This window comes from Aegilops tauschii, chromosome 6 (genome assembly GCF_002575655.3).
Source record: "Aegilops tauschii subsp. strangulata cultivar AL8/78 chromosome 6, Aet v6.0, whole genome shotgun sequence".
Lineage (NCBI taxonomy): Eukaryota > Viridiplantae > Streptophyta > Magnoliopsida > Poales > Poaceae > Aegilops > Aegilops tauschii.
Genome location: NC_053040.3, coordinates 207,582,216 through 207,726,394, shown reverse-complemented (window position 1 = coordinate 207,726,394; position 144,179 = coordinate 207,582,216).

Genomic DNA, 144,179 nt, shown 5'->3' with positions numbered 1-144,179 from the left:
GCTGAGGTTCTTATCAACCAATCCCATACAGCGAAAAGTCTCATAATAGAGGATGTTGATGTTGCTGCCTCCATCCATGAGCACTTTAGTGAACTTATATCCTCCCACCTGAGGAGCTACCACTAAGGCCAAGTGACCCGCATTGTCTACCCGGGGTGGGTGATCCTCTCTACTCCACACTATAGGCTGCTCAGACCACCGCAAGTAGCGTGGAATCGCCGGCTCAACAGCATTCACGGCCCTCTTATGAAGCTTCTGGTCTCGCTTACACAGACTGGTGGTGAATACATGGTACTGTCCACCGCTAAGCTGCTTGGGATTGGTCTGATAACCCCCCTGCTGCTGTTGGTGACCCTGGCCAGACTGCTGATTAAAGCCCCCTTGACCGTTCAGAGGATTGGAACTTGAGCCGCCGCCCGGGCCATGAAAACCGCCGGCGCCTGAGCCGCCGCCCGGGCCATTGTAATTCTTAAAGGCCTTCATGATTGCACAGTCCTTCCATAGATGAGTCGCTGGCTTCTCTCTAGAGCCATGCCTTGGACAAGGCTCATTTAACAGCTGCTCCAGCGTCGGGCCTGACCCGCCGCCTCGGGGAGGGGGCCTCCCCTTACGTCGCTGGTTATTCCCTTGTGAGCTGGCGTTGGCCACAAACTCTAGGCTGTCGTCGGCCTTGCGCTTGCCTCCTCCTTGGTTCCCCGGGTTATGCTGAGGACCCTTGCCATTGCCGTTCTTCTTTCCCTTCCCTGTCCTTTCATCATCTGAAGCGGGGTCCTTGGTACCATCAGAATCGGCGTACTTGACAAGAGCCGCCATCAGTGTACCCATATCATTGCAGTCGCGCTTAAGCCGCCCGAGTTTCATCTTTAGGGGCACAAAACGACAATTCTGTTCCAACATTAAGACTGCAGAGCCGGCGTCCATCTTATCCGAGGAGTGTATTATCTCCTTAACCCGGCGAACCCAATGTGTCGTAGACTCCCCTTCCTGCTGCATGCAGTTAGTCAAATCCACAATTGACATAGATTGCCTACAGGTATCCTTGAAGTTTTTGATTAACCGGGCTTTCAGCTCAGCCCAAGACCCAATGGAATTCGGTGGTAGCCCTTTCAACCAAATGCGGGCAGTCCCATCTAACATCATGGTAAAATACTTAGCCATGGCCGCCTCATTGACCTCCAGCAGCTCCATAGCCATCTCATAACTCCCGATCCAGGCTGCAGGTTGTAAGTCTGCTGTGTAATTAGGCACCTTCCTAGGGCCTTTGAAGTCCTTGGGTAGACGCTCATTGCGGATAGCTGGCACTAAACAAGGGACACCCCCAGTCCTGGTAGGGATACCCACGTCGACGGAAGTCGTCGGATAAGCCGGGGGGGTCTGGTAAGCCGTCAATTGAGGCACCTGCTCCGCCTCTTGCCGCGCTCTGTCCTGGTCTGCTGCGTGAAAGGCTCCGTTATGAACCGGGCCATGGCCAGGGGGCGGGTCATGGCGTCGGACGTTACTTGAACCGGTCGCTGAGACCATGTGTCTGCTGTAACTCGGGCTCCGGCCTAGACGAGGGGTCGAGTGGATCCTGTCTCGGCTGTAGGAATACGCCTCTTGCTGCGCCAGTGCTGTCTGAAGGAGTTCCCTGACCCGACGGGTTTCAATAGCCGTCGGAGAGTCGCCGTCAACTAGGAGAGCCGCCAGCCGTGCCGCCGCGGCGACCATGTTCTCCAGCGGGTTATTATAATGACCCGGGGGTGTTGGTACGTACTGAGGCGGGGCAGGGGGCACCTGGGGAGGCCCCATCACTTGTGGCTGAATAGGGGCCCCAGACCCGGGCACTATTACCCCTGGCGGGCTACTAGACCCTGCACCTGGCGTGTTGAAGAGGTTTCGCGAATCGTAAACCGGAGGGAGTGGAGATTGGGCCTTTTGATGCCTCCTTCTCAGGACCTCATTGGACGCGTTAGCCGGAAGGACTGTGCTTGAATCAACTGTGTTTGGGCATCGAGAGCCGCCCTTTCTGCAGCCATCCTGATCCCCTCTGCTGCCAGATCCTCCTTGGCTTTCACTAGATCCAATTTTAACTGCGCCAGCTCCGCATCATGCTGAGCTTGATTTGCCGGGTCAACCGTAGCGGTTAACAGCGCCGTCATCTTGTCCGTAAGATCCATTAGTACCTGAGCCGGAGAAGGCACCGGGTTTCCCGCTCCAGCAGCGGGGTTCTGAACAGGCTGCACACCGGCCATAAAGACTCCAACCTGACTTGGTGGCTCAAACGGTTCCGGAATACTGTCACCATCGGAACAACCCATGAGCCTGCCATCCTCAAGTTGATACAATGAGTTTGACTCATCGGTGGATGACTCGCCGTCAGAGCCGGCGGCCGCCTCGTCACCAGATCCGGATTGATCAGAGGGCCCTCCATGGATACATCCCACAAAAGCGTGCCGTAAGGCAGGCTAGGCCCGGGCGGGTCGTGCACGCTGAGCCGTCTCGATGAGATCGGCGCAGAGATCCGACTCAGGGCCCGGCTCACCAATCTTGCCAATGAAAACATGAACTCCGCCGAAGGGGACCCGGTACCCGTACTCAATTGAGCCGGCGTCGGGGCCCCAGTTTGCATCGTCGATATAGAGCTTGCCGCGACGACTCTTGGTCATCCGGCCCACAGCGTATCCCTTGAGCCCTTCGAAGCTGCCCTTCAAGAACTCAAATCCACCGTGCGCTGGCCCCACGGTGGGCGCCAACTGTCGTGGAATTGTCACGGCAGATGTCCTCGAGCTAGGACTTAGTCGTGGAGCCATCGCAGCTAGGAAGCTTGAAGGGGTTAATGCGGGACAAGGAACACAAGGGTTTATACTGGTTCGGCCCCTTACGGTGAAGGTAAAAGCCTACGTCCAGTTTGAGGTGGTATTGATTAGGGTTACGATCACCAGGGAGCTAAACTGTTACGCCCGGCTCTCGATGAGATTGTTCTCTGCCTTAAACCACTGCCGGGTCGTCCCTTTATATAGGGAGGCTGACGCCCTGCAGCTCTCAGAGCCCCGGCCGGCTCATAAGAGTGTCCGGCTCGGACTCTCAACTATTCTTGCCTTATACTACAAGTTCTAGCATAATAAAGATTGCAACTACGGGCTTTAAGCCATATCCGGGTCTTAGCCCATCTTTGGCCCACCGTCTTCAGGCTTGGCACCGGGCTTCTGGCAATGACCATATGAGTAACCCGGCCCCTCCTGGCGGGTGACTCTAAGGTCTATATCCTCAACAGTGCGCTCTTGCAAGAGTTGCAAAATCATCTGAGCATTGGCGTTGGTGGCTGCCATGATAGCTTGCGATGCCTCCTGAAGCGGAGGTGGTGGCGGAGGGTTCGCCTGATTCCCATCATTGCGTTCCGGATTCTGACGCGTTGGCGGAGCCATCCTGAAGAGGGTGACATCCGTTAGCATCTTGATAGACATATAGGCAAGTTGAATCAATGGATAGAAATTGCAACATTTAGTCTTCACAATAAACATTCAAACGAGGATGAACGAATGAATTCCGTAGTAAATCATCACACTTCCATAAGGTGAGAAGCCACTTGATAAGAAATTGATGAATGAAATAACAAGGTACGACTGGAACAAATAAATGGTAAGGATTACCCAATCACAAACCAAATATCTGCGGGAAGAAATGCTAAGAGCTACTTGAATCCCACCTATAAACTCCCGAAACTTTCTGGTTATGCAATCTGGTGTTGGGGATACAGGGGACACAAAATATATCACCCAAACTAGCAATTCCTAGATCCAGCTATATCCATCCGTCAACACATAACCAAGAAACCTTCGGAAATCGTGTACCTCAACCTTCGAAAAGCATCCGTTATACGAGTTATGGCAATACTCCCGAACTCCCGCCCCAGTACTGGGTTGCGTCGAGGTGATCTCACCAACAACTGCATAAAAGAGATTTTCGATGTCGGCGAAACTCGGTATTCCAGAACTGCAACGATAAAATTGTGATGACAACACCTCGGAGCTCAACTCCCCGGGACACTGCCACAACCCCTAGATGTCAGGAGGCACCAAGAACAATGTTCTCATCACAAAACCATCGGAACGATTCCAAGATACCCGCGTGATCCTAAATTTTTTTAGTGAAATTTGAGGAGAGAAAAGTCAAAACTTCTACGTTAGGAGGCCTCACCAGAGCGACGAAGGGACTGAGGAGTAAAAATAATCCTACTCTCCGATATATATATATAACTAAGACTCAAAACATTTTTTTTGTAGACTCAACAACGCCAGCGATTCGATCAAGCAGGGGGCTCCTAAGTCGGGGATGGCTCTGATTACCAACTTCTAACACCCACGATGCGGCTATATCTCCCACGTGTCGAGGCACGACTTAGAGGCATAACCGCATTGTAGGTATTGTCGCAAGAAGGGTCATCTTCACACAACCCCATGTAATGAACAAGAATGGGATAAAGAGAGTTGGCTTACAATCGCCACTTCACACAATACATAAATTAATCCATACATCATCCAAAATCCACACATAGACCGACTACGGTCAAATCCAAATGAAAAGGAGATAACCCAAAATGCTAGATCCCCAATCGTCCCAACTGGGCTCCACTGCTGATCATCAGGAAACGAAACATAGTAACGACCACGTTCCTCGTCGAACTCCGACTTGAGCTCGGTTGCGTCATCTGCATAGGTATCGTGGGCACCTACAACTGTTTTGGTAAAATCTGTGAGTCACGAGGACTCAGCAATCTCACACCCGAGAGATCAAGACTATTAAAGCTTATAGGAAAGGATGAGGTAAAGAGGTGGAGCTGCAGCAAGCACTACGCATATATGGTGGCTAACATACGCAAATGAGAGCGAGAAGAGAAGCAACGCATCGGTCGAGAAGCTAGAAGTGATCAAGAAGCGATCCTGAAACTACTTACGTTCATACATAACACAAACCATGTTCACTTCCCGGACCCTGCTGAAAAGAGACCATCATGGCTACACACGCGGTTGATGTATTTTAATTAAGTCAAGTGTCAAGTTCTCTACAACCGGACATTAACAAATTCCCATCTGCCACATAACCACGGGCACGGCTTTCGAAAGATAATACCCTGCAGGGGTGTCCCAACTTAGCCCATTATAAGCTCTCACGGTCAACGAAGGATATTCCTTCTCCCGGGAAGACCCGATCAGTCTCGGAATCCCGGTTTACAAGACATTTCGATAATGGTAAAACAAGACCAGCAAAGCCGCCCAAATGTGCCGACAAATCCCGATAGGAGCTGCACATATCTCGTTCTCAGGGCACACCGGATGAGCTAGACGTCGGATTGGCATAGACCCTGGTTGCCCAGGGGGCGCCGGACATCGCTTGGTTTGGGCCAGCACTCGAAGGAACACTGACCCGGGGGGGGGGGGGTAAATAAAGATGACCCTTGGGCTCGCGAAAACCCCAGGGAAAAAGGCTTAGGTAGGCAAATGTAAAACCAAGGTTGGGCCTTGCTGGAGAAGTTTAATTCAAGGCGAACTGTCAAGGGGGTCCCATAAATCACCCAACCACGTAAGGACGCAAAATCAAGGAACATAACACCGGTATGAGGGAAACTAGGGCAGCAAGAGTGGAACAAAACACCAGGCATAAGGCCGAGCCTTCCACCCTTTACCAAATATATAGATGCATTAATTAAATAAGAGGTATTGTGATATGCCAAAATATCCACGTTCCAACATGGAACCAACTTCAACTTCACCTGCAACTAGCAACGCTATAAGAAGGGCTGAGCAAAAGCGGTAACTTAGCAAAACAACGGTTTTCTAGGAAAGGATGGTTAGAGGCTTGACATGGCAACATGGGAGGCATGATATAGCAAGTGGTAGGTAGCGTAGCATAGCGATAGAGCGAACAACTAGCAAGCAAAGATAGAAGTGATATCGAGGGTATGGTCATCTTGCCTGCAAGGTTCTCAAAGTTGTCGAAAGCTTGATCCTCGTAAGCATTCTCAACAGGTTCCTCGTAAGCGTACGAGTCTCCCGGCTCTACCCAATGCAAGAACACAAGCAAAGGACCAACAATCAATCACGGGAATGCGCAATCAATATGATGCAATACATGGCGTGATATGGGGGATGTGATATGCAATGCATATGCGTGCTCCGGAAGGGAAAAAATGAACAAGGCATCAACTTGGCAAACCAAGTATGCCTCTGGAAAGATGAGATGATTTCGGTCGAAATCGATATAAAGATCACCGGAAACGGATGCACGGTTTACAAATGGCAAGCAAAACAAGAATGACACAATTCTGCGATTAACAGCATGATAGCACTTAGAATACATCAAGTAGCTATGCTACAACACCCCAACATAGCAACAAAGCATATGGCAGTGATCTACAAGAGATGCTTGACAAAAGATGAACACTGAGCTACGGCTAGATCACAATATAACAGGTTCAAACAAGCATGGCAAAAGTGCAAAAGATATCAGCTTCACAGACTTGGTGAAAATACTGAACATGGCTTAAACAGCATCAGGTAGCAATGTTCAGAGCAAGCAAAAATACATGCTTAGTTTGCATGCTTGTGCTAGTCACCACATAGATCACAAAAATACATGGCATACACCCCTGTAAAGATGGCATGGCATAGATCAAAACACATGTAGAGCTCATGCCAAAAAGATGCACACATCGAAAGCAGCAAAAATGACAAAACATCAAGTTCTGATAAGTAACAGCAGTAAACATCATATAGCACTCTTGCAACAATGATTTAGGCATCACGATGAACTCAAACAAACATGGCACATTGGAACAAAATGGAGAGCATCTCGCAATGAACATTTCGATATATCGTGCGCATGAAACGGAGCAGTATGAAAGGAGATATGATGTGATGAGCAGGGCAACATAATGTTACAGATCCGGGGACTTGGAGGAAATTTCACCTCGCGGATCAGAGGGTTGACCTGGCACGCAAAACGAGGCGGCGGCGGATCTGACCGTAGTTCACCGGAGACGAGACGACGCTGGCCGGAGAAGTCGGGGACGTGGCCGGGGAGGCCGGATCCGGCAGCGACGGGGTTGGGGGTCGCCGGAGGAGGCGGCACCGGCGGGCACTGGCACGGGGCCGCGCTGGCCGGCGGTGTAGACGACGGGCGGAGGGGCGGAGAATGCGCGCCGGCCTACCGCGGGTCGCAGGCGTCGGCGGGCGAACCCGGGCCGGGGAGGGCCGGCTGCGGGCCTCGGCGCGCTTCGGCTGCGGGCGGCAGAACGCCGGGACGCGTGGCAGCGCCCGGTTGGACGAGGGCGGGGGCGCGGGCTTTGTCCGGCACGGACGGACACGTCCGGCGCGGAGAGGGGAATTTCTAGGGTTTGGACTGCGGGATTCCGGGGGGAGGCACCTATTTATAGGTAGAGGGAGCTAGGAGACTCCAAATGGGGTGTAGTTTTCGCCCACACGATCATGATCGAACGGCGGAGAGCATGGATGGGGCTTAGATGGGTTATTGGGCTGTTTTGGAGGGTGTTGGGCTGCACCACACAAGAGGCCTTTGCGGTTACCTGGTTAACCGTTGGAGCATCAAACGGCCTCCAAATGGAACGAAACATGACAGGTGGTCTACCGGTGGTGTACCAAGGCCACATAGCAAACCTCGGTCCATTCCGAGAATGTTTGACACCCGCTCACAAAAAGAGACAAGAGGGGGTGCGCCGGTGCATGTGGGAGTGTCGGATTGCAAAACGTGCAACGGGGAAAATGCTCGTATGCATGAGACGAACATGTATGCAAATGAGATGCACATGATGACATGAACAAAATGCAAAACGAAAAACAAAACCCGACCACGAAGGGAATATCATAACACATAGCCGAAAATGGCAAGAATTGGAGTTACAAATATGGAAAGCTACATCCGGGGCGTTACACCACCGCGCCCCCACCACGGGTGACCACCGCCCCCACCCTGAACCCAAAGAGTAGATAGTGGGGTACCTCTCCGGTGAGCCACCCTCCATGTTGTGGCTGGTTCTTCCTTAACTCCGGCGAACCCCCCCCCCCACCCCCTGAAAATCGACTAACCCAAAAGTCAATTTAGTTGACCGAAGTGTCGGAGTAAATGGCCACGGGTAGCCTAACCGACTGCCCCTGGCTCTTCAAAAATTATCAGGCCATTTGAGCCTTCAAGCATTCAAAGCATTGGGCCTCCTTCCCCCGGCCGGCTACCACAGGAGCCGACTCTCAGAAGGCGACCCAGCCTCAGAAACCTCCCCCAAGATAACTACAAGATGGCCGACTCCAGGAAGCCGACCATGGAGAACGCCGACTCCCAAGAGCCGGCCATGAAGAACGCCGACTCCAAGAAGCCGGCCAAGACCGCACCCACCAAAACTACGCCCACATAACGGTGACAAGACGGGGTGTGGCTACAGTGCGGCCCACTACACCCGAATCTCGAGGCAGGCATGGCCGCAGGACGCCGTACGGGTCAGCCATCTCCCGTCCGGCTCGGCACTGTAGCCATGCTGGCCTCAACGTCATCCGCGACAGACGCTAGTATGGCCCGCGGGCGGCGGGCCCCTTTAGCCAGAGAGAGGCACGAAGGCAGCCCGGGCTCCCCAGTCGGCCATGGGCGTAGCCGGCCTCCAGAAGCTGGCTATCCCCCTCCCTCGAAACATGTGCCACATTAAGGAGACAAGATGCGGTAAGGCTACAGTGAGAGCCCTCGAGGCGGCACACTGTAGCCACGCTTACCTCGACAAAGCCCTCGTCATCAGTGGCGATGCTATAGTAAAAAGCCGCCGACAAGAACCCCAGGCGATGGGGCCGGCCTGTCGACCAAGAGGCCGGCAGCCGGCGGGACCCACCAGTCGGCGGGTCCCAATGGCCGGCGGAGAAGCCGGCGAGCGCAGACACTGACGACTAGGACCCACGCTCAGCCGGATTACAATCGTACCCCCGGGGGGTAGGCCTATATAAACCCCCCGGGGCACCCATGCAAAGGGTTGGCTTCTTAGAGTTACACACACACCATATAGACAGGGAAACGAGACCTAGGCTTGCTCTTCTTCTCCCTTGAACCCGACAGCTCAAGGAGCACTTGTAGCTACTCTTTCTGATCTAGTGATCATGCGGAGACCCCGCAGAGCAGGACTAGGGGTGTTATCTCCACGGAGAGCCCCAAACCTGGGTAAGATTCGCCGGCGAGCATGTCTTCGCCTCATCCCGTTTCCAGGCACCGGCGACGTCTTACTGGCTCCCACAATGATAAGCCACCCGTTGGCATATGTCGCACCTACCACCCGACATTTGGTGCCCACCGTGGGGCCAGGTGCACCGTCGTCCGGAGACCTGTTCTGGACGGGAACCCTTTTTCTCCCCCGCTAGTGTAGCCAGCCTGCTGCGCCCGATGTCGTTTGCACCGACACGCTGCAAGGCGTTGACGACGCCTGCGCGGCGAGCTGCCTCGCCGATCTGCTCGGCGAGGCTCGCATCTCCGACGAGCCCGCGTCCGATGCGGGCATGGACTACCACGATAGCCGCCTCGTCAGCCTCCTCGACCAACTTCACGTCTCCAGCGAGCCTGCTGCAGAATTGGAGTCGGTCGGCTCCACCGACCCGATGCTTGTCGATTCCGACACGGCATCGCTCGACGCCTACCCCTCCGACGTGCTGGTCTTCGATGACCCTCTCCCTCAAGCTGACAGCGGCAGCAGCGCTGTCACCGAAGTGCTGGTCATCAGCCACGTCGCCAACTCGGGCGAGAACTCCCACGACGCCCTGCAAGCGGCGATGCACGACCTATCCGTCCCCATCCCGGCCGACGCCGACACCGAGACCTTGGAGGCACGCCGCCTCGCCCTCATCGCGGAAGGCCAGAAGATAGCCTCCATGAGACGCCTCACCGAGGCCCACCAGCGCGAAGTCGACCGCGCCGCCTTTGGTACGCCGCCGCATAGCGGGCCGAGCCGAGCCAGCTTCGTCCAGAAGCGCGGCGCGGCTATCGCCAGCATGCTGGGGGCAGATCGCCCCGTCTACGCCACCCCACTCGAGAATCTACGAGCCGCTCAGGCGGCCGCTGAAGAGCTAAATGGGCTGGGAGCCGATGAGCTCCCCTACATGACAAGGCGGATCCAGCAGCTGATCGACGCGGCCGCAGAACGGCACGAAGCCGGCGCCTGCGCTGATAGTCATCCCCCGCGCCGGGAGCACGCCGCGATGTCCCGGTCGCCGACTGCGAGCGGCGCCCGCGAGAGGAAAGACAAGGAGCCGGCTGCTAGCCACAGCCGGACTCGTATCACTATCGAGCGCGACGCGGAAGGCCGCCCTCAAGCGGTGGAGCGCCAAGGAAATCCGCCTCCTCCCCCGCCTCGAGGGGAGAGACGTCCCAGCCCGCCGCCTGTCACGCATCCGACTCTTGGTGGCCGACTAGGCCGCCGCGAAGGAGTCGGCGAGAACGACGCCCGCCACCGGATCGACCGCCTAGCTCGATCCCTGGCGCTAGAAGAAGAAGACGATGTCGGCCCACCATGCTTTGGCCCCCGCATCCGCGACGAGCTCTTCCCCAAAGGGTTCTCGCTCCCCAGAGACACGCCCAAGTACAACGGCTCTGTGAAGCCGGAAGATTGGCTCATCGACTATTCTACTGCGGTCAGCATAGCCAACGGCAACAGATGTGTCGCCGTGAAATACGTCCCCCTCATGCAGCAAGGCACGGCGCGCACCTGGCTCAACAGCCTCAAGCCCTACAGCATCAACAGCTGGCTGGACTTCACGGAAGTTTTCGTCCGCAACTTCACCAGCACGTACAAGCGGCCTCCCAAGCCTCGCCAGCTCTCCCTATGCGTCCAAGGGCCCAATGAGTCGACCCGCGACTACCTCACGCGGTGGGCCGAGCTCCGCAACTCCTGTGAGGGGGTGCACGAGGTTCACGCCATCGAGTACTTCACCGCCGGGTGCCGAGAGGGCACCCTCCTCAAGCACCGGCTCCTCTGCGACGAGCCGGCTACCCTCGACGAACTGCTAATCATCGCGGATAAGTACACCACTGCCGACTCCTCGATGAAGACCGAGCTCCGAGTGGACGCCTCTGGGAAGGTGCTTGCTCCGGCTCCCAAGACGCCGGCTAGCGAGTCCAATCGGCGTCCCTACCAGAACGACCACAAGCGCAAGGCCCCTATGCCGCCTTCCACCAGTCGGCAGGTGGCCACGGTTGAAGATGAGCAACCTGAAGAACGGCCCGCTCCCAAGAAGAAGGGTGGCAGGCCGGCTTTCTCCTACGAGCAGACTCTTGACGCCCCCTGCAAGGTCCACAGCGGCGCGAAGCCGTCCAACCACACGACCCGAAAGTGCCACTGGCTCACGCGAATCTCCAAGGGCGAGGGGCTGGTGCCGCCTCCGCCCCCCGGCCCGCCGCCTCCAGCCCCCCAGCAGCCGGCGGCTCGGCCAACAGTCGGAGCCATTCAAGATGAGTTCCCTGAAGAGCACGCCGCCTACGTCGTCTTCACAAGCCAAGTTGAAGACAAGCGTAGTCGGCGCCGTCAGCATCAAGAGGTCAACGCAGTCGCCTCTAGCGCTCCCGAGTTCATGCACTGGTCCAAGAAGCCCATCAACTGGAGCCAGGCCGACCACCCAGAGGTGATGCCATCCCCTGGCTCCTATGCACTAGTCTTGGAGGTCACCCTCGCGACGGAGAGGCGAGCTGCCCAATTCTCCCGCGTCCTGATTGATGGCGGAAGCAGTATCAATATACTGTACCGCGATACCATGGAGAAGCTGAACATCAAGGCGAAGCAGCTCATGCCAAGCCGGACCGTGTTCCATGGCATCGTGCCCGGCTTGTCTTGTTCCCCGATCGGCAAGATCAAGATGGATGTTCTCTTCGGAGACAAGGATCATTTTCGCCGAGAAGCGATCTGGTTTGAGGTAGTGGATCTGGAGAGCCCCTACCATGCTTTGCTTGGCCGACCTGCTCTGGCCAAGTTCATGGCTGTGCCCCACTACGCCTACCTAAAGATGAAGATGCCGAGCTCGAAGGGGATCATCACCGTAGCCGGCGACTACAAGAAGTCCATCGAGTGCGCCATGGCCAGCAGTCGGCTGGCCGAGTCCCTCGTAGTGGCAGAAGAGAAGAAGATGCTGGAACGGGTTGTGGCCATGGCCGGTAAGCAGCCGGCTTTGTCCCCCAACCCCAAAGATTATGATGCGCAGGGCTCCTTCTAGCCGGCCAAGGAGACGAAGAAGATACCTCTGGACCCGGAGAATCTGGAAAGGTTTGCTGTCATTGGGGCAAACCTGGACAGTAAATAGGAAGGCGAGCTCGTCGACTTCCTCCATGAGAATCGAGACGTCTTCTCATGGTCCCCAAAGGACATGCCGGGTGTCCCGAAGGATTTCGCCGAGCACAAATTGCATGTCCGAGCCGACGCGAAGCCGGTCAAGCAGCCCCTCCGCCGACTGTCAGAAGAGAAGCGAAGAATCATAGGAGAAGAGATAGCCAGGCTCCTCGCCGCTGGCTTTATTATGGAAGTATTTTTTCCAGAGTGGCTTGCCAACCCAGTCTTGGTTTTGAAAAAGAATAACAAGTGGCGTATGTGTATAGACTACACCAGCCTCAACAAGGTCTGCCCCAAGGATCCGTTTGCTTTGCCACGGATTGACCAAGTGATAGACTCCACAGCCGGATGCGAGCTGTTGAGTTTTTTGGATGCCTACTCAGGGTACCATCAAATCAAGTTGGACCCAGCAGACCGACTGAAGACTGCCTTCATCACACCATTCGGAGCTTTCTGTTACCTGACTATGACATTCGGCCTAAGGAATGCCGGTGCCACTTTTCAGTGTTGCATGCAGAAATGCCTCCTCAAGCAACTCGGCAGAAATGCCCACGTCTACGTAGACGACATTGTGGTGAAGACAGAGAAGCGCGGCACCCTGCTGGAGGACCTCAAAGAAACATTCGCCAACTTGCACCGATTCCAAATCAAGCTCAACCCCAAAAAATGCGTGTTCGGAGTACCAGCCGGCTAGCTGTTAGGCTTTCTGGTCTCCGAATGCGGCATCGAGTGCAACCCTGTGAAGATCAAGGCCATCGAGAGGATGGAGATTCCCACCAAATTGCGAGATTTGCAGAAATTCACCGGGTGCTTGGCCTCCCTAAACCGCTTTATCAGCCGGCTAGGAGAGAAGGCTCTCCCCCTGTACCGACTCATGAAGAAGTCCACTCACTTCGAGTGGAATGACCAAGCCGACCAAGCCTTCCATGAGCTGAAGAAGATGCTGACCACTCCACCTGTCCTGGCGGCACCGACTGAGAAGGAGCCCATGCTCCTCTACATTGCCGCGACTAGCCGAGTGGTCAGTACAGTTGTCGTGGTCCAGCGCCTGGAAGAAGGCCGAGCCCAGCTAGTTCAAAGGCCGGTGTATTATCTATGTGAAGTACTATCCAGCTCAAAGCAAAACTACCCACTACCAGAAGATGTGCTATGGGGTGTACTTCGCCGCCAAGAAGTTGAAGCCCTACTTCCAAGAGCATCCCATCACGGTCGTGTGCACCGCCCCGCTTGCCGAGATCATAGGCAGCCGGGATGCATCCGGCCGGGTGGCTAAATGGGCCATTGCATTGGCACCATACACAATCTTCTACCAACCCTGCACCGCCATCAAGTCCCAAGCATTGGTCGACTTCCTCGTCGACTAGGCCGAGACCCAGTACCTACCGCCGGCTCCTGACTCTACCCATTGGCGGATGCACTCCGACGGGTCCAAGATGCGCACCGGCTTGGGAGCCAGCATCGTCCTCACCTCTCCCAAAGGCGACAAACTCAGATACGCGCGGCAAATCCACTTCGCCGCCTCCAACAACGTGACCGAGTACGAGGCTCTCATACATGGGCTCCGGCTAGCCAAAGAACTCGGCATACGCCGGATCCTGTGTTATGGCGACTCAGACTTGGTGGTCCAGCAGTCGTCTGGCGACTGGGATGCCAAGGATGCAAACATGGCGAGCTATTGATTCCTCGTCCAGCAGATCAGTGGGTACTTTGAAGGGTGCGGGTTCCTTCATGTACCAAGGGCCGACAACGACCAAGCAGATGCCCTGGCAAGGATCGGCTCCACCCGACAGGCTATACCGACCGGCGTCTCCCTCCAGCGCCTCCTCAAGCCGTCCATCAAGCCGTCTCCAGAGTCGGACTCTATCTTCGTACTGCCTGTCCCCGATGCAGCCGGATCTGACTGGAGGAACCCTGCAGGCGGCACGGGGACTTCGACAACTGGCCCGGGGACTGTCGTAGTCGCACCCGGCCCGGCGACTTCAGAACCCGGCCCGGGGACTGCAGCAGTCGGCCCGGGGACTGCAACAACACAAGAAGCGGTGGCCGACTCCAATTCCACGCCACCCGACCCACCCACCCGAGTCATGGTGGCCGTACTAACAGAAGAAGAAGTCACAGCTCCATCATGGGCCCAGCCCATCCTCAAATTCCTAGTCAACAGAGAGCTGCCGGCTGATGAGATCTCAGCAAGACTAGTGCAACGACGAGCCGGAGCATATGCAATAATCAACAAAGAGCTTGTCAAGCGCAGTGTCACTAGAGTCTTCCAGCGCTGTGTCGAGCCAGGAAAAGGAGTGGCAATCCTCAAGGATATCCATCAAGGCGAATGCGGCCACCACGCAGCCTCAAGATCACTTGTGGCCAAAGCTTTCCGCCACGGTTTCTTTTGGCCGACTGCTTTGGAAGACGCCAAAGAGATAGTCAAGAGCTGCAGAGGATGCCAAGTCTTCAGTTCCAAGAAACACCTGCCGGCTTCTGCACTCAAGACCATTCCCCTCACCTGGCCCTTTGCCGTCTGGGGACTGGACATGGTGGGCCCTTTCAAGACAGCCTGCGGCGGCTTGACACATCTGCTTGTCGCCGTGGACAAGTTAACCAAGTGGATCGAAGCGAAGCCGATCAAGAAGCTGAACGGGCCGACTGCCGTGACGTTCATCACCGACATCACTACTCGGTACGGCGTACCGCACAGCATCATCACCGACAACGGCACAAACTTTGCCAAAGGAGCACTGGCACGTTTCTGCGCGACGCAGGGCATCCGACTGGACTTAGCGTCCGTTGCCCACCCACAGTCAAACGGCCAGGTCGAGCGAGCAAATGGACTCATCCTCTCCGGCATCAAGCCCCGACTGGTTGTACCACTGGAGCGATCGGCCGGCTGCTGGCTCGATGAGCTGCCGGCTGTACTCTGGAGTCTGCGTACTACCCCTAACAAGTCAATCGGCTTCACTCCATTCTTCGTTGTATATGGTGCCGAGGTTGTCATCCCAACCGACATCGAGTTTGACTCGCCTCGGATCACCATGTACACGGAGGCGGAGGCCAAGGAAGCAAGAGAAGACGGTGTCGACCTACTGGAAGAAGGCCGGCTGTTAGCACTCAGCCGGTCCGCCATCTACCAGCAGGGGCTGCGCCGTTACCTCAACCGCAAGGTCAAGCCAAGATCTTTCCAGGAGGGCGACCTTGTGCTTCGGCTGATCCAGCGAACAGCCGGCCAGCACAAGCTCTCGGCCCCCTGGGAAGGCCCTTTCGTCATCAGCAAGGCACTAGGCAACGACTCCTACTACTTGATCGACGCGCAAAAACCAAGAGCACGCAATAGGGATGACTCCGGCAAGGAGTCGGAGCGACCATGGAACGCGAACCTCCTGAGAAGATTTTACAGTTGAAAGCAGTATGTATCATGCTACCCTTTTGTATTAAGTACGAAACAACAGGCCCCCCGAGGAGCACTCGGGGACTGCCTTCATTTATCTATGAGTGACGAGTGTCATATCCATGAATGTATTATTACATTTGATTTCCTGTCTGGCATCGGGTTCGACTAGTCGGCCTGGGGACTGGCCGCCTTAAGCTATATTAAAGTTCTACCTGAAGTCAGACAAGTAGTGTGCCGGCTCCCGAGTCCTCTCTTGTTGAAAGTCACAGCCCGAAGAACCGACTGTCCGACTAGCAAGAGCCAAGGCAGAAAGGATGCCCACACGAAAAACGGCTAAGGACTAATGAACTTGTATAGCGAAAATACGGCCTCCAACCACGCTTGCCGGCTGTCAGAGTAGCCGGCTGGCCGGCTTCCCAAACACTTCGCTATAATCCCACAAAGCTGGAGTACTTGCCCCCCCAATTGGCCAAGCACTTCTCCAGCCACAGATTGCAGAGCAACTGCCTCACTGGGGAGGCGGCAACCAAGGGAGGGCGGCAAAGGAAACAGCAGAAGGATGAAAAGCAAAGAACAAGGAGAAGCCAAACACTTGCATAGTCATATATACATATAAAGCCCCCAACAGGCCGGCAATCGACATAGTTCAAATACACCCCCAGTGGGTGGAATTGTGCAAACTTAACAAAATATTGTTCCAAAAGTGATAAGACAGGAAAATAAAAGATAGCAGACTAGACTAAAGGCGCGGTGTGGGAGCCGGGTTGGTCGGTTGAGACGGCGTCACCGGCTGAAGGAGTGGCCGGCTGGCGGGTCTCGGCTTGATCACCGCCGGTGGCAGGCGGCGCACCCGCGCGTGCCATGTTGCTGGAGGCACGGTCAAGCTGAGGCTGGCCGGCCGCTCCACCATCCGGCCCGGCGTCTTCACCCTCCTCCTCCTCCTCTTCACCCTCGTCGCTGGAGTCGATCTCCTCCGCCGAGTCTTCGCCGTCTGCCGGGTTCAGCCCGAACCATTCCTCCGGCTGGGCAACACCATTGTCATCTACATCAGGGGCGAAGGCGCTGGTGTCGGTGTAGTCGGCGATCGCCGAAGCCCGCCGGATGATAGCCGGCCGCACCGGCTCCAGCTCCGTGTCGGCCTGCTGCCGCCAGGTAGCCAGCTGGTCCAGACTCAGGCCGGGATACCAGGCCTTGACGAACTCCAGTGCCCGCCTGGCGCCGGACCGAGCCACCGAAGCCTTCCAGGCTTCGAAGCAGCCGACCGCCACCTCCAGCCAGTCGGCAGTCCGACTGGGGGTGCAGGGAACCACTTCGCCAGGCCAGAGGGCAGCCAACATCTGCACCCCGGCACGTTGAAGCCGGCGGAACAGTCGATGAGCCGGCTGGAGGCGGGCCTGGATCGCCAAGAGCTGCTCCTCCAGCGACCGGCTAGTGTTTGGTGCAATCTCGGCGCCAGCCTGCCTCCGTGCCTCGCGGCGAGCCTCGATGATCTGGTTGGCGGCGGTAGAGTAGCCAGGGAAGTACTCTACGCAAGAAAGAAAGAGAAAGAAGAGAAAACACCAAGTCAGAAAACGAGCCAAAAGCGGCAAGCGGCAAGAAAGGACGAAGAAAAAGGCGGCTTACCGTCAACCAAATTTTCGATCTGGCCATAGCCATTGATCAGCGTCTGCCTCGCTTCGGCCCAGCCAGCTGCCTCTGTCTAATACTCGGCCTGGAGGGCGACTTCGCTGTCCTGCACTGCCTTCAGAGCCGTCTTGTGGCTCTCCTCCTGGTCGGCCAACCTCTTGGCCAGGCGGTCTCGCTCCTGCACCAAGGCGGCAAACTCGGCCTCCTTAGCACGAAGGGCGGCTTGAGACCCTCCCAGCTGCTCCCTTAGACTGGCGTTGGCCGTTGCAGGGACGACAGAGAAAGAAGAAGCAATAAGAAGAAGTCGTATAGGAAGATCCGACCCGACTGCTCAGCAGTCGGCCCGAATCTCGGGGACTACACCCAGTGGGTGCGCTGACGCGCCCCCATGTGAGATAAACGATGAAGCACTTACCCCGGCTCTCAGATAGGTCAGCGGTCTTCCGGGTCAGCTCCCGAGCCTGGGAGTTGAAGGCAGCCGCGCGAAGATTGTGGTAGTCCTGCAAGACAGGCAGAAGAGCGAAGTAAGAGCAAGAATAGCAAAACTAGATCCGCTAAGAAGTTCCAAGCCGCCTGCTCAGCAGCCGACTCGGAACTCGGGGACTACACCCAGTGGGTGCGCTGACGCGCCCCCACGGAAGAAACCAAGGTCAAAAAAGCAAGATAAGAAGACTAACCCGAATGGCTGCCCGCGTCGCAAGGAACTCGTCGTTGTATTTCCTCAGCGCCGTAGCCTGGGCTTGGAGCCGGGTCCGGACGTCCTGCGCGGCCACATACATCACGGCCGTCCCTCCGCCTGGCGTCCACCCCGAGCTGGCGCTCGCTGCCTCCATATCCTGGGCTGACGAGCTGGAGCCCACGGCCGACTGCGGCTCTGATGCGGCCTTCCCCGTGCGCTGGCGCGACGACGTCTGGACCGCCAGATCAGTCCTCGCGGACGGCTCGCCCCCGGCCGATTGCACAGGCGGCAGGACAGGCCGGCCGCCTTGAGTCACCCCAGTCGGCGGGGCCGGTGCCGCCACCCTCTCCAGGATGACGATGTCGTCTTCCCTCTCCAGCTCCGTGGTCACCGCCGGCTTCTTCTGGCGAGGGCTCTGGGGCCCCAGGCGCCGCAACGCGCAGTGGGGTGACCAGCAAGGCCCCCTCCGCCGTCGCCACAGCCGCAGCCTCCGATTGGGCATTGGCCGCGGCATCAGCGCGCGCCTTCGCCGCCTCCTCCTCCTGTGCCGCCTTGGCAGCGGCCGCCCTCAATGCCTCCGCCTCCCGCGCCTCCCGCTCCTCCCGCGCGTTCCGCGCCGTCGCCGCCTGAAGATCGGCACGGGGTCCACGAGGCGAGTAGCGCTCCCAGATCCTCCCGGTGACCCAATGACGGAGGCGGCAGCAGCCCGCTCGAGCGACAATGGAGCCCTGGTTTTTTGGAGAAAAGACAAGGACTCAGGAGCTACCAGAGAAAAGAAAAAAGAATAGACGAAGGAGTATATACTTACGCCGACACCTTCTGCGGCTGCTTCACCGCCTTGCGGAATCGGGCCGCCTTCGCGGCCGCCTCCTCCCGCCTGGTCGCCGCTGCCCCGCCTCTGGGCTTCTTCGGCCGATTGCCGAACAAGCCCGGCGCGGCACAACGCTTTTGCCCGCCGCCCCGAGCAGGCGGCGCGGCGGAGGAACCCGCGCCGTGGCCAGGTGCCGGCTGGCGGCGTGGGACGACTTCAGCCTCGTCATCGTCCGGCCAGTCGTCGAAGCTGACTCCAAGCCCGGAGCCGCCTGCCTCGCCGCCGGCTTGGCCACCGCCCGCCTCGGTGTTGTCATCCATAGCGGCCGCCCCCAAGTCGGGGTCCTCCAGATCATGCTCCGTCCGGTCGGGGATGAATCAGCGCTCCGCGTCTGACCCGCCTGCAGGCTGAAGAAGAGGGCTCTGTCGAGACAAGCCGACTAGTCAGAGTCGGCCAAAAGGAACTCGGCGACAAAACTGAGAGAAGAGAAAGAGAAAAGGAGAACATACCGTGGGCGGCGGGTGAGCTCGGCAATATGGCTCCTTGCCGAACTACCACTCTGCGGAGAGCTTGCAGTTCGCAAGGTAGTTCAACATATGGGCCACCTCGTCGTGCGGCATGTCTTTGGTGCACATCCGACTCGGATCGAGCTGGCCGCTCATCTGACAGATCAGATGAGGGCAGCTCTGGAGCGATAGCACCCGACGCGTGACGAAGGCGGCCAGTAGGTCAGGCACCGACAAGCCCTCCGTCTGGATCATCACCCGCAGTCGGGCGACAGCTGCGGCTCCAGCCGGCGTCAGTGTCACGGCCCGATAGGACCACTGGGGCCGCCTGCCTGCCGGTGGGCCGCCTGCCTGTCGGTGGGCCGGCTACGCAAGCCGGCAGATTGACGTAGTCGCCCTGCGGGCGTGACGTTCTTCACATAGAAGTATGACTTCTGCCATAGCTTCACCGACTGGATCAGCGTGATGACGGGGAAGGGGTTGTCGGCGGTCACCCTCCGCATCGCGACGAAGGCGCCACTCTGAGCCGGCACGCCCTGCATGCGCGTACCCAGCTTGGACTGGAAGAACTCCCCCCAGAGCTCGAGGGTGGGGAGGATGCCGAGGTAGCCTTCGCACAAGGTGACGAAGGCGGACAGCAGCACCACCGTGTTCGGGGTGAGGTGGTGCGGCTAGAGTTGGTAGAACTCGAGAAAGGAGCGGAAGAAGGCGCTCACGGGCAAGCCAATGCCGCGCAAGAAATGCGAGCGGAAGACTACCCGCTCGCCTTCCTCCGGCTGCGGCGTGATCTCCTTCGCCGGCGCAAGACGGACCTGCACCTTGTCCGCGCCGGGCAGCCGCCACGTCTTGCGGAGGAACTCGACGTGATCCTCATGGACGTTGGAGCCGTCCCAATCCCCCCTGTACTGCATCGTGGCGTAGGGCTGGCGAGAATGAGCGCGGCGGCGGAGAATCGAGTGGTAGAGCGGTGCGGCGGCGAGGCGCTGTCGCAAGAAAGAGCAGGAGGAAGAAGATGGCGGAGAGGGGAGGGGCGTGCGAGCGCCTGCCACTCACCCACCTCCCCCTACTTATAGCTTCGCACGGTGAAGCCGAGGAGGCAGGGCGTGGGGTGAGACGTGGGATTAACTGCACCCACTCCCCCCACGCCTCGCGATTATTACGCCCTAAAGGCGTGCCAAAACCGCCGCAGGAAGACGTGCGGGCGGCTTTGGACCGCAGAGAATCCGCGCCTGGGCCCGGGCGTAGGCGTGGCGGGCCCCCGATCTGCGGCGACGTCCCGTCGCGCGCGTGGGTTGGCAGGCTTTTTAGCCAAGGGATGCCATGTGGTTCGCAGGTGGCAAGTGGCCGGCCCGCGGCCCGGTGCGCACGCTGGCAGGCTCCCGCCCTCCGACTCCAAAAAATTTCGCCGAGACGGCGCACCCAACCGAAGCCGGCTCCCGGCTGCCGGCTCGTCAAGATAGTAAGCTGACCGAGCTTCTCGACTCCCACTGTAGCCACGCTTACCTCGACAAAGCCCTCGTCATCAGGGGCGATGCTATAGTAAACAACCGCCGACAAGAACCCCAGGCGGTGGGGCCGGCCTGTCGACCAAGAGACCGGCAGCCGGCGGGACCCACCAGTCAGCGGGCCCCGATGGCCGGCGGAGAAGCCGGCGAGCACAAACACTGACGACTGCGACCCGCGCTCAGCCGGATTACAATTGTACCCCCGGGGGGTAGGCCTATATAAACCCCCTGGGGCACCCATGCAAAGGGTTGGCTTCTTAGAGTTACACACGCACCATATAGAGAGGGAAACGAGAGTTGGCTTGCTCTTCTTCTCCCTTGAACTTGACAGCTCAAGGAGCACTTGTAGCTACTCTTTCTGATCTAGTGATCATGCGGAGACCCCGCAGAGCAGGACTAGGGGTGTTATCTCCACGGAGAGCCCCGAACCTGGGTAAGATTCGCCGGCGAGCATGTCTTCGCCTCATCCCGTTTCCAGGCACCGGCGACGTCTTACTGGCTCCCACAATGATAAGCCACCCGTTGGCATATGTCGCACCTACCACCCGACATGAAGTGTAGCTTAATCGGAGCAGAGCAGCAGCACGAGCAAGGGGGAGAGCAGAGCAGTAGCGCGATCAAGCGAGAGCCGAATCAGCAGCAGCAGCAGCATGAGCGAGCGAACGAGAGCCGGAGCAGCAGCAGTAGCGTGAGCGAGCGAGCGAGAGCCGAAGCAGCAGCAACAACAGCGTGAGCGAGCGAGCGAGAGCCGGAGCAGTAGCAGCAGATCCGGCTGGTATGGACGCCACCGCCGAAGGGGCCTCGTACTGGGGGAGAGCCGTCGTGGAGATGTCGCCCGCGGCGCCGTCTTCGAGGTAGCCGCGCCATGGGGGTGCGGGATGGAGCACCGTCGGTGCCGGGAGGTCGAGTTAAGGAGAAGGTGCGATGTGATGAGTGTACAACCTCTTTAGTGGCGCTGAGTAGGCCTTGGCTTTGTCCGAGGAGTCGGTGAGGATGATGCGGTTCTGGTGGAGCAAGTTAAGGCAGCTCTGTGGGGATGGAGCAGCCGCGATAGACGAGGCGATCATCGGAGCAGCTCCTTGGAGGTGGAGGACGGGGCGGCTGAACCGGCGGGACGATGAGATGGACGATGGATCCTCATCCGGGGAGGTGGATGAGGGACGTCGAGCTCTTGCGGTGGACGACGTTGTTGGGAAGAGGCTCTGGCTTGGCAGCAGTGAGGTGGCAGATGGAGGAGGGTGGGGATTCGCACCTGGAACAGAGATGATATGGCGGCCTGGGGTTTCGAATGGCGAAAAGGAGGCGATGGGAGGGGGAACCATGACTTAGGGACGCGCTTATCAAAAATTTAGGGTGTGTTACAAAAGTACCCCCGTCGATTTGAACTAGAGGCCCTTTCGGCTCAGGGTTAGAAGGGGAATTTCGCGTGTCGGGATTTGGCAGCTAGAGGGAGTTTTCACGCGCGTTGTAATTTCGGGATAGCAAGGCATAGTTTTGGGACCAAGATATCTGAATTTTCGGGATATAAAAAGGCGCGGGTTGAATTTTAGGGACAAGCCTAACATGTAATATTGTACGTACCAAATCAATTCGCACTTCCCTCAACGAAAAAACGAAAAAATAAAACTATTCACACCACACAAAGAGAGAGTCTTGTCCCATTTTACTATACAAATGCTATTCAAAGCTATGAATCCATTTTATGTCCAGTTAAATTTTTCCGCTGGCTGTATAATGCATGTTACCTACTCATACCAACATTTTAGTGCATTCCAAATGCCTATACAACCGCTGCAATTCGAACAAATTTGAATTTGTTTCTCTATTTGAATAAGAATTTACAATCATGATTGTTGCCAACTTAAATCATCATTCGGGTATTACCTTAACAACACACCACATGATTACTATAGAGATAGATATGAACTATGTGTACTATATGTACTCGAATTCAATTTTTTGAATACACTTGATGTTGATTCCAAATAATAGTGCATTTGATGTACTAACTAAATATTCATAATCTAAACCATGTTCCATACGTACACCGCGTTTATCACGCAAAGTACAGTGCCCCGCCCCCTACATTATGCCAAGTATTTAGCTGTCACATCCCTAGTTCTGGTATGACCTAGACTAGCTAGTCATGTGTGCATCATGTTTAAATTTCATCTAAATTTGAAATGGGGATTTGTGAAACCCTCAGAAATCATTTCTGGAAATAATGCAGATGAAAATTGCTCCAAAAAGTTCCAAGAAAATGTTCATGTTGCTCTCTGAAAATATTGGTCAGAGGTAAAATTTAGACAAATATTTTTAGGAGCTCATAAATATTTATTTGGGCCATTTGGAACAAATATAATAATTATTTGTAGTGGATATATATGTGTTATATATTTTATATATGCCCAATAATTCTGTTAATTTGTGAGGGGCTTTGGAATTTTTCATTTAGCCCCTACAAAATTTATCAGAAGCAACAAAATTAATTTGGTTCAAACCAAATTAAAACAAATGTTAGAAATAGAAAAACAGAAAAAGGGGAAAAACCCTTACCTGGACTTACCTGGGCCACTTGCTGGCCTGGCCTGCTGCCGCTCTGGCCCAGCCCAACTGGCCACCGCACCGTCCCCCACCTCGCGCGAGTAGGCGAGGCGCATGCCCGGCGCGCGCGCGCGCTCCGCGCACCACACGAGCTGCCTGCCCTTCCCTACCAGCGCGACGAGCTGGCTGACGTCGCCACTGCCCTCTAGATCGAGCCCTCCCTCTCATTCGCTCTCTCCCTCTCCCTCGCTCTCTCCCGAAACTGAACGTCGCCGTCACCGCCATTCACTGACCACGTGCTCCCCGCCGTCCCCTCGACCGCCCGTCGTGCTTGCGAGCCCCGCCACGTCACCTGCAACCTCTCCGTCAAGCCACGCGTCGCCGGACGCCCTGTGGAGCCGCCTCCGCCGTATTCTTCAACCCCGGCCGCCGTGGATTTCCACCGCTCGTCCGTCGCCTGCAGAGCCTTCCCCGAGCCGCCATTGCCTCTGCTCGACTCGTCGTGAGCTCCCACCTCGAATCCCCCTCTTCCCCGTGTCTTTTGCACGCTACAGCAGCGATTCCGCTCGAGGCCGAACTCCGGCCGCCGCCGCGAGCTCCGCTCCGGCGAGCTCCGATCACCCCGCGGCCTCCCACCTGCTCCCCTGGATGCGAACGACGACGGGCTACGCCCCGGTGGTCTCCACGCGTCCAGCCGCCGCTCGTAGCGCAAGTCCGGCGAGTCGCCGCCGCGCTATTGGTCGCCGCCGGCCAGAACTCCGACGGGCTGACGTGGCCTTCTTAGTTAGGCACTAACTACCCCCCTAGAGACACTGACACTGGGCCCCAGCGCCCACTAATCCTTTTTAGTTAGGTTTGGAGTTAGGATTAATTAACTCTGTTAGTTAACTATGACACCTACGTGTGGTCCCCATGCGTCAGGTTTCACCAGTCAGCGCAGTTGACCTGCTGATGCAGGCATGACGCAGTGCTGACGCAGTATTTGACTTTCTGGATTTAAAATAATTCAGAAATTCCAGAAAATGTTCAAAACTTCAAAAAATCACAGAAATTCAACCGTAGCTCAGATTGAAATAATTTATATATGAAAAATTATCAGAAAAATCCAATCTATCCATCTGTACTAGTTTCATGCGTGAAAAACCAACTTATACCTATTGTATAAGTGAAAACATATAAATGTCATTTATAAGAGCTTATTTTGGAGATGCATTTGAACCTTTGGTTCAAATGGACTTCAACCAAATGAATGCTATCTGCATTAGCTCAAACAACATCACATCTTCATGCCATGTTCATGCATCATATTGTTGCATATGCTTGTGTATTGATTGTCGACACCGTTCCTTCTCGATAGGTCCTGCTCCGGAGACCGATCCGAAGTACCTGTCTGAGGAGCAGTGCCCCCCTGTTGATCTACCAGGCAAGCAAAACCCCCTTGTTCATTCCGATACAATCCACTCTCTCGCTCCTGCTCTCATTTATTGCATAGGGCAACAACGATTCAACTGCTACTTTATGCTGCGGTAGTTTAACCCATTCCTCTGCATGACCTGTCATTGCCACAGTAAATAAATGAAACACACTAGCATGTGTACAAGTTGATTGAGCCATGTTGTGTTCCTACCATGCCATGCCTGCTATTGCTTAGAGTTGTGTCAGGTCTGATCATTGGGAATGGATTCGAGTGTTATGATATGTCCTGATGCTGAGAGTTAAGCGTGTGAACACGATTTGGTAAAGGTAGCGGTGAGAGGCCATGTAGGAGTACATGGTGGGTTGTCTCATTGGGACCGTCCTTAAGAACCGAGTTCTGTGTAAGTTGTCCAATGTCTAGCTACTAACACACATTGGGCTCTGGGCGCTCCAAGCTCTCTCGACCTATTAACCAACTTGATCTCTGTCCAGGAGTCGCAACTAGTTTCTGGTGTTTGTAGGTAGTGCTATTTTTCTACCGAGTGGCACCCGGCAGGGTGGACTTGGGACAGACTAGGCATCATGGCCCGGTGTACCGAGTGGCACCCGGATGGTGGGCTCGGGAACCCTGCACACATCGTTTGGGGCCGTAGTGGAAACCTTGGCCGGACACCCTGCGGATGGAACCCGAATAGGCGATAAACATGGACTAGAGTCTTGCGTGGTTAGTCAGGTCGTGGCCGACACCCTCGCCAGGCTTCGGCTTGAAGGTTGCCGAGATACATGACGTGTACATGGTGATAAGTGGTGAGAGCGTGTGTGAAGAAGTACACCCCTGCAGGGTTATCATGATCTATTCGAATAGCCGTGTCCTCGGTTCTGGACTTCTTGGATGCTTACGTGGTACATAGACAACTTAAAGTGGATACTCTAAAATGCTCAAGACAAGTGTGAATGCTATGGATGGCCTTCTCGTAGGGAGACGGGAATGAATCCATAGTGGTGTATTGAGATGGTGATTAGTGGACTCGTGTGCGCTTTCTTACCTCCAAGAAGTTACTTGTAGTCATAGAACAGGATAGCCGCTGAGTCAAAGCTGGCTTGCTGCAGCCAAACCCCACATCGCCTCCTTGATACTAATGCATGTATGATAGGATCTGATGTAAATCTTGTTGAGTACCTTTGTACTCACGTTGCTTAATTTATGTTTTTGCAGATGAGACTTCTGTCTCAGTAGTAGTTTTGCTTGGACTTCGACAACTAGCTTGTTACCTCAGCTACGATCTTGTACCCTTGGGAGGGTCTTGTAGATAGTCAGGCTTCTCAGCATATTTCTTTTGTAGTTGTCTGTACTCAGACATGTAATGCTTCCGTTGCTTGTAAGCTCTGAATGATGGGTCGTGAGACCCCTGTTTGTATTGAATGCTATGTGGCTCTTCCGGGCCTTTACACTACTAGGAAAAGGCCTATAGCTAATATGGACATTAATGGCGCACCAGATACAGGTGCGCCATTAGTGTCCTCATTACTAATGGCGCACCACACACATGGTGCGCCACTACTAACAATTTTTTTTATTTTTCCAAAACTAGTAATGGCGCACCAAGGCATAGTGCGCCATTACTAGTTTTAACTAGTAATGGCGCACCACACACTCTGTGCGCCACTACTAACAATTTTTTTTACTTTTTTTTTCAAAACTAGTAATGGCGCACCAGGGTATAGTGCACCATAACTAGTTCAAACTAGTAATGGCGCACCACAACCACGGTGCGCCACTACTAACAATTTTTTTAATTTTTTTGCAAAGCTAGTAATGGCGCACCACGTAACAGGTGCGCCATTAGTAACCAGGGTTACTAATGGCGCATTATTAGGTGGTGCGCCATTGGTAACCTGAGAGCAGCTAGATATTTTGGACAGCCACCTACCACACTCACTTTCCCCACTTCATTCTCTCCACCTCCTGCTCCAAGCTTGTCTCGGCTGCCTCCTCCTCCTCACCTCATTTGCACCATAGATTCACCCAAATTAAGTCGTTAAATTTCCATTTTTTGATAGGTAAGTAAGGGGAAAGCTTCTTTATGTTGTAGATCTACTTTTTTCTCCCTCCAACAATGTGCACATGCACTTTTTATGGCCTAGATCTACGTATATTTGTGGTGTTGCATATGTTTGTGTTTGCAGGTACCGGTATTTGAAATGCGATAGTTGCCAATATTTTGCCGGAATGTTGATTCATTTCCGCTTCAGCGAGAATTTGGCACTATGCATTCTTTTTGGTCCTATTTTTAGGCAAAGTCATGCCAATTTTTTTTTGGTCCTAAAATATTGTTTTGCTCTACCCCGCAGGCGACCATGGTCCGCACGATGACCGAAGGCATCGTGAATAGGTTTTTGAGCTCCGCAAAAGCCGAGATGCTTCAAAAGAACGAGACGGAGATAAGATGTCCGTGTCGAAGATGCAAGCTGAGGAGCCTTATGGACCCGGATTCCCTACAGGTGCGGGACCACCTGCTCTTGCGTGGTTTCATGGAAGGCTATCGGTGGCAAGGTGATGAAGATGATTATGAAGTCGTCCATGGGGGCTGGGCAAGAAATGAGGAAGGGCAGCAAGACAACCGCGGCGAGGGCGGGTGAGAAGATGAAGAATCTCCAGTACATAATCACGAAGTAGATCCAGTACACAGTCATCATGTAGAAGATGCCGGACATGATGATGAGGAAGATGCCAGAGCAGACGAAGGGCATGATCATGAAGATGAAGATGCCGGAGCAGACGACTGTGGACCATCGATGGGCTGGGTGCAGGACCCTCATATTCAAGAGCTGCTTCTCAAGCAGACAAATAACGCAAGAGCTGCCGCCCAAGAGAAAGCCAAGCTGGATCAACTCGAGATAGACGGGGTTATTCCATTGTATGAAATATGCAGGCCCGAGGATACCCGCCTGAAAGTAACGCTCATGGCTCTGGAGATGAAGGTAAAACACAAAATGACCGACGCATGCTTCGACGAGAACATGTCATTCTAGCATGAACGTCTTCCCAAGGGGAACAAGTGCCCGACCAGTTTCAAGGAGGCGAAGAAAATCGTGTGTCCTTTGGATTTACCGCACGTGAAATACCATGTGTGCATTAGCATCATTTATCGGGACGAGCACGCGGAGTCTACCATATGTCCGGTGTGCGGCGTCAGTCGATACAAGAAGAAGAAGAAAGCTCCTCGAAAAGTGGTGTGGTACTTTCTGATCACTCCTCGTCTGCAGAGGTATTTCGCAGACCCTAAGCTAGCAAAGCTCCTGCGTTCGCACGTGGATAGGGAGGAGAAGAAGCGAGAAGATGATGGAAATGATCCGGAGATAAATAAAAAAGACAAGATGCTGAGTCACCCTAAGGATGCGAGCCAGTGGCAAGCGTTGAACTTCGAAAACCCAGAATTTGGGGACGATCAAAGGAATATCATGCTGGGCGCGAGCACCGATGGAGTCAATCCGTTTGGCAGCCATAGAAGCACACATAGCACCTGGCATGTGTTTGTGTGGATGTACAACCTTCCCCCCTAGTTGTGCATGAAGAGGAAGTACATTCACATGAGTATGCTAATTGAAGGGCCGAAACAACCAGGGAACAACATCAATCTGTATCTGGGGCTGCTGAAAGAGGAGCTAGACACGCTGTGGAAAATGCCAGCCAATACGTGGGACGCCGCAGAGAAAGAATATTTTCCTATGAGAGCCGCACTGCTCATGATGGTGCACGACTATCTCGGTTACGGATATGTCGCGGGGCAGGTGGTCAACGGATTTTCTGGATGCGTAAGGTGCATGGATGACACAACGTATCGCCAGCTAGATAGAGATCCCGGGTCTTCGAAAACCGTGTTCATGGGACATCGAAGGTGGCTTCGCGACGATGACTCGTGGAGAAAACGCAAGGATTTGTTCGATGGTGAAACCGAACCCCGAAGACGCCCGCGTACGAGGAGCGGCGAGGAAATAGATGAGCTGTTGAAAAATTGGAAAGATTGCCCACTGCCGGGAAAGAAGCAAAAGGCGCTAGAGCCGGGAAAGAAGTGAAAGGTGCCAGAGCCGGTCCTGAATGTATAGAAAACGAGGTCTGTTTTCTGGGACTTGCCGTACTGGAAGATCCTCCGTGTGCCTCACAGCCTTGATGTCATGCATATCACAAAGAACGTGTGCGAGAGTCTGCTTGGTACCCTGCTCAAGATGCCAGAGAGGACCAAAGATGGGCCGAAAGCTTCTGTCGTACCTTTACATGAGGATTCTTCCGCGGAAGAAAAACTCATATTCGCCTTGTCACAGGGCGCCGAGCACAACCTGATGACCTATGAGGCGTACGATATCAACGGCTACACATTCTACACCGATGGAAAGGACATGAAGAGCGATGGTTATCAGAACTCCAGGGTAACGATGGAATCCTACACCGGTAACGACAAGGACAGATATTACGGAAGGATCAAGGAGATCTGGGAGCTGAGCTACGGAAGGTCCGGATGTTCCGTGTCAGATGGGCCAAGAGCGTCCTAAAAGAAGACCGGTATTTCACCACCATGGTTATGCCTGAAGCCAAATCCAAGACCGCGGGCGCAAACATCACCGTGAAAAATGAGCCATGGGTACTGGCTTCCCAAGTGGACCAATGCTTCTTCATTACCGACCCATCAAAGTCCAGTCATGTTGTCGTGAGGAGAGGCAAAAGGAAGATAATCGGAATGGATGGAGTCGCCAATGAGCAAGACTTCGACAAGTACGGTGACCCGAAGATGGAACATGACAACGACGATGAAGTGCCATACACCACAAGAAGAAGCAGGAACACCCTACCTAAAGGACGTCCGTTCAATAGAAGAACTCCATTTGCGACAAAGAAGAGCAAGAAGATTGTGAAAAGACAGCTAGCTAAGATCGATTGTATTTAAATTGTAGTCTTCATTTCTCGATTGTATTTCGACATATTGAAATGATATTTCTTCTGTTCTAGTCCTCATGAATATTTATTTATGTTTATTCTGGTATTGAATTTCTAACTCACAAAATGTATTGAATTTGTTAATATTTTTTGAACTCATGAATATTTTTAAATTTCATGGGCACTTTTTGAATTGATGAATATTTTTTCAAATTTGATGATATTTTTTCATATTCATAAATGTTTTACCAATTCACAAATGAATGCAACTAAAAATCCAAAAAAAAATTGATGATATTTTCAAATAACAAATTTGATGATATTTTTTCATATTCATAAATATTTTCAAATAACAAATTTGTTGATATTTTTTCACATTCATAAATGTTTTCAAATTTGCTCGTCATTTTCTAAAAAAAATTAGGTGTAACCAAAAATCAAAAAAAAGTTAGTAATGGCGCACCAGGGGAAGGTGCGCCATTGCTATCAAAGTACTTATGGCGCACCCCTAGGAGGTGCGCCATTGGTATACAAATTTTTATGATATTTTTTCAAATTTTTTCAAATAACAAATTTGATGATATTTTCAAATAACAAATTTGAAGATATTTATTCATATTCATAAATATTTTCAAATAGCAAATTTGTTATATTTTGAAATAACAAATTTGATGATATTTTTTCATATTCATAAATATTTTCAAATAACAAATTTGTTGATATTTTTTCACATTCATAAATGTTTTCAAATTTGATCGTCATTTTCTAAAAAAATATTAGATGCAACTAAAAATCCCAAAAAATTTGATGGTATTTTCAAAGAACAAATTTGATGATATTTTTTCATATTCCTAAATATTTTCAAATAACAAATTTGATGATATTTTTTCACATTCATAATGTTTTCAAATTTGATTGTCATTTTCTAAAAAATTATTAGATGCAACTAAAAATAAAAAAAGTTACTAATGGCACACCAGGAGAAGTGCGCCATTGCTATCGATGCTGCAATCGGTGCTATGCAGAGTCTGCATGACAGTTTTCTTTCTTTGGAGAAGCGGCGTCTCTCCGAGAATGATGTGGCATACCCGGTTTTCGTGGCTAAGGTGCCAGAGGGCAAGGTTTTTATGGATAGCGCCATCGGGGGTATGATCGTCCTGTGGTTTGATGACATCTTCGCTATGTTTAACCTTCATCCGCTGCACTACACCTTCGTTCGGCTATTTTCGCTGAGTATGGAGATGCGGATCATTAGAGACAAGACCCCAGACATCGTGATAGTTGACCCCTTCTACATGCATGCCAAGATCTTGGGCAGTGCTGGGGACCGGCATGTCGCGAGTTCATACCTCGAAGGCGTCATTCTGGCAAACCCAGATAAGGATAACTTCCTCGTGCCTTACTTTCCCGAGTAAGTCATCCCCTCACCGCCCCGTAACATATGATTTCATAGATTTGGATCGTTCTTTTTTTTCTAACATTTCGTGTTTTGTGCAATGACACACATTGCACACTCGTCCTCTTAAGCCCGAAATATTCCATGGCCACGTATTTCGACTCGGACCGTCAGTCGAAGAAAGACTACACAAATATCAAGAAAGTTCTTGATGATGTTCTCCCCGGCTACGCCAGATCTGGAGGCACCTTCAGTAGGCCAATTCGTAGGTACAGCAAGCACGTGTTCACCCACAATACGACGTTCCCCTGCGTCAAGCAGCCGCCTGGCGGTCAGAAGGATGCCTACTATGCCCTCCATCACATGCGGGCGATCGTACGGGACTATAATCACCTTCTGCTTCCAAATAATCTCAAAGATTGGGTCGCACGCTTGTCGGCAATCCAGGACGCGGACATCAGACAAGAATTCTTTCGCATCCAGTCGGAGTTTGCGGAAATCATCCATCAAGATGTCCTTCGTACCTCGGGGCAGTTCTACCTCAGATATGAACTGTCCAACAGTGAGATAGAAACAACGCTACAAATGCAGGCTGACAACGCCCGCGATTTCATGACCATCGCGACAGACGGCGGCTTCATCCACGGTCCGGTCCCTGAGTCAAGTCGAAAGTAGTGATGCTATGTAGTTCTGAAATATCGATTAGCTCATGTTGTAATTAAACTTTAATAAACTTGTATGTCTCTTTGGTTTGGACAGTCGTTCAACTTATATGTAATCGATGCTATTTATTAGTAGGACCATGAATCGTGCTATTAATGTGTTGCTTTTCTCTTCCGATCCTTTTGTTGCATACTTATATATTGCTTATGTATTGTCTGTGAATTGCTACTAACGTTTTGTTTGTCTAGTGCATAGAGATACCATCGTATGTCGTGTACAAGGGTAAGGTTCCCATAGTCTACGACGACTGGGAGGAGTGTCAGAGACAGGTTCACCATTTCAGCAGTAACAGTTACAAAGGGTACACCACTAGGGCGGAGGCGGAAGCTAGATACGCGCGCTATCTAGCGGGAGAGAGGAGGGAGCGGAGGAGGAACCGGATGAAGACCAGTTTCATCGCGATGATGCTCATCGTGATGACCGCAGCTCACTTCTATGTGATGGTAGTTTAGATGATCGATATCGACTTGTAATGTGAAGACAAACTCGCTACTCGCGGTCTCGAGACTTGTAATGTTCTAACTTTGTTCGGTCTTTTGAATTCGGAGACTAATATGATGAATAGTATTCGGAGACTAATCTTCTATTGTATTCGATAAATCTGTTGTTTATATGTTGTGCTGTCTATATTCTGTGCAGCAATATATTTTGTAACGTGTGCAAATATCAGAAAAGAAAAAAATCCTAATATTCATACTAGTGGCGCACCACACTGCACTTTAGTGGCGCACTGCAATAAACACACTAGTGGCGCATTATTTAGAAGTGCGCCATTAGTAACCCAGAGCATAAGGTAAATATGCCCCCCTGGGAGGCATAGTAATGGCACACCGTTTGACATACTAATGGCGCACTCCCAGGTGCGCCACTATTGTCTGGTATACTAATGGCGCACCAGGGGTGCGCCATTAGTACTAGTTACTAGTGGCGTGATGATAGTGGCGCACCTGTAGTGCGCCATTAATGGCCAAAACAGGTGCGCCACTAATTAGCCTTTTCCTAGTAGTGTTATCTATATGTGTTGTCGAGTTATGTTGTGATGCCATGTTGTACAACACATACTTGCATGTTATGCGTACGTGTAATGTGTATTGCTATGTGTGGGATCCGACAACCTAGTTGTTTATCCTTGGTAGCCTCTCTTACCGGGAAATGTCCCTAGTGCTTCCACTGAGCCATGGTAGCTTGCTACTGCTCCGGAACATTTAGGCTGGCCTGCATGTGTCCTTCTTCATTCCTGTGTCTGTCCCTTCGGGGAAATGTCACGCGGTGTATACCGGAGTCCTGTTAGCCTGCTACAGCCCGGATTCTCCGGAGTCCTGTTAGCCCAGCTGCTACAGCCAGATTCACTTGCTGATGACCGACACGTTCGTTGTTGGGTCATGTATGCCTATCCCTGTAAGTTAGTGCCACTTTGGGTTTACGACTAGTCATGTCGGCTCGGGTTCTCTGTCATATGGATGCTAGCGACACTATCATATACGTGAGCCAAAAGGTGCAAACGGTCCCGGGCTAGGTAAGGTGGCACCTGTGGGAATACCGTGCGTGAGGCCGCAAAGTGATATGAAGTGTTACGTGCTAGATCGGTGTGACTTAGGATCGGTGTCCCCACATTAGCCCTGAGCTGCAAATGCCACACATTATCACAAATTATAATAAATGTTCTATATATTGTAGTACTAGCAAGATGCCCATGCATTGCACGGAACATCAAGATGATCAAGGGAAGGCCTTATTTGCAAATGGGGAGAGGGGTGTGGGTATCTTTTTTCAAAATTGCCATAGTTTCCTTCCTATCCATCAGATATAAATTGGACGGCCTATATTGCAGGAAGGCAAGTACACCACCACCACCAACTATGTTTTTTTATATATAAAATATATTATATGTAGTATATAACATGTTCATAACCACACCATGCGTATCACCGTTATATATATTGACGCATGCGTCTGTTTAAAACACTATGATAAATTCTTCAAATATCCGAATTCAGTTTTTATAATGAATTATGATCTCTATTCGTCTTTTACACCCACACAATCCTCTTATCTTTGTAGCTAGCACTAACTTTCCCTCTTGCATGCACACGTCCTCATCCCTCTCACTCTCCCTCAGCATTCTCTAGCTCCATCGCGCAAATTCATCTTTTCACTTTAGGTCGTTCACCCACAGTGTGTGTAGGCCCCCAGCTCCTTCTTTACGGCACACACCGATTGATATGCCTCTCTAGCCAGGTGTGCCTACCACAAACACAAGCTTTCCCTCTTCTCTTCTCACCGTCCATGCCTCACTCCCGCCCCTCTTTTCATTGATCTCGTACTCGCACACTCCTTCCCCCTCGATATAGTATGCCTCTCACACCACCTCCTAGCTGCATCCATCTCTCTCTATCCTTCCCTCTCAGCCTTATTTGCTTCTAACAGATACATGCATTTATAACGATCGACCCCCCTACATATAGCTAGGTCGACTTTAACTATTTTTCCCCACCCATCGATCGACGTACCTCAAAAGTTACGTCTCTCCTTTCTCCGACAAAGGACGATTGATCTTCCTATGTAGTTACGTCTGCTTACCACAACCATATCGTCCCCCCTAATCATTCGTGCATGCCTCGTGACCCGTCTCTCACACGCACATGCACAGATAGGCAGGCATCCCCTCTCTTACTGATATTGCAGGCGTGCCCTCCATTTGTCTAGCAAGCATCTCCCACCATTTGTTAGAAGCAACTCCACCTCCAACCCCTCCGACACTCTAGCTCTGTCTCTCTCCCAACCTTATTCCTCTCCTACACATATGCATCGATGCCGATCGATATCCCTCAATACACAAGGTAGTTCTCTGTCCTCCTCCACACATATACCGCCCATTGTACCTCTATAGTTAGGTCTCTCCCCCCACCCCCACACACCGATTGTCAAGCGTTGTAGGTAGGTATCCATGCCACAGAGACAAACTGCACCTGTCCCCTCTCACGTTCAAGTAGGCTAGCCACCCTATATCTTTGACGTGGGCACACACAAATTCGATGGCACTCTTTATCGATCATGCACACACACATCATCCCTCTCTTCGATTCTATGGATACCTCACGCCGATGATACCTCCACTCTCTTCTCGTGGATCGCCCCCTCTATATATATGATAAATCCAGGCCTCTATTTCACACACATTGCATATGTTACATTTTTTTGATTGAAGTATCATCGACACATATTCCCTGTCTACCTCTCACGGCCCCCCCCCAAACAGTCACGAACCCACACACTATATCTCTCTACGTGTGTATCCACTACAAAAAAATATACTTCCGTGATGATACGTGTTTGTCACAGTAGGTCACATTTTCTGTCATGCATGTACATCCTTGACGATTTTATGACAGAATCATGATAGTCATACATGTGCTGTCGTAGAAGTGTTCCATGACATTACCAAAATTATCATCACGGAAGTGTCCACTTCCATGATGATAAATGGCACGTCATGAAAGTTCTTTCGTCAAGGGTGACCGACACAAGGCATCCACCGTAACGGGTCGCCATTAAGCTATCGGGTCCGGTTTCGGATCCGATAACCTGTTAACAGCCCAGACCAATGGGAATTTTCCAAGTATAAAATTCTCATTGGCCGGAGGAAAGACGTGTTGGCTCACCATTGGGACAAATTTCATCCACTCATTGGACAGGAGGCGCCTATGATAGGTCAATATGTGGCATGACCCAATAGTGGCCCAATCCGGTGAAAAAGGCTGGCCCAGTAAAAATTAGCAGGCTGGCACATATAAGGCCTACTTGTGTCAGGTCCATTTAAGCCTACGACCCATACGAGATGTGCCAATTCAGCCCGTCAACGGCCCGTTAAAGATTTGACACCATTGCAGCCCATCGTCAGTTCGAGCCCATTAACAGCCCGCTATATATTTGGGCTCAATATCGGCCCGATGTGATTTCGGCCTGTTAATGGCCCATTCATGGGATGGGCCAATTTTCAGGATGTACATCTTTCGGCCTTTGAGCGACCCATTTAAGTGTTGGGCCAATTTCTGGCCCGGTGTGTCTTTCAGCCTGTTGACAGCCCATAAATGAGTTGGGCCATTTGTAGTCGGACCTTAGTTTTGGCATTTTAGCAACCCATTTAAGTGTTGGGCCAATTCCCGGCCCGGTATGTCTTTCAGCCTATTGAAAGCTGAGGAAGTGCTGGATTAAGGGGTCCTCGGGCGTCCGACCCATTGGGCATGGGCCGAACTGATGGGCAAGGCAGAAGACTCTCCGCGTGTCCGGATTGGCCCCTCCTTGGCGTGGATGGCAAGCTTGGCGTTTGGATATGAAGATTCCTTTCTCTGTAACTGACTTTGTACAACCCTAGTCCCCTCCGGTGTCTATATAAACCAGAGGGTTTGGTCCGTAGAGGCAATGATAATCATACAGGCTAGACTCCTAGGGTTTTAGCCATTACGATCTCGTGGTAGATCAACTCTTGTAATACTCATATTCATCAAGATCAATCAAGCATGAAGTAGGGTCTTACCTCCATAGAGAGGGCCTGAACCTGAGTAAACATCGTGTCCCCTGTCTCCTGTTACCGTCAACCTTAGACGCACAGTTCGGGACCCCCTACCCGAGATCCGCCGGTTTTGACACTGACATTGGTGCTTTCATTGAGAGTTCCGATGCGTCGTCACCAAAAGGTTCGATGGCTCCATCAATCATCTACAACAATGCTGCCCTGGGGGAGGTTTTCCTCCCCGGCCAGATCTTTGTGTTCGGCGGCTTCGCACTGCGGGCCAACTCGCTTGGCTATCTAGAGCAGATCGACAGCTACGCCCCAGGCCACCACATTAGTTTTGGAAATCTGGACTATGTCGCTGATATCCGAGGAGACTTGATCTTCCAAGGATTTGCGCTCCCAACCTCCGCTCTGGCCTTAGATCCGGAGGGTGTCGGCAGATCCGAAGACAGGCTCCCTGAGCTCGCCGGACCATCTGCGGCCACTAAACCCAGTATGGGAGAGTCGGAGGAAGTAGTGTCACCGGCATCCATCGCAAAGCCAAACTCTTCCCCGGATACAGGCTCCGAATCCTCAGGACCAGCATTGTGTGAGTTCGGCCAGGGGGTCTCCCTCCCGCCATACTCCATGGACTCTCTTCTCTCTGATCAAACCTCGCCTTTAAGCGAGGCTCTGGACTTAATGCGATCCCTTATCATTATAGAGGAGCAACGTCCGAACTACACCCAGCCCGGGCTAGGGGCTGAGAGCGGGGAATTTTACGTCCCACCCACCACCCACTTTATAGCCACTGTCGAGGACTTAACAGACATGCCCGATTACGACTCCGAAAACATCGACAGTATGGACAACGATGCTGGAGAAGTGGAGGCCCAAAATCCTCCGTTCACCGGACGCTGGACGGCCACTTCTTCATATGACGTGTACATGGTGGATACACCCAAAGAGAATAGCGGCGACGACAAGGAAGATCCAGTTGAGGATAAACCTCCTGAGATATAGCCAAGGCGCCGACGTCAGCGGCGCCGCTCTAAATCACGCCGTGGAAAAGACAGCAATACCAGCACAGGAGACAACAACACTCCGGATGATGCCGAAGACAGAGAAGACTCCGTCGAGCCAACTTCCGAACAGGATGATCGGGAAGATGGGCAAGTTAGCCGTGATGAACAGGCCATAAACGAAGACTCGAAGGACAGTAATTATCTCCCACTCTCTGAGGATGAGGCGAGCCTCGGTGACGAAGACTTCATCGTACCCGAGGAACCTCTCGAGCAGGAGCGCTTTAAGCGCCGATTAATAGCCAATCCAAGGAGCCTGAAAAAGAAGCAGCAACAGCTTCAAGCTGATCAAGACCTGCTCAACGATAGATGGACTAATGTCCTTGCAGCCAAGGAATACGGCCTCGAGTGCCCAACCAAAAGTTACCCAAAGCGCAAATTGCTACCTCAATTCGATGACAAGTTGCTGGAGTCCGTACCATCAGCGCGTAATGCGGCTGACCGATCACCACATGGCCGGGACAAGGCGGCAACTCAAGCCGAACACCAGCCCGTACTACAGAGATAAAACAGCTCGGGGATATACATATGACCTACGGAAGGACCTGGACAGTAGAGCAGGACCGACCAGATCGATCTACGGATCGCGTGGGCATGCCCCGACACGCGACAACGGCTATCTTATCGGACGTGACAAGCATAATCACACTCGGGGAAAAAACCGCAGATGGAATCCATTCGCGGAGTGGCCCGATATAGAGGCGCCGCACACCCCCTTTGCTTCACTGATGAAGTAATGGACCACGAATTCCCAGAAGGGTTTAAACTCGTGAACTTCAAATCATATGATGGGACAAGAGACCCCGCGGTGTGGATCGAAGATTTTCTTCTCCATATTCGTATGGCCCGCGGTGAGGATCTTCATGCCATCAAATACCTCCCACTAAAACTCAAGGGACCAGCTCGGTACTGGTTGAACAGCCTGCCTGAAAACTCCATTGGCAGCTAGGAGGACCTGGAAGACGCCTTCCGCGATAACTTCCAAGGTACATACGTCCGACCTCCGGATGCCGATGACCTAAGTCACATAGGCCAAAAGCCCGGAGAGTCAGCCAGGAAACTCTGGACTAGGTTATTAATTAAAAAGAACCAAATTGTCGATTGTCCAGACGCCAAAGCCCTCGCAGCCTTTAAACATAGCGTCCGAGATGAGTGGCTCGCCCGCCACCTCGGTCAAGAAAAACCAAAATCCATGGCAGCCCTTACCGCTCTAATGACCCGTTTTTGTGGGCAGAGGACAGCTGGCTCGCTAGTAGAAGCAACAACACCATTGACCCGGGCACTTCCGAAGTTCGAGACGGCAACGGCAAGCCACGACGCAATAAACAACTGTGTTGAAATAAGAATGAAGGAACGCAAGACACGGCAGTCAACGCCGGATTCAGCGGCTCCAAACCCGGTCAACAGAAAAAGCTATCTAAGGCAAACAAAGACGTTGGGTCGGCCCTGCCAGATTCATGGCACCCCCGATAAAACGGCCAATCATACCAACAGAAGCTGTTGGGTCTTTAAACAAGACGGCAAGCTTAATGCCGAACACAAGGGGAAGGGGCCGCCCAGCGACAGCGACGACGAAGAGACTCGCCAACTGAACACCGGGGGTCAAAAGCAATTTCCCCCCGAAGTAAAAAATAGTAAACATGGTATACATGACGCACATCCCTATAGGGGAGCGCAAGCGTGCCCTACGGGACGCCTACGCCATAGAGCCGGTCTCCCCAAAATTTAGCCAATGGGCGGCCTGCCGATCACTTTTGATCACATGGACCACCCAAGCAGTATCCGTTACGAAGGATCGGCAGCTCTGGTCCTCGACCCAATTATTGATGGGTTCCATCTCACGAAAGTCCTTATGGACCGCGGCACTAGCCTCAATCTACTCTACCAAGACACTGTCCGCAAGATGGGCATTGATCCCTCAAGAATCAAGCCCACCACAACTACCTTCAAGGGAGCAGTACCCGGCATAGAAGCCCACTGCACGGGCTCAATTACGTTGGAAGTCGTTTTCGGCTCGCCGAACAACTTTCGAAGCGAAGGCTTGACCTTAGATATCGTCCCGTTCCGCAATAGCCACCATGCACTACTCGGGCGTAACGCTTTTGCTCGTTTTAATGCGGTCCCACACTATGCCTATCTAAAGCTTAAGATGCCCAGTCCACGTGGCGTCATCACGGTAAACGGAAACACGGAACGCTCCCTCCGTATAGAGGACATACTAAAGCTACGGCAGCCAAAGCACAGAGCGGCCTCATCAAGCCGCGTATCTCATCGGCCGTCAAGCTGCCGGTCTCTATTAAACAGGACCGATCAATCTCAGAGCTGGATTAGCAGTTCGGCCTCCGTCAGTCGCCTCATATAGCTGCGAAGTTTGTGCCGTGCATATATAATTATGCACTTAAAATACCCTAGTCATCGGCGGAGGCACAATACGGACAGGCCTACAATACGGTCCACACTCGCATAGTCTTTTCCCCCTTTTCTAACTATTTTCTATCTTTTGCCACAGGTGACTCAAAGCCTGGTCATCTTACGGACTCTTTCTGAGTTCGGCTTCGTATAGATAACCAAAGGCTATTCCTACCAAGGAGTCCTTTTGCCGAGGCAAGGCAGCGCAGACGTGCGATAGGAGGTCCAAATCATTTTTTGTAGACCGCACTCTTTATTTCAAACCTATAAAGTGCCTTTTTCCTCAGCCTCCGACCCCCGGCATGTTAAATAGCCCGGGTAGCGGCATTATAATCTGCAAGATCGTGTTTGATGTATCAATCAGGTTCCAGTGAACATAGTCCGTATTCAGTATTTTCTTTTTCTAAAAACTGAATTTTGCTGCTTTGGTTGTTTCACACACGCAGCTCGGCACAAATTGCTACGGGCTCGATATGGCAACATATGAGTTGCCGACAAGTCCGAACTGCTTTATAGCACACTTCTGCGTCACGAGTTTGGCCTTATATGCATCAGCTCTGAATCATGTCTTTGGTCAATAGTTGGGTTGCCCGGCTCCGGTGCTTACTACCTTATGTTCCGTCCTATCGGCTAAGGTAGTAAAGGGAGAACTACTGCGATTGCGTTTCTGGTTCATCTGGTCAATCGCCTCAGTAGAGAAAGCCGAAAACTTACTGTCATGATGTGGCGAGAGCTGGTCAACCACTTGATGACTTATCAGAATCTTCCGCGATTCCCTCTGTATTACACGAAGGACCATTCTTCTGGTCATCTATGTAACGCACCGTATTCGGATAACCGCGTACATACCAGAGGCTATATCGTAGACCCACCGTCAAACTCCTATGGCTAAGTGAAAGTGTTAAGGCCCTATAGTCCGATTGCCTAGTTCGCCGCATTGACACCTCCTTCACAGACCAAGATGTTGGGTCAAGAGTGATCACATGCTTTTCCGAACATCCCCGTATTATATGCGAGGGGGCCGAAGCCGACGACTGGCAAACTTCCAGATTATTCAAAAAAAACGGCCACAGAGGAGGAATCAAAAATTTCAGTCGAAAAAGCATAGCCTATAATATATCATAATATTGTTTTTACAATTTCGGTACATTCACTCGAATATCATATCCTTCGAGCACTGACCCTCTATCAAGCGGGCACCCTCTAGGACATCTTCAAAGTAATGTTCCGGTTTGTGATGTTCCTTGCTCCCGGGTGGGATCTTTGCTGCAATATCGGTGGCCTTCGTCTTCGCCCAGTATGTCTTGACGCGGGCAAGGGCCATCCGTGCATCTTCAATGCACGTTGACCGCTTAAGAGCGTCGATACGCGGCACTGCATCAACAAGTCGCTGCACCAAACCAAAATAACTATTCGAAATTGGCTCAGTCGGCCACAGCCGGACCACGACGTCCTTCATGGAAGATCCGGATGTCTTGTGGAGCTCGGCGCACTGGGCCATCTGTTTGTTCAGCAACATCGGACACTTTGGGCATGCTAAATTTGACCAGAAAAGCTTCTCCGTTGCATGTCCTTCTTGTGCTTGGTAAAACTGCGCCGCATCTGAGACACTCTTTGGCAAATACAAGAATGCGTCTGGAGAACTCCACATTTTATTAAGCGGGGCATACTTCGGATCACCGAATTTAGTCTATAATAAGAAGGGCTTACCAGTCACTATCTCCCCAGCTTGTCGGATCTCCTCCCTAGCTGCTCTAGATTTGGACCATGCTTCTCTCGCCTCTTGTAAGGCCTTGTTGAGATCGGCCGTTTTGGCTTTGTTATCCTTATCGAGGAATTCGCATCGGACAGTGGCATCCTTTAGCTCGCGCGCCATGGTAGTTATTCTCTCCTTGCACTGGCGCTGAGCAGCCTGTTCGGCCTTTAACTCAGCAGTTGCCTTCTCGGCAGCCGCACTATTCATCCTGGCTTGCTCTTGGCCAGGGCGAGCTCAGCCCGAAGGGTCTCAACCGCGGCAGCACTATCTGCTGTTATGCATATCTTAGTATATAATTCTCAGCTTTGTGCTCATGTTATTATACATAAATATACTGACGGCCCCAAAACATACCTTGCGCCTCGTCGAGCCGCCTGTTAATTAGCGTGATGTCATCATCCACCACATCAAGTTTCTGCCTCAGACCTGCAACCTCTGTAGCATGGGCAGACGCCATGGATGTAACAGCCTGTGTTCCAGTTAATTAGATTATTTCCTGGACATTTCTTTTTTGATCCTCTGATCGCCTCCCTTTGGACGCCAACCAGAGTCTCAGGGGCTACTATCTATACACAGGTGCATTTTTGCACATACAGTGCAATTGAAGATATTACATTGCATACCTCGAAGCCTCTTAGCAGGCCCATGAAAGCTTCATTCAACCCACTTCTCGTGGACAGAATCCTCCTGACTACCGTACCCATTAAGGTACATTGTTCCTCTGAGATAGATGCACGTTGCAACATGTCCATCAACGTATCCGACGCCTTCGGATTCCTGGAAGCGGCTGCGGGAGTACGAACTCCCTTCGAAGGGATATGTTCACTCGGCCCTAGAGTCGTCTCCGGCTGTAAACCGGACACTCCGGGGCCTTTATTGTTGGTCCCCGAAGGAGCCGCACTCCCCAGACCCTGGACTACCGAAGTATCACCTTCGGGCGTGGTCTTCATCGTCCCTCGCACCACTTGTTGATCGGAAGAGATCCTCCAGGACGACACCTCGAAGTCGTCCGCCCTATTGGGCGAGAAGGTCTGTGGGGGCGTCTCGCTTTCCATCATCTCCGGAAGAAGATCCCCCGAGGAGGAAGACTGTTGAGGAAGACTGCGTGTCGGACTGCAAACATATATTTTAGATGTTACCCTTGTAACCGGAAAGGAGCGGGATATGTTTAAGACACCCTTGTTCACTTACGATTCGGCTAAGGGCTTGTCCTTACGGAGGAACTGCGCGACAACGTCATGTTCCGAGCCCGAACCACCTGACAGGGACATTTTCCCTCGCTTAGGAGCCTTTACCTCCAAATCTTCGGAGGCGATCCTTTTCTTCCCATAGGGGGAAGGAATGTCAACTTCTCCTTCCGTTTTGTCTTTAGAAGAGGGAGTTCCAATCTCCCCGGAAATAGTGTCAGGTGTGCCTTTGGGATGGAGGCCACCTTTGGCCTTCTTGCTCTCCTCCTTGTCCTCCTTCACCGGCAATTGATATGGCGCTGGAGCCAGCATCCTTGTTAACACAGGATCAGCTGAGTCTTCGGGAAGAGGCCGAACACCTAATTCATTCCACCTTCTTTATCCAGCCTTGTTCAAAGATTGTTTTCTCAGTATATTATTGTTACGGGATATTTAACTGGGCTGTGTTCGGGAGTCGAGTTCTTACCTTGGTATCCGGATGGTTGCAGTCGAGGCCGATGTCTTTGGTGGTATCCGGCCATTGTTTTCGTGTCCCGGAGAATAACTTACACATTTCTCTATGCGTCGTGCCGAAGAAGTGCTGAAGGGTCCGTGGTCCTTCCGGATTGAACTCCCACATGCGAAGGGGCCGTCGCTGGCTCGTCAGGACCCAGCGGACTAGCATTACCTGTATTACATTGATAAGGCCGGTGTCCTTTTCGAGGAGGCTCCGGATGCAGCTTTGTAGCGTCTGCACTTCATCAATTGATCCCCAGTCCAGCCCCTTATTAATCCATGATGCGAGCCGTAGTGGAGGGCCAGATCGGAACGCAGGTGTAGCTGCCCACTTGGTACCACGGGGTTCAGTGATGTAAAACCACTCCCGCCGCCATAGGTTGGAAGTTTCCGTGAAAGAACCTTTTGGCCAAGGAGTATTGGTGAGCTTGCTCACCGTAGCACCGCCACACTCCGTTTGCTTCCCCTCGATTACCTTCAGCTTCACATTAAAGGTCTTGAGCCATTAGCCGAAGTGTGGGGGAATGCGGAGAAAGGCCTCGCACATGACAATGAATACTGAGATGTGAAGAAAGGAGTCCGGAGCTAGATCGAGAAAGTCTAGCCCGTAATAGAACATGAGTCCACGAATGAAGGGGTGGAGAGCGAACCCTAGCCCCCGGAGGAAGTGGGAGATGAATACGAACCTCTCGCCAGATCTGGGAGTAGGAATAACCTGCCCTTTAGCAGGGAGCGTGTGGAGGATTTCCGCCGTCAGGTATCTTGACACCCGGAGCTTCGCGATATCCTCCTCTATGACAGAGGAGGCCACCCACCGGCCTTGAGGGCTGGGTCCGGACATGGCTGGGAGGCACGGAGCAATCAAGTTGAAACCTGGGTGGTGGAGCTTGAGGTTGGAAAAGTTGAGAAAGAGGTAGGCATAGAGGAGAAAGACGGGTCCGTGCCCCTTTATAAAGGCGATGAATATCAAATGTCTCCTCATAGGCCTTAAAGCCTGCCTATTTCCAAGGGATCATGCCAACGGAACGGTTGGGTTACCCACGCCCATATTGATGAGAATCCCGCAATAAGGGGACACGATCTCTGCTTTGAGAAGACTTGCCAACAAAACCGCATCTCGAAATATGGAGCGGGAGGCTAAAAACGGTTCGAAATAATGACCGGGCAGGGACGTGATGTCACGCTACAAAAGTTGTCAGCAGATTGGACTCGTGAAATATTATACTCTCTACGGTTATGTGTGGTACTTGTTTTGCAGAGCCGGACATGTTCGAAGGATACTTTGGAGTAATCGGAGGAGGAACCCGCTTTTCAATGCCGAAGACTATCTGCGCGCCAGACACCTCGTCATTGAAGCCTAGTTAAGGTCTACTGAGGAAGTCCTAGATTAAGGGGTCCTCAGGCGTCCGACCCATTGTGCACGGGCCGGACTAATGGGCCCTCAACAAACAAGGCAGAAGACTCTCCCTGTGTCCCGATAGGACTCTTCTTGGCGTGGATGGCAAGCTTGGCGTTCAGATATGAAGATTCCTTCCTCTGTAACCGACTTTGTACAACCCTAGTCCCCTCCGGTGTCTATATAAACCGGAGGGTATAGTCCGTAAAGGCAATCATAATCATACATGCTAGACTCCTAGGGTTTTAGCCATTACGATCTTGTGGTAGATCAACTCTTGTAATACTCATATTCATCAAGATCAATCAAGCAGGAAGTAGGGTATTACCTCCATAGAGAGGGACCGAGCATGGGTAAACATCGTGTCCCCTGTCTCATGTTACCATCAAACTTAGACGCACAGTTCGGGACCCCCTACCCAAGATCCGCTGGTTTTGACACTGACAACGGCCCATAAATGAGTTGGGCCATTTGCAGTCGGACCTGAGTTTTGGCCTTTGAACGGCCCATGCTCTTCATGGTCCAATACCAGCCCGGTTTCTCTTTCGGCCTGCTAAAGGCCCACAACACAGTTGGGCCATTTACTATACGACCTGACTTTCGACCTCTTAGCGGCCCATGCTCTTCATGGTCCACTACGAGCCCGCTGTCTCTTTCGGCCTGCTAAAGGCCCACAGTTTAGTTGGGCCATATGTAGCCCGACCTTAGTAACGGCCTGTTAACGGCCCATGAAATCAAATGGGCCCACCTATTGCCCGCTTCTATGTCTGCCTGTAAACGATCCGGGGGGTAAGAGGGCCGGCCATTAAATTTCGGCCTGGTAATGGCCCCTTAACTTAACGGGCCCACTAAAGTTCGTACATGTCTTTCGACCCAATTACAGAATTTGAGCCCATTACGACGAGCAATTATGCACAGGACACAAACCGATCAAGCAAAGGTATGGCATACAGGGAAAAACGTTGCACATCCAACATATATTACATGAAATTACATTCACTGGGCAATGAAATATTGGTGCTAGTGCAAATAAATGAACAGAACCTAACGATCTACAACATCACAATCTGCAACCTCAGCGCAGATGACGCCCATAAGTATGTGGGCAAGTTCTTGCTGCTTTGCTACACTGTCTCTGAAAACATTGATCAGTTGTTGTAGCACACGAATGTGCACCTCCGATTCCTCCACCTTTTCCATTATTGCTTCAGCCATTAATTGGTTCACAAACATACATTTTTTCTGTTGCATTCGAGACAGAGGAAACTGAACAGATTCAGATGGCGATTTTGGCAGGCTTGTACTATTGATAGTGGAGAGTGTCTCGACCACTGCATCATAACATAAATTAGGAGAGGAACAGAACAGATTAATCATGAGTTATTGCCACATTACCTGGCCTAGATTTATTGGAAAGAAACAATGGGGTTGCCTTGCTGTTTTCAGAGTTTGTCTTCTTATCTTCAGCAGCCTGCACCAAATTAACACACTAGCATTGCTATCATTGGTCAGGTCAGATAATAGGAAAGCAACATTGACACAACGAACGTTTGTGCAACTAGCCTACACCAAATTAACACAATATGGCACAACTATCATCAGCCAGGTAAGGTAATACGAAAGCAACATTGACAAAATGAATGAATGGGCAACCAGAGCAGCACTACCATTCAGTATTGTGCATGATATGAGATAGTACACTCATGCAGCTCAGTATGCAAAACTACCAGGCAGTTTTCCTTACAAAAATCAACATTGGCGCCTTTAACATTTTGCTACAACTAATTTTAGATCAGATAAAGGTTGGATTCATGCAGATTAACAAAATACATGCTGATGTAAAAATATAGTGATATACATCAGCATTGGAGCACAGAGAATTCCCGCAAGATATTTTCCTCGAATACGATCCCAATGGAGGAAGTCTTCTATCGTTTAACCTTATTTTATAAAAGAGATATGTGTAAGAAACATGTAGAAAATATGATTAGAATGCCGTAAAATTTCATGATGCGAGGATGCACACACACTTCTTAGAATGGAGTTGACATATTTTTGCTGGGCTAGAGAGGACTAGTTCTTTGGCCACTGGAATCTGCTTATTATCAGTGGGAGTTGGGTTTCTCTGTGCTGGAGCAGTATCTATGAAAACTGGAGTTGGTTTATTATCTCCTGGCGTTTGGATCTTTTGCAAAGACCTGGTTTGTAACCCTTCTGATTCTAACATAGAAGTCTTCCCCTTGCATGCCTTATATAGAAGAATGGTGCTTTAATTACAAAACATGCTACAACAGAGATGGAATAGGTACTGAAGGATAGAAAGGCATGACATATTGATATGTATTCCCTCCATCCGGAAATAAATGGATGGGTCTAGGCGTATTTCAGTTCTAGATACATCCAGTTTTATCCTTTTCTGTGACATGTAATCCTGACAGAGGGTGTATCATGTAAGAGCTAGGGATACGAGAGGACAACAGTATGAAAAAACACTACTAGAATGTAAAACTGTGTGCTAGCGGAATACATACAGAAAAACACTAAGGCATCATATGCATGTATGATTGGGAAACTAAGATGGCAGTGCAAGAGACCACTAGAACAACACTTCAATGTAAAAACACATGATATGGTAGACAGATGAAGTACATACTGATGAATAACAATGCATAATATATTGAGAAGCATGATGTCCAAACTAAGCAAATGGCATTGCGATAGAGTAGAATGATAGTACTTGAATTTGAAAACATGTTATCATGAATGAATAGTACTGAAAAACAGGAAGGCATGCGATATTTACATGCATGATCAGCAGGCTAAGCACAAGGCATTGCAACAGAGTAGATGCACTCCAGGACATTATATGCATGATGTACCCATATCAAGGGCCAAGTTAGACCAAGGACCTTATGGGGTGAATAGGATTCATCATCTTTCTGCAAGTCTTGTGAAGAATTGCCTTTACATGTTCCATCATATTGGGTATCATTGACGTCAAGTTTGTTGGCCGTTACATTGCTCCCTGAGGTTCTTGTGGATAAATCAGTGTGTGCAATTATATCTGACATGCATGGAAGACAACTAGTAGTTAGATTTATGTAATGAGTGCCTGTAGGAGACGACATAAATAGTAGGACTGGGGTTAACTAGCAGCAACAGGTCTCAAAAACTAAAGGGAGAACACATATGAAAGATACAAAATATGTTTCGTTTGTACTCGAGATTAACTAGATGGCACACAAAAGTATTAAGGAACAACATAGGTTATACTAGAAGTGGTATAATACTATAATCACCAGCCTATGGGATAGCATTGGCTGATGGATGATAACTATGGAACATCGTTACCTAAAGAACAAGTCTCTTAGCTGAACTATGGAACAGCGTTAACTCCTGAACATGTAACAGCCTGGATTTTTGCCCTTTTCTTTTTCCTTTGATTTTCTTGGATTTCCTGTTTTGTTTTGATTTTCCGTGGCTATGTGGTTCTGAAACTTGGGAAGATCATGTCTTCCTAGGTTTTCTAGCGACTTGTCACCCTCATCATCATCCCAAGATCATTTCATTTCCATCCTTGACCTAATCCCAATATTCTTTTGTTGGGAATATTCCTTTTCTGATAAAGGAATAACCCTTTAAACACTAGGTTGTGAACCAACCTATACTTCTGTCACCCCTAAAATTCCTAAATAATTCAAATAAATTGTTTGGGTCCTATCTTGCTCAAATAAGGAAGAATATTTCATTGCCATGTTCAAAAATAATCCTCCAATAATTCATTTCCTATTCTGTCCTAAATGGCACATTGTGAAGCAAGTGCCATTTATCTTTGCCCAATTCAACCCAAACTTCTTGGACATCCTTTCCTGTCCAAATAATTGACCTGTGCCAAAATTCAACTCAATTTGCCTAGTAAATATTCCTGAGCAATTTTTCAAAGTTCCTGTCCGAGGGAAGTGATTGTGAAGGAAGTACAAGCTAGACATATACAAATGAGCTGCAATTTTGCAAGGTCCTTCCTATGGTCAAATCATGACTCTCCACCAAATATGAGCTCATGTACCTCATCTATGTGAGCCCAGCCCCAAATCTTGGTTTCTGGTCAGATTTTCAGTTCGTGAAGCAACTATATTTTATATTGCTTCAATTGAGCTGAAAGTTTACCAGGACATGCTTCTACCTATACAAACTCCCTCCACCAAGTTTTAGCTCAATTAGTTAATCCAATTGCCCTGTGCAATTTTTCCAAGTTTCTGTCCAGAATGAAGCTTTGTGAAGCAAGTGCCACTTTGGTATTTTCAAATGGCATGAAACTTCTACAGTAGCTTTATATCATCAAATAACCCCTCTCTTCCAAATTTCAGCTCATGACAATCAAGTTTGTGAGTGTATCATCCAAATCCCTAATTCTGGCCAGTTTTGCACTTTCTACAGCAACCCTCATCTAAACTCCTCCTCTTAGATTGATTTTTGGTGATCAACAGCACCTTAGTGTGTGATCATCATCAGACGAACTATTTACCATGTTACCTAGCTGGTTTAACCACAGCAAGTTACAAGAACCTTCCTGTTGATTTACTTTGGAGCTAAGTGCAAATCTCTTCTTTGCCCCTGGACCGATTTATTTCCTCCTTTTGACTAAGGGCACGACGGTCTATCTACTGGACATGGTCGGCCCGGCCAGAACACGCCGCTTGCACCAATGCCCGTGGTGATCACGCTGGCGTCACGCACAGTGCAAGCTCTAGCTCGGTCCGGCCACTGTGCTCGTCTCCTCCCTCCTCGTCTCGACCTCCATTTATGTCCTGGAGCAAGCCCGTGCTCGACTGCGTCGCCCTGCATCGGTGCCTCGTCGTGGTTCGCCATAAATGAGCCGCTAGCGCCATGCCCGTGCCACGTCCAGCCTCTGCCTGCCATTAAAGCTCGGTCGGGAGCTCGCTTGTGAGCTCTAGAGCCCTCCCCGCGCCTATATAAGGACCCCCGAGTCCTCCCGCAGCTCACCCATGTCTCCCTCGCCTCTTTTGGTCACCAGGATCGCCCCATCTAGCCGGAGTTCGCCTCCGCCCTCCATGGCCGCCTTGGCCTCGGCTTGGTTCCGACCAACCCGAGCCTCCCCTCCTCCTCCTACCATGTCCACTGACTCCCCCTCGTCCCACTGAGCCGCCCCACCACCTTGCCCCTTGCCGGAGTGCACCTTGGTCGTGGCCTCAACGTTCGGCCGCCGCCCCCTCCTCTCGGACACCACTCCAACTCGGCCATCCGGAGCTCCTCCCCCTCTCCTGTCTCCACCACGGCACTCCCCACACCTCCGCCAGCCTCCCCATCTCCTCCGTTCGTCGCCAGAGTGCCCGCATCACCGGAGAACCCCGCCTCCCGAAGCTTCCTGGCGCCTCCCGTCGCCGCGACCTCCCGTTCTCTCCACTCCTCCCCGGAACCGCCTTACCCGCTGAACGGGTGCGCCATGGCCTCCCGCACCCGTTGGTGGCCTCGGCTCGGCCGGAGATGGCCGGAGCCAGCCGGCCCCCTCGCCTGAGCGCCCCTGCCTGGCCTCGTTCCTCCTCTGTTCCTCGCGTGAGCGAACAGAGGGAGGAAGACGCCCACGCCTGGCCCTCCTCCCTGTCTCCTGGGCCCTGCCGTCAGTGGCCCAGATGGCCCATCTGACGTGGCAAGTGGAAGCGCCCCCGAGTGAGTACGTTTCCATTTGCCCAAAGTCGTATTTCTGTTTGTACGCTTTCATTTGCCCGAAAGCGTACTTCTTTCCTTCATCAGCTAGGAATGCGTTTCTCTGGTCAGAAAGCGTATTTTCTAATATGCGCCTCTGCCTTATCCACTCAGGACCCGTTGGTGATGAAAATATTCACAGATTGGTCCTTCTTCTTCCACACCTCATAACTCCACAACCGTACCTCCGATCAAGGTGAAACCAGCGCTCACTTCTTCGTCTCGTCGAGCTCTATCTTTTGGTAACATTTTCACTAGGTGTTCTCATAGTGAAAATGACCATTTTTCCCTTGCCTCTAATGCTTCTGGTTATTGTGAGCTTGCAAGTACATTCAATGTACTGACCTGGCGTGTCATGCCAGTTTGGAGGTCGTGCTTGGATTGGTTGCTTGTTTGGTGTTGTTCCCATGTTCGCGAGCTAGGATACACGTTCCAGCCAGTGTCCCTGTGGATTGGAGTCCATCATTGCCGTTCATTGTTCCACTGCCAGTAGTTGTCCAGCTGCTTCGAGTTGTTATGCTGCTTGTATAGAGCAACCGTGGTTGGCGTAGTGTCATCGTACTGATGTTATTCATTGTAATATCAGAACCCTTGTATTCATATTCGTGTTGTAATAGAGAGCTGGTTTGTTCTATACTAGGCAGTGCCGTATTCCAAAAGACTTCACCTCCATCTCTGGGCTGGAATACGGGGCGTTCCGGTTTTCTCTGAGCCGGGGTGACACAGGCTTGGTATCTGAGCAGGTCTGGCTGTAGAGCGTCCTAGTCCGCTGGAACGTTAGAAAACGGTAGTATAGGGTCTGGTTGTTGCCCTTGCTTGCTGCATTTGGTTGTTGCATTTGTTTGTTGCATATAGTCTTATTTCTGAGTTAGTCCGAGACGCCATTCGAGCCAGGAGATTGCTTGGTGTCGCTATACCTCGGTCTCCGCCAGCTTCTCCGGATTGTCCGCCTCGTCCGTTCGGAGTTTCAGAGTCAGCGGTTCCACTCGCTACTCCCTTAGCTTCCTCGTCAGTTCGCCAGCGTTTGCTCAAGCGTAGGGTGTAGTCCTTCGTGTAGCGCTTGTGCATCCGCTGTAGTATCATGCTTGTGTTTGCCTGTGTGAAGCAGTTTTGTAGCTTGTTTGTTGTGTGCTTTGTTGCAATAAATCATTTTCTCGTGCTTCTTTGTTTTGAATCCTCGGTGTTACCCCCTTATGGAAATTAGTCCTCGACCGACATCGGATCAGAAGAAGCCGTGAGCAGGACATATATACACCAAGGAATTCAGAGTTTCAGCCGACAACATTATATTGCAGACATCCGGTCTGAATACAAGTATATTCTGCTCAGACTTTCAGCAACAAGTACCCGTCAGAGATACACTTTTATCGTAGCAATGATTAAATCAGCAAGAGAACAAAATTGGATCCAAGTCCATCATGCAACCCCAGTCAAAGGTATGGTCCGTACGCAATGATTGAATCTGCCATAAGCCAAATTTGAAACATTGCGACACCCAGAAGTCAGTCCAAATACGCAATGAATTCAGTAAGGACAGTCAGACAATTCTTGCCATACAAATAATCAGCTGCCGGACTAAGACAAATATATATATATATGTCAGTCCAATCACCAAGAAAATCAGTTCCATTCATCTCAAAAATTTATTGGCGAAGTGTACAAAGATAAGGTTCCCAGTCTGCATTGATAGGGTATGAATGGATTCCCATGCAAGATATTCAATCTTCTCGATAAAATACTGCAAAAGCTTCTGGCATAAGGTACCGAGTCTTCCCTAGCAAAGTCTTTAAGGGGGGAAGCTTATGAGGTACGGTACCTAGTTTTTCCTCAAGAAGATATCCACCGAAGGCTTCGAGCACAAGTCATCCAGTCTTCCTCAACACGATACCCCGGTGGTTTCCGAACGCAAGCTGCCCAGTATTCTTCTGTACGACACTAATACAAGACATTAAATTATGAATTGTCAGCATATGGCAGTGTTTTCCAAGTGGCAGATCTGCAACAGTTGGTCTGAAACAAAAATTGGTCAGAGTTATGCCTCGAGAATCAGATATTAGTTCATTCAAGTATGCTGCCATGTCCATGCAAGTCTCTCGCACAAGGAAGAATTCACGGTACACATCCGACAACCTCACCGGTTATTCAAGAAACAAACACCAGTGGGTGATGCCATAATCAACAAGTCTTGAAGGAAAGACAACATTGAGACAATAATCTTGGCAGTGATTATCAAGATCAGTCCCGCACATCCAACAATATGATGTTATTAACCCTGTCACTGTCCGGCATAATCCACAACAGTATTGAGATCTGTATAACCACACGTGAGCCGGATAAATATACCGAGGCTCAAAACATGAACCAGACCAAGGTATGATTGCCAGATATTGTACGTAACAGTATTCAGGGCCGCGAAAATAATCAAGAATATATATAAGGCCCCACTCTTTCAGTTGAGGATCGAGATGAAGAAAGTAATAATGACAGAGCAAGACCAACAATACAGGTATGCCGGTTATTATGTGAAAAATGTGGATGCCCAAGACCATCTTATTCCACGGCAACCCCAAGCAAAGATCCACCTAAGAGGTATACTCCATTGTGGTAAGGACCTCATAGCGAGGCAACCAGCTCAGTCCACAGTATGCTCAGAACTGTCAGCATTGAATACCCGAGTCTGTCCGGTCAGACTCATGGACATCTCAATATATTGACCTCAACACCCGCGATGGAGCATCGCACAGACTGTTATTCCCAGGGAGATACTGGCAAAAATGAAGAATCAGTGTGAAAACATATACTTTGAGGATTGTTATCTCTCGCATACGGGAAGCAATTAAAAGAATAGCCGGTGTGGATGGGATTCTTTGCCAAGATCACCGACAGTTAAGTCTGCAAATCTTATCATCAGAAGATGGTGCATTTTTCTATCACTCACGACAAGCGACAGTCAAACCTTTTGTACAACTTGGATACTCAAGACTGTGAAGCCAGTCAAGATAAGTCAGGAACTCCTGCAAGATGACAGCATCCGTTAGCAAAACAGATATGATCCACATCACTGTTTTTGAACCTAGAAGGCATGCATATATTGAAGGAACCCGATGCCTGGATAGAAGAGATTCTTTGTTCCACGGGAAGGTATGTTCCCTAACTCTGTGGAATATTCTCGGTACTCGATACAAGAATAACATTTCTAGCGAGGATCAATATCAAGAAGGATAAGTATGTCCGTAAAAATAATGTTTCAGATGCTAGCTCAGCCAACAGATATGAAAAGAAAATTTGAGTCAGTATAAACAGGAACATATGAGGTACGTCCTGTCATAATGTCAGATACGGCGAAGCAAACCACCCCGGATAAAGACAGTCAGTTAGGTCCAATTCAGTGGGAATATTACATAAGAATGAAAAAAAGAAACCTGAGTTGGAAACGGTTTCTTAAAGTCAGAAAGATTATTTAACCCTGAGTAACTGTCACATCCCTAGATCTGACAATGCCTAGTGCTAGCATCTGGTGTTGCATCATGTTTAAATTATCCAGAAACTTGAAATGGGGATGATTCAAAACCCCCAGCACCACCTAAACCAACTAGGGTTACTAAATAATTTTCTCAATGACCCAGAATGCCCTTTGGAAATGTTCATGATTTCTGATAAAGGTGAAAACCTCTGCCAAAAATGATGAATATATTTATAGGTCATTCCTGGATTTTTGAGTTAAATCATAATGTATTTGAATTGGGGCATTTGAATTCTACATATATTTTAGAATGCTCCAAATATTCTGGAATAATTTGTGGGCCTTTGGAATAAACCAACTAGTGCCCACAATTTGTCTCAGGAGTTTAAAAAATGAATTAGCATTTTTACTAATTCAAAACAGAGGAAAGAAATAGAAAACAGAAACAAATAAAAGAGAGAGAGGAAAGGACTGACCTGCCCTACCTGGCCCGTCCCTGTAGCCGGCCCAGCTCGCTGGCCCAGCCCACCTCCACCTCCCCTGTCGTCTTCCTCCCAGGCCAGTAGGCAGGGCGTGTGGCCGCCGTGCGCGCACACGCGCGCGCCACCTCCACCCTGCTCGCCTGCCTCCTCGACGGCCTGGACGCCTATGGCGTTGCCACGCAGACCCTTGGACCCCCTCGACCGCTTCCCTCTCTCCCCGCCTCGCCTCCCTCGTCCTCTCGCCCGACCCGAGCGGAGCTCGTCGCCGCCGTTCGCTGCCACCGTGACCACCGTGGTCCTCTCGCCCCTTTCCCGTGTCCAAAAGCTCCATGACGACGTAAAGCTCCTCCACGCGGAAGATCCCAACCCCAAGAGCACCGTGGGGATGCCTTCGAGCTCGTCTTCCACCTCGGGCACCACCGATCACCGCCGTCGATTCGGGACGTCTGGCGCGACCCCGAGCCCACTGACCTTCTGCGCCGCCTCCCTGTGAGCTCCTCATCTCTCCTCTTTGCTCGCCCCCTCCGTTCCAGTCCTCTAGCCATCGTTCCACAAGTTCCCGAAGCTCGGCTCCGCCGGCCATGACGCCGCCGTGGCCACTGTCACATAGAGCTGCAACCGAGCACATAGCCATGCTCCGCGCAACGCCAGAGGCCCAAAACCCCGTCCAGCTGCCCCTGCCGTGCTTCGCAACACCGAAACCGCCGAGACCCGAACTCCGGCCGCCGCATTCGTGCTCGCCGCCGTCGACTCAGACCACCCCAGCTCCTCCCGCTTGGCCTACTAGATGCGCGCGAGCGCCAGCTACGCGTAGGACCAAACCGCGGTCGATTTGGTCGACCGTGGGCAAATTCCGAGCCCCTCCGCCGTCCAGGGCTTCACCGGCAACGAGCCGTGGACCAAGTCCGGCGGGTTTGACCCTGCTTGACCGGGGTTTGACTTCCCCCCTGACCCACTGACGTATGGGGCCAGCCCCTGTTAAAAGTTAGTTTAGTTTAAACCTAAACTTAATTAGGCACTGAGAGACTGACACGCGGGACCCACTGGTCAGGTTTGACCTGGACGGCGCCTGTTGACCTGCTGAGGTCAGCATGACGCAACGCTGACGCAGTAATAGATTTTCTGGACTTATTCTTATACAGGAAATTCCAGAAAATGCCCAAAACTTCTAAAATTCATAGAAATTCAACCGTAACTCCAAATGAAACAAATTATATATGAAAAATGATCAGAAAAATCCAATCTATCCATCTGTACCATTTTCATGCATGTCAAACTAAGTTATACCTGCTGTATAGGTGAAAACATGATAATGACATTATGAATGCTAAATATGGAGTTTGCATATGAACCCTTAGTTCATATGGACCTCATTTAAACTGTTGCTAGATGCATTAGTGTAAATCATAACATTCTTGACATGTCATGACCATGCATCACATTGTCGCATTGCATTGATTGTGTCGTTCTCTGTTTGCCGGTAACCGTCCCCTCTCAGTGGACGTTGCTTCGACGATGCGATCGATGACACCGATGAAGAGCTATACTATCTTCGGAAGTGTCAGGCAAGAAAAACCCCCTTGCTCATTCCGATACAATCCCACTCTCTTGCTCCTGCTCTCTTTTACTGCATTAGGACAACAACGTTTCAACTGTTACATGCTGCGGTAGCTGAACCCCTTTATCCTCTGCATGACCTGTCATTGCCACAGTAAATAGATGAAACCCACTAGCATGAGTAGGAGTTGTTTGAGCCCTGATGTGCCTACTCATTCATGCTTGTTTGTCATGCCTGCTATTGCTTATAGTTGTGTCAGGTCTGATTCATCGGGAATGAATTGGAAAGTTGTGAACATGTCCTACTGTGTGAGAGATAAGTGTGTGAACACGATTTGGTAAAGGTAGCGGTGTGAGGCCATGTAGGAGTACATGGTGGGTTGTCTCATTGAAACCGTCCTTAGGAACTGAGTTCTGTGTTTGTGATCCATGAATAGTTACTACCACACATTGGGCTCCGGGCGCTCCAAGCTCTCTCGACTTATTAATCAACCTGATCTCTGTCCAGGAGTTGCAACTAGTTTCTGGTGTTTGTAGGTAGTGTTACTAGTCTACCAAGTGGCACCCGGTACAGGTGGGCTTGGGACAGACTAGGCACACGTGGCCTGGTGTACCGAGTGGCACCCGGATGGTGGGCTCGGGAACCCTGCACACATCGTTTGGGGCCGTGAGCGACACCCCGGCCGGATCTCCTTGCGGATGGAACCCGAATAGGCGATAAACCTGGACGAGAGACTTGTGTGGTTAGTCAGGTCGTGGCCGACTCCCTCGCCAGGCTTCCGCTTGAAGGTTGCCGAGGTACACGACGTGTACATGGTGGTAAGTGGCGAGAGCGTGTGTGACGAAGTACACCCCTGCAGGGTTAATATGATCTATTCGAATAGCCGTGTCCGCGGTAAAGGACTTCTGGGTTGCCTATAACAGTTCATAGACAAGTGAAAGTGGATACTCTAAAATGCGCAAGATAAGCGTGAGTGCTATGGATGGCGTCCTCGTAGGGAGACGGGAGCAGATCCATAGTGGTGTATTGATATGGTGAATATGTGGACTCGTGTGCGCCACCTCAAAAGAGTTACTTGCAGTCGTAGTTCAGGATAGCCACCGAGTCAAAGCTGGCTTGCTGCAGTTAAACTCCACCACCCCCTTTTGATACTGATGCATATGTAGATAGTTCTGATGTAAGTCTTGCTGGGTACAATTGTACTCACGTTTGCCTATTTTATGTTTTGCAGAGAGACGTCAGTCTCGCTAGTAGTTCCGTGTGGACTTCGACGTTTAGCTTGTTACCTCAGCTCCGATCTTGTGCCCTCGCCAGGATCTGGTAGATAGTCAGGCTTCTCAGCCTTTTCCATTTGTAGATGTCTGTACTCAGACATGTTAAGCTTCCGCATGTGCTTTGACTTGTATGCTCTGAATGTTGGGTCATGAGACCCATGTTTGTAATATCTGGCTCTTCGGAGCCTAATGAATAAATACTCTGAGTCGTAGAGTCTTGTTGTGATGCCATGTTGTATTTGCACATATCGAGCATATTGTGTGTATGATTGAAATGCTTGGTACGTGTGGGATCCGACAACCTAGTTGTTTATCCTTGGTAGCCTCTCTTATGGGGAAATGTAGTCTTGTGCTTCCAGGAGCCATAGTAGTCCGCTACAGCCCGGTTCACCGGAGTCCTGCTAGCCCAGCACTACTGCTCCGGAACACTTGACTGGCCGGCATGTGATTCACTTCGTTCCTGTGTCTGTCCCTTCGGGGAAATGTCACACGGTGACATCCGGAGTCCTGCCTAGCCTGCTACAGCCCGGGTTCCCGGAGTCCTGCTAGCCCAGTGCTACAGCCCGGATTCACACGATGCTGACCGACATGCTCGATGTTGATTCATGTATGCCTGTCCCCGTAAGTTAGTGCCACTTTGGGTTCACGACTAGTCATGTCGGCCCGGGTTCTCTGTCATATGGATGCTAGCGACATTATCATATACGTGAGCCAAAAGGCGCAAACGGTCCCGGGCCATGGTAAGGCGACACCCGTGGGAATACCGTGCGTGAGGCCGCAAAGTGATATGAGGTGTTACAGGCTAGATCGGTGTGACTTAGAATCGGGGTCCCGACAGCGTTGGTATCAGAGCCTGACTGCCTGTAGGATTACCAAGCCAAACTGGTCGAAGTTGAGTCTAGAAATGCTTTAGTTATATAAGGGAATTGATTGTGGAAGAGAACGTAAGGCTCTTTTTACTCCTTTACCTTATGCCCTTCTGATCTGAGTCACCCTCTTCTCTTCTATGGGGATTAAGGACTAGGCTTCTCATCTTTCTATCAGGATCACGTGTTACTAATCCGTAGACTCGTAAGATTGTTGGTTCCAGGCCTCAGTTCAGTTTCTACTACTTTTAGTACGTTGTCAACCAGAACCTAGATATTATGATGTTGTTGAGTGGTTATGCCACCATTTTGCAGGATGTCTCAAATATTTTTGAGCATTTACAGCCGTTATGCTGTCCGAGTCATCCTTGGTTTCTAAATAGTCTGATGCAATGTGACACCCAAGTTTTTATTGGATTTTTCAAAAGGTTTTATTTGACTTGAGGGGAGTGATTTAAAAAATTTCTTCAAGAGAACTCTCCCTCTCATATATTTTCTTTATGGAAAAAATTTTATTTGGATTCACCCAAGATCTGCCTTTGACTTTGGGGGTTCTTGCTTTTCATTTGGGCTCAAGACAAAATGTTTTTCATTTGAGAGAATAACTTTTGAAAACCTTTTCTTGAATTTGCACTATGGCTTTTGGAAAGTCCTTTGCCACTTTCAACTATTCCTTCTTGCCATGGCATTAGTGCAAATCCTCTCTCCTAACCCTTCCCTCACCTTTGGATCATGATTTGCATCAAATCCAGCAAGTTGAACCTCCTCATGTGATCATTTCCATTCAAATTCTATTCAAATAAATTTCTGTCTTCTCTTATAGCACTTGGAGATTTACAAAGGAACTCCATTTTCTGTTTGGACTTTTACCACCAAACTTCTTTCCCCTCCTAGTCCTTTGAACCCTCAACCTAGAACCATGAAGATCCACTGGTCTCCAGTTCAAAATTTTCAAACTACATCAGCTGCAAGTTTGGACCAGATTTGCCAAATTTGGTGAAATTCATTCAAAACTTTCACCAAAAATTCCAAGTAAATTCATGCAGCCCCTGGGTGCTTTGAGTGATCATCTCACCAAGTTACAGCTCCAGAAAAATTTATCTCTTTACCAAAACCTACTGTCGAACACCTGCAATGCTTGGTCACTGTCAAGATTCAGTAAGTTCAGAGTTCAGTCAAGTGGCTGCTGTCATTTTCTTCAGAAACGGGCGTCGATCTCGCCAGTACCCTCGCGTCGCCTTGCTCCTCGTCCTCGCCCTCTCGTTCCTGCACCGCACGAGTGCCTGGCATCTTGCGGGCGTCGGCGACGAGCAGCAGAAGGTGCGCCGCCCCGTGACCGACGCCGGCGGCGGCTTTGCGGACGCCAGCGGGAGACACGGCGCCGCCGACTCCACCCAGCGCCGCCCAAACCACCGGAGCCCGCCGCGTGGCCGTCCACTCCCCCGAATGCGCTGCCGCTCTCGTCGTGAACCCCAGGGCGCGGAGCGCGCTCTCTGCCGCCGTTGAGCCCGTGCGGTCACCTCACCGTGGGCAGACGCCATTACGCCAAGATCAACCCCGTTCAGCTGCAAAACGAGTCCCGTAACATCCACCGATGCTGCCCGACCGCTCAAACCCTCTGCCAACCCACTGCTCCGCCGTAATCGCTCGCCGGAGATTCTCCGTTCACGGCCACCCCGTCGATCTGCCTATAAATAGGGGCCCCGAGCTTCAACTCGAGCACCCACCAGCCCTACACTTCCCCTAGAGCACGCCCAGCCACTGGAAGAGCCGCGAGGGGGTCTCCTTCCTCGACTCCGGCCGCCGCGATCCGCCACGGGATCCAGCCCGATTCGCCCCCGTGTGTGCTCTGCAGCCCCCATTCTCTTGCCAGTAGCTTCTCCTTGCATCAACCGTTCTGACCCGCGCCTCAATTCGTACTTTGCAGCCCTCCACCGGAGTTCCCCAACCTCACCCGAACCGCCGTCCGCCGGAGATAGTGTCGCCGTCGACGTGGTGCTCCCCGTTGGACGAGTCCACCACCCACCGACGCGGAAGAAGACACTGAAGCTCTTGGTACCCTCCGTTTCTCCTAACTCGCCGTGGTTCGACGCCGGCGTCCACCGCCGTCTTCGGGCGCCGGCGAGCTTTCAAACCTGACATGCGGGCCCCGCGTGTCAGCCTCTGTTTTATTTCCCCGAACCGTTTTCTGTTGGCGCCTTCGGGCAAAATACGTTTTCTCCTTGCGCTTGCGCATTCCCAGCCGAAGCGTTTTCTGTTTTCTCAGTTAAAACCCTCGAACTTTTCAGTTTCATTACAGAAAGGTCCCTAGACAAAAACCTTTATAACTTTTTAATAAAAAGGTATTTTTGAGTGATTCTTTTTCTGTCAATCTCCAAATTTTTTCTAGTTTTTTATGGGATTTATTTGAAAAATATTTAGCAAAGTTTCTGTGCATGTGTTGGTTTTCACGTTAGTACCCCGTTCCGTGATTGCCGTAGGTTTCGGGAGAGGGGACGGAGCCGCGAACTTCGCCGAGCTAGACTCCGACTTCTCCGAACCAGGCAAGCATGTTTGAACATTTGATATGGCAGATGTTTTGCATGTTCATGTGAAAGTTTGTGCGTGGCATGTGAGTGTCGATAAGTACCTCGTTGCTTGTAAGGCAACGACCCGGTTGTTCCGAAGTTGCGATGACCTCTGATGAGAGGTGGCCTAATAATGTAGTGACATGAAGGGCAGGAAGGTGGTACTGTTGTAGCATGCCAGCCTTGCGTCATCTGAATTTCTTCGACGTTAACGTGGTTGGAGCCACGTTATCGATCTTTTCCCGCATGTTCCAAAGTTGCGATGACCTCTGATGAGAGGTGGCCTAATCATGTGGTGACATGAAGGGCAGCAAGGTGGTACTGTTGTAGCATGCCAGCCTTGTGTCATCCAACTTTTCCGATGTTAACATGGTTGGAGCCGTGTTATCGTCCCTTCCCCTTTCCGTGCTACCACATGTCTCATTGCCAGGATACGGTTTAGTAAGTTGGTAACCTCTTTCCGTGTACACACCAAACAGAGAGGCCGGGATGATGGTACCTTGGCCCAGGATTAAAGCCAGTCATTCGGTCAGGGGGCATGGCTGTTTCCGGTTGGGACCGAGAGGGGGGCACCCCCTTATAGCGCGCGTATAGAAATTTGATCCCATGCTACGCGAGGTTGTAGTCTCCCCGACTCAAGGTTTTTCCTGAATGTTGCCGAGGGTGATCCCTGGCTTCAGATGGTTAAATAGGGTGTGTACTGGTTAGACGTGTTCCTTCCAGAACACCGTAGACGGAACTAGTCCCCGTGACTACTGAAATCCGTTGGCTGTGGTTAAGTACAAACTCTGTAGAGTCAATTCTTTCCAAATCATTGTATCCATGATCAGTAATGTAGACTTTACATCCAAATCTATCGGTATGAAAATCTTGCCCCCGGTGAACAAGCTCAAGCGGTAAAATCTCAGATTTATTGTTATTCCAGTTGATGGACTAACTTTATTTTGCGTCTCATGCTTGTGATAATTTATGTCTCCGAGCTATTGTATTAATGAGTTGTGATATAAGCCCTTTATGAGACGTCGCGCAGACGTCCGACTGTGGCGTGTACTCGTTTCTCACTTTAAATGTAAGCCCTTTATGTGATGTCGCTCAGACGTCCGACTGCGGCATGTACTATCTTTATTTTCTGTTATAAGCCCTTTATGTGGTGTCGCCCCGACGCCCGACTGTGGCATTATTATTCTGCATTTTCCGCTCGAGGAGTCTTTCAGACACTCGTTTTCCACCAGTATTATTATTCCGCATTTTCCGCTCGAGGAGTCTTTCAGACACTCGTTTGGCACCAGTATTATTATTCCGCATTTTCCGCTCGAGGAGTCTTTCAGACACTTGTTTGGCACCAGTATTATTATTCCGCATTTTCCGCTCGAGGAGTCTTTCAGACACTCGTTTGGCACCCGCATTACTATTCTGCAGTTTCCGCTCGAGGCGTCATTCAGACCCTCGCTTGGCACCCAGTATTTATTATCTCTATGTCTGATCGCACTGGTTAACTTATTCATGTGCTTCATGTTTGCATTTGTTATACCTTATGTCCGAACTGTCTTGCGAGTACTTTCATAGTACTCACCTGGCTTGTTGATTTGGCCAGATATTGACGAAGGCGATCTCTTGGATGAAGAGTTTGATAGCGCGTCCGACGCTTAGAGGAGTCCCAGTCAGTCCTGCGCGATCCCGGATATTGGTCACTTGTATCGTTTACGCTTCCGCCACCCGCAATAAGTCTTCTCGGGCCTCACTCCGACGCTCGAAGAGTTGTAGTATTCTGGAATCATGTCACTCGCTTCGCGATGATATTTCCACCAACGTTATTATCGTGAGTTAGAAGTTTGCCACCCTATCCGCCGTATTGTTTTATCGGCGTGCATGTAATAAATTGTTGGGCAGTCTCTGCTCAACTTTGTATTATATTTAGTACTCCTGGTATTTTTGTCTTCTGTGACCAATGTATTGTCTATCAGTGAGAAGGAATTCTTCCTCGCTGGTCCGTAACAGGGATTAGTTTCTCAATAATTATTTTATTGAAAAACCGGTCGTGACAAGCTTGGTATCAGAGCCAGGCTGACTGTAGGAAGCCACTAGGTGCGATCGCTAATCGGTTATTAGCGTCTTTAGTGCTTCTTCAGCATTTTGCAATTGTAGCTATTTTCTGTTGGTCATCATAAAATTTATGACATGACTACTCAGAATTTTTGCCTACTTTTGTAGATGGCTGGCAGCAGCTGTGGGAATCGAGTGTTCACCAACGTGCCCGAGGGGTTTGTCAAGCTCCTCGTCTCCATCACCAAGCTCGCGATCGGGCCAGCAGCTCGCCCGGAGTTCACACTCTATCAGCACAAGCTCAGTGCGACGTGCCTATGCACCAGGCTGTGGTGCAATTCAGGGGAGGACGATCTGCTGCTCACCATTTCCGTTTTACGGGAAGGGCCATGCCTACGGAGAGGCATGCCATGCAGATGGCTGCCCGTGAGGCGATAGCTCGCCTTCGGGACATCCTTCCTACGATGAAGACTCGTCGCTACCGCTACCTCCCATGCCATGTGCCCTACACCAGCCACTATGCGTTCGCCTGCCATCGGGGAGAGCGAGATGAAGCCATCGAGATGGTTGTGGAGTATCTCAAGGCTCTGGAGGAGTCTTTCGACAACCTCGTAGATGATCTTGTGGCTGCCCGCATGGACTTAGTCCGGGGCGGTCCTGCCAGCAGGAAGGAGCTTCTCCACACGGTGCCGCCTCTGACATTCGTCTCGTCTTCAGCCTCGTATGCACCGGCCGTTTTGGCCACTGCTCGCCATCTGCCTACCACTGAGGAGTTCGACCGAGTCATTGCTCCTACTCCAGTCAGAGCCGCACCGCCTGCCGCACACGCTCTACCGCCAGTCGCCCCCGCACCCTCACCGCAGCGCAGCGTCGCACGCCAGGAACCAGCTAGAGAGGAGGAGGTTGATTCTCCTGGACCGCTGAGCCTTGCCATCGGCAAGGGGAAGGAGATCTTCACCATCTCCGACTGAGAGCACCGAGTAGCCGCGTGTTATGCCTGCTTGTATGATGTGTTGTTTTTATCTGTACGCTAGTTTGTATTGGTGTGTTTGCTGCCTTCCGGAGTAGTACGCTAGTTTTTAATAACATGTCAGGATTGTGTACGCACAACCTGAGTGCTGTATCTTGTGTTTGCTTTCGCATGTAAGATTTGTGTTAAGCACTTCTTCTCCGTGAAAATCATTTGTGTTTCTTGAAAACCTTGAAGCCTTTTTTGATTATTGCCTTTGCAAGGGTTTTCCTGCGCTACACGGTTTTTCTCATGGGTTTTGCAAATGATACCCCAGACTTGAAAATTGTCTCGCCCTTGGACTCGCTCTATGCCCAATCAGCCAGAAGAGGTTTATGGAACACAGACCAGCAACAATTTCACTCAGGGTCAGTCCAGCCAACAGGACAGCGAAGCGGCACTATCTCAAGTATGCCGTCTCTTCGAGCAAAGCCAGCAACAGCACCAGGAGATGATGAACCATGTCATCAATATGGGAAACCACCGGGAACCCTATCAACCACATTCCAAGTTATCTGAGTTACAGAAGACTCGCCCCTCAACTTTTGCTCACACCGACAGGCCACTGGAAGCCGATGATTGGCTTCGCGAGATTGAAAGGAAACTGATTATCGCTCAATGCTCAGATCATGAGAAGGTGCTTTATGCACCACACTACCTTACTGGACAGCCGCAGCATGGTGGGAAAACTTCCTACACATGCACCCCAGGGAACACAACATCACCTGGGAAGAATTCAAGGAAGGCTTCCGTGGGGCACACATTCCCAGGAGCATCCTAAAGATCAAGAAGAGGGAGTTTGATGACCTGAAGCAAAGAGGCATGACCGTCACAGAATACAACGGCCAGTTTACCCAACTGTCTCGTTATGCCTACGACGAGCACATGACAGAAAACAAGAAGATGGAAAAATTCCTGGACGGCCTGGCACCAGCATTAAGATGCCAACTGATTGTACACACCTTTCCGGATTTTAAGACGCTGGTGGACAAGGCCATCACCCTGGAGAATGAGCGCCGTAGTTTGGAAGATATCCGCAAGCGGAAGAGGGACAAGACGACTCTTGCCCGCAGCAACCGAGGCAAGACTGAGGTCCCAAGGACAGACACGAGGAGATCCACGGCTACTGAGCCAAGACCCGTCGGACAATTTCATGCCAGAGACAAGGAGTTCACATACCGTCCAGGGGTCACCTGCTATGCTTGTGGTCAACAAGGGCATTATGCTAAACAGTGCCCGAAGCCAAGAGACTCGGCACCCAAGCCGAACAATGGTGGAAACAATCCAGCCCCCAAGCGCAACAACTTCAATCCCAGCAACAACCACAGGAAGGGTCACTTGAACCATGTGACCAGGGAAGAAGCGCAGAATGCCCCAGACATCGTGCTCGGTACGTTCCCTATCAACACAGTACCTGCCACGGTTTTGTTTGATTCTGGAGCTTCCCATTCGTTCGTTTCGAAGAGTTTTGTTTCGCAACATGGTTTTCCGATACTCCCCTTGGAAAAATCTATGATCATCAAGTCCCCCGGAAATAAGCAAATTGCTCAGGGTTACTGCCAGGGAGTGGTCATTGAGTTCGAAGGACTACCATTCCACGCGAATCTCATCGTGTTGGAAAGTAAAGGACTGGATGTCATTTTAGGAATGGACTGGTTAACCACCAACAAAGGATTCATCGACTGTTTCAATCGGACAGTGATTCTCACTCACCATCACGGCAAGACAATAAGAGTTTCCGCTCAAGAAAGGCCACAATCACAGAAACCAAAACTGAACAAGATGGACATCGCAGAATTAAGAAAGTGCCAGTGGTATGTGAGTTCCCTGATGTGTTCCCGGAAGAACTACCAGGTATGCCACCAGACCGAGAGATCGAATTCAGCATTGAATTAGCACCTGGCACCGCTCCCATTTATAAGAAGCCGTATAGAATGGCACCCTCAGAATTGGTGGAGTTGAAGAAGCAGATAAAGGAATTACTGGACAAGGGGTTTATACGAGCCAGCTCCTCACCATGGGGTTCGCCCGTATTGTTCGCCAAGAAGAAGCTAACAACCGCACCAGTCTTAACCGTACCAGACATACACAAGAGCTTTGAGGTGTATTGTGACGCGTCCCGAAAAGGTCTCGGATGTGTGCTAATGCAGGATGGCAAAGTTGTCGCCTATGCCTCCAGACAGCTGCGAAAACATGAGGAAAATTACCCAACACATGACTTGGAACTAGCAGCAGTTATACATGCACTCAAGGAGTGGAGGCACTTTCTGTTGGGAAATCGCTGTGAAATATATACGGACCATAAGAGCCTCAAATATATCTTCACACAGCCAGAGCTGAATTTACGCCAACGACGCTGGTTGGAACTGGTCAAAGACTATGACGTCGGCATCCACTACCACCCAGGAAAAGCAAATGTAGTGGCCGATGCCCTTAGCCGAAACCCCAGCCCGGACAGTGACGGTCAGCAAAACTTGAGGCCTGAGTTTCAGCGAGAGTTCACTCGGCTCAACATGATGTTAGTCTCTGAGGGCACCATATCGAACCTGGAGATACAACCCACCCTAGTGGAACAAATCAAGAAGGCTCAACAGGGACATCCCAGTATCGAAGGCATAAAGAAGAAAATGAACCGTAGTAAGACTTCAGAATTCGTCACGGACAGTGAAGGAACATTATGGTACCGGGACAGACTTTGCGTACCTAACATTGAGGAACTCAAGCAACAGATCTTGACGGAGAGCCACACTGCTCCATACTCGATACATCCTGGAGGAACCAAAATGTACAAGGACATTCAGGAAAGATTTTGGTGGCACGGTATGAAAAGAGATATAGCCACATTCGTTGCTTGTTGCGATTCATGTCAGCGCATCAAGGCCGAGCACCAAAAGCCAGCAGGGCTACTCTAGCCTAACAGGATACCGGAGTGGAAATGGGATGAAATCGGAATGGACTTCATTGTCGGATTACCCCGATCACAACGTGGAAATGACGCCATCTGGGTCATCACAGACCGACTAACCAAGGTTGCTCACTTCATTCCCGTGAAGACTACCTACTCCACACAAAGACTGGCAAAACTCTATCTCTCCCGTATAGTTTGCTTGCACGGAGTCCCAAAGACTATAATATCAGACCGAGGCACCCAATTCGTCTCCAAATTTTTGGGATCACCTACAACAAGCTCTGGGCACACAACTAACTTTCAGTACAGCATACCACCCTCAGACAGATGGACAAACAGAATGTCTAAACCAAATCCTAGAGGATATGCTAAGAGCCTGTGTGCTCACCTATGGATCCAGTTGGGAAGAGAGTTTGCCGTATGCCGAATTTGCGTACAACAACAGTTACCAAACCAGTTTGCAAATGGCACCCTTTGAAGCATTGTACGGACGGAGGTGTCGTACCCCATTGAATTGGTCAGAAACAGGTGACAGCCGTATCTTCGGCCCAGATATGCTTAAGGAGGCCGAGGAAAAGGTTAAACAAATCAGGGACAAACTCAAGACAGCACAGAGCCGACAAAAGAGCTACTATGATCAGAAGCATCGTGAGGTCAGCTTTGAACCTGGTGATTCCGTATACCTCCGAGTATCTCCTATGAGGGGTCTGCAACGGTTCAAAATTAAGGGGAAGCTAGCCCCAAGATTTATTGGACCATTTTGTGTGAAGGCACGAAGAGGCACGGTAGCCTACCAGCTAGACCTACCCAAGGAGCTGTCAGACGTCCATGACATATTCCACGTCTCGCAGTTGAGGAAATGTGTGAGTAACCCGGAGAAACATGTACCTCATGAGGACATTGATATGCAACCAGATCTAACCTACAGAGAAAGGCCAGTAAAGATTTTAGAAGAGTCTGAACGGAGGACCCGTCAGAAAACGACAAAAATTTTCAGGGTCGAGTGGAGCAACCACACCGAGGATGAAGCCACATGGGAAAGGGAAGATTTCCTCCGAGCAGAGTATCCATATCTATTTGAGGATCAGCAAAAATCTCGAGGACGAGATTTTTCCTAAGGGGGTAGGTGTTGTGACACCCAAGTTTTTATTGGATTTTTCAAAAGGTTTTATTTGACTTGAGGGGAGTGATTTAAAATTTTTCTTCAAGAGAACTCTCCCTCTCATATATTTTCTTTATGGCAAAAATTTTATTTGGATTCACCCAAGATCTGCCTTTGACCTTGGGGGTTCTTGCTTTTCATTTGGGCTCAAGACAAAATGTTTTTCATTTGAGAGAATAACTTTTGAAAACCTTTTCTTGAATTTGCACTATGGCTTTTGGAAAGTCCTTTGCCACTTTCAACTATTCCTTCTTGCCATGGCATTAGTGCAAATCCTCTCTCCTAACCCTTCCCTCACCTTTGGATCATGATTTGCATCAAATCCAGCAAGTTGAACCTCCTCATGTGATCATTTCCATTCAAATTCTATTCAAATAAATTTCTGTCTTCTCTTATAGCACTTGGAGATTTACAAAGGAACTCCATTTTCTGTTTGGACTTTTACCACCAAACTTCTTTCCCCTCCTAGTCCTTTGAACCCTCAACCTAGAACCATGAAGATCCACTGGTCTCCAGTTCAAAATTTTCAAACTACATCAGCTGCAAGTTTGGACCAGATTTGCCAAATTTGGTGAAATTCATTCAAAACTTTCACCAAAAATTCCAAGTAAATTCATGCAGCCCCTGGGTGCTTTGAGTGATCATCTCACCAAGTTACAGCTCCAGAAAAATTTATCTCTTTACCAAAACCTACTGTCGAACACCTGCAATGCTTGGTCACTGTCAAGATTCAGTAAGTTCAGAGTTCAGTCAAGTGGCTGCTGTCGTTTTCTTCAGAAACGGGCGTCGATCTCGCCAGTACCCTCGCGTCGCCTTGCTCCTCGTCCTCGCCCTCTCGTTCCTGCACCGCACGAGTGCCTGGCATCTTGCGGGCGTCAGCGACGAGCAGCAGAAGGTGCGCCGCCCCGTGACCGACGCCGGCGGCGGCTTTGCGGACGCCAGCGGGAGACACGGCGCCGCCGACTCCACCCAGCGCCGCCCAAACCACCGGAGTCCGCCGCGTGGCCGTCCACTCCCCCGAATGCGCTGCCGCTCTCGTCGTGAACCCCAGGGCGCGGAGCGCGCTCTCTGCCGCCGTTGAGCCCGTGCGGTCACCTCACCGTGGGCAGACGCCATTACGCCAAGATCAACCCCGTTCAGCTGCAAAACGAGTCCCGTAACATCCACCGATGCTGCCCGACCGCTCAAACCCTCTGCCAACCCACTGCTCCGCCGTAATCGCTCGCCGGAGATTCTCCGTTCACGGCCACCCCGTCGATCTGCCTATATATAGGGGCCCCGAGCTTCAACTCGAGCACCCACAAGCCCTACACTTCCCCTAGAGCACGCCCAGCCACTGGAAGAGTCGCGAGGGGGTCTCCTTCCTCGACTCCGGCCGCCGCGATCCGCCACGGGATCCAGCCCGATTCGCCCCCGTGTGTGCTACGCAGCCCCCATTCTCTTGCCAGTAGCTTCTCCTTGCATCAACCGTTCTGACCCGCGCCTCAATTCGTACTTTGCAGCCCTCCACCGGAGTTCCCCAACCTCACCCGAACCGCCGTCCGCCGGAGATAGTGTCGCCGTCGACGTGGTGCTCCCCGTTGGACGAGTCCACCACCCACCAACGCGGAAGAAGACACTGAAGCTCTTGGTACCCTCCGTTTCTCCTAACTCGCCGTGGTTCGACGCCGGCGTCCACCGCCGTCTTCGGGCGCCGGCGAGCTTTCAAACCTGACATGCGGGCCCCGCGTGTCAGCCTCTGTTTTATTTCCCCGAACCATTTTCTGTTGGCGCCTTCGGGCAAAATACGTTTTCTCCTTGCGCTTGCGCATTCCCAGCCGAAGCGTTTTCTGTTTTCTCAGTTAAAACCCTCGAACTTTTCTATTTCATTACAGAAAGGTCCCTGGACAAAAACCTTTATAACTTTTTAATAAAAAGGTATTTTTGAGTGATTCTTTTTCTGTCAATCTCCAAATTTTGTCTAGTTTTTTATGGGATTTATTTGAAAAATATTTAGAAAAGTTTCTGTGCATGTGTTGGTTTTCACGTTAGTACCCCGTTCCGTGATTGCCGTAGGTTCCGGGAGAGGGGACGGAGCCGCGAACTTCGCCGAGCTAGACTCCGACTTCTCCGAACCAGGCAAGCATGTTTGAACATTTGATATGGTAGATATTTTGCATGTTCATGTGAAAGTTTGTGCGTGGCATGTGAGTGTCGATAAGTACCTCGTTGCTTGTAAGGCAACGACCCGGTTGTTCCGAAGTTGCGATGACCTCTGATGAGAGGTGGCCTAATCATGTAGTGACATGAAGGGCAGCAAGGTGGTACTGTTGTAGCATGCCAGCCTTGCGTCATCCGACTTTCTTCGACGTTAACGTGGTTGGAGCCACGTTATCGATCTTTTCCCGCATGTTCCAAAGTTGCGATGACCTCTGATGAGAGGTGGCCTAATCATGTGGTGACATGAAGGGCAGCAAGGTGGTACTGTTGTAGCATGCCAGCCTTGTGTCATCCGACTTTTCCGACGTTAACATGGTTGGAGCCATGTTATCGTCCCTTCCCCTTTCCGTGCTACCACATGTCTCATTGCCAGGATACGGTTTAGTAAGTTGGTAACCTCTTTCCGTGTACACACCAAACAGAGAGGCCGGGATGATGGTACCTTGGCCCAGGATTAAAGCCAGTCATTCGGTCAGGGGGCATGGGTGTTTCCAGTTGGGACCGAGAGGGGGGGCACCCCCTTATAGCGTTCGTATAGAAATTTGATCCCATGCTACGCGAGGTTGTAGCCTCCCCGACTCAGGGTTTTTCCTGAATGTTGCCGAGGGTGATCCCTGGCTTCGAATGGTTAAATTGGGTGTGTACTGATTAGACGTGTTCCTTCCAGAACACCGTAGACGGAACTAGTCCCCGTGACTACTGAAATCCGTTGGCTGTGGTTAAGTACAAACTCTGCAGAGTCAGTTCTTTCCAAATCATTGTATCCATGATCAGTAATGTAGACTTTACATCCAAATCTATCCGTATGAAAATCTTGCCCCCGGTGAACAAGCTCAAGCGGTAAAATCTCAGATTTATTGTTATTCCAGTTGATGGACTAACTTTATTTTGCGTCTCATGCTTGTGATAATTTATGTCTCCGAGCTATTGTATTAATGAGTTGTGATATAAGCCCTTTATGAGACGTCGCGCAGACGTCCGACTGTGGCGTGTACTCGTTTCTCACTTTAAATATAAGCCCTTTATGTGATGTCGCTCAGACGTCCGACTACGGCATGTACTGTCTTTATTTTCTGTTATAAGCCCTTTATGTGGTGTCGCCCCGACGCCCGACTGTGGCATTATTATTCTGCATTTTCCGCTCGAGGAGTCGTTCAGACACTCGTTTGGCACCAGTATTATTATTCCGCATTTTCCGCTCGAGGAGTCTTTTAGACACTCATTTGGCACCAGTATTATTATTCCGCATTTTCCGCTCGAGGAGACTTTCAGACACTCGTTTGGCACCAGTATTATTATTCCGCATTTTCCGCTCGAGGAGTCTTTCAGACACTCGTTTCGCACCCGCATTACTTTTCTGCAGTTTCCGCTCGAGGCGTCATTCAGACCCTCGCTTGGCACCCAGTATTTATTATCTCTATGTCTGATCGCACTGGTTAACTTATTCATGTGCTTCATGTTTGCATTTGTTATACCTTATGTCCGAACTGTCTTGCGAGTACTTTCATAGTACTCACCTGGCTTGTTGATTTGGCCAGATATTGACGAAGGCGATCTCTTGGATGAAGAGTTTGATAGCGCGTCCGACGCCTAGAGGAGTCCCAGTCAGTCCTGCGCGATCCCGGATATTGGTCACTTGTATCGTTTACGCTTCCGCCACCCGCAATAAGTCTTCTCGGGCCTCACTCCGACGCTCGAAGAGTTGTAGTATTCTGGAATCATGTCACTCGCTTCGCGATGATATTTCCACCACCGTTATTATCGTGAGTTAGAAGTTTGCCACCCTATCCGCCGTATTGTTTTATCGGCGTGCATGTAATAAATTGTTGGGCAGTCTCTGCTCAACTTTGTATTATATTTAGTACTCCTGGTATTTTTTTCTTCTATGACCAATGTATTGTCTATCAGTGAGAAGGAATTCTTCCTCGCTGGTCCGTAATAGGGATTGGTTTCTCAATAATTATTTTATTGAAAAACCGGTCGTGACATGCAATTGCAAATCCCTTCTTTCTGTTCCTGATGTTTCTTTGGGCCAGTTTAACCACACTAATCGGTGAGTTGAGGTACTCTGTTGCCTCGACATATATGTTGGAGCTATTATTATGACCCTAGGTGTCTTAGAGGATCACCTAGTAACCTAGCCATGTTTTGTGTTCCCAGTGTGATGATTCTGGCCATGATTCCCGAAAGCATCCCGTGATGCCACTTAGTTAGTAGGCATTCTATTCCCGGGTTTCTGAACTCGAGATTCACCCTACTTACTTCATGTTGATAGTGTTGCTAGTACCTTTAGGATATTAGTAACCTTTGCGATAGTCCTCGGGGTCTGTGGTATATCCTTCTTCCAAATACCATGAACTGCTTATGGCAGAAGTTCTTGAACCAAAAGATCACAATAAGAGTGCTCTTGAAGAGCTCTCGATTCTATGTTGTGACTCTGCTAGTCCTTACTCCTCTGCATGGGTTATCCGGAAGAAATATGTTGAATTTGTTCGACATACTAATTCCTGCATCCACAACTCAGAAAAACATATGTTCCTTTGGGTTGTCCCTCTTTAGTTATTTTCTGGCCCTCGTCTATCAATTGATAGTCAGGAGTAATTGTGCATTTGTGTTATCGATGCCTATTATTCTTGTGGTCCGTCAAGCCATTCTATTCCGGAATGACTAGGAGAAACAAACTCCAGTACCTTATCCATTTCTAGGATTGGGTCAAAGTAGTTGTATTCCGCAGATCAAATGCCAAACCAGATTTTGTTCTGTTCTACCTTGGAGTATTACCCTATTTATGTCAAGAATATCATAGGAATTGCACCATCTCTTATGAATTTTTGACGCAGTGATACTTATTGCCATCATTGTTCATTCCTCGGCTCTCGTGTTATTGTAACCGGAATACCGACAAGTGAACCGTGATGTGTGAAATCAATACTCTGAGCAACTCGTTGCTTGGTAGTTAATGGCAATACTCTCATTCTTAGCGTGCTGGTTATTGAATCATCATCCTAAGATTGATCGTGCTACCCAATCCTTATTCCCAGTGAACTTCTCGATCAATGAGTTAGGACAGTGTCAGTCCTTGCTTATTCGGTCATATCGTCTTGCCCTGAAAAGCAAGATTGTTCACGAGCTTAGCAACATATCGGTGGTTCGTGATTTTTCGAATATCTTCTTACAAGTATCACCAGGTTGTCACCTGACCGCTATGTTGAGCTCGTGATCAAATGGTTTTCCTATAAACCACCCCTTCTCCAAGAATCCGTGTTGGATACCCCTGAGCTAGTTGGTTAAGCCAAACAACAACTTGGATAGTTGGAAGATTAAAGCTTGTCCGACCTAGTTCATCTTAAGGGATATCTTGTATGGGTGTTGAAGCAAGATGGTATTTTCATCGATTGACCCTCGTGATCAGTTAATGGACCTATCACCTTATCCAATCTTTGATTTGAGTATGGGCTATCATCAAATCAAATCAGAACCAATGATGTTCATAATGCTGTCTTACTCGTGGTTGATCCCTCGAGCATACACCATTATATCTTTGGGTCTGACCAATGCTATCACCGTGTTCACATGATGGTGGAAGTCCAGTGATATGGAGATTCCGATGAGTTGCTATTGAGCCCATCAGCAGCATCTCGTCTCCTCCATGATTCATGTTGAACATCAAGCTAGTGTTGGAAACTTTTGTAAGCATTATCTTCATGTCCCGTTCATGAAATACATGTTTGGTGTAAGAAGTGACTTCCTCCAAGTTCACGTGCATTAGGTGCAAGTTGCCGCCGTGAATTCGAGAATGATTGTTTTTGCTTCCTCTGGAATCATCCCAAGTTAGTCATGCATGTGCAAAGTATTCTGTGGTATGTTAGACTGATCATCTTCGTTACATATGAATTCCTAGCACCCAAGCCACTGATTGACTTGTTCAAGGAAAAGAAGTCTAGCGCGCGTAAGGACTTCGAAAATCCTTGATGATGGATCCTAACCAGAACTCGGTAGTGTTTTATTGCAAGACTACTCTGTGGCCATGCTTGTCCGGGACAGCGTGTTCACAAGTTGTAGCAGAACCAACTCATGTTTTGGAGCTTACTATCGTAGTTCATCTCCCGAGAATCTCGCAACGCCATCTTGTCGGTTTGTGTTGCAAACTTTCTTTCCAGACACGTTGTCTGAATTATCCTGTTACCAACCAGATTTGAATCTCAGGCAGATATGATGGTTGGAACTTCTTCCAAGAACTATGATATAGGTTCCAGTGAAGTGGACGCACCTAGCTGGAAGCACCATTATTGTAGTATCTTGACTAAGCCGTTTCGTCACTTCCCATGAGGATTTCATATGACTTATCCCACAAGTTGTTCCTTATGGATTTTGTGCCTCCGAAGTCCGACCTTTACCTGATGGCCATGTTGATGTTTTTTTAGCATAACCGTGGTAGCTAGAACATCAGGGAGAACATTAGAAGCGGAGTGCTAAATGTCTCTCGGTCGATCATCCAGATTTGCTTCTTTGGCATTGCTAAGGAAAAATTTGAGAAAGTGTTGTCCTCCTTTGCACCTGCATCCTCCATCAATATTCATCATGGTAGTATGATGTGTTGCCAGGATCCTCGGCACGGATGTTGGTAAAACCTGAATATGGAAATGCTCAAGATCTTGAAAGCACGCTCAGTCACTAGGTTATATCCCTGGTATCAACTGGAATGTGCCTTCCATTTGCCGAGTTGTTCTATAACCGTAGTTTCCTTTCCAAATTGAGTGTGCCATTCTTTTGAATTCTTTTAAACAATCATTTGTAAATTGCCTTAGGCTGGTATGAAGAGTTTCAATGATCTCTGAATCAAAAGTAATTCTTTTTGCCACTTAAGGGATATTTCTATGAGCCACCTTCCCTAAGGTGCCCCGTTATGGAATTGTGGCAACTATCTCCTCGCTACTTTGAAACCATGAACCATCCTATCTAAGCGTGGGATTGTTGCCCACCAAATCAAACCTCATCGTTTGTTCTTCCATCCCTCTCGATGTGTTTTGTGTCTCAAGTCGAGATGTTTCAACATCGCATTCCGCGAGTTGATCTTGTATAGCTCGATCTTCGAGAAGATCAATCCTGTAGAGTTTCCCTCTCTTCCGTCATCATAGTTGGTTGAAGCTCTCGAAAGAAAAGATGTCAAGATCAAGATGATGCAACGAATCAACATCTTCGAGAAGAACAACTGGATCGTGAAGATTATGTTAGTTTGCGTTCCCCTTTCATCTTACCCTACGCTTGAATCTCGGGACGAGATTCTTGTTTAGTGGGGATGAGTTGTCACATCCCTAGTTCTGACAATGCCTAGTGCTAGCATCTGGTGTTGCATCATGTTTAAATTATCCAGAAACTTGAACTGGGGATGATTGAAAACCCCCAGCACCACCTAAACCAACTAGGGTTACTAAATAATTTTCTCAATGACCCAGAATGCCCTTTGGAGATGTTCATGATTTCTGATAAAGGTGAAAACCTCTGCCAAAAATGATGAATATATTTATAGGTCATTCCTGGATTTTTGAGTTAAATCATAATGTATTTGAATTGGGGCATTTGAATTCTACATATATTTTAGAATGCTCCAAATATTCTGGAATAATTTGTGGTCCTTTGGAATAAACCAACTAGTGCCCACAATTTGTCTCAGGAGTTTAAAAAATGAATTAGCATTTTTACTAATTCAAAACAGAGGAAATAAATATAAAACAGAAACAAATAAAAGAGAGAGAGGAAAGGACTGACCTGCCCTACCTGGCCCGTCCCTGTAGCCGGCCCAGCTCGCTGGCCCAGCCCACCTCCACCTCCCCTGTCGTCTTCCTCCCAGGCCAGTAGGCAGGGCGTGTGGCCGCCGTGCGCGCACACGCGCGCGCCACCTCCACCCTGCTCGCCTGCCTCCTCGACGGCCTGGACGCCTATGGCATTGCCACGCAGACCCTTGGACCCCCTCGACTACTCCCCTCTCTCCCCGCCTCGCCTCCCTCGCCCTCTCGCCCGACCCGAGCGGAGCTCGTCGCCGCCGTTCGCTGCCACCGTGACCACCGTGGTCCTCTCGCCCCTTTCCCGTGTCCAAAAGCTCCATGACGATGTAAAGCTCCTCCACGCGGAAGATCCCAACCCCAACAGCACCTTGGGGACGCCTTCGAGCTCGTCTTCCACCTCGGGCGCCACCGATCACCGCCGTCGATTCGCGAAGTCTGGCGCGACCCCGAGCCCACTGACCTTCTGCGCCGCCTCCCTGTGAGGTCCTCATCTCTCCTCTTTGCTCGCCCCCTCCGTTCCCGTCCTCTAGCCATCGTTCCACAAGAGCCCGAAGCTCGGCTCCGCCGGCCATGACGCCGCCGTGGCCACTGTCACATAGAGCTGCAACCGAGCACATAGCCATGCTCCGCGCAACGCCAGAGGCCCAAAACCCCGTCCAGCTGCCCCTGCCGTGCTTCGCAACACCGAAACCGCCGAGACCCGAACTCCGGCCGCCGCATTCGTGCTCGCCGCCGTCGACTCAGACCACCCCAGCTCCTCCCGCTTGGCCTACTAGATGCGCGCGAGCCCCAGCTACGCGTAGGACCAAACCGCGGTCGATTTGGTCGACCGTGGGCAAATTCCGAGCCCCTCCGCCGTCCCGGGCTTCACTGGCGACGAGCCGTGGACCAAGTCCGGTGGGTTTGACCCTGCTTGACCGGGGTTTGACTTCCCCCCTGACCCACTGACGTGTGGGGCCAGCCCTTGTTAAAAGTTAGTTTAGTTTAAACCTAAACTTAATTAGGCACTGAGAGACTGACACGCGGGACCCACTGGTCAGGTTTGACCTGGACGGTGCCTGTTGACTTGCTGAGGTCAGCATGACGCAACGCTGACGCAATAATAGATTTTCTGGACTTATTCTTATACAGGAAATTCCAGAAAATGCCCAAAACTTCTAAAATTCATAGAAATTCAACCGTAACTCCAAATGAAACAAATTATATATGAAAAATGATCAGAAAAATCCAATCTATCCGTCTGTACCATTTTCATGCATGTCAAACTAAGTTATACCTGCTGTATAGGTGAAAACATGATAATGACATTATAAATGCTAAATGTGGAGTTTGCATATGAACCCTTAGTTCATATGGACCTCAATGAAACTGTTGCTAGATGCGTTAGTGTAAATCATAACATTCTTGACATGTCATGACCATGGATCATATTGTCGCATTGCATTGATTGTGTCCTTCTCTGTTTGCCGGTAACCGTCCCCTCTCAGTGGACGTTGCTTCGACGATGAGATTGATGACACCGATGAAGAGCTATACTATCTTCGGAAGTGTCAGGCAAGCAAAACCCCCTTGCTCATTCCGATACAATCCCACTCTCTCGCTCCTGCTCTCTTTTACTTCATTAGGACAACAACGTTTCAACTGTTACATGCTGCGGTAGCTGAACCCCTTTATCCTCTGCATGACCTGTCATTGCCACAGTAAATAGATGAAACCCACTAGCATGAGTAGGAGTTGTTTGAGCCCTGATGTGCCTACTCATTCATGCTTGTTTGTCATGCCTGCTATTGCTTAGAGTTGTGTCAGGTCTGATTCATCGGGAATGAATTGGAAAGTTGTGAACATGTCCTACTGTGTGAGAGCTAAGTGTGTGAACACGATTTGGTAAAGGTAGCGGTGAGAGGCCATGTAGGAGTACATGGTGGGTTGTCTCATTGAAACCGTCCTCAGGAACTGAGTTCTGTGTTTGTGATCCATGAACAGTTACTACCACACATTGGGCTCCGGGCGCTCCAAGCTCTCTCGACTTATTAATCAACCTGATCTCTGTCCAGGAGTTGCAACTAGTTTCTGGTGTTTGTAGGTAGTGTTACTAGTCTACCAAGTGGCACCCGGTACAGGTGGGCTTGGGACAGACTAGGCACACGTGGCCTGGTGTACCGAGTGGCACCCGGATGGTGGGCTCGGGAACCCTGCACACATCGTTTGGGGCCGTGAGCGACACCCCGGCCGGATCTCCTTGCGGATGGAACCCGAATAGGCGATAAACCTGGACGTGAGACTTGTGTGGTTAGTCAGGTCGTGGCCGACTCCCTCGCCAGGCTTCCGCTTGAAGGTTGCCGAGGTACACGATGTGTACATGGTGGTAAGTGGCGAGAGCGTGTGTGACGAAGTACACCCCTGCAGGGTTAATATGATCTATTCGAATAGCCGTGTCCGCGGTAAAGGACTTCTGGGTTGCCTATAATAGTTCATAGACAAGTGAAAGTGGATACTCTAAAATGCGCAAGATAAGCGTGAGTGCTATGGATGGCGTCCTCGTAGGGAGACGGGAGCGGATCCATAGTGGTGTATTGATATGGTGAATATGTGGACTCGTGTGCGCCACCTCAAAAGAGTTACTTGCAGTCGTAGTTCAGGATAGCCACCGAGTCAAAGCTGGCTTGCTGCAGTTAAACTCCACCACCCCCTTTTGATACTGATGCATATGTAGATAGTTCTGATGTAAGTCTTGCTGGGTACAATTGTACTCACGTTTGCCTATTTTATGTTTTGCAGAGAGACGTCAGTCTCGCTAGTAGTTCCGTGTGGACTTCGACGTTTAGCTTGTGACCTCAGCTACGATCTTGTGCCCTCGGCAGGATCTGGTAGATAGTCAGGCTTCTCAGCCTTTTTCATTTGTAGATGTCTGTACTCAGACATGTTAAGCTTCCGCATGTGATTTGACTTGTATGCTCTGAATGTTGGGTCATGAGACCCATGTTTGTAATATCTGGCTCTTCGGAGCCTAATGAATAAATACTCTGAGTCATAGAGTCTTGTTGTGATGCCATGTTGTATTTGCACATATCGAGCATATTGTGTGTATGATTGAAATGCTTGGTATGTGTGGGATCCGACAACCTAGTTGTTTATCCTTGGTAGCCTCTCTTATGGGGAAATGTAGTCTTGTGCTTCCATGAGCCATAGTAGTCCGCTGCAGCCCGGTTCACTGGAGTCCTGCTAGCCCAGCACTACTGCTCCAGAACACTTGACTGGCCGGCATGTGATTCACTTTGTTCCTGTGTCTGTCCCTTCGGGGAAATGTCACGCGGTGACATCCGGAGTCCTGCCTAGCCTGCTACAGCCCGGGTTCCCGGAGTCCTGCTAGCCCAGTGCTACAGCCCGGATTCACACGCTGCTGACCGACATGCTCGATGTTGATTCATGTATGCCTGTCCCCGTAAGTTAGTGCCACTTTGGGTTCACGACTAGTCATGTCGGCCCGGGTTCTCTGGCATATGGATGCTAGCGACATTATCATATACGTGAGCCAAAAGGCGCAAACGGTCCCGGGCCATGGTAAGGTGACACCCGTGGGAATACCGTGCGTGAGGCCGCAAAGTGATATGAGGTGTTACAGGCTAGATCGGTGTGACTTAGAATCGGGGTCCCGACAGTAACCAAATCTCGAGGACGAGATTTCTTGAAGGGGGGAAGGTTTGTAACAGCCTGGATTTTTTCCCTTTTCTTTTTCCTTTGATTTTCTTGGATTTCCTGTTTTGTTTTGATTTTCCGTGGCTATCTGGTTCTGAAACTTGGGAAGATCATGTCTTCCTAGGTTTTCCAGTGGCTTGTCACCCTCATCATCATCCCAAGATCATTACATTTCCGTCCTTGACCTAATCCCAATATTCTTTTGTTGGGAATATAACTTTTCTGATAAAGGAATAACCCTTTAAACCCTAGGTTGTGAAGCAACCTATACTTCTGTTCCCCCTAAAATTCCCAAATAATTCTCATAAATTGTTTGGGTTCTATCTTGCTCAAATATGGCAAAATATTTCATTGCCATGTTAAAAATAATCCTCCAATAATTCATTTCCTATTCTGTCCTAAATGGCACATTGTGAAGCAAGTGTCATTTATCTTTGCCCAATTCAACCCAAACTTCTTGGACATCTTTTCCTGTCCAAATAATTGACCTGTGCCAAAATTCAACTCAATTTGCCTAGTAAATATTCCTGAGCAATTTTTCAAAGTTCCTGTCTGAGGGAAGTGATTGTGAAGGAAGTACAAGCTAGACATATCCAAATGAGCTGCAATTTTGCAAGGTCCTTCCTATGGTCAAATCATGACTCTCCACCAAATATGAGGTCATGTAACTCAATTACCTTCGTCTTGAGCAGATCCACGGGTTCATTAGCCTCCACATCGCCTCGATGAATCTTCCATGAATTTATGTGTCTTGATGGCCCCACAACAAGACATCAATTGGGAAGAGATCACTCCAGCTGTTCCACATTATGGTCATTAAGAATGAGCCTTTCCTTGAGAGATTGCTTGCATATGAGCTAGAAGGTCGAACAAAAATCAGGGTCATTAACGCGCCGAAATTGATAGCGTTGGTGTACCCGTTTGCCAAATTCTCCGAACTCTTTATTGGATCCGTAATCGTTTAGGTACAACACTCATCTTCTTCTCCGTCTTCATGAAATTCACATTTCTAAATTTCTTCTTGATGTATTTACGACCGTCTTCCAGAAAATGATTCCCACAAGCTTCACCCAGTCTATGCGCACAGTGAAGATCTTGGCAATAAAATCTATCGGCCCCAATCTGGATCAAGTTGTTGGATTCCTTACATGCTTTCCGTGCACGGATGAGCTACTCATCGAGGTGAAACTTCTTTCCTATTAGTAAACAATAATCACAACGTACCTCAATTTTTTCATAATTTTCCCAAATTACGATGACAAGTGTAGTGTTCAAAACTGCATCTACGCACTGCACCGGAATAAATGTTATTAGTATTTTTTCTCACGTGATCACTTGCATCGTTTGTTTGTTGTACTACTATAGTAGCCTAGGCTAGTCATAGTGGAAAGTAACTTAGACTAGTAACTCTATGGTTACCCTAAGAGCAAGTACTACCTCCGTCCTGGTTTACTCTTCCTATTTTGTAGTATCAAAATTTGACGATAGATTTAACAGACAAAATGTTAATGCATGTCACTGAAAATTATATCGTTCGATTCATATTTGAATAGAAGTTCAAATTGTATAATTTATGGTGACATGCATTGGCATTTTCTTAGGTAAATCTATTTTTTTAGAAAAAGGAGGATGACCCCCGGCCTCTGCATCTAGGAGATGCATGCGGCCATTTTATTGATTATTCTCGAGGACCTTACAAAGTAGAAAAACAATATGCCTGAATCCGCCATCTTGGCATCTTAGGTAAATCTATGGTTAAAATTTTACACTAAATACGATTTAGTACAAAAGTGGGCTATAACTTCCCTCCACTATGTAGGCCAAAACACGTGCCAAATTCACTTGTGATGCATTTGGCATCGATACCCCTCCATTGCTCACCTGGTTCCCCAATCTGGATCACCTACTTTGCTCCGGTGCCAAATTAACTTGCGCAATGACAAAACACTTGCGTGGGAGAGAGAGCATAAGGATTCCATGCAAAAACAGTGCCACGAGTGGTGGCAGCAAACACAAGACCGTCGTATTGAATTGCATCACAGTACTTGTCCTTGTATAGAAACTGATTTTTGAGCAATATCCATCTAGTCGAACTATGAAGGAAATCAAAAAGCTTGTCGAAGATAGCATCAACTACATATTCCATTAAATCCCAAGAGCGGTCGGGAACTTGACAAATTGATATCTTCTATAGACGACAGTCACCATGACCGTAGTTGAAAGTACGGTCATAACCGATGTGCTCAACCTCTAGGCAGTCTGAGATTTTTGGAAGTGGAACCCGGTGACAAGTGTACACATTCACAAGTTCCCACTCGCAGTTGTACCCAATATAAACAACCCAATCTCCATTTGCGCCTGCCCAAGCCTTACCCTCAAGCGACGGCATCTTAACATCACATGTATCATTATCAAGCGGCACCAACTTGTACAAGGCGAGGCCTCCGTCGTCCGCGCGCCAGTGAGCAGGGTCACGGTGAAGAAGATAGGGGAGATCAAACCGCTCCTGGACCCTTGGGTTCGTTGTAATGATGTTATTAGTTGAGTCAAGAATGGTCTTGAATGAACCTGCCATGCTAGCTGAGGTGATGGCGTCGCACCGATAAATGAGTTCCTTCACCACGTCATCATTCAGATCGGGGCAAGAATAACGGGGTCGTTTCTGGTATGTTCCCTCCATGGAGAAGACGATCGAAAAATGGCAGAAGGAAGGGTGAAGGCAAATGGAGGAGGGAGGAAGAGCGTGCGACAACAGTTGCAAATCGAGAGGGAAAGGCGAAGAGTCGGTTGCCGGTAGCCGCGATACACGTAGAGGCACCCCAGCCTACATAGACGTCCATTCGGAAATTGTACAAAAGGACTCGCCATCGTCTCACTGACATGTTGGAACGGGACCACATGTCAACGAAGATGCTAGTGGGGAGCGGACGGTTGCCATAGAGGTCACACACTGACGACAAGGCCGTCCTGTCAGACCTAGCGCCCGTGCGGGATGGCTTCCATCCCCCACACGAGCGAAGCCACTTCGCACCCCCACACGGTTGGTCCGCCACGCCGCTAGGCTAACTCCAGCGCGTGCAGCTCGGACTCGCGCTCGCTCAGCCCCCTTTTCGTCGACACCTCGGAGCTACCCAAACACGGCTATGTGTTTTGCACACCCGGCGGCCGGATTTGGAGCGGATCCGGTCGGGCTTGAGCTCGCCCGGCTATGGGAGGCCGCGTCGCGCCATGGACTGGTCGGGGACTAGGCCGGAAGGCCCCGGCAAGGCCGCAAGGCCGCATGCAGGTACTAATTCCTCCTCTAGCCGCATGGATGTACACCGTCGGCGGTCCGCCGACAGATACATGAATGGCGCACCGTTGCCACTCATTACGTGCGACGACTGCCCAAAGAAGGTCTTGCGCCGCGTGTCTACAACACCGGAACATCCCGGATGGGTGTTCATCAAGTGCTCAACCGATGGGGTATGTACTACTTTAGCTTCGGTTGTGCTCTCGGATTAGACTAGTTGTGCTAACTTAAAATTTTATTGTGTAGAATGGATGCAAGTTTTGGTATTGGGAAGAAGAGTACATCGATATATTGATAGAGCGCAATTTAGTAGATGTTCTAGCACTTTTAGCTAGCATAGAGGCTAGAGATGAGACTAGTGCACTTGTTGATAGAATAGAGGCTAGACATGAGACTAGATGCGAGGAAGTAACGTCTACTTCTTTACACTCGAAGAAGAAACAAGCACGCAAGATCAAGCCTCCGCAGATCATCAATGAATGCATGGAGAAGGCACTAATCCAACTTACAGGAGCAGTTATGGAAGTTGGATATCTTCTAAAATGTATTCTTGTGGTTCTTGTTTTCTTTGGTATTGCCTTTCTAGTCAAAGTTCGGTGATGTATTCCCATGTACCAAAAATCAAATGATGAAAAAAAGATATGTGTTTGCAAAGAAAAATGTACGCAGCCGGGATGCGTCCGCGCATTGGGCGCACGACCACCGCATCCGAGAAATGGCCCGGACACGACCCCATTGCCCTACCCAAACAGACAGAATCCGGGCAAAACGGAGGTCCGTTTGCGGTCGTGCGTTGTAGTTGGCCTTACAAGTGGGACCGCAGTTGAGGAAACCGACTATCGACAAACCCCCACCCCGCCCGCCGTGCCATGGCTGAGTTAGAGAAACGACAAGGTTGAAGAGATAGCTATAGCACAGACTCCAAGAAATATGGTGTCAGATGGAAGTCGTGCTGGTGGCGTGTGCCGTACTCCTAGACGTGCATGCTTGTTCTGGCCCATGCCACCCTGCTACATATATCGAGGATTCGAGGTGCTGGTTACGTATAGCGAACACATTAACATATGGCCCACCTCACACTGTGGCCAAATTTCCTGAAGTATGTGCTAGGTTAAAAAGTGTTCTTTGTGAGGGTGGGTGGCTGGTCTCAAGTTTAAAACTTGGTGTATTACGTATACGTAGACGTAGAGATAGTGCAGCAGTTTTGAAAGTTTGAACCCAAACATTAGAATACAATTTCTACTGGACTCATCCGATGACCTAGGATGATGGGATTCGTAGCTACAGTAAAAACACCCGCCCGACGCGCGAAGCATGTGAAGCTAGTACAAATATTAGTAGTACTATTGTTGACTGGACTCATTCGATAACCTGTTGCAATGCACGTACAATTATGTATTCGGAAAATATTTTTTGCCTCATCGCAGCACCCACTCAGAGAAGCGACTCGAAAGCCATTCATAAATTTAGTAAGTTTATCACATGCATATCATTTTATTACATACAATAGGTCATGAACCCACAACAACAACGACAACGATGATACATTCTAGTAAATACTAAAGTTTTCATCACACAACAAATAACAAGCAATGAAATGAACTTCAGCTCAACCAATCCTCGGCATTAGAAATGCTTGCTTTGAACCAGAAGTGATTCACTGGGAAGGGGCAGCTACTGTCTATCTCGAGACAAACGTAGGACTGATCATCCAGGCTGAAGCGGCCTATGTCAGGACGCATATTGTGATAGCCACGGTAGGGAACCATAGCAATGTCCGAGGTATAGATACAGTTGCTTCTCATAAATGGTAGTAATGTTGTGTCAACAGCAGTTGGATCGCCTTTCACCATCATTGGATACTTTTGTCCAAGGAAGAGCGCATTTCCTCCAAGAGTATTAATACTAAACCAGGGAGAAGGTGTTGGCCCTAGCACAGTAGTATCCATCCCGAATACCCTACAACGGGTGTTGGAATAGGCCCGGAGAGTGCGACCATGGGAGACAACACCTGCTTCCTTAGTAACATCAGCAGTGCCCTGTATACAGACAAGAAGAGGTGATCCATCGGAATAAGTTGCCAGGCGCCACTGAGTATATTGGTCCTCGTGCTCGTGATCATCATCATCGTCATCTCCCCCTTTCTTATAAAAATTTTCAAGTATAGGTGGTGGAATTTTCACAGCACCTTGGAAAGACAAGAAGGTTAATTAGTTAAGGGAAACTAACTAACCCGCATGCATGTGGATGAAACAATTATAATTACGGTGGAAGACAAACGTACCGAAAGCATAAGGATTCCATGCAAAAACAGTGCCACGAGTGGTGGCAGCAAACACAAGACCCTCGTATTGAATTGCATCACAGTACTCATCCGTGTATAGAAACTGATTTTTCAGCAATATCCATCGAGTCGACCCATGAAGGACGGCAACAAGCTTGTCGAAGATAGCGACAACACAAGCATTCCTATAACCCCAAGAGCATTCGGGAACTCGACAAATTGCTATCTTCTATAGACGACAGTCACCATGATCGTAGTTGAATGTACATAGAATACCGGTGTGCTCAACCTCTGGGCAGTCTGAGATTTTTGGAAGTGGAACCCGGTGACGAGTGTACACATCCACAAGTTCCCACTCGTAGTTGCACCCAATATAAACAACCCAATCTCCATTTGCGCCTGCCCAAGCCTTACCCTAAAGCGATGGCATCTTAACATCACACATATCATTATCAAGCGACATCAACTTGCACAAGGCGAGGCATGCGTCGTCCACGCACCAGTGACCAGGTTCACGGTGAAGAAGATAGGGGAGATCAAACTGCTCCTGGACCCTCGGGTTCCATGTAATGATGTTATTAGTTGAGTCAAGAATGTTCTTGAACGAACTTGCCATGCTAGCCAGGTGATGACGTCGCACCGATCAATGAGTTCCTCCACCACGTCATCTTTCAGATCGGGGCAAGAATAACGGGGTCGTTTCCAGCCTGTTCCCTCCATGGAGAAGACGATCGAACAATGGCAGAAGGAAGGGTGAAGGCAAATGGAGGAGGGAGGAAGAGCATGCGAAAGTAGTTCCAAATCGAGAGGGAAAGGCGAAGAGTCGGTGGACGGTTGCCACGGTACACGAAGAGGTGCCCCGGCCTACATAGACGTCTGTTCAGAAATTGTACAAAAGGACTCGCCGTCGTCTCACTGACATGTGGGAACGGGACCACATGTCAACGAAACATGGTGTGTAATTTCTCGTGCAAAATGTGATCTGGCCGCGTTGGCCCGAGGTGCCGCATTAGTTATCGACCTTATACTTTTTAATGGTGTGCCGTTCAGTTTTGAAGCACGACGAACTGCTACTGTATGCAGAGAAAGTATAAACTACTCTACCACTACTCCACCTCTAGTACTAGTAGTATAAACAATATATATAGGCTGGAGCTTCAGTGCTTTCTTGCTAAGGGCTGCCCACTTGCTTCTCACACTATCACCCTCTCTCCAGATCTAAAAAGACGGCCTCTCTCTCCCTCCTCACCGGTGGTCACAGATCCATCGGGGAAGAAAAGGACATGCAGTGTTGACACAGTTGTCGTCGGCGAGCGAGGTCACACACTGACGACAAGGCCGTCCTCTCAGACCTAGCGCCTGCGCAGGATGGCCTCCTTCCCCAAGCTCGTTGTCGTAGCGTGTGCGGAGGACGACGACCTCGAGCGAAGCAACTTCCCGCCAACCCTCAGGTATGCTACCTCTTTTCGAACCATACCCTTGTTCTATTGCCCCATCTGCCAGGTAGCTGCATTTGGATCTTTTTCCACTCCACCATAATCCCAATTTGCTATCCTCTGCTCTGCTGGTCATGCAGACGAAAACCTTAACTTTCACTATTAAAGGAAACCCTACTTCATGCAGACTAATCCACGTCTGGGTTGAATAAGGAAAGGAAGGGAGACTGTACTGTCCAAGAGACTAAGCATCGAACCTGTCGGCGGAAACGACACCTATGGGAACACGGGGAATCCCTTCTACGGTTCGCGGGCGCGGGGTTGTGGAAAGAGCGGGTTTAGAAGATCAACGCGGGGGGTTTATCCAGGTTCGGGCCGCGACTGTAACATCCCAAGTTTTCAATTTGGAATGTTATACATAGGTCATCATATGCATATCATATTTTGTTGCCTTTTTCTTTGCGATCCTAAAAATCCTAAGCAACTCAAGGACCCACGGAGAGAGTTGGGGATTTCTTTTCTTTTCATATTTGAATTTTTCTCATATATTAAAAACAGGATCATTTTGGTTTTAATTATTTTTTCTCTCAGAATAATATTTCCAATATAAAAATAAATGAGAGGAGATAATATGACTTCTCCAAAATAAAAGAAATACTGGAGGAAAAATGTTCAAATCAAATAAACAAATTTATGTGGATTTTTAGTGCTATTTTATTTGAATTAGAAAAATATAGATTTTTCAAAATTGCATTTTTAGGCCAAGAAAATGTTCACTTTGCTCTAAATATTTTATTTAGACGGTGAAAATTGTTTTTGGTATTTTTAGAACTTTATTTATATTTCTTTAGGATTTTTCCTTTTCGGCGGAATTGTTTTTTTTAAGTCGCGCGCCCGACTGGGCCAACGGCGCAACCAAACGGGCCGAAGCCCAGCGCCACCGCCGCCTCCCCGCAAGTCGTGCCGCACACGGACGCCGAGGGGAGTCCCAGCCAGCCCCCTTCCAAAGCAACGCCACTGCCCGCCCCCTTTAAAAGCCACCCCCTGGAGCCCCAAGCCGCCGCGCCGCCGCCTGCCCTCGCCCGCGCCGCCGCATCGCCTCGCCGCCGGAGCCGCCCGCCGCCTCGCCGCTGCCGCGCCGTGCCCCGCCGCCGTCCGACGCCGTCGAACGCCTTCGCCGCCGCCGCGGATCTCGCCGGAGCCGCCGCCGTTGACCCCATTTGACCGGTCGGTTTTTCTCGGCTAAACCCTGTTTTTTTTAGTTTTCCGCTTTAATTTCTTTGATCGGTTTTCGTCGGTTTATTTTATTTAGCGGACATTCATCCGTTCGTTCATTTTAACGAACGTTGTTCGCCGGTTAGGTTCAGACAGCGAACGTTCATTCTTTAGTCTTTTCTTTTTTTTCGGCCAGGGACTTATCCGCGATTATTTTTATTGCAGATTAGCCCCTGATCTTCAAACCCTCGCCGTTTCTAAACCGTTTGTCCAAATCCAGTGAAACCAACGCCAAAATCTTCGTCTCGAGCCCCTCTTTCTGTTTAATCAACTTCAAGAAGGTTTTGACAATTTAAAATTTGGTTTCAAGAAGATTTGATTTCAAAGTTCTGTTGACCGTAGTTTCAGATCCGTAGCTCCGATTCGATTGATTCTTTTTGCAGATCGAATCTCTTCAAATGAACTTTCAGTTTTGATCTTCTTATTTGAGTTTTACCTGTGCATATTTGCTTGAGTGATTATGTAAGCTGTTGTTTGTTTGCCATAGAATTCTGAAGTGTGAAGCGTGCTACTACGAGTCTCTAGGGTTTGCAGATCGTCAGCAAGGCAAGTAACACATTGATCATACTCTTTTCATACCCAGTTTTTATGCATTAGTTTCAACCCTCAAACATTGCATGAGTAGGATCTCTTAACATGTGGGTTTTGGGAAGTAGATGATGAGGTAGAACCTATTGCCCTTTTATTATCAAACCCTTGGGAGTTACTTCTACGTTATGCTTATATTGCCATGCTATGCTCGTAGACGTGGATTTGGGTTTGAGTGTATTCCATTACAGATGTGAGGTTGTTAATTAATGGTTAACCTAAGGTGGCTACTTAAATACACATCTGGGTGGATTGGTTGCGAGCACCTGGAGAATCCAGTGTTGTCCTAGGATATCCCGGAGTACCCGTGTGATCATCCTATGGTTCGCCACCCAGACTAAAAGGGATCATAAGATTATTCATGCTAGAAACTTCCGTGTGCAGCCACAAGCTATTATGGGCTCTAGAATAGCTGAGTATGTTGCATGACCTCTTTCAGTGGTGGGCTAGCAGATGTAGGGGAAAGTAGGTGTAACTGTCCACCCAGAGTAAAGTGTTAATGTTTCTGAAAGACTGTGTCTCGGTCATCCGTTTCTCAAACACCATGTAGTGCGAGAAATCCAACGGAGGAGATCGAGTCTTGTGGGGAAAAGTGCGCAAACCTCTGCAGAGTGTACAAAGTAATCATAGTTAGCCGTGTCCCCGGTTATGGACATCTTGAGTATCTGGTTCTTGGATTATCATGTTGATCTAATTTGTTGAGTTATTAATACTGCTTAATTGGGATTGAGTTGGAGGAACCTTCTCAATGTTTAACAACTACCATGATAGTTAAATGAAATATATACCTTTGTTAAAGGGAAAAATTGGCTTTACGCAAAACATTATTACCATAGAGCCGCCACCAGCCATATATGCATGTAGTGATAGCAGTTATCTTGTTCATTGCTCTACTGTGTTACATTGCCAGCATATTCCCTGTGCTGACCTGTTTCGGGCTGCACGCTAGGTCGTTGTCGTGCACTCAGCTATGCCGTTGGAGTTGATGGACTCACTTTATCTTCCAAGCCTTCCGCTGTTATCTTATTTAGATGGCCTTAAGCCATATTTATTGTCATAAGTTCTCTCTTGAGACTATCAATGTAATAAGTGTGTGATTGCTACTCTGTTATAAATCATTAAAGTACTGTGTGTGTCAGCATTACTGATCCAGGGATGACACTTAAGCACAGAGATTCGACCGTTTGAGGTTGGATCGCTACAAGATGGTATCAGAGCAGACGCTAAATGTAGGACACGACCACTAAGATGAGCCATAGGTCACTCTTCTCTACTCATTTCAGACTCCTCTCCATTTTCTACTCTATAGGATGGCGGACTCAAGGAACAAGTTTGCACAACCGGATGAAGACACACCTTTCGGGAGACATTTGAAGGAAGTCACTAGGTACCTGAACATCTGTCGGGTTTCGGGTTCCGGCCAAACCCTTGAGGTTCGAACACTGGGGTGCGCACGAAGATCTCCCCCTACCTAATCTCGCCCTCAACCTCACCGCGATCTCAAAGCCTAGCATGGAAAACTCGCAACACAAGAGACACAAGATTTATACTGGTTCGGGCGACCGTTGTGGTGTAAGCCCTACTCCAGTGTGGTGTGGTGGGTTGCCTCTCCGGAGAGGATGAACAGTACAAGGGGAAGAACAGCCTCCTGAGGTGACGTGTTCTTGTGCTTGGTGAGTGTGAGGATGATCTCTATCAGTTTGAGGTGAGTTCTAGCCGAGTTGCCTCCTACTGTGGTGGCTAGTCCTATTTATAGAGGCCCTGGTCCTCTCCCCAAATATTCAGTGGGAAGGGAGCCAACAACGGCCAATTTGAAGGGGACAGGTAGTACAAGCTATCCTGACTAAAGGTGGTCTTCTCCTGCCAAAGGCTCTGGTGGTGACGCCGTCTTGGGCTCCACGGTGACCTCCGTCCTGCCGTCCTACTCGTCTCGGTCTCGTTCCACCGATATGGAAACCTTTGCCTGATGCCTCGGTACTCCTCGCCTGCGCTTTCCTCCTTAGCACTGTCGGGACCCCGATTCTAGGTCACACCGATCTAGCCTGTAACACCTCATATCACTTTGCGGCCTCACGCACGGTATTCCCACGGGTGTCGCCTTACCATGGCCCGGGACCGTTTGGGCCTTTTGGCTCACGTATATGATAGTGTCACTAGCATCCATATGACAAAGAACCCGGGCCGAGATGACTAGTCGTGAACCCAAAGTGGCACTAACTTACGGGGACAGGCATACATGAAACAACATCGAGCATGTCGGTCAGCAGCGTGTGAATCCGGGCTGTAGCAACTGGGCTAACAGGACTCCGGTAAACTGGGTTGTAGCAGGCTAGGCAGGACTCCGGATGTCACCACGTGACATTTCCCCGAAGGGACAGACACAGGAACAAAGTGAATCACATGCCGGCCAGTCTAAGTGTTCCGGAGCAGTAATGCTGGGCTAGCAGGACTCCGGTAAACCGGGCTGTAGCGGACTACCATGGCTCGGTGGAAGCACTAGACTACATTTCCCCATAAGAGAGGCTACCAAGGATAGACAACTAGGTTGTCGGATCCCACACATAGCAATACACGTTACACGTACGCATAACATGCAAGTATGTGCTGTACAACATGGCATCACAACATAACGCAAACTCATATAGATAAAAGGCCCAGACGAGCCACAAAGCATTAAGTACAAACAGGGGTCACATGACCCATCATTCAGAGCATACAAGCAACGGAAGCATTACATGTCTGAATACAGACAACTACAAAAGAAAAGACTGAGAAGCCTGACTATCTACAAGCCCCTCCCAAGGGTACAAGATCGTAGCTGAGGTACAAGCTACTCGTCGAAGTCCAGGCGGAACTACTACTAAGACTGAAGTCTCCGCTGCAAAAAACATAAATAAAGCAACATGAGTACAAAGGTACTCAGAAAGACTTAAATCAGATCCTATCATACATGCATTTGTATCAAGAAGGTAGTGTGGGGTTTAGTTGCAGCAAGCCAGCTTTGACTCAGTGGCTATCCTGTTCTACGACTACGAGAAACTTCTTTGAGGTAAGAAGGCGCACACGAGTCCACTAATCACCACCTCAATACACCAATATGGATTCATTCCCGTCTCACTACGAGAAGCCATCCATAGCACTCACACTTATCTTGAGCATTTTAGAGTATCCACTTCAAGTTGTCTATGTACCACGAAAGCATCCAAGAAGTCCATAACCGAGGACACGGCTATTCGAATAGATCATGATAACCCTGCAGGGGTGTACTGCTTCACACACGCTCTCGCCACTTACCGCCATGTACACGTCATGTACCTCGACAACCTTCAAGCGGAAGCCTGGCGAGGGTGTCGGCCACGACCTGACTAACCACACAAGACTCTAGTCCAGGTTTATCGCCTATTCGGGTTCCATCTGCAAGGAGATCCGGCCGGGGTGTCGCTCTGTCACGCCCACGATGCGGCTATATCTCCCACGTGTCGAGGCACGACTTAGAGGCATAACCGCATAGTGGTTTTGTCGCAAGAAGCGTCATCTTCACACAATCCCATGTAATGAACAAGAATGGGATAAAGAGTTGGCTTACAATCGCCACTTCACACAATACATAAATATAAATCATACATCATCCAAAATACAAACATATAGACCGACTACGATCAAGATCTAGATGAAAATAAGATAAACCCAAATGCTAGATCCCCGATCGTCCCAACTGGGCTCCACTACTGAACATCAGGAAAAGACACATAGTAACGACCACGTTCCTCGTCGAACTCCCACTTGAGATCGACGCCATCATCTGCACTGGCATCGTCGGCACCTGCAACTGTTTTGGTAGAATCTGTGAGTCATGAGGACTCAGCAATCTCACACCCGCGAGATCAAGACTATTTAAGCTTAAAGGAAAGGATGGTGTAATGAGGTGGAGCTGCAGCCGCAATAAGCATATATGGTGGCTAACATACGCAAAAGAGAGCGAGAAGAGAAGCAACGGAGCGGTCGTCAACTAGCAATGACCAAGAAGTGATCCTGAACTCCTACTTACGTCATACATAACACAGACCGTGTTCACATCCCGGACTCCGCCAAGAAGAGACCATCACGGCTATACACGCAGTTGATGTATTTTAAATGGGTCAAGTGACAAGTTCTCTACAATCGGACATTAACAAATTCCCATCTGCCTCATAACCGCGGCCACGGCTTTCGAAAGATAATACCCTGCAGGGGTGTCCCAACTTAGCCCATCATAAGCTCTCACGGTCAACGAAGGATAAACCTTCTCCCGGAAAGACCCGATCAGTCTCGGAATCCCAGTTTACAAGACATTTCGACAATGGTAAAACAAGACCAGCAAAGCCGCCCGAATGTGCCGACAAATCCCGATAGGAGCTGCACATATCTCGTTCTCAGGGCACACCGGATGAACACTACGTACAGCTAAAACCAATCCTCGAGTTTCCACAAGGTGGCGCTGCAAGTGGCTCTAGTTTGGACCAGCACTCAGAGGAACACTGGCCCGGGGGTTTAAATAAAGATGACCCTCAGGCTCGCGAAAACCCGGGGGAAAGGCTTTGGCGGCAAATGGTAAAACCAAAGTTGGGCCTTGCTGGAGGAGTTTTATTCAAGGCGAACTATCAAGGGGGTCCCATAAATCACCCGACCGCGTAAGGAACGCAAACTCAACGAACATAATCCCGGTATATCAGAAACTAGGGCGGCAAGAGTGGAACAAAACACCAGGCATAAGGCCGAGCCTTCCACCCTTTACCAAAATATATAGATGCATTAATTAAATAAGAGATATTGTGATATCCCAACATATCCATGTTCCGACATGGAACAAACCTCAACTTCACCTGCAACTAGCAACGCTATAAGAGGGGCTGAGCAAAAGCGGTAACTTAGCCAAACAACGGTTTGCTAGGAAAGGATGGTTAGAGGCTGACATGGCAAAATGGGAGACATGATATAGCAAGTGATAGGTAGAGCAGCATGGCAATAGAGCGAACAACTAGCAAAGCAAAGATAGAAGTGATTTCGAGGGGTGGTCATCTTGCCTGCAAGGTTCTCAGAGTTGTCGAAAGCTTGATCCTCGTAAGCGTACTCAACAGGTTCCTCGTTCACGAACTCGTCTCCTGGCTCTACCCAAGACAAGAACACAAACAAACGGAACCACAATCAACCACGAGAAATGCACAAGCAACATGATGCAAAACATGCATGATATGCGAGATATGATATGCGATGCATATGCGTGCTCCGGAAGGAAAATGATGAACAAGGCAGTAACTTGGCAAACCAAGCATGCCACTGGAAAGATGAGATGATTTCGGTCGAAATCGATATAAGGATCACCGGAAACGGATGCACGGTTTGCAAATGGCAAGCAAAACAAGAATGACACGAATCTGCGATTAACAGCATGATATCACTTAAAATGCAACAAGCAGTAATGCTACAACACTCCAACATAGCAACAAAGCATATGAAAGTAATATACAGGAGATGCTTGACAAAAGATGAACACTGATCTATGGCTAGATCACAACATATCAAGCTCAAACAAGCATGGCAAAAGTACAAAAGATAACAGGTTCACAGACTTAGTGAAAAACAGGACATGGCAGAAGAGAGCATCAGGTAGCAATGTTCAGAGCACGAAATCAACATGCTACATGAACTTAACATAGCAAAAAAAGGCATGGAAGTGTTCTACTAAATGCATATGAAAAAAGTCCCTTACTGACCATAAGCCAAAGAGGAACAGAAGATATGATGGCAAGCATGTAAACATAGCAAGTTTCGTTATCAGGTTTCAGACTTTGCAGAAAACAGAGCATGGCAGAAACAATAATATGAGGACATGTTTGTGAGCTTGATGCACTCACCACAAAGGCATTCATGACAAAACAAGTATACCTACAGCAAAAAGGCATGTTTATGAAGCTATCCATGGAAAGAACAAAAGCATAGCATGAATGGATCAACTACAATAAGCATGGCAAGATTGCATATCATGTTAAGAATCTGTCAGAAATATTTTATAGCAAAAGTAGAGCAAGATTGATTCATGCTATGGCACTCCATAATTGCAAAAAATGTCAGGAATGGATCAATTACAGCAATATTTACAAAACATCCTTACTGAACATCTCCAAAATATGCATGGATCTCTCTGTAGCATCAAGTTTACATGGCAACAAAATAACAGCAGACTGACATGGCATACACCCTTGGAATCAGAAACATTACAGAGCCTACTTTGCATGCTTGTGCTAGTCACCACAGAGATCACAAAAATACATGGCATACACCCTTGGAAAGATGGCATGTCATACAACAAAACACATGTAGAGCTCATGCCCATAAGAGGCACAGATTAAATGATACAAAAATGACAAATCACCAAGTTCTGCTAAGAACCAGCAGATAACAGCAACTAGCCCTCTTCCAACAGAGATTTGGGCATCAAGATGACCTCTAATGAACATGTTGCAATTGAACAAAATGAAGAGCATCACGAGACGAACAATTTGACAAATTACACGCGTGAATCGGAGCTACATGCGAGGAGTTATGCAAAGAGGAACATGAGCATATGTTGTACGAAAATCATGACTTGGAGAAAATTAGGGGGGGCGAGAAAGTCAACTGTACAGTGGCGGATCGGATCTGGCGAGCTCGTCGAGGTCGGGCTCGTCGCTCCCGTGGCGCTCGCCGGCGACGGGAGGAGAAGAAGGAGGCGGCGGACTCCGGCGGAGGGAGGAGGCGGCGGGGCCCGAGCTGCGGCCGGAGGAGGAGGGGAGGCGCGGCGCCTCGGGCGGCGGCGGCGGCGAGCTCGCCGGTGAGCGGTCGCCGGTGCGGCGGCGGGACGGCGGCGGGTCGCGTGGAGGAGGCGGCGGGGCGCTCGGGGCCGGGAGGGCCGCGGGCGGGCCGGCGGGCCTCGGCAGCGGCGACGTACGGAGGCGCGCCACCTGGCGGCGGCGGTGGAGGCGGACGCGTCCGGCTCCGCCCGGACGTGTCCGGCGGCGGAGTGCGACGAGGGCTAGGGTTTGACTGCGTTTCGTTTTTCGGGAGGGTCACATATAAATAGGTAGAGGGAGTTACGAGAGTCCAAATGAGGTGCGGTTTTCGCCCACACGATCGTGATCGAACGACCTACAACATGGAAGAGAGTTTGGTGGGTTTTGGGCTGGTTTTGAGGGGGTTTTGCTGCAACACACAAATGGACATTGCGGATGCCCAGTTAACCGTTGGAGTACCAAACGACCTCCAAATGGAACGAAACTTGACCGGTGGTCTCCGGGTGGTATAATAAGCCCACTTGACAAGCCTCGGTCCATTCCGAGAATGTTTGACACCCGCACACGAAAGAAAACAAGAGGGGAGCACCGGAGGAGATAGGAGCGCCGGATTGCAAAACGGACAACGGGGAAAATGCTCGGATGCAAGAGACGAACACGTATGTAAATGCAATGCACATGATGACATGATATGAAAATGCATGACATGACAAAATGCAAAACGAAAGACAAAACCCGACCACGGAGGGAATATCATAACACATAGCCGAAAATGGCAAGAGTCGGAGTTACAAATATGGCAGGTTACATGCGGGGTGTTACAACACTCCACCACTACGAGAGGATCTCGTCTCGAGATCTAGGACTGAAAGAACTCCGGATATTCGGAACGGAGATGGTCCTCGCGTTCCCAGGTGGCTTCCCGGTCGGAATGGTGCGACCACTTCACTTTCAGGAATTTGATTGACTTGTTGCGAGTCTTGCGCTCGGTTTCTTCAAGAATAGCAACGGGGTGCTCATGATAATACAAATCTTCTTGGAGGTCAATCTCTTCGAAGTTGATAGTGCGCTCAGGCGTCTTGAAGCACTTGCGGAGCTGTGACACGTGGAACACATCGTGCACGTTCGCAAAGTTGGAAGGAAGCTCAAGTTGATAGGCGAGGTCGCCTCTTTTGCCAATGATCTTGAAAGGACCCACGTATCTAGGGGCAAGCTTCCCTTTGATACCGAAGCGACGAGTGCCTTTCATTGGAGAGACGCGGAGGTAGACATGGTCTCCGATCTCGAAAGCCAAATCACGATGCTTACATTAATAGTAACTCTTCTGGCGCGATTGCGCGGCTTTGAGATTATCACGGATGACTTTACACATTTCTTCGGCTTCTGTGATTAAGTCATTGCCAAGAAGTTGGCGTTCACCAGTCTCTGACCAATTGAGAGGAGTACGGCACTTTCTGCCATAGAGAATCTCGAATGGGGCCTTGCCCGAACTCGCTTGGAAACTGTTGTTGTAGGAGAATTCAGCATATGGAAGACAATCTTCCCATTTCATGCCAAAGGAAATGACACAAGCCCTGAGCATATCTTCAAGAATTTGATTGACTCGCTCGACTTGGCCACTAGTTTGAGGATGGAAAGTTGTGCTGAAGCGAATGTTTGTGCCCATGGCCTTCTGGAAGGAGTCCCAGAATTTAGAGGTGAAGAAGCTTCCACGATCTGAAGAAATCAATTGTGGAATGCCGTGCAAGGAGACAATTCTGGAGGTGTAAAGCTTTGCCAGCTGAGCTGCTGTGATGGATCCTTTGATTGGAAGGAAATGAGCCACTTTAGAAAGCTTGTCAATGACAACGAAGATAGCATCATTTCCGCGCTTGGACTTGGGAAATCCAGTCACGAAGTCCATTTCGATATGATCAAATTTCCATTCTGGGATAGCAAGAGGTTGGAGGAGACCAGCTGGTCGTTGGTGTTCTCCTTTCACTCTTCGACAGACATCACATTCATTTACGAATTGAGCAATTTCTCGCTTCATTCGAGTCCACCAATACGACTGCTTGAGGTCATGGTACATATTTGTACTTCCAGGATGAATGGACAGGAGAGAATTGTGTGCCTCGTTCATAATGACTTTCCTTAGATCACCTTTAGGAACCACAATCCGGTCCTCGAAGAATAAAGTGTCTCTGTCATCAATGCGATAGCACTTGTATTTGGAAAGACCCTTGTCGATACCACGTTTCACCTTCTTCACCATGGCATCAAGAAGTTGTGCCTCACGAATTTGATCTTCCAAAGTAGGAGAGACTATGAGGTTGGCAAGAAAGCCTTGAGGAACAACTTGGAGATTCAGCTTGCGGAAAGCTTCACAAAGATCCGGTTGGAATGGCTTGAGAATTAAGCTGTTGCAATAAGCCTTCCTGCTTAAAGCATCTGCAATGACATTGGCCTTGCCTGGAGTATATTCAATACTCGGATTGTACTCTTGAATCATTTCGACCCATCGAGTCAGCCTGAGGTTGAGGTTGGGTTGAGTGAAGATGTACTTGAGACTCTTGTGATCGGTGAAAAAGTCCACTTGTCTTCCCAACAAGAGATGTCTCCACGTTATTAATGCATGGACAACTGCCGCCAACTCAAGATCGTGAGTGGGGTAGTTCTTCTCATTGGGCTGCAACTGACGAGAGGTATAGGCCACAACTTTCTTCTCTTGCATTAACACAGCACCGAGACCTTGGAGAGAAGCATCACAAAAAACTTCAAACGGCTTGGATTCATCAGGAGGAGTTAAGACAGGAGCTGTGACTAGTTTCTCTTTGAGAGTGTTGAAAGCAACGTCACACTCAGGAGACCAGACATACTTCACATGCTTCTGGAGGAGGTTGGAAAGAGGCTTTGCAATCTTGGAGAAATTCTCAACGAATCTTCGGCAATAGCTTGGAAGACCAAGAAAACTGCGGAGCTGCTTGACATTCTGAGGAGGTTCCCAATTCACAATTGCGGACACCTTCTCGGGGTTAACAGCGATGCCCTTGGGAGAGATGATGTGACCAAGAAAAAGAACTTCATCAAGCCAAAACTCACATTTGGAGAACTTCGCATAGAATTGATACTCTCTGAGCTTGTCGAGCACCAATCGCAAATGTTTGGCATGATCCTTCTTATTCTTGGAGAAGACCAAGATATCATCGAGATACACCAGGATGAATTCATTGGTATAGGGGTTGAAGATGAAATTCATCATCCGAGAGAACACTGGAGGAGCATTGACAAGGCCAAAAGACACGACAATATATTCATAAGAACCAAAGCTTGTTCTGAATGCTGTCTTGGGAATATCTTCTTCACGAATGCGAATCTGATGATAACCCATACGAAGGTCAAGCTTGGAGAATACTTTAGCCCCTTTGAGTTGCTCAAATAGCTCATTGATGTTGGGAAGTGGATACTTGTTCTTGATTGTCTTCTTGTTCAATGGACGGTAGTCGACACAAAGTCGGTCCGTGCCATCCTTCTTCTTGACAAAAAGAACACCACAACCCCATGGAGAAGAACTCGGTCTGATCAAACCCAGACGCTCTTGTTCATCGAGCTGTTTCTTCAATTCCTTCAGCTCGTTGGGTCCAAGCTTGTATGGACGCTTGCAAACGGGTTCAGTACCAGGCTCTAGTTCGATAACGAACTCAACTGTGCGATGAGGAGGCATACCCGGAAGCTCTTCTGGAAAGACATCTTGATACTCACAAACGACTGGAATTTGAGAGATGGCATTCAATTCGCCCTTCTCATTGAGAGAAAAAAACCGAATGGTTTCATCACGAGCGGCATAAATGATGACATCCATAGAAGAATGTGTCAATTGAATTTCCCTGGCAGCACAATCAAGTTGAGCCTTGTGCTTAGAAAGCTAGTCCATCCCGAGAATTAGATCAATATCCGAGTCACCAAGAACCATTGGAGAAGACGGAAATTTATAATTGCCCATCTTGATAGAAACATCGGGAGCCATCATTTTGGTATTCATGAATAATCCCGGAGAGGAAACCGCTATCGGCTTAGGCAGATCAACAGTATGCAAATTGTTCATGGATGCAAAAGGTCTTGATATGAAAGAAATAGATGCACCAGTATCAAACAAGACTTTTGCAGGAATATCATTAACAGGAAGATTACCCATTATCACATCAGTAGATTCCTCCGCTTGAGCTGCATTCATCATGTTCACCTTTGCAGACTTTGGATTATGCTTGACCACTGCATTGCTGGAAGATCTGACAGGAGGAGGAGGAGGAAGGCGCCTTTGGTTGAAGCACTTGTTAGCATAGTGACCTTTCTGCTGACACTTGTTGCAAGTCACCTCTGAGAGTGGACGGTGGTAAGGAGCATTGGACTTTGGAGCTTGATTCTGAGACTTGTTCTGATAGCCAGAGTTGGAAGAGTTGGAAGAACCATGGCCACCTTTGTTCTTCTGCTGATAAGGCTGACGAAACGGAGGAGGAGGAGGCAACCGGAACTTCTGTTGCTTAGCTGTCACAAGTGAGGAAGAAGAAGACTGAACTACGTCTCTGACTCTCTTCTTAGAAGCCTCACACTTGAGCTTAGCAGCCTCTTGCTTCAATGCCATATTGTAGAATTGATCAAACTGAGTAGGCTCCACAAGAACGAGAGCTAACTGCAGATCCTCTTTAAGGCCACCTCTGAAGTGATAGATCATGCTTCTCTCATCAGGAACGTCTTGTTTAGCGAAGCGAGCAAGTTTCTGAAACTGGGTGTTGTATTGATACACGGACATGTTGCCTTGCTTGAGATTGCGGAACTCCTCACGCTTGCTCTCAACAACACTTTGTGGAATGTGGTGCGCTTTGAAGTCCCGACAGAAGTCAGTCCAAGTGATCACACGACCTCCTCTGGAATCTTTGTATTGTTGAAACCAATCAGCAGCTTGGTCCTTGAGCTGGAAAGAAGCGAACTTGACATAGTCCTCAGGCCTGACATTGCTACATTCAAAATGCTTGTTGATGTCCACGATCCAATCATCGGCATCCGTGGCCTCGGCACAGTAGCTGAAAGACTTGGGCTGATTTGCAAGAAACTGGTTGAGGGTAGCGAAGTTAGGCTGATTGTTGCCTTGACCTTGATTGCCTTGATTGCCTTGCCCTTGAGTACGTTCTTGCAAGAGTTGCAGAATCATCTGAGCATTGGCGTTGGTGGCTGCCATGATAGCTTGCCATGCCTCCGGAGGCGGAGGTGGTGGCGGAGGGTTCGCTTGACTCCCTTCATTGCGATCCGGATTCTGACGCGTTGGCGGAGCCATCCTGAAGAGGGTGACATCTGTTAGCATCTTGATAGACAAATAGATAAGTAGAATCAACAGATAGAAATTGCAACATATAGTCTTCACAAATAAACATTCGAACGAAGATGAACAAATGAATTCCGTAGTAAATCATCACACTTCCATAAGTTGAGAAGCCACTTGAAAAAGATATGGAATCAACATATGACTTCGAAGCAACTCGAATACCACAATACAAAACAAAACAAAGTATTGGCTTGCAGAATAAGCCGGAACAAACATATGATAGAGATTTCGTCCGAAGTTTTCGTGGTGGGGCCCACACGGCCTCAATCATACAACACCATCATGTACAAGGCTGTGCACATGACATACGAAGCGTCCCCGAGTCGGCATAGCCATGGACTCTTTAAGACACTACGAGACCACTGTAAAACCAACCGTGTACAGGTGGACCACTAGACGTCGAACCCCAATCTCATATCATGCGTCTGTCGGAAAGATATCCTAAGGCTACTTGAATTCCCACTTATAAACTCCCAAAACTTTCTGGTTATGCAATCTGGTGTTGGGGATATAGGGGACACAAAATATATCACCCAAACTAGCAATCCCTAGATCCAGCTGTATCCATCCGTCAACACAAAACCAAGAAACCTTCAGAAATCATTTACCTCAACCTTCGAAAAACATCCGTTATACAAGTTATGGCAATACTCCCGAACTCCCGCCCCAGTACTGGGTGGCGTCGAGGTGATCTCACCAACAACTGCATAAAAGAGATTTCGATGTCGGCGAAACTCAGGTATTCCAGAACTGCAACTATAAAATTGTGACGACAACACCTCGGAGCTCAACTCCCCTGGACACTGCCACAACCCCTAAATGTCAGGAGGCACCAAGAACAATGTTCTCGTCACAAAACCATCGGAACGATTCCAAGATACTCGCGTGATCCTAAAAAATTTTTTAGTGAAATTTGAGGAGAGAATAGTCAAAACTTCTACGTCAGGAGACCTCACCAGAGCGACGAAGGGACTGAGGAGTAAAAAGAATCCTACTCTCCGATATATATAATCCTAAGACTCAAAACATTTTTTATTCTAGACTCAACAACGCCAGCGATTCGATCAAGCAGGGGGCTCCTAAGTCGGGGATGGCTCTGATTACCAACTTGTCACGCCCACAATGCGGCTATATCTCCCACGTGTCGAGGCACGACTTAGAGGCATAACCGCATAGTGGTTTTGTCGCAAGAAGGGTCATCTTCAGACAATGCCATGTAATGAACAAGAATAGGATAAAGAGTTGGCTTAGAATCTCCACTTCACACAATACATAAATATAAATCATACATCATCCAAAATACAAACATATAGACCGACTACGGTCAAGATCCAGATGAAAATAAGATAACCCCAAATGCTAGATCCCCGATCGTCCCAACTGGGCTCCACTACTGATCATCAGGAAAAGACACATAGTAACGACCACGTTCCTCGTCGAACTCCCACTTGAGATCAACTCCATCATCTGCACTGGCATCGTCGGCACCTGCAACTGTTTTGGTAGAATCTGTGAGTCACGAGGACTCAGCAATCTCACACCCGCGAGATCAAGACTATTTAAGCTTAAAGGAAAGGATGGTGTAATGAGGTGGTGCTGCAGCGGCAATAAGCATATATGGTGGCTAACATACGCAAAAGAGAGCGAGAAGAGAAGCAACGGAGCGGTCGTCAACTAGCAATGACCCAGAAGTGATCCTGAACTCCTACTTACGTCATACATAACACCGACCGTGTTCACTTCCCGGACTCCGCCGAGAAGAGACCATCACGGCTACGCACGCAGTTGATGTATTTTAAATGGGTCAAGTGACAAGTTCTCTACAACTGGACATTAACAAATTCCCATCTGGCTCATAACCGCGGGCACGGCTTTCGAAAGATAATACCCTGCAGGGGTGTCCCAACTTAGCCCATCATAAGCTCTCACGGTCAACGAAGGATAAACCTTCTCCCGGAAAGACCCGATCAGTCTCGGAATCCCGGTTTACAAGACATTTCGACAATGGTAAAACAAGACCAGCAAAGCCGCCCGAATGTGCCGACAAATCCCGATAGGAGCTGCACATATCTCGTTCTCTGGGCACACCGGATGAACACTACGTACAGCTAAAACCAATCCTTGAGTTTCCACAAGGTGGCGCTGCAAGTGGCTCTAGTTTGGACCAGCACTCAGAGGAAAACTGTCCTGGGGGTTTAAATAAAGATGATCCCCAGGCTCGCGAAAACCCGGGGGAAAGGCTTAGGCGGCAAATGGTAAAACCAAAGTTGGGCCTTGCTGGAGGAGTTTTATTCAAGGCGAACTATCAAGGGGGTCCCATAAATCACCCGACCGCGTAAGGAACGCAAACTCAAGAACATAATCCCGGTATATCAGAAACTAGGGCGGCAAGAGTGGAACAAAACACCAGGCATAAGGCCGAGCCTTCCACCCTTTACCAAAATATATAGGTGCATTAATTAAATAAGAGATATTGTGATATCCCAACATATCCATGTTCTGACATGGAACAAACTTCAACTTCACCTGCAACTAGCAACGCTATAAGAGGGGCTGAGCAAAAGCGGTAACTTAGCCAAACAACGGTTTGCTAGGAAAGGATGGTTAGAGGCTGACATGGCAAAATGGGAGACATGATATAGCAAGTGATAGGTAGCGTAGCATGGCAATAGAGCGAACAACTAGCAAAGCAAAGATAGAAGTGATTTCGAGGGGTGGTCATCTTGCCTGCAACGTTCTCAGAGTTGTCGAAAGCTTGATCCTCATAAGCGTACTCAACAGGTTCCTCGTTCACGAACTCGTCTCCCGGATCTACTCAAGACAAGAACACAAACAAACGGAACCACAATCAACCACGAGAAATGCACAAGCAACATGATGCAAAACATGTATAATATGCGAGATATGATATGCGATGCATATGCGTGCTCCAGAAGGAAAATGATGAACAAGGCAGTAACTTGGCAAACCAATCATGCCACTGGAAAGATGAGATGATTTCGGTCGAAATCGATATAAGGATCACCGGAAACGGATGCACGGTTTGCAAATGGCAAGCAAAACAAGAATGACACGAATCTGCGATTAACAGCATGATATCACTTAAAATGCAACAAGCAGTAATGCTACAGCACTCCAACATAGCAACAAAGCATATGACAGTAATATACAGGAGATTCTTGACAAAAGATGAACACTGATCTATGGCTAGATCACAACATATCAAGCTCAAACAAGTATGGCAAAAGTACAAAAGATAACAGGTTCACCGACTTAGTGAAAAACACAGGACATGGCAGAAAACAGCATCAGGTAGCAATGTTCAGAGCACGAAATCAACATGCTACAGGAACTTAACATAGCAAAGCAAGGCATGGAAGTGTTCTACTAAATGCATATGACAAAAGTCCCTTACTGACCATAAGCCAAAAAGGACCAGAAGATATGATGGCAAGCATGTAAACATAGCAAGTTTCGTTATCAGGTTTCAGACTTTGCAGAAAACAGAGCATGGCAGAAACAATAATATGAGGACATGTTTGTGAGCTTGATGCACTCACCACAAAGCAATGCATGACAAAACAAGCATACCTACAGCAATACGGCATGTTTATGAAGCTATCCATGGCAAGAACAAAAACATAACATGAATGGATCAACTACAATAAGCTTGGCAAGATTGGATATCATGATAAAAATCTGTCAGAAATATTTTATAGCAAAAGTAGAGCAAGATTGAGTCATTCTATATCACTCCAAAATTGGACACAAGGGCAGGAATGGATCAACTACAGCAATATCTACAAAACATCCTTACTGAACATCTCCGAAATATGTATGGATCTCTCTGTAGCAACAAGTTTACATGGCAACAAAATAATAGCAGACAAAGACAGAGAGAAATCACTAAGTCCCTGAAATCAGAAACATTACGGAGCCTACTTTGCAAGCTTGTGCTAGTCACCACAGATATCCCAAAAATACATGGCATACACCCTTGGAAAGATGGCATGGCATACAACAAAACACATGTAGAGCTCATGCCCATAAGAAGCACAGATTAAATGATACAAAAATGACAAATCTCCAATTTCTGCTAAGAACCAGCAGATAACAGCAACTAGCCCTCTTCCAACAGAGATTTGGGCATCAAGATGACCTCTAATGAAGATGGTGCAATTTAACAAAATGAATAGCATCATGAGACGAACAATTTGACAAATTACACGCGTGAATCGGAGCTACATGCGAGGAGTTATGCAAAGAGGAACATGAGCATATGCTGTAGGAAAATCATGACTTAGAGAAAATTAGGGGGGGCGAGAAAGTCAACTGTACAGTGGCGGATCGGATCTGGCGAGCTCGTCGAGGTCGGGCTCGTCACTCCCATGGCGCTCGCCGGCGACGGGAGGAGAAGAAGGAGGCGGCGGACTCCGGCGGAGGGAGGAGGCGGCGGGGCCCGAGCTGCGGCCGGAGGAGGAGGGGAGGCGCGGCGCCTCGGGCGGCGGCGAGGGGCACGGCCGGCGGCGGTGGCGAGCTCGCCGGTGAGCGGTGGCCGGTGCGGCGGCGGGACGGCGGCGGGTCGCGCGGAGGAGGCGGCGGGGCGCTCGGGGCCGGGAGGCGACGGCGCGGGCCGGGAGGGCCGCGGGAGGGCCGGCGGGCCTCGGCGGCGGCGACGTACGGAGGCGCGCCACGTGGCGGCGGCGGTGGAGGCGGACGCGTCCGGCTCCGCCCGGACGTGTCCGTCGGCGGAGTGGGACGAGGGCTAGGGTTTGACTGTGTTTCGTTTTTCGGGAGGGTCACATATAAATAGGTAGAGGGAGCTAGGAGAGTCCAAATGAGGTGCGGTTTTCGCCCACACGATCGTGATTGAACGACCTACAGCATGGAAGAGAGTTTGGTGGGTTTTGGGCTGGTTTTGAGGGGTCTTGCTGCAACACACAAATGGACATTGCGGATGCCCGGTTAACGGTTGGAGTACCAAACGACCTCCAAATGGAACGAAAGTTGACCGGTGGTCTCCGGGTGGTATAATAAGGCCACTTGACAAGCCTCGGTCCATTCCGAGAATGTTTGACACCCGCACACGAAAGAAAACAAGAGGGGTGCACCGGAGGAGATAGGAGCGCCGGATTGCAAAACGGACAACGGGGAAAATGCTCGGATTTAAGAGACGAACACGTATGCAAATGCAATGCACATGATGACATGATATGAAAATGCATGACATGACAAAATGCAAAACGAAAGACAAAACCCGACCACGGAGGGAATATCATAACACATAGCTGAAAATGGTAAGAATCGGAGTTACAAATATGGCAGGTTACATGCGGGGTGTTACACGCTCACGGCCCCAAACGATGTATACAGGGTTCCCGAGCCCACCATCCGGGTGCCACTCGGTACACCGGGCCACGTGTGCCTCGTCTGTCCCAAGCCCACCCTGCCGGGTGCCACTCGGTTGAAAAATAGCACTACCTACAAACACCAGAAACTAGTTGCAACTCCTGGACAGAGATCAAGTTGGTTAATAAGCCGAGAGGGGCACTTAAGCATTCCAATGTGTGGTAGTAGCTAGTCATTGGACAACATACACGGAACTCAGTGCTTAAGGACGGTTCCAGTGAGACAACCCACCATGTACTCCTACATGGCCTCTCACCGCTACCTTTACCAAATCGTGTTCACTCACTTAACTCTCAGCACCAGAACATATCGTAACACTCCAATTCATTCCCAATGAACCAGACCTGGCACAACTCTAAGCAATAGCAGGCATGGCATGGTAGGAACACCACATGGCTCAATCAACTCCTACACATGCTAGTGGGTTTCAACTATTTACTGTGGCAATGACAGGTCATGCAGAGGAATGGGTTCAACTACCGCAGCATAAAGTAGCAGTTGAATCGTTGTTGTCCTAATGTAGTAAAAGAGAGCAGGAGCGAGAGAGTAGGATTGTATCGGAATGAGCAAAGGGGGTTTGCTTGCCTGGTAGATCAACAGGGTGGCACTGCTCCTCAGACAGGTACTCTGGAACACTCTCCGGAGCAGGACCTATCCAGAAGGAACGGTGTCGACAATCAAAACACAATCATATGCAACAATATGATGCATGAATATGGCATGAATATGTGATGTGTTTTGAGCCAATGCATTTAGCATTCAACTTGGAAGAGATCCATTTGAACCAAAGGTTCAAATGCAACTCTAATATAAGTCCCTTTAAATGCCATAAGTGTCTTTTCAAATATACAGCATGTATAGGTTGGTTTGTCATGCATGAAAATGGCACAGATGGATAGATTGAATTTTTCTGATTATTTTTCATATATAAATTATTTAAATCTGAGCTACGGTTGAATTTCTATGAATTTTTGATGTTTATGTCGTTTTCTGGAATTTCCTGATTTAATTTAAATCCAGAAAGGAATAAATGCGTCAGCATGACGGTGGCATGACGTCAGCGAGTCAACCACGGCTGACCAGGTCAAACCTGACGTGTGGGGTCCACACGTAAGTGACACAGGGTTAAACAGGGGGGTTAGTTTATCCTAATTACAGTGTTGGTGGCGCTGGGGCCCACTGGTCAGTGTCAGGGGTTAGGTTAGGTGGTGATTACCACTGAGCTAATCACCTGACAGGCCAGGCCCGCACGTCAGGCCGGCGAGGTCGTCGGCGGCGACCTCAGGACGCGGCGGCGTCCGCGTTACAGGCCACGGGGGCAGCGGCTAAGGGCACCGGAGCGTACCCCGGGCTCTCGCGCATCTGGTGGGGCAGGTGGGAGGAGCTGGGGAGGCTGGAGCTCACCGGAGAGAAGCTCGCGGCGGCGGCCGGAGCTCGGGCTTGAGCGGTTGCGGGCTACAGAGCACGGGGAGGCAGGAGAGGAGGGGAAACCGACGCGGGGGCTCACAGCGGATCGGCGGGCGTCGTTGGAGAGCTCGGGGAAGGGCTGGAGTCGGTGGGGCGGCGATGGGGATCCACGGCGGCCGGAGGCGAAGATGGCGATGGCGATGGCTCCACGGGGCGCTCCGGCCTGCGTTGCTTGGCAGAGAGCTTCAGAGCAAGGAGGCGGAGCTCCTGCGCGTGTCGGTGAGGCGGTGGCTGCGGCAATGGCGAGCGGCGGCGACGGTGGCGTTCGGCCGTCGTGCAAGAGAGCGAGGGAGAGGAGAGAATGGGCATGGGGGAGAGCGAGAGAGGGTTGGAGGGGGTCCGTGGCGTCGTTCGGGCGATCCAGGCGACGAGGGGAGAAGCAGGAGGTGGCGCGCATGCGCGCGGGCGGCGAGCGCATGCCCCTGTCCTCCTGGCGCGAGGAAGGGGACGACTGGCACGGCCAGCTGGCTGGGCCGGCCTGCTGGGCCGCTGGGCCAGGCCAGGTAAGTTTCTCCCTTTTTCTAGTTTGTTTCTGTTTTCTAATTTTCTGACATTTGTTTGATTTAGTAAAAATACTAAACAATTTTATTTACTTCTGTCAATTCTTGTAGGAACTAGTTGGATTGCTCCAAAACTCCTGACCAATTAACAGAATTTTTGGACATATATTATATATAGCAAATATATATCAAAAGCAAATAATTATGCATTAATTCCAAATGGCCAAAATAAATATTTATGAGCTCCTAAAAATATTGGTTTGATTTTTATCTCTGTCCAATATTTTCAGAGAGCAACATGAACATTTTCTTGGACAATTTTGGAGCAATTTTTATCTGGGTCATTTCTAGAAATGATTCTGAGGGTTTCACAAATCCCCATTTCAATTAAAATTGAATTTAAACATGATGCTCACAAGAAGGCTAGCCTAGGTCATACTAGAACTAGGGATGTGACAACTCGCCCCCACTTGAAGGAATCTCGTCCCGAGATTCAGGGGTCGATGGAAAGAAGGTGGGGTACTCCAGGCGAAGACGATCTTCTCGCTCCCAAGTAGCTTCTCTCTCGGAATAATGAGACCACTGAACCTTGAGAAACTTGATGTTCTGACGTCGGGTGACACGCTCTGCTTGATCAAGAATTCGAATAGGGTACTCTCGATATGTGAGGTTATCTTGGAGATCAAGCGTTTCGTGGTCCACTCCGCGGATGGGATCCGAGAAGCAACGCCTGAGTTGAGAGACGTGGAAGACATCATGGACTCGCGAAAGATGTGGGGGTAGTTCCAACTGGTAGGCAACCTCTCCTCGTTTAGCAAGAATGCGAAAAGGACCAATGTAGCGAGGAGCCAACTTGCCCTTGATACCGAAACGATGGGTACCCTTTAGAGGAGTAACCCGAAGGTAAGCTTTGTCGCCAACTTCATAAGCCACTTCCTTATGACGACGGTCATACTGGCTCTTTTGACGAGACTGGGCTGTTTTCAAATTCTCACAAATGATGCGAACTTGCTATTCTGCTTCCTGGATCATGTCGAGTCCAAAGAATTGTCTTTCATCGGTTTCTGACCAGTTCAAAGGTGTTCGACATCTTCGTCCATACAGAATCTCGAAAGGAGCTTTCTTAAGACTGGATTGATAGCTATTGTTATAAGCGAACTCGGCGAAAGGTAGGCATTTCTCCCAATCCATACCGAATGAGATAACGCAAGCTCTAAGCATGTCTTCGAGAATTTGGTTGACCCTTTCCACCTGAGCACTTGATTGAGGGTGGAAAGCGGTACTGAAGGGAAGATGGGTGCCCATGGCAGTTTGGAAACTCTCCTAGAAATGAGAAGTGAAGAGACTACCACGGTCTGAATTGATCTCTAGTGGAACACCATGAAGTGACACTATTCGAGAAATATATAAGTCAGCGAGCTGACTAGCAGTGATACTCTCTCGAACAGGTAGGAAGTGAGCCACTTTGGACAGGCGATCAATGACTACGAAGATAGCATTATTCCCTTTCTTGGTCCTGGGAAAGCCGGTGATGAAGTCCATACCAACTTTGTCGCATTTCCACTCAGGAATGGCTAAAGGTTGAAGGGTGCCAGCCGGCCTTTGATGCTCTGCCTTAACGCGACGACAAACGTCACAGTTAGCTATGAACTCAGCAATTTCTCTCTTCATCCTAGTCCACCAGAACCTCTGGCGTAGGTCCTGATACATCTTAGTACTACCGGGATGAATCATGAGAGGGGATTCATGTGCCTCCTTAAGGATCAATTGTCGCAGATGTTGATTGTTGGGAACCACCAAGCGATTCTCAAAGAAAACAGCACCTCGAACATCCATAGAGAAACATCCACCAACTCCCTTCTTAATGTTTCTCCTGATGCGGGTAACACCCCTATCAAACTTCTGGTCAGAAATGATCTGATCCTCAAGGGTAGGTTTCGCCACCAAGGTAGAAAGGAATCCATGAGGAGCAATGTGAAGATTAAGCTTACAGAATTCCTCATGGAGAAGTGGTTGGCCCTGCTGCAACATAAGATTGTTGCAATAGTACTTATGACTTAGCGCATCAGCCATGACATTGCCCTTGCCTGGGGTGTAGGTAATCCCTAAGTCGTAATCTGAGATCTACTCCAACCAACGTCTTTGCCTAAGGTTCAAATCTGGTTGGGTGAAGATATACTTGAGACTCTGGTGATCGGTGTAAATCTCGCAACGTTTACCAAGAAGGTAATGTCGCCATGTCTTAAGTGCATAGACTACGGCTGCAAGCTCTAGATCATGTGTAGGATAATTCTCCTCATGTGGATGCAACTGTCGAGATGCATAGGCAATCACATGGCGATCCTGCATAAGAATGCAGCCTAGTCCCTGTCGTGAGGCGTCGCTGTAGATAACAAAGTCTTTAGTGAAATCCGGTGGCACCAGTATGGGACCAGAAGTCAGGCGTCTTTTCAGTTCCTGAAAACTGTACTCACACTGTGGGGACCACTCAAACTTTTTATCCTTCTTGAGAAGTTCCGTGAGGGGTTTGGCTACTTTGGAGAAGTTTTCAATGAAGCGGCGACAATAACTGGCTAGACCAAGGAAACTCCTAACTTGTTTAACTGTTTCAGGTGGAGTCCAATCAAGAACGGCCTGAACTCTCTCAGGATTGACAGCAATGCCCTTACCAGAGATCACGTGGCCTAGGTAGGTCACTTCTGGCAACCAAAATTCGCACTTGGAGAACTTGGCATAAAGGCGGTGCTCTCTGAGTTTTTCTAGCACAAGTCTAAGATGTTCGCCATGCTCTTCCTCGTTCTTCGAGTAGATAAGGATATCATCGAGGTAAACCACGACGAACTTGTCTAAGTACTCCATGAAGACCGAGTTCATCAAGCGGGAGAAGGTAGTGGAGCATTGGTTAGACCAAAAGACATGACGGTGTACTCGTACTGGCCATAACGAGTGACAAAAGTCGTCTTAGGAATGTCCCCATTTCTAATCTTGATTTGATGGTAGCCTAACCTCAAATCCATCTTGGAAAAGACTGAGGATCCAGCGAGCTGATCATACAGGTCGTTGATCCTGGGGAGCGGATACTTGTTCTTTATCGTGACCAAATTAACGGGACGATAATCTACAACCATCCGGTCCGTACCATCCTTCTTCTTGACGAAGAGGATGGGGCAAGCCCAGGGAGAAGAACTAGGACGGATGAAACCCTTTTGCAAGGACTCATCAAGTTGTTTCTTAAGCTCAGCTAGTTCTAAAGGTGCCATCTTGTAAGGTCTCCTAGAGATTGGGGCGGTTCCTGGGATAAGATCTATGACAAACTCTACATCTCTGTCAGGTGGAATACCTGGCAGTTCCTCTGGAAAGACATCTGGAAAGTCACGGACTACCGGGATATCTTCAAGGTCTGGAAGAGGACTGGCATTAAGAGAATAGAGTTGACGCTTTGCAACTCTGATGGAGACAGTGACTAACTTTCCAGATGGGTGTGTGAGGGGAACAGACCTGGTGTAACAATCAATCTTGGCATGATGAGCTGTCATCCAGTCCATGCCCAAGATGATGTTAATATATGTAGACTTGAGGGCTATAAGTGAGGCAAGGAATACAAGTCTGTCAACAAGGATTTCATTACCATGGATTATTCTGGTAGTTTGCCATCTAGACCCTGGAGTTTGGATTTCAAGTGGAGTTGGCATATCACAAAATGACATGTCGTGCAAACGAGCATAGCCTTCAGAGATGAAGGAGTGAGATGCTCCAGCATCGAATAGAACCGAAGCTGGATGGCAATTGACAAGGAGTGTACCAAGAACGACATCCGGATCATCATGAGCGTCTTTAGCTGAGACGTGATGCACACGTCCACGTTCAGTGGGAGCGGACTTGACACTGATCATCTTGCGTGATGGCTTACCACTGCCAACAGACTTCTCAGGCAGGGGTGGGGCATAGTTGGTTTGAGAGCAGTCACGTGCATAGTGTCCTGGCTTCCCGCATGTGAAGCAAGTCCCTGAAGTTAGATGTGGACCCGCATTGACAAGCGGTCTACCAATAGATCTGGGTGGAGCATACTGCTGAACTGGGTGAGGCGCCACATAAGATGGCCTCGGTGCATATCCAGGTGGAAGAGCGGAGTTCGGAACCCAAATCCGGCGCTTATGAGAAGTAGAACCAGAGGAAGGAACCAAATCACGGGTGTGCTTACGAGACTCCTTGTAGGTGAGCTGAGCTGTCTCCGCATTAATGGCCTTGTTCACAAGAGCCTGGAATGTATTGCAATGGTGTAAGTGGAGATTACGACGCAACTTGGGGTTGAGACCCTTCCGGAACCTAGCCTGCTTCTTAGCGTCCGTGGACACTTCTTCTGTAGCATAGCGGGCGAGGTTCTCAAACTCTCTACTGTAAGCATCAACAACCATCTTACCCTGGGTGAAACTACAGAACTCTTCTCTCTTGCGGTCAATGAGAGCCTGAGGAATGTGATGCTCGTGGAAAGCCTCAGTGAAATCCCTCCAGGTCGGTATCTGGCCAGCTGGAAGCATAGCCTCATAGTTCTGCCACCAAAGACTAGCAGGACCTTCCAGGTGATATGCAGCATAAGTGACCTTGTCACCTTCAGCTACGTTCGCAGAACGCAGCTTGTGTGTGCTACTACGGAGCCAGTCATCTGCATCGAGTGGTTCAATGGAATGATGGAAGGTAGCTGGTTTCAAACCAATGAAATCATAGATGGTCGCTGACTCTTTGCACTGAGGTGCGGTGTTCTCCTCGATACGTGCTAACAAGCGGTTAGACTCGTGCTTGTTCCTCTCCATCTCTAACATAAACTCTACCAACGAAGGCTGGTCGGGAGGATCCTCGTCATCCCCACCACCTCCGTGGTTCAGGCAACGAGCAACAAAACTTCGGTTAACTGACGACATCCTGAGAAGCGGAACCAAGGACGAGGTCAACAACAACTATAGGATGCAACATGTAGCATAAGAAAATTTAGTATCTCTCAAGCTCCTAGGACAATTCCGGCGGCATAACGGCAGTAAACTGCTCAAAATGAGACATTCTGCAAAGGACGGGGTAGCACCATACTCAACATCATCACTCAAGGTTCTGAGATATTACTAAATAGGCTACACCGGAGGTACTCAAATTGGGGTATGACTCTGATCAACCAATCCTAAGAGACTACGGAGTAGTAACACGTGATCCTGATAGACAGAAGAGAAAGCCTAGTTCCTTAACCCCGTAGGAAAGATAGGATGACTCAGATCAGAAGGGCATGAGGTAAAAGAAGTAAAAAGAGCCTTACGTTCCCTTCCACAATCAATTCCCTTACATAACTAAAGAATTTCTAGACTCAACTTCGACCAGGTTGGCTTAGAAATCCTACAGGCAGTCAGGCTCTGATACCAAAGCTGTCGGGACCCCGATTCTAGGTCACACCGATCTAGCATGTAACACCTCATATCACTTTGCGGCCTCACGCACGGTATTCCCACGGGTGTCGCCTTACCATGGCCCGGGACCGTTTGCGCCTTTTGGCTCACGTATATGATAGTGTCGCTAGCATCCATATGACAAAGAACCCGGGCCGAGATGACTAGTCATGAACCCAAAGTGGCACTAACTTACGGGGAAAGGCATACATGAAACAACATCGAGCATGTCGGTCAGCAGCGTGTGAATCCGGGCTGTAGCAACTGGGCTAACAGGACTCCGGTAAACCGGGCTGTAGCAGGCTAGGCAAGACTCCGGATGTCACCGCGTGACATTTCCTCGAAGGGGCAGACACAGGAACGAAGTGAATCACATGCCGGCCAGTCTAAGTGTTCCGGAGCAATAATGCTGGGCTAGCAGGACTCCGGTAAACCGGGCTGTAGTGGACTACCATGGCTCGGTGGAAGCACTAGACTACATTTCCCCATAAGAGAGGCTACCAAGGATAGACAACTAGGTTGTCGGATCCCACACATAGCAATACACGTTACACGTACGCATAACATGCATGTATGTGCTGTACAACATGGCATCACACCATAACGCAAACTCATATAGATAAAAGGCCCAGAAGAGCCACATAGCATTAAGTACAAACAGGGGTCACATGACCCATAATTCAGAGCATACAAGCAACGGAAGCATTACATGTCTGAGTACAGACAACTACAAAAGAAAAGACTGAGAAGCCTGACTATCTACAAGCCCCTCCCAAGGGTACAAGATCATAGCTGAGGTACAAGCTACTCGTCGAAGTCCAAGCGGAACTACTACTAAGACTGAAGTCTCCGCTGCAGAAAACATAAACAAAGCAACATGAGTACAAAGGTACTCAGCAAGACTTACATCAGATCCTATCATACATGCATTTGTATCAAGAAGGTAGTGTTGGGTTTAGTTGCAGCAAGCCAGCTTTGACTCAGTGGCTATCCTGTTCTATGACTGCGAGAAACTTCTTTGAGGTAAGAAGGCGCACACGAGTCCACTAATCACCACCTCAATACACCACTATGGATTCATTCCCGTCTCAGTACGAGAAGCCATCCATAGCACTCACACTTATCTTGAGCATTTTAGAGTATCCACTTCAAGTTCTCTATGTACCACGTAAGCATCCAAGAAGTCCATAACCGAGGACACGGCTATTCGAATAGATCATGATAACCCTGCAGGGGTGTATTGCTTCACACACGCTCTCGCCACTTACTGCCATGTACACGTCATGTACCTCGGCAACCTTCAAGCGGAAGCCTGGCGAGGGTGTCGGCCACGACTTGACTAACCACACAAGACTCTAGTCCAGGTTTATCGCTTATTCGGGTTCCATCCGCAAGGAGAACCGGCCGGGGTGTCGCTCACGGCCCCAAACGATGTGTACAGGGTTCCCGAGCCCACCATCCGGGTGCCACTCGGTACACCGGGTCACGTGTTCCTAGTCTGTCCCAAGCCCACCCTGCCGGGTGCCACTCGGTAGAAAAATAGCACTACCTACAAACACCAGAAACTAGTTGCAACTCCTGGACAGAGATCAAGTTGGTTAATAAGCCGAGAGGGGCACTTAAGCATTCCAATGTGTGGTAGTAGCTAGTCATTGGACAACATACATGGCCTCTCACCGCTACCTTTACCAAATCGTGTTCACTCACTTAACTCTCAGCACCAGAACATATCGTAACACTCCAATTCATTCACAATGAACCAGACCTGACACAACTCTAAGCAATAGCAGGCATGGCATGGTAGGAACACCACATGGCTCAATCAACTCCTACACATGCTAGTGGGTTTCAACTATTTACTGTGGCAATGACAGGTCATGCAGAGGAATGGGTTCAACTACCGCAGCATAAAGTAGCAGTTGAATCGTTGTTGTCCTAATGTAGTAAAAGAGAGCAGGAGCGAGAGAGTAGGATTGTATCGGAATGAGCAAAGGGGGTTTGCTTGCCTGGTAGATCAACAGGGTGGCACTGCTCCTCAGACAGGTACTCTGGAACACTCTCTGGAGCAGGACCTATCGAGAAGGAACGGTGTCGACAATCAAAACACAATCATATGCAACAATATGATGCATGAATATGGCATGAATATGTGATGTGTTTTGAGCCAATGCATTTAGCATTCAACTTGGAAGAGATCCATTTGAACCAAAGGTTCAAATGCAACTCTAATATAAGTCCCTTTAAATGCCATAAGTGTGTTTTCAAATATACAGCATGTATAGGTTGGTTTGTCATGCATGAAAATGGCACAGATGGATAGATTGAATTTTTCTGATTAATTTTCATATATAAATTATTTAAATCTGAGCTACGGTTGAATTTCTATGAATTTCGAAGTTTATATCATTTTCTGGAATTTCCTGATTTAATTTCAATCCAGAGAGGAATAAATGCGTCAGCATGACGGTGGCATGACGTCAGCGAGTCAACCACGGCTGACCAGGTCAAACCTGACGTGTGGGGTCCACACGTAAGTGACACAGGGTTAAACAGGGGGGTTAGTTTATCCTAATTACAGTGTTGGTGGCGCTGGGGCCCACTGGTCAGTGTCAGGGGTTAGGTTAGGTGGTGATTAGCACTGAGCTAATCACCTGACAGGCCAGGCCCGCACGTCAGGCCGGCGAGGTCGTCGGCGCCGACCTCAGGACGCGGCGGCGTCCGCGTTACAGGCCACGGGGGCGGCGGCTAAGGGCACCGGAGCGTACCCCGGGCTCTCGCGCATCTGGTGGGGCAGGTGGGAGGAGCTGGGGAGGCCGGAGCTCGCCGGAGCGAAGCTCGCGGCGGCTGCCGGAGCTCAGGCTCGAGCGGCTGTGGGCTACAGAGCACGGGGAGGCAGGAGAGGAGGGGAAACTGACGCGGGGGCTCACAGCAGATCGGCGGGCGTCGTTGGAGAGCTCGGGGAACGGCTGGAGTCAGCGGGGCGGCGATGGGGATCCACGGCGGCCGGAGGCGAAGATGGCGACGGCGACGGTCCACGGGGCGCTCCGGCTTGCGTGGCTCGGCGGAGAGCTTCAGAGCGAGGAGGCGGAGCTCCTGCGCGTGTCGGAGAGGCGAGGGATAGGCGGTGGCTGCGGCAATGGCGAGCGGCGGCGACGGTGGCGTTCGGCCGTCGTGCAAGAGAGCGAGGGAGAGGAGAGAATGGGCACGGGGGAGAGCGAGAGAGGGTTGGAGGGGGTCCGTGGCGTCGTTCGGGCGATCCAGGCGACGAGGGGAGAAGCAGGAGGTGGCGCGCATGCGCGCGGGCGGCGAGCGCGTGCCCCTGTCCTCTTGGCGCGAGGAAGGGGACGACTGGCACGGCCAGCTGGCTGGCCAGCCTGCTGGGCCGCTGGGCCAGGCCAGGTAAGTTTCTCCCTTTTTCTAGTTTGTTTCTGTTTTCTAATTTTCTGACATTTGTTTGATTTAGTAAAAATACTAAACCATTTTATTTACTTCTGTCAATTCTTGTAGGAACTAGTTGGATTGCTCCAAAACTCCTCACCAATTAATAGAATTTTTGGACATATATTATATATATAGCAAATATATATCCAAAGCCAATAATTATGCATTAATTCCAAATGGCCAAAATAAATATTTATGAGCTCCTAAAAATATTGGTTTGATTTTTATCTCTATCCAATATTTTCAGAGAGCAACATGAACATTTTCTTGGACCCTTTTGGAGCAATTTTTATCTGGGTCATTTCCAGAAATGATTCTGAGGGTTTCACAAATCCCCATTTCAATTTAAAATTGAATTTAGACATGATGCTCACAAGAAGGCTAGCCTAGGTCATACCAGAACTAGGGATGTGACAAGCACCAAAGAGGAAGCGAGGACACTGTGTGCGCTGGCGCCCGCCTGGTCTTGGTCATCATGGCTTACGTCATTGGAACCTCGTGAGGTTTGTCTTGCCTTGATCTCTGCGCCCCTCGCGAGCCAGCCTGGTGAGGCCGCCCCCGGGGAGCTCTTGTGTCGTCCGCGTCACGAGGCTTGGCCCCTCGCGAGGGTCTTGAGTGATTGTTGGTGAAGACGGGCCCAAGGCACGCTCGGACTTGTCTTTGAGGTGAAGCCAAAGGGCAACTGCGGAGAGCTGCGGGCCCCAACAGCCTACGGCCTTGGTCGACACGTGGCGATTGATTGGACGTGGGCGTCTCCGCCTCCCCACGCTGCCTCGACAACTGCCCACCTGACAAAAGGTTGGCGTGGGCTACGCTTGCCTTCATTGCTTTCTTCCGCCTTGCTCCAGAACCCCTTTCTCGCCCCTCGCTTCCGAAATCTCCAGATCTGCTCCCATCCCCTTCCGCATCAGCGACCAATGGCGCCCCGGAAGGTCAAGGTTTCTTCGCCACCCGCCTGGTACAAGTCGGCTCTGGATGTGCCCAACGTCTCAGAGAAGAACCTCGCGCGTCACGCGCCTACTGACGGCGGGAGAGCAACGAGAGGGGGAATTCCATGCTCTGGGCTGGCTCTGCCGTGCCGGAGCCTGAGGGAAGCACCTTCTTACCCTTTTTCATGAGCAGCATCGTCGCGGGGCTGGTTCCCCCCTTCGCCGACTTCTTCTATGAGGTCCTTGGCCATTATGGGCTGCAGACGCTGCATCTCCATCCCAACTCTGTCCTTCTCTTGTCGATCTTCGCCTTCTACTGTGAGGCGTATCTCGGCGTGATGCCGTCCGTGGCTCTACTGCGCCACTTCTTCTTCCTCCGCATCAACGAGGGTCGTGCCTCCAGATGCGCCAACTCCATCGCGGCCGGCAAGGCCAACTCGATCTCGAAGGCTGGGAAGAAGGCCGACGGCTTCAGGAGCAGGTGGGCCGTGATGGACGCCAAGTGCGTCCACCCACGCTTGGTGCTGCCAACGGAGATGCCCCAGTCCGACGCGGGGTGGTCTCGTGCGAAGCTCACTGATGACTGGGAGACGTCGGTGCTGGAGAAGATGGACGCCGACCTGAAGCCGGGCAACGCGAAGGCGGCGAAGGTGACAGGGGCCATGCTCCTGAGGGAATTCGTGATGCTGCGCGTGGCCCCACTTCAGGCGCCTACGCGCCCCTTGTGGAAGCTTGGGGGCAAAGAAGACAAGGTTCGCCTGAGCCCGGAAGCCTTGCCTGACGAAGAGCTGGCTGCGGCTCTCCGCTTCCTGGTCGGGGACGACCAGGAATACCCGCCAAGCGCCTTCGTTCCCTTGTTCCACCGCAAGGACGGGGCGCAGGTCGTGGCTGCTAGGCCAACCTTTGATGGGCGCGGGCTGGTGCCGCCAGCGACTCCTGCGGTATTGGCTGCGACAGTGCCGGTGGAGGTGTCTTCTGACGACTCTCGCAAGGAGGAGGAGGACGAGGACAAGGAGCGCGACTTGGAGGCGACCCCCGAGGGGATGGGGGAGACCTCCCCCTTGCGCAAGTCTGACCTCCCCCTTGCGCAAGGCTGACCTCCTCCGCACCATGCCTGACGACGACGATGAGACCGCTAACTTCTGGAGGGGGGAGCCGCCCGTCATCCCGACGAGGGGTAGGTCGGCGTTGGTTTCCCGAGATGACGCCCTTGTTTTGACGCCGCCTGGGGCTGCTTCTGGCCCGTCTGTTGTTCATGCCTCTGCCCCTAGAGCCTGTGTGCCTGCGCCCTAGGCTGGGAGGCTCTCGGGCTTCAAGCTCAGCCAGAGGAGGGTGGACTACACCGCGGTAGACCAGTAAGTTCTCTTGCCTTGCTTCATCCTTCCTCCTGCTGCTTGACCTTGACGCTTCTCCGTTGTGTGATTAGGCCAGCGCCTGCGGCAAAGAAGAGGAAGGAGGAGGCGGTGGTGCTGCTCGGGACCAGCCTGCCTGCTCTGGGTGTGTCTCGCTCCGTGGAGAAGGGCAGCGTTGGTGCTCATGTCTCTCCAGCTCGGTCGTCCTCGCGAGGCCTGGGGGAGAATCCTCGGGAGGAGTCAGCCCCCGTGGCTTCGCTGGCTCCGGAGGCACCGGTGTCTAGCTCGGCTGCTGAGGTCTCCAAGGGTCAGGAGCCTCCAGTCTCCCGGGATATGGTGACGATACCTTCTCCTCCTGCTGCTCCACCGCTGATTCCAGGCCCTTCTGCCTCCCCTGACGACTTGGAGCGCGCTCTTTCTGACATGACCTGACTGTGAGAAGATCTTCAGGGTGCCGACCCCTCCTGGTGGCTGGGCGCCTGGAGCTGGTCTCTGGCTGGCTCCATTCCGACGTGTCTGTTTGGGCGGCGCTGAGCCAGGCCACGGCGACCTCCGAGAAGGAGAAGCGGGCCGCCGCCCAGGCAGTGGCTCCCCATGAGGCGGCGCTGAAGGACGTCGAGGCTGCCCAGGATCGCTGCCAGGCGCTGGAGGATGAGCTGAAGACCCTGCGCAACGAGCGTGCAGAAGAAGCTCGTAGCCGCAAGGCGGAGGAGGAGAAGATGAAGGCTCGGGAAGATGCCATCAAGGGTCGCGACGCCGAGCTGGAGCAGTCGGCGAAGGCGCATGCCACTGAGCTCGGCCCTCTGGAGGAGCTGGAGCGGAAGGTGAAGGCGTAGGAAGCCGAACTTGACGCCAAGGCGAAGGTTCTGGCCGAGGACCGCGCGGCCCTCGCGCTCCTCGAGGAGAGGTCTCGTATGGCACTGAAGACACTCTATGAGAAGGGCTTGGAGAAGCCGCTGACCACCGATGAGGATGGCCCCGCTCAGGTGCTTCCCTGCTTGGTTGAGGCACTTGAGGAAGTCATGAGCGGCCTCGGCCCCATGGCGGAGGAAGAGGCTCGCGTCCTTTCTTCAACCACCTCCATCTTCACGATCCTACCACCCACCTTGACGAGCTACTGGAGCCTGTGGACGACGACCACTGCGCAGCCGCTGCCGCAGCCGTTAAGGAACAGGTGGAGGCCCTGCTGAAGAAGTTCCGCGCCTTCGCTCCCGCGCCTTCGACTAGCGGCGCTATCGATCCTGCAGCTCCACCCGGTGGTACAGGTGAAGGCGACGCCACCAAGGAGGGAGCACCCCTCATGGGCGACAGCGACGTCCAGGGATGACTTGCTCGCAGCTGCTTTCCTGTTTTACTCCTGCAACATGCATCATGCCTCGTGGAGGCGTTTAAACTTGCATTTGGTATTGTGAGAACAATATCTCTTGTAATATTTGCTTGATACTTTGCAATTTTCTTCCTATTTGCTTTTCGTTCTACGTCGGCAGAGCCCGGCCCCGCGCATACCTCAGCCGACGTTGGGTCGTCCGAAGACCAGGACGAGACCAAGGAGTGAGGGGCTACGTGACCATTTAGGGTCCTGAGTCGCGATGCTCAGGAGTCCCCCTTGACGCGCAAACAGCTTATAAGAAGGAGACGCAGGAATGGGCCTAGTGTTCTACGTCGGCAGGGCCCGGCCGCGCGCATACCTCAGCCGCCGTTGGGTCATCCAGAGACCAGACGAGACCAAGGAGTGAGGGGCTACATGACCAGGTAGGCTCCTGAGTCGCGATGCTCAGGAGTCCCCCTTGATGTGCAAACAACCTTCATACCTTTGTCCTCGCCGAGGCTCCGCTCGGGAGGGGCGCACGACGACCAGGTCCAGGAGACCTGGCTGGGTGGTGTACGCTTGGGCGTGGCCCGAGCGCAGCCCCCTTGCCCAGCCCCCTCGCACGACTCTCCCGAGGGGAGGTGTTGCGATGCGGCCGGACACTGAGCTCAAGGGCTCCCTAAGGTTGATACGGCCGTGGGACCACCCTCAGTTGTTTATCACCAGCGCGGAGCATAGCGCTTTCGCACTTGCACAGGCATAGCCGCTCCTCGGCAGTGTCGACGGCCAGCGCGGAGCATGGTGCTTCCACTGGTACGTGGGAGGGGACTCCCTACTACGGAGAGCCCCTGGGGCGTGTACATCCCCGCCCTGACACGTGGCTTGCACAGCAGGGCTAGACGAGGTGTGTCAAGGCACTCGTGAGCTAGCACGGGACTCACGAGGCCCTACCTCAAGGCGGGTTGCGCCTGGTCTTGATTCTTGTCTGATGTGGTGGTCCTGCGCGGTGGTTAGACAACCTGCGCCGAACGAATCTCCTGAGGTTATCGCGTGAGAAGGCCAAGCACCAACGACCCCAGGAGGTGACATGAATGGGGCCAGCCCGCCAGACAGAGCTTGAGTCGTTGGATTTATCAACGCTACAGGGACGGGCCCGAGCACAGACGCCGTGCCTAACCCTCTCACGCGAAGGATCCTGAAGAAAGACGATCGGCGCGCGGCTCCCGCTGTCGGTGACAGTCAAGCAGTTGATAACCATAGGCAGATTAAGCATGAAAAGCAGACTAGCTTAGGTGAATGCAATTACGATACATGCCACTGGGTCAGGCCCGAGCAGCTTGGCGATGATGCAGCCCGAGGGGTGCCCCCAGCAAAGTAAGCTAAAGATGTAAAGGGATACATGCCACAAGGATGGACCCATGCGGCCTAGGAATGATGCAGCCCGAGGGGCGCTCCCCGCTAAATAAACTTGGAAAATGTCACCTAGTTCTATTGTTGAAGGAATGTTGAGGAAGCTGAAGACGCATGATGAAGGGGTTGCTCCTCACGAGCCACCAGGGCCCTGAGCCTCGGGAGGCTCTGGGGGTCCAGGCGGTTCCTTGAGGACCGTCTCCGTCTCCGCCAGGACTGCGTGGTGCCTGGCCTCCTGAGCCGCCAGGATGCTCTGCAGGTTGCGTTGGAAGGCGGACGCCATGCTCGGCAGGCCGAAGGGCATGCGAACGTAGCTGTGAGGCGGGCCCTCATAGCGTCCCAGCGTGAAGGCCAAAAAAGCTCCTGAGATGCGGCCCTGTTGAGCCCTGGGACGTCGATGCAGACGTGCAACACGCCATCCTCGCCTGGATGGGGAGCCGCGCCAGGTGAGCGGCGATCGTCGCGCATGGCTCTTGCAGCCTGCAGTTCCTGAGTGATCTCGGCGATGAACTCCTAAGCGTCGGGCGCTCCTCGCCCGGTGTCCTCCTGAGGGAAACATGCTGCGAAGCACGCCTCCACGTGGTGCTCGAGCGCCTCCCTCGTGATGTTGGCAAGGTCACGGGCCCTCCAGAAAAGAGCCCCCGAGCCCTGCCCGAGGTGGGCACCAAGCGCGCCTTCCTATGCGAGGGAGGGAGGCGCCCCAGGCGCGGGCGCTGATCCTGACGTGGCCCCACCTGCGGCGCCGTTCTCCTGAGGCCCAGTGCGGAGTAGCTGCTTTTTCTTCTTGGGGACGACCTCAGGAGGGTACTATGCTGCATTGCTGTTGGGGTCTTCAATTGACGCTGCTTGGAAGGCGCGCTCGAGGGAGCACACCGCATCTTTATCTTCGCAGGGGACTGTGATGATCCCGTCGCTTCGTGGCATCTTGAGGACGTTGTAGCCGTGGTGCGTCACCGCCATGAACTTGGCCAGGGCCGGATACCCAAGGATGGCATTGTACGGCAGACGGATGTGTGCGACGTCGAAGTCGACGAGCTCGGTGTGGTAGTTGTTGCGCTGCCCGAAGGTGACAGGGAGGTGGACCTGCCCTATCGGCATGGTGGAACCATCGGTCACTCCTGAGAAGGGCTTGGTAGGCTGGAGCTGATCGTATGGCACTTGAAGGCTGTCGAACGTCTCGATGGACAAGACGTTGAGCCCTGCACCAGCGTCGATGAGGATCTTAGTGACTTGTACGTTGCTGATGACGGGTGAGCAAAGCATCGGGAGCGTGCCAGCGGTGGCTGCGCACTTGAGTTGATCTGCAGAACTGAAGGTGATGGCGCACTTGGACCACCTAAGCGGGCATGTGGCCTCGAGCCTGGGGAAGACTGCGTTCACCTCGCGAGCAAACTGCTTGAAGATTCGCTGAGAGGCTGGGGCTTGAGCTCCACCCAAGATGCAGGCGATAGCTCGCGGCTCCTGGAAGCCCCGAGCCCCCTCGTACTTCTTGGTGGTGGCGGCAGCGGAGGAAGGCCAGCGTTGCCCTGAGGACGGTCCTCGCGAGGCTGATCCCTCCAGGCGCCCTCGTGAGGCTGATCTTGCCAGCGGTCCTCACGAGGCCGGTCACGCCACTCCTGGCGAGGGCCACGATCGTCCCAGCGTCCTCCGCCAGGTCCTCCTCCTCGGCCGTAGCCCCGGTCGTTGCGCTCGGGGTGTAGACCTAGGCGTCCATCTCGAATGGCCCTGAGCTCTTGACAGTCGTTGGTGTTGTGGCTGTGAATGTTGTGGAAGGCGCAGAACGGCCGGCTGCTCTTGGATGACTCGGGCTGGTCGCGGCCGCGCTTCGTGTTTGGCTCCGCCGCGAGTACGACCGCTCCCTTACGCTTCACGTCCTTGCCCTTGGCTTTCTTCTCCTCCAGGTCGGCAGCTGGGAGCTCGAGGAGGGAAAGGCGCCCTTCCTCAGCCCTTACACACTTGGTCGCCAGGTTGAACAACTCGAAGGACGTGCACAACTCCTCGTGGATGGAGAGCTCCTCCTTCATCTTGACGTCGCGGACGCCATCGGAAAACGCGGTGATGATGGCCTCGTCCGTCACCTTGGGGATCTTGAGGCGAACGTTGTTGAAGCGCTGGATGTACTTCTGGAGGGTCTCTCTTGGCTGTTGCTTGACATGACGCAGGTCACCCGCGGCCGGAGGGCAGTCACGAGTGCACTGGAAGTTGGCGACGAAGTGGTTGCGCATCTCGTTCCAGGAGGAGATGGAGCCTGGGGGCAGGTTCAGGAGCCACGAGCGGGCGCCATCCTTGAGAGCCATGGGGAACCAGTTCGCCATGACTTTTTGGTCGCCGTTGGCCGCCTCGATGCTCAGCTCATAGAGCTGCAGGAACTCCGCGGGGTCGGGGGTGCTGTTGTAGCGTGGAGGCAGGTCTGGCTTGAACTTGCCCGGCCATGCGACGCTACACAGCTCAGGGGTGAAGGCGCGGCAGCCAACGGTGGCCACTGGGACCCTTTGCTGATGTGGAGCCTGACCTTGATGCCCGCGCACTGCCATCACAAGCGGCGCATGGTCTTGTCGTAGTGGTGCCGGCAGTGCAGGAGCGTTTTCCTGTGGACAAGGAACTTCTTGGCAGCTTCCTTCTTCGCGCACGGGCGCCCAACGCGGAGGGTCGCGCTGAGGGGCCGCACGCTTTGGCGCTAGGACGCCGCCTTGGTGCGCAGGTGGCGGCGGTGACGCTCCATGAGCCACGTCGCCCGCAGCTGGTGGAGGGCGAGGCAGCGAGAGGGGTGGCGTGAGGTAGCCCCCTGCGGCGCTGACAAGCTCGGCGATCCGGTCCAGCCAGTCCTCGTAGAGGTCGTCGATGGGGCAGTAGCGCAGGAGTTCGCGTGCCATGCACAATGCGGCCTGCGCGTCCGTGGGAGCCCGACGGGCGTGAGACGACGAGCCGGCCGGGGTCAGCGACGGAGTGGCGGTGCGGCCGTCCTCCCACATCGAGGGGTGCAGCGAGGACGCTTGCTGCTCGTTCCCCACCGGGCCAGTGGCGATGTTGGCGGCAGGTGACGGAGAATGACGGGGAGGCCCGCCGACGGGAGCCGTCTGACCAACGCGAGCGGCGAGGACGGCCCGGCGCTCAGCGCGAGCTCGGCGAGCGTCCGCCATGGATGCGATGAAGTGACGGGACGCAGATCGACGGAACAAAAGCTTCGGCGCACCCCTACCTGGCGCGCCAAATGTCGGATTTCGGGTTCCGGCAAAACCCTTGAGGTTTGAACACTGGGGCGCGCACAAAGATCTCCCCCTACCTAATCTCACCCTCAAGCTCGCCGCGATCTCAAAGCCTAGCTCGGCGAACTCGCAACACAAGAGATACAAGATTTATACTGGTTCGGGCCACAGTTGTGGTGTAATACCCTACTCCAGTGTGGTGTGGTGGATTGCCTCTCGGGCTGAGGATGAACAGTACAAGGGGAAGAACAGCCTCCTGAGGTGAGGTGTTCTTGTGATTGGTGGGTGTGAGGATGATCTCTATCATTTCGAAGTGAGTTCTAGCCGAGTTGCCTCCTACTGTGGTGGCTAGTCCTATTTATAGAGGCCCTGGTCCTCTCCCCAAATATTGAGCGGGAAGGGAGCCAACAACGGCCAATTTGAAGGGGGGCAGCTAGTCCAAGCTATCCAAACTAAAGGTGGTCTTCGCCTGCCAAAGGCTCTGGTGGTGACGCCGTCTTGGGCTCTACGGTGACCTCCGTCCTGCCGTCCTGCTGGTCTTGGTCTAGTTGCACCGATATGGAAACCTTTGCCTCATGCCTCGATACTCCTCGCCTGCGCTTGCCTCCTTAGCACCAAAGTGGAAGCGAGGACACTGTGCGCGCTGGCGCCCGCCTTGTCTTGGCCGTCATGGCTTACGTCATTGGAACCTCACGAGGTTTGTCTTGCCTTGATCTCTCCGCCCCTCACGAGGTGAAGCCACCCCCGAGGAGGTCTTGTGTCATCCGCCTTGCGAGGCTTGGCCCCTCGCGAGGGTCTTGAGTGATTGCTGGTGAAGATGGGTCGTACTGGGCCGCGACTGGAGCTGCGTCGTGGGCCGCAGGCAGGCAAGTCTGGGGACCCCCGTTCCCAGAACGCCGACAACATCGGAATACCAAGCTTCACCGGGACCTACACTGCCACTTTACCAAAAGAGGAGCGTTCGATGATTCGAGTTCAAGTTCTAGGAAGGACATTCACGCCAGTCACTAAGCCCATAGAGTTTTCCTTTGATGCACCAACCTGGAGTCTAGGTAAGAGCATGGCAGCCCACATCGCCATGGGACTCATCGGCGAAGTTTATCACAAGGAACTTAAGGACACCATTTACCAGATATGTGGGTGCCGAGATGAGCAATGGGAGATGATCAGCACCAGGAGAGACAGGTCCATTGCAGATTTCATCCAGGAGTTAAACCAGCACATTCATCGACAAGAGAACCAGATGTGTGCAAGCATGATAGACCTGAAGAAGGTGATGACCCGAAACATGGAGCTACAAGAGGAACTCAAGTCTACAGGCGACGGATACGAATGGGAAATCGCAATACTAGTGGAGAAGAATGATGACCTGACAAGGAAGCTAGGAGTGTTCATGGGAGACCCCGCGCCAGGAGGAGATGACGACCATCCCGATGACATCCATTCTGAAGACTACATCATCATCAACGACACCGACTCCGACCCCGACAGTAGTGACGATGACTATGAAGAAGAAGCTGGAGCAGATATCATGATGTCTTCCACCGATCAAATTTTTTAGTAGACCACCATATGATCAGTAGTATTTTTCCCTCATGTATATAGTAGTAGTCCGAGCACTCTAACGATAGTTAGATCGATTGTATGCCCTTGCGTGAATTGATTTGGTGTGATATGAATGTGTTTGTCTCATGTGCATACGGGTAGTGCTTTCTCACTAGACCTCATTCTATTCTAATCTCTCCCCTCTTAACCCATCAGATGCCTCCGAGATGTGACCCCGGATTTGCCTTCCCACCGGAGCTCACTCAGTTGATCTAACAGCAGAATGGCTTGATGCAGCTACTAGTCCAGAACCAAGGCAACAACTACAACAACAACCCACCGCCACCACCTCCAGTTGACAACTTAGCCCGGTTTCTGAGGCTACAGCCACCGGTGTTTTCCAGTAGCTCCGAGTCAATAGTCGCTGATGACTAGCTATGCAGGATTGGAAGGGAGTTGACCACCACAGGTTGCAGAGATGAAGAGAAGATACGTTTCGCCGCACATCAATTGGATGGACTCGCAGCCTCATGGTGGGAGAATTACACAACCACCTTCCGTATAGCCAATGTCACTTGGGAGCAGTTTCAGCAGGCATTCCGCACTGCACATGTCTCAACTGGAGCTATGAGCATGAAGAAGCGTAAGTTTCGCACCTTACGCCAAGGAAACTGTACTGTGGGGCAGTATGTGGATGAGTTCAGCAAGTTAGCTCGCTATGCCCCAGATGATGTGGCCACAGATGCTGCTAAGCAGGAGATGTTTATGGAAGGGTTGAATGATGAGATGAGTATGCAGTTGATGGTGGCAACATTTCATAACTACCAGGAGTTGGTAGACAAGGCTCTTATGATTGAAGGGAAGCAGCAGCAGATTGAGAGCCGCAAGGGGAAGTATGGACAAGGGAATCCCCGTTTTACCCCGAACTCGGGAGGATATACCCATAACCATGGAGGCCATAACCACAATGGAGGCAGTTCACATAACCACAGTGGCCCCAAGAATGGAAACGGGAATGGAGCAGGCAGTAATCAGAACCGCTCTAACCCAGCCACACCCGCCAAGAAGGATCTAAGTCACATTACTTGTTTCAAGTGCGGGAAGACTGGACACTGCACCATCGAGTGTTCTGAAGCAAAGAATGGCAACGGCAATGGAAGCTCTGGGAAGAAGCCCAACCCTTTCAACAGGGAAAGTGAACCGTGTGAACGTGGAGGAGGTTGAAGAGCAGCCTGATGCAGTTATAGGTAAGTTTTAGGTTAGGTCATTTATTGCGATCGTTCTTTTTGATACTGGTGCATCGCATTCATACATTTCAAGGGGATTTGTGGATAAGTATAAGTTGCCCACAAAAGTCCTTAAGTATAAGCTCACCAGGAGCGGAGTATATGGCAAGTCAAGGATGTTTTCAAATGCCATTGACCATAGGTAGGCATGTTTTTCCCTCAGACTTGATAATTTTGGAGTCACAAGGATTGGATGTGATACTAGGAATGGATTGGGTTTCGATGTATGGGGGAAACATCGATTGCGCCAGTAAGACAATTCTTCTCACTACACCGGAGGGAAAAAGGATCAAGTATGTATCCAGGCAGGCGTCTAGGAGAACCCAAGTAAATTCCCTCACAGGTGTTGTTCAGGAGGAAGTGCCTGTAGTGAAGGATTATCCTTACGTATTTCCAGAGGAACTACCAAGTATGCCGCTGGATCGAGACATTGATTTTTGATAGAGTTGTTGCCAGGCACCGGACCAATATCGAAGAGACCATACCGGATGCCTGCAAATGATCTGGAGGAGATTAAGAAGCAGATTAAGGAGTTATTGGAGAAAGGTTACATTCGACGAAGTTCGTCACCATGGGGAGCCCCAGTGCTCTTGGTTGACAAGAAGGACGGATCTTTGAGAATGGTTGTTGATTATTGTGCATTGAATGAAGTGACGATCAAGAACAAGTACCCATTGCTGCTGATCAACGATTTTTTTGACCAGCTGCAAGGAGCTAAAGTATTCTCCAAGATCGATCTGCGATCAGGATACCACCAGCTGAAGATTCGAGAATAGGATATACCTAAGACAACCTTCACCACAAGGTATGGGCCATATGAGTACACGGTTATGTCATTTTGCATTGGCTAATGCCCCTGCCTATTTCATGAGTATGATGAATAAGGTGTTCATGGAGTTCTTGGATAAGTTTGTCGTGGTGTTCATTGATGATATCTTGGTATACTCGAAGAATGAAAAGGAACACAAGGAATAGTTGCATTTAGTTCTCCAGAAGCTCAGGGAACATCAGTTATATGCCAAGTTCAGCAAATGCGAGATTTGGTTGAAGGAAGTTGGATTTCTTGGACATGTTATATCAGGAGAAAGTATAGCAGTAGATCCTACCAATATTCGGTCCGTCACGGATTGGCTAGCACCCACCTCCGTGCGAGAGATCCGCAGTTTTCTTTGACTCGCGGGATACTACCAGAGATTAATTGAGAATTTATCTAAGATTGCGATGCCCATGACGGAGTTGTTGAAGAAAGACACCAAGTTCAGATGGACAGATGAATGTGAGGCAAGTTTTCAGGAGCTGAAGAAACGTTTGGTTACAGCCCAGTGCTGATTCTGCTGGATATACGCAAGGACTTCCAAGTGTATTGCGACGCTTCGCGCTTTGGACTTGGAGGTGTACTTATGCAATACGGAAGAGTTGTTTCATATGCCTCGCGTCAACTTCGACCGCATGAGTTGAATTATACCACCCATGATTTGGAGTTAGCAGCGGTTGTGCATGCGCTCAAGGCCTGGAGACATTTTCTTATTGGAAATCGTTGTGATGTGTACACGGATCATAAGAGTTTGAAGTACATATTCACACAAAAGGAGTTGAATCTCAGGCAAAGGAGATGGTTGGAGCTTATAGAAGATTATGATATGAAGTTGCACTATCATCCAGGCAAGGCCCATGTCGTAGCAGACGCTTTGAGCCGGAAGAGTTAGGCCAATACCCTCGTAAGCGGAGGATTGCCAAAGGAGTTAGCCGAAGATCTAAGGGAGCTTCGTTTGGAGACTATATTTATTGTAATAAGTTCTCTCTTCAGACTATCGATGTAATAAGTGTGTGATTGCTACTCTGTTATAAATCCTTCAAGTACTGTGTGTGTCAGCATTACCGATCCAGGGATGACACTTAAGCACAGAGATTCGACCGTTTGAGGTTGGATCGCTACAAGATGGTATCAGAGCACACGCTGAATGTAGGACACGACCACTAAGATGAGCCATAGGTCACTCTTCTCTACTCATTTCTGACAACTAAAATGAGTTGGTGTGGTGGCAGGGTCTTCATGAAGATCTGCACGCCACCACACAGGTGCTTGCCTAGTTGGCTTAGGAGCCACGTACTGCCACATGGGTTCTTTCTTAGATGGTGGGTCGGCCGCTGAGCTGGGGCGGTGACGGGGTAGCAAGGCCTTGCCGTGGTCTTGCTGATATTCCCGGCAAGGGTCATGCGGGGGCCTTGCGGGCGCCCTTGGCAAGAGTCTTGTTGGGGCCTCATGGGCATCCTCGGCAAGGAGCCTCATTGTTGTCTTGTTTTCTGGTTCCTATCTAGGCCTCGCAGGCCCTTTGTCTTCACAAAGATCTGCATGCCACCATGCAGACGCCTCCCGAGCCTTGGTTCCAATGTCGTTGATGGTATTGGAACCCTTAGTCTCAAGGGTGGCGGCCTCACTAGTGTTGGGCAAGTTGCCCCGGCATGGTTCTTGTCGGGGCTACGTAAGCTGCCCCCAGCAAGGCTCCTGCCAGGGAAAGCCCATCTTGTTCCTTTGCTTCTCGTGCCCCTGGCTTGGCGCTGCTCTGGTGATCTTGTACTTTTGCTTCCTTCCTCTGCCCTGCTAAGTGTGGCCGTAGGCGCTGGTATTCATCCTGCACCTGCGTGAACCACTGTGTAGGTGCCTTTGCCTTCCCGAGGCGTTCGCGAGGGTGCTGGAGATCGACCAGCGGCCGAGTATAAGGCTTCACAGGAAGGGGTGCTGCAATGGTGATATGTGGGTGAACACGGGATTCCCCTCCCCTCATGTGATGTTCCTTCGTCGGGGTTGGAAGACCTTCCCACGTGCCCACTGCTTGATGAAGGGGCACGTTCTCCTCTTCAAACTAGTGGAGAGTGACTTGCTCTCCGTCAAGGTCTTTGGGCGCTCGGGACAAAGGCGAGGGTGCTGTGTGGAGAGCTCGACCGACGACGAGAGCTCCTCCTCAGGCGGCAACGAGGAAGGAACCAGCGGGGAGGACAGCGGGGACGGGTCCGACTAGGCGTCAGACGCCCCGTCCCTAGGTGGAGCCGACAGCAGCACCATTTGCACCTGGGCCTCTAGCTCCTTGAACTTCTCGGGGCCGTCGCTCTAGCGGCTGGCACTGGAGGGCTGGAGAAGACGAAGAAGCTGGGCGGCGGGCCGTAAAGTCAGACTATGATGGCGTCGACGCCTTCGTCGCGTATTGCCAGCCCGCTGCCTCATCTTTCGGCCTCTTCCCCGGCAACGTCATCACCAGCCTTCTTCTGGGCGGCCGCAAGGATGTTCTCTTGGTGTCTTCTGCTGCTCGTTCCTCACGTGGGCGCTCCTTTTGCCCCCCTGCCATCCCGATCCGCTTCCTGAGGAGAGGGACAAGAAAGGGATTACGGGCATCATATCCCTTTTTAGATCTTAAGCCTGCGGGCACTTGTTGAATGTAAACCTTGTAATCGCCGTGCTCAAACTCACACTCCGTATGAATTGTACTTGTTAACAACGTATTAATGAAGAAAAGGGGTGTTTGTCGGGTTATTTTGTGCACGAGCGAGGCCCACACCAAGGATCGATTCCTTGTTATTTCAAAATAAACATCGTTACTCCGCAACGGACCTTGCCGTCCTCCTGCTCTATAGCTCGACTACACTCACGCCCTCAGTGGAGGTAGGGGCAAAGTAGGTTTAGGCCCTTCGTTTGTTCCCTTTCCATCGCACTACAACCAAGTTCCGGCCCAAAGAAAGGTTCTTGGGCACGGGAAAGAGGGAGCACGGCGGTATAAGAGTGAGCAAAGCTTCGTACATTCAAGTTCCATACGGAAGTGTAGAGTGGGGGATGAAAGACTATCTATTTCTGCAGCCCCTGGTAACCTTGGTTTGCCGTGGTCGGACCTCTGGATTCTGCAGCCCCCGGCAACCTTCGCTTGCCGGGGTTGGGGCGTCGGCCTGTTTCCTTTCCCCAAACAGCTCAGAAGAAACGCATGTGCATCCTGCAAACCAAAAGAAAGGACAGGAAGGAACAGAGAGATGCACACTCAATCTCTATGATAGGGGTTAGTCGCCGCTAAGCACTATTGACCCTAACCAAGAGAGGGACTCAACCTAGCATGCAAGCTAAAACTTAGGGCGCCATCGCTTCATTTATTTATGCTCAGGGTCTGCGCCTGGCTCTATACATAGGGTTACATGCCTTTCCGGCAAGGCTAGTACAAAATGGGAGTCGTCGGGGCTCCCGGCAACCGCGCCTTAGGGGTAAAACTTGCGAAGGTGTTTGATATTCCAGGAATTGCTCACCGGAATGCCATCTTCGGTCTCCAGGCGGACTGCACCAGGCCTGGTGACTCGTATTACCTGGTAAGGGCCTTCCCACTTTGGCGTCAACTTGTTTGAATTCTTGGCGGGTTGAATTCGCTGAAGAACAAGGTCGCCTTCCTCAAGGCTTCGGGCGTAAACCTTGCGGCTATGATAGCGACGCAAGGTATGCTGGTAGCGAGCGGCTCGCACAGCAGCCCGAAGACGATCTTCCTCGAGGAGCGTCGCATCCTCTTGACGCAACTGCTCTTCCTCAAGCTCATCATAACCGAGCACTCGAGGTGACCTGTATATGAGTTCCATGGGGAGAACTGCTTCTGCCCCATATACCAGGGCAAAGGGTGTCTGGCCAGTGGCTCGATTTGGCGTCGTTCTGATCGACCAAAGAACCGTTGGCAATTCATCAATCCAGCGCCTTCCGCACTTGTGCATTTTGTCAAAAGTTCCGGTCTTGAGGCCTCGTAACACTTCTGCATTTGCTCTCTCAGCCTAGCCGTTACTTCTGGGATGAGCAACAGAAGAAAAACAAACCTTGCTGCCAAGATCCTGAATGTACTGCATGAAAGTGCGGCTTGTGAACTGTATGCCGTTGTCGGTGATGACCCTATCGGGCACACCAAAATGGCAGACTAGCCCCTTGAAGAACTTGACGGCTGATTGTGCCATCACCTTTCTCACCGGCTCCACTTCCGGCCACTTTGTGGACTTGTCAATTGCGATGTACAAGTACTCAAAGCACCCGACAGCGTGGGGAAAGGGGACCAGTATATCGAGCCCCCAGACTGAAAATGGCCAGGAAAGAGGGATGGTCTGAAGAGCTTGATCCAGTGGATGAAGCTTCTTTGAATGGAACTGGCACGCTTCACACTTGGTTAGTAGTGCCGTCGCATCCTAGAGAGCGGTGGGCCAGAAGAAACCTTGCCGGAATGCCTTGCCGGCAAGGGCTCTCGACCCTATGTGAGAGCCACACGTGCCTCCATGTATCTCTGCCTGCAGCCTCAGCCCGTCTTCCCGACGAATGCACTTCAACTTCACACCGTTCGGTCTCCTTCTGTATAGGGCATCATCCACAAACTGGTACACGCTGGACTGACGGACTACTTTCCCTACTTCTTCCTGCTCCTCGGGGAGCTCTCCTGTTTGGAGGAAACGGACGGTGGGCTGCGCCCATGCTGGAGGCTGGGCCTCGATGGCAAGGACTAAAGGCACATCTTTGGCCATAAGGGTAACTGCCTCTACGGCCAGGGCTTGAGGCCCTGCCGGGGGTTGCTGCTCTGCGGCAAGCATGGGACACCCGGCAACGTCCTTGCCGGCGGCTCGTGGGAGCTCAGCGGGAAAGTACTTGCCGGGGCCCGCCTTCCTTCGTTTGCTCTGTCCTGCTGATGGTTCAACGGATGGCTGAGTTAATTGAAGCACAAAGGTACCTGGTTCCACAGGCAACTTGAGAGCTGCGCGTTTGGACAGGTCGTCAGCAATGCCGTTCTCCGTGCGAGGAACATGCTCTGCTTGCAATCCGTCAAAGCGCTCTTCCAACTTCCTCACTTCATCCACATAGGCCTCCATCAACGGGCTCTGGTAATGTTTGTTCACTTGCTTGACGATGAGTTGCGAATCACCTACGATGGTGAGCTTCCTGATTCCGAGGTCTGCCGCGATCCTGAGACCGGCCAGCAATTCCTCGTACTCCGCCGTGTTGTTCGTTGACTTTTCCCGAGGAAAGTGCATCTAGATTACGTACTTGAGGCGCTCCCCAGTGGGTGTGACGAGTAGTACGCCAGCACCATCACCTTGGAGTGAAAAAGCTCCGTCAAAGTACATAATCCACTCACTGCCCGTCTCCTTGCCGGGAAGGGTGCTCTCTTGAATCTCCTCCTCGGGCGTTGCGGTCCATTCTGCTATGAATTTTGCCAAGGCTCGGCTCTTCATTGTTGAAGTACTTTCAAACTTGAGGCCAAAGCTCGACAGCTCCAATGCCCACTCCACAATCCTCCTAGTTGCATCTGGGTGGTGCAAGATTCGTTGCAACGGGAGGCAGGTGACAACGGTGATCTCATGTGCTTGGAAATAATGGCGCAGTTTCTCAAGGCCATGAGGAGGCCGAAAAGTAGCTTCTGCATACCAGAATATCTTGACCTAGCCCCTGCAAGAGGGAACTGACAAAACAAACTGGGTGCTGCAGCATCTTCTTCTTCTATTCAACTTCGCCCATTTGCGCAGACTCCGCCTTGCCAGGGGTTCCGCCTTGGCGGCATCAAGCCCCGCCGGGGAGGGCCCCGGCCCATCATCTGACGGCTCCACTGCTACTGCTGCTTCTCCCTCGAGTTCCCTCTGCGCCACTAGCGCAGCGCTGACCACTTGATTCATTGCTGCTAAGTATAGCAGCAACGGCTCTTGTGGTTTAGGTGCGACTAGTATCGGCGTCAAGGAAAGGTACCTATTCAAAACCTGCGGCGCTGCCTCTACCTCTGGAGTCCATTTTACTGGGCCCACCTTTTTCAAAACTTTGAAAAAGGGGAGGGCGCACTCAGCAGATTTGGAGATGAACCTACTCAGGGCAGCAACGCAGCCGGCGAGCCTGTGGACGTCCCTAACTCGTTTCGGCACCTCAATCTGCTCAATGGCTTTGATCTTGTTGGGACTTGCTTCAATCCCGTGTTGAGACACAAAGAACCCAAGAAGTTTGCCAAACGGGACACCGAACACACACTTCTCTGGATTGAGCTTGAGGTTGATCTTGCACAGATTTGCAAATGTTTCTTCTAGATCTTGTACTAGCGTGGCCCTGTCCTTGGTCTTGACTACTATATCATCCATATAGGTTTCCATATTTCTATGCAGCTGGGGCTCAAAACCAATTTGGATCGCCCGGGCTAACGTCGAACCAGCGCTTTTCAACCCGAAGGGCATTCGTACAAACCAGTACGTACCACATGGGGTGATCAATGCGGTCTTCTCTTCGTCTTCTTTCATGATGAAGATCCGGTGGTATCCTGAATAGGCATCGAGGAATGACAGCAGGTCACACCCAGCAGTGGATTCTACAATCTGGTCGATGCATGGCAGAGGGAAAGGATCCTTTGGACAGGCTATATTGATATCTGTGTAGTCAATACACAACGTCCACTTCCCATTCGCCTCACGCACCACCACCGGATTAGCCAACCACGTGGGGTGGAGTACTCCTCTAACCAGGCCTGCCGCCTCCAACTTCCTGATCTCTTCAGTGATGAACATTTGTCGTTCCAAAGCTTGCTTCCTGACCTTCTGCTTGACGGGTCGCGCGTGAGGACAGACAGCAAGATGGTGCTCAATCACCTCCCTTGGAACGCCGGGAATGTCAGATGCTTGCCATGCAAATACATCGACATTCGCCTGCAGGAAGGCGACGAGCGCACTTTCCTATTTGCTATCGAGGGTGGAGCTTATGGTAAAAGCCCAGCCCGTGCCGTCCTCCTTGACGTACACCTTCTTGGTCTCTGGAAGTGCAGCCTTGGACTTCTTGCTCTTGCCGGTGGAGCTCTCTGGCACGTCCTAAACGGGAGCACAGCACTCCAAAGAGGTGCGCTTGCCGGAGTGGGTGCAAGAGGTCTTTGTCGGTGTCAAAACCGGCGGATCTCGGGTAGGGGATCCCGAACTGTGCATCTAAGGTTGATGGTAACAGGAGACGGGGGACACAATGTTTACCTAGGTTCGGTCCCTCTCTATGGAGGTAATACCCTACTTCCTGCTCGATTGATCTTGATGAATATGAGTATTACAAGAGTTCATCTACCACAAGATCGCAATGGCTAAAACCCTAGAAGTCTAGCCTGTATGACTATATCTCCCCTTTGGACTAAGCCCTCCGGTTTATATAGACACTGGAGGGGACTAGGGTTGTACAAAGTTGGTTACAGAGAAAGGAATCTTCGTATCTGGATGCCAAGCTTGCCTTCCACGCCAAGGACAGTCCCATCTGGACAAGGAGAGAGTCTTCGGTCTTGTATCTTGACGGCCCATCAGTCCGGCCCATGGCTAACTGGCCGGACACTTGAGGACCCCTTAGTCCAGGAGTCCCTCAGTAGCCCCTGAACTAGGGTTCAATGACGAGGTGTCCGGCGCGCAGATTGTCTTCGGCATTGCAAGGCGGGTTCCCCTTTCCAAATACTCCAGGATTGTGACACCCCAAAATTTTGACCTTGTTTTATAAATTAAAATTTTGCCAGGAAATTAAACTCTTCCATTTGTCTAGATTTACCCTTTTGATATTGTGGATTTTTACCTCAAGTGGAAACTTTCCTAAAGTATTATTGGACTTGTATGCTCTCTCTATGAAACAATTCTTTATCAGTGGATTTAATTGCAAGATTTGCTTTTCCCTGAGCTTTATTCTTTTAAAATGGTTTTTCATAAATTTGGAGCCTGTTTTGCACTGCAACCATTTGATCGATGCATTTAAAAATTTCACCAAAATTTTGCGATGTTATGTGATGTTTCCACATCACTTTTATGCAAAAATATCTTTTGGTTATTGGAGATTTTGAGCTCTACATCAACTTTTCAAATCTGGTCCAGTAGGCATTTTTGCACTACAACCTATTTAAATATTCTTTTAAAAATTCTTCCAAGTGTTTGGAGATATCAGTAGATGCATATAATTAAACTTTATGCGAAAACCCAGTGATGTTCTTTGGAAAATTTGAGTCAATCAACCTCTTTTTCATTCTGGTCCAGTTGGGTGATTTGTACTGCAACCCTATTTTATTTTGCTCTAGTGCTCATGACCTTTTTCCTGCTTGTAGCCCTCCCTGCAAAACCCTTATGTCCAGGAGAGTGGACCCATTGGAGGATTTTAAGTGCATGCAATGAGACCTTTTTCTTCCTGTCCAAAACTGAAGTTTTGCAAAACTTGCACTAGCATGTTTCTGGTTTTGCCCAAATGATCTTGCCATCATCACCTACATCCAGGGAGACCCTGATCTGGAGTTTTTGGCCACTCCAAGAGTTGCCTAGATGCCCTTAGCGTTTTGTCGAACACCTTCTGTTCATGGACAGTTTTGGGCATGTTTCCTAGTTTGCATTATGATCTTGTTCCACCGACCCAGCAACCTTGTCCACTAAGCTCCTAGCTATCCCTATCCTAGTCCTGTTAATTTCCAGCTTCCCTCTCGCACTCTAGGCTGCCCTGGCATTTCGTCGAGCACGTCACGTGCGTGCTCTGGGCGCGCCCAGAGCGCATGTTTTGCACGCGCGTGCACCGAGCCGCCGCGTCGCACTGCCGCCCTCGCCGCGTCCCGCCCCTGGCCCTTGCTCGCCTGCAGAGCCGCGCACTACACTCGCCCACTCTCCACGCCACCCCTGGCGCCCTACAGCGCCGCCGTCAGAGCTTTTGGCGGCATGCCAGCGTCGGTAGTGAGCTCCTGCCACGGACGGCGCCGCCCAAGCCACACCAGCGCGCCAGCTGCCCCTGTGAACAGCTCGAGCTTATCCTGGAGCCCGTCGGCACGCGCTCGTCGCCGCCACGTCGCCCTGCGGCTACAGAGTGATGGTTGCCGGCGTTCTTATCCACGGCCGCCGCGGGACCAGCCTCGAACGATTATAAAAGGAGACCCCGAGCCCCTCCAAGCGTTCAGGCGACCTCAGGCCTCCCCCCTAGTGCTCCCCTAGCCGTGGATTGACCGGAAGAGGCCATCTCCCCCACCTCCGGCCGGTTCGGCCGCCGCTGACTTCCGGTGCCATTCGTCGCAACCAGGCACTCCCTCGCCCATCCAGCGCCACCACTCACTTCCCCTTGTTCTTGCGGAGCTGCCCAGCGCCTCAGCCTCGATCGGAAACCACCGGAGCCCAAAACCCCCTTCACTCCCGTAGCCCCCTCCGCCGCGGAGCTTGCCGCCGGCGACTCCTCCCACCACCGTCGACCCAACGACCACCGAAAGGACCGCCCCGGTCTGGCGGGTCCATCCCCGCCCTCGGATACCCGTGGGGAGCTGCCGTTCGTCGACGGCGATCGCTGGAGTCCCGCCCCGTTCGGACAGAGGAAGAGGAGGGAGAGGAGGGAATAGTCAAACCTGACCAGTGGGCCCCCCTGGACCCACTGTCAGCGACCCAGCCCCGCCGACGCGTGTTTTAAGTGGAGACGTGTTTCGCAAACTACGTTTTTGCTGAACAGAAAGCGTAAGCCCCCCGAAACGTTTTCTTTTTCTGTTTTATTTAAAACAGAACTTTGACTGGCTATATCTTTTAAAATAAAACTCCAAATGAGTTGATTCTTTTTCCTACCTCTCTCAAATTTCATCTAGTTTATTTTAAGATTTATTTCAAAAATATTTGGGACAACTTTTTGTACTGTTTTGAAATATTTGTTGTTTGAATGTTTTTCAAAATAGGGAATGGAGAGAGGGAAGAAAACTTTCAAAAAGTGCATCCCTTGCATACTCTTGAAGGCAAGCATTCTGAACTCTGGCATAATATTGTTGTGTGGTGTTTTGATATGGTTACAACACCACTTTGACCTGGAGCATGCGTTATTTCTATGTATCGATTCAGTCACACGCATAAGTGCGTATTGGAGATGCTTTACTGTTAGTGTGGATATGCTGGTAATAGTAATCATCCTCGCGAGCTTTTCATGCATACCGGCAGGAAGCCGGGAGAGTCGTGGTCTTGGGTAGACACGAGCTTGTCCCTAGTTCCTCGTCAAGACGAGTGTGTCCGGTATGGCATGATGAGGTTTGATGAGCGGTGATTCTGTCTGTTAATGCGTATATTTTGGTTATGCTAATCATTTGGAGAATACTTGGACCCCCTGAGTCGGTCGTGGGTCGAGTCCTGTTCAGTAATTTTCCCCTACTTGTTTGGTACTACCAGTTGTCCCTGCCGCAGGTAGGGTATGGTTCAGTAAGTTGTCAACCCCTTACCAAAGCACACACCATACAGAGAGGCCATGGTGGAAGATACCGGATGCATCCGGTAGGCATGCCACCTGGTCCGGGGGCATGGGTGTTTCCGGTTGGGACCGAGAGGGGGGCACCCCTTAGAGCGCGCGATATAAATTTGATCCCATGCTACGTCGAGGTTGTAGCCTCCCCACTTAGAGTTTTGCTTGACAGGTGTCGTGGGTGATTCCAGACACCGGTAAGTTAAGCTGGTGTGTGCAGGTCAGGCGTGTTTTCAATTAAAAGGCCGTAGGCGGAATTAGTCCCGATGGACTGAATAAATCCGTTACTCGTGGGTAAAGAGTACACCCTCTGCAGAGGTCATATCTATTTGTATAGCCATGTTTATGGGTAAGGACTACAGTCTGAGATGGGTCTAGTGACGGTTTACGGATGGAGAAACGGCTAAACTGGATCATAGTAACGGTGTTCGGATGGAGAAACGGCTAAACTAGAATCTAGTGACGGTCTTCGGATGAAGAAACGACTAGACTAGAACTTTGATTATGACCTATGACATATGAGGATTATGTTTATTATTATTATGGACTAACCATTTACATTACTTGAATTATTGAGTATCCCTGGGACGGTTCTACCTCCTGGATATTCACTGTGATTATTCTTATATAAGCCCTTTATGTGGCGTCGCTCAGACGCCCGACTGCGGCGTGTTTGTCATTTCTTTATTATTTATAAGCCCTTTATGTGGTGTCGCTCAGACGCCCGACTGCGGCATGCTTGTTATTTAATTATCCTTTATAAGCCCTTTATGTGGTGTCGCTCAGACGCCCGACTGCGGCATGCTTGTTATTTAATTATCCTTTATAAGCCCTTTATGTGGTGTCCCTCAGACGCCCGACTGTGGCATGCTCGTTATTTAATTATTCTTTATGAGCCCTTTATGTGGTGTCGCTCAGACGCCCGACTGCGGCATTGTTAATTTATTTGCACCCTTTCGAGGAGTCATTTCAGACACTCGATCAGCGCATTCTATTTCTACCCCCGTATTGCATGTTCATATTTTACCTGCATGCGTGCATCTCGGATTTCGTTTACTTCATGGCAGACGTTACCATCATAAAATATTTCAGAGTATGATTACCCCCTTGATATATTATACCCGTGTTCTTAATGTTTGCGAGTACATTCAAACGTACTCACTGACTTGTCCCTGGCTATTGTCTTGGCCAGATTTCTTGGGTGGAGAAGAGCGTTACGACGACAGCCCCGGAACCCTTGTAAATGTGATAGCAGCCTCGCAAAGATAGGAGTTATCCTGGTCAGCTGTTCTTGTGGGAAATGGAGTCCCATAGACGCAGATGAACCACAAACCGCTTCCGCCATCAACCACTAGAAAACCAAGTGTTGTACTCCTAGGCCACCATGGTCTTGTACTACATATTTTGTACTTGCTTGGAATCCTTGTATCAAGTTGGTGCCTCATCAGCTAACAGTAATCCTGGGGCTGGTGAGCACAAAGGCCGTTTTCTGGGAAATTAATATCCCGAAAAACCAGTCGTGACAGACTTGGTATCAGAGCCAGGCTGACCATTGGCTAATCCTATCTTAGCCAGGTCAATAAACCTAGGTTAACCAAACCACCAGACCTTAACCTAACCCCGGCCAAGCTTCTTGAGTAAGATAGCCCCACAGTGACCCGACGCCTTTCGGCAGACGGTGCCCAACCTATCAGCCTAGCCCGTCGATCGCGCGCCAGTGACCGACACCTAGCGCGTCTCAATCGCAAGCGTGCGAAGGAAGAGTCCGTCCCCTTTTCCTATAAAAAGGGCACGCTAGCCTCAACCCAGCACAGCACACCCTCTTTCCCAAACCAAGCCACGATGCCTGGCCCCATTGTTCACAATGAGACCACAACAACCAACCTTGGAGGTTTTGTGACCATGCTCGCAAACCTCACCCGCCGTGCCTATGCATTAGAAGAGCCTCCTGAATATGTTGTGTACCAAGGACCCATGTACGGTGAGAGCCGTCAGTACTGGGCCACTGTGCACATCTATGGTAGGGGTCTGTCACCAGAACGCCCCTACAGGTTCACTGGAAGGACAACTTCCTTTGAGCCACAGGCCATCCAACTGGCAGCTCAAGAAGCTATAGTTCAACTCCGGCACTTGTCGCCCAGAGTTAACTGTCGCTCGTTCTACTACTACCCCAATCGTGACGGGTATGGTAGGCCGCCCCAGGTTGCCAACGGAGATCACGAGACAGATCCTGCACTATTGCATCTGGTGCGCTATGTAAGTGCACTAGAGCAACTGTTCGATCAAATCACCCTTAATCTGATCGCAGCTCGTGGAGAACTGGTTCGCCGAGCCCCGGCGAGAGGAGAAATGGAGCCCGACGCCGACAACCCAGTCGTGCTGTTCGGACACCCGATCGAGCCCTTGAGGTCCGCCCCAGCCATCAACCAGAGTGCTTTGGTGTCCCCAGAAGCGCTTCGTCGCCTTTTGGGAACCCGTTCCCACGGGATTGTGGCCAGCAACCCCCGCGATGGTCATCACCACTACCCCGACCCTGCAGCCCCTTAACCACAACCAGCAAATCCCAACGGTGAAACCCGTGGAGAAACCTCGGCGTCCACAAGGCCAGCCCACTTAGACATTAACGAAGTAGACTAAGTCGCTCGAGTAGTATCGAGCCTTAGTTTTTCCTACGCTTTGTAATGGTGTGATCTTGTATCGCGTTTATTAAATGCTGTCTGCTTGAGCGCCCCTAATTTTGGAGTAGTAGCTATGCATATGTACGTTGGCGTACAGTTGCGTTTTTAAATATCGGGCGCAACTACCAAGACCAACCCCGACGGCACCCACAGTAATGCGTCACATTTATGAGATATGTATATCTGTGGCTTTGACCCAAGAACAGGATCAACAACAAGTTACCCTCCACCCCGGTAGATAACCCAGCCCCAATGCTATATAAAAGGCCACCTCGTGACCTTGCCGAGTACCCCTCACCTTGTGCGCAACCCTCACAGCCATTTCTTTGCCATGCCGACCCCCAGTATTTATCTGAGAACCCCAGATGCAACCCCGGGTAGTTTTGTTAAATTATTGTGGGACTCTACCTGCAGTACCATGAGTGCTATCCATCCACCCCAGTACGAGTTGCTCAAATCGAGGATCACCCCATCCACCTCGAAGTATTGGGCAGTGGTGCACATCCCTCCCACAAACCCGAACCAAGACCCAACGGAAGTTTCCTTCGTGGGGAAATCCATGCCGACTCCGCATATGGCCATAGAAGCTGCTGCGTACGAGGCGCTCGCTCGTCTTCGATTCGCAGTACCCTATGCCAGCGAACGGGGATATTATTATTTTCCGAGTCGTGCAACACCCGGAGGAGTTGCATCTTTTCCCGGTGGGCGTATTGAGAGAGATCCAGTACTGGCCAACCTTGCCCAGTACGTCATCGCTCAGGAGCGTTTGACTCAGCGGGTAATGGGTTATCTCCAGTGCCTCGCTGATTTAAATCCTCGGATCGCTATTTGGCAGACCGCTGAGGCCTGACCAGGAGAGGTGCATTCATCGACTGGTCAACCCGCTTCCCCCGATAGAAGAAGAGTGCGCCCCAGTACCAGAGACGTTTTCTCAGGACCTTGTCCTTTTGCCGTTTTCATTGTAGACGTCACCGCTGTGATTATTATCCCAGTATTTATTTATGTGTTGTAACTTGTACGTGGTATCCAAAAATTTGTGCAATGGATCAGATATTTGGTTTCAATTATGTGAGCAGTTTTGCTGCTGTAAATCTAGATTTAATTAATTTATTTTCTCTCGATAAATTTTGCAGTGAGATTTTCTTTCCCCGAGTTGCTGCAGCGTATATATCTTCACGACATAGATTTTTATTCACGCAGCACCGTAACAGCAGACTCACAACCGCAACCACTCGACCTCGTGCGCTAATTACAAATCCTCGTACACGTTTTTGCACCTAACTGATCACACCCGAGGACACCACAGTCTCATTAAGAGAGATTTATGAGTAATCATTCGGGCGAGAGTTGCCCCAGCACACCGACAGCAGTTAGCACTCGATGCCGCGCCTAATCCTCGTGATCGCCGCCACAGCGAAGAGCTAGCACTCGAGCGGTAGCATCACGACGATCATCCAGGATCATCGCGCACAAGAGCACGGAGAACCCCAGCAATGTCACCAAACCTCCACACACCAGGACCACGTACCAGTCCGGCATCGCCTCCGCCATTAGAGCCTCGTCTCGAGCTCCTGCTAACAGCAATGGAGGAGAAGGAAGGGAGAAGTAGAAGCAAGGCCAGGTGCGAGGAAGAACAGAGGAGCACCGCGATCATTTTATAGCTCGAGATCGGTGTACGGTGGGCGAGGTCCACCAACACCACTCGTCGCTCGATCGCCGGTGTTCGGAGGCGAGTCCGCGAGGAGTGCCGACAGTGCACTGGCCCGCGTAGTGAGTGCACGCTGCACCGGCAGCTAGCACGCCGCGCACTACCGCAGTACGGCCTAGATGCCCTACGCGCTAGGCGTCGCCGGTGGAGGAAGCGCGGGAGAGCACGCGAGAGAGAAGAGAGAGCCAGAGGTAGTAGAAGAGGCCGACAGTGGGCCCCGGGTCCACTTGTCAGCCAGAGAGAGCACTGTGCTCTCGGGTACGACCCGCGTGTTTTAGTAATTTAGAATTTATTCTAAATTACTGTATCCACGTAGAAATATCTCGTTTTCCCCGACCATGGATCTTTCCGCGCAGCGCCAGTATACCACACTGTGGTTTTACACCACTTATTGCCCTCTCACTGTAGCCGCATTTTTTTTTGCACAGTTGAATGATTTCTTTTGGTAAGAGCAATGTTTGTTCAAAACAGCTTTTAACAAATCTCGAGGACGAGATTTTTCTTAAGGGGGTTAGTGTTGTGACACCCCAAAATTTTGACCTTGTTTTATAAATTAAAATTTTGCCAGGAAATTAAACTCTTCCATTTGACTAGATTTACCCTTTTGATATTGTGGATTTTTACCTCAAGTGGAAACTTTCCTAAAGTATTATTGGACTTGTATGCTCTCTCTATGAAACAATTCTTTATCAGTGGATTTAATTGGAAGATTTGCTTTTCCCTGAGGTATATTCTTTTTAAATGGTTTTTCATAAATTTGGAGCCTATTTTGCACTGCAATCATTTGATTGATGCATTTAAAAATTTCACCAAAATTTGGGGATGTCATGTGATGTT